The sequence below is a fragment of the Leptosomus discolor genome, chromosome 4 (assembly GCF_034619465.1).
Source record: "Leptosomus discolor isolate bLepDis1 chromosome 4, bLepDis1.hap2, whole genome shotgun sequence".
Classification (NCBI taxonomy): Eukaryota; Metazoa; Chordata; class Aves; order Leptosomiformes; family Leptosomidae; genus Leptosomus; species Leptosomus discolor.
The window spans coordinates 47567587-47698277 of NC_141394.1; the positions used below are offsets into that span (position 1 = coordinate 47567587).

At 37.2% G+C, this 130691-nt stretch overlaps 1 protein-coding gene across 7 annotated transcripts; it reads right to left on the reverse strand.

Moving 5' to 3' along the window:
* Nucleotides 1-1467: 1467 nt before the first annotated feature.
* SORBS2 (sorbin and SH3 domain containing 2) lies at nt 1468-84415 on the reverse strand. 7 transcript variants are annotated; one of them, XM_086464434.1, is made up of 28 exons: nt 84373-84382; nt 76631-76723; nt 75045-75071; nt 73916-74040; nt 72342-72959; nt 64626-65105; nt 60489-60633; nt 57965-58140; nt 52753-52819; nt 51871-51915; nt 50513-50696; nt 47355-47469; nt 40012-40095; nt 37867-37923; nt 31073-31125; nt 30202-30389; nt 26424-27980; nt 23292-23383; nt 20626-20672; nt 19195-19309; nt 18970-19098; nt 16943-17146; nt 12835-13635; nt 11600-11710; nt 8868-8975; nt 5505-5554; nt 2330-2436; nt 1468-1529 (listed from the first exon to the last, which is right to left on the reverse strand). In XM_086464434.1, the coding sequence occupies exons 1-28, from the start codon at nt 84380-84382 to the stop codon at nt 1468-1470; spliced, it is 5850 nt and encodes a 1949-aa protein (XP_086320560.1). The 7 variants fall into 7 exon arrangements, with proteins under 7 accessions (XP_086320560.1, XP_086320562.1, XP_086320561.1 ...); XM_086464436.1 differs by lacking the exons at nt 11600-11710; nt 12835-13635; nt 37867-37923; nt 40012-40095; nt 72342-72959 and having other exon boundaries at nt 84373-84415; XM_086464435.1 differs by lacking the exons at nt 8868-8975; nt 11600-11710; nt 12835-13635; ... (1 more) ...; nt 64626-65105; nt 72342-72959 and having other exon boundaries at nt 23292-23380.
* Nucleotides 84416-130691: the final 46276 nt, after the last annotated feature.

Genomic DNA, 130691 nt, shown 5'->3' on the forward strand with positions numbered 1-130691 from the left:
ATGTGAAGAGGGCAAAGATCAAATAGGGAACTTAATTTTTTTTTTTTTTTTAAATCAACAACCAAATGGCTCTGTACAAAAAAGCAAACATATGTACAAAATGCTACAGAGACTACATACATTTTGATAATTTCAATTCTTTACCCATGAGAAATGCGGTAGAAGCTTTTGCCTTCTAGAAGGTGCTGAAGAAACCAAATCTGAATTTTTATTTTTATAAAGCCATAGTCATTATCATCCTGTGCCTTAATAAATTTGCTATTTATGCTTACCTTTGCTTGTGGAAAATGTATGTTTTCAAATACTTGTTTCTTTCAGGAAAAAAAGAAAAATCCACCTCTAAAATGTATCGGTTTTAATACTTGTGACTTTTTTTTTGCTGTACTAAATTCCTAAAGAGAATGTATAACTGAGGTTTTGTTAACATACAGATAGATATATATAAATATAGTGAAGTAAATCAGTACATGATACTTGTGAATATTTTTCAGGTGGCTATGTTAGGAAAAAAAAACCAAACAAACCAAACCAAAACCCCTTTGCACTAACACTGTTTACTTCCTGCTTCTTAAAATTCCTGATACATAAAAACACTATCCTCTCAAATTTCATGTTGTTTACTATTACAATATATTGATTACAACCACTTGATGTCAGACATCAGTAGCAGGTTATTATTGTCTATGCTTGTATCATTGTCTGTGTTTTCATTAAATCCTCCTTCCCGAGGTTTCATGCCTCTTGCACTTCTTACTTTTTAACAGAAAACCCTACAGCTTTATTAGGGAAAAAAAGAAAAAAGGTTTAGCCAATACCATTGCACCCGTTTAAAACACTTGCAGTTCTTTCATTTTTCACTACGCTTGCTTGAGATTTTACAATCACTGTGCATATGTTACAACATACAAGTGCAGGCAAAAAATCTATATTATAATTTGTCATACATTGTAAACCAGTACAATAGGCAAACCTGTGATACGGCAAAGTGAAAGCAACAAATGCTGCCAAGCTAATAAGAATGTGGAAACTCAATTTTTAAAAAAAATATAGTAAACAGCAACTTCCCCCTGTATTACATGCATGCTGAAAAAATCCCATTAGACTTCATGATAGTATCACAAATGTCCAAATCAAGAACAGTTTCTCCCCCCCCCCCCCCCGTGGCAATTCATCTGTGTATCTGTCACGAGGCTTTTCTATTGTGCCTCAGATGAAAAGATTTCAAAGCAGGGAATATCTAAATGTTGAAACGATTCCTCTTGTTTCAGAAAAGCTTATTTATTCACACCGTGGTCGTTGCTGTAATACTGGTGGAACGGTTTGGCGGGTGGGATGGGATGAGGATGGGCTAGATGGCCTCTATTTGAGACTGCAAGCAAGGAAACAGAAGGCCAGCGTAGCATGTTTTCTAGCAGCTTTATGCAGATGTGTTGCAGAGATACAGCATAAATAAGTAGAAAAAAAAATTCACAGCCTCTTGACATAGTTTCCAGGGAAAGTACCAAAGAATTTGGTTCTTCTCGAGGTTCCTGAAATTAGAAGCAATAGATGAAAGATGGGAATAACAACAGGAAATCACTATGTAAGCATGGCCTTTAAATTTTTGTGTTTAATATTGCACAAACAGAAATACCTACAGTTCTTTATAATATAACTTCAAAAAGTTATTTCTGATTTCATTTGTGAATTTTAACAAATTATAACTGAAGGAAGGAAAAAGCAAATAAAGAAGCATATTTGATTAAATTGTTAGGCCTGAATAAAATCCGTGGTAAAATTTTGACTTGGTACACAGAAATAATTTAATTTCAACAACATCAAGTCTATTTAAATAACTTGAATTTTTGAAATGCTGAGGACTGTTTAGATGATGAAGTTAGCCACTGTGTGCATGAGGGTTTATGGAATGATTAAGCCACCTTATCTAGGCCTAGTTATGAAGTCTCTGTTTGTTCAGTAATACTTGGTTCTCACAAGTAGTCAATTCTGTAGATGTATTCATGCGAGTAAGTTTTACATTACCTGGTCTTTAGGAAGAGAGCAGTAATGCATAGACAATTTTGTGTCACATGATAATGACAACAGTGCTGTACAACAAACTGGACACGTGTCAATTTGTGTCCAGCAATTCCAAAAGACACAATTGAAAAATTACCCACTAATTTCAGTGGATTTTGGTTGGGATTTCTCCTGATAAAGCCAGGTTCAGGTCTATTATGCTGAATATCAAAAATTAATTTGTTTAAAAGACAGCAAGCAAAGAGGGCAGCAAGGGGAGGGCGGGGGGGGGGGGGGGGTGGAAAGAAAAAGCAACTGAGTTGAAACATACCCACAAACCATCCATCATCACATTTTTCCATCACATCAATGACATCTCCCTCTCTGAGCTCCAATTCATCTTCATTCCTAGGAGTATAGTTATATAGAGCCTGAAACCTTAAATAGGACAAATGATGCATTTTAAAAAGAAGCAAGAGTTCTTTGCACCTTTCCGCAAGTAAAGGAGACGGTTTAAACATTAATTACTAAGTAACGCTTCTTGCAAATATAGGGGAAAAGGGTTTATTTTGCCTGGTGGACTTCAGGGCTAAGGACTTCAGGGCTAAGTACTTACTATAGTAAATTTATAAAACTTAATTGGAAAAGTAACTCATCAGACACTAAAGACTGGGGACTCAAGGCAAGCCTGATGGCTCCTCAACCAGTTGCTTTGAACACAGAATTCTAGTTTGGGGTGGGGTTTTTTTAGCATTATTTTTATAGTTGAGTCACCAAAACAGAGGACTTGTAGAGGAGAGTCTGTAGATGTGCTAGACCCTTAACTCCCCATGATCAGTACCTAAAACTGTGGCTCTGCCTTTAAGCTCCAGAAAGCTGAACCTAGTGTGTGTGTTCTCTGCCGCAGCAGAGCAAAGTACCACTGAGCATAAGCAAGGTGCCTGGCGTCCTTCTGCAGTCGGTGGTGGAGGGTGCCTGGGAGAGTGGCTCACACACACTGCCACCGTGACAGGGACCTCCCTGGGATCCTCAGTCGCAACTACTGAGGCGAGACTTGGCAATATAGGAGCTCTGCATATAAAAGAGATGCCTACCTCTGTAGGGAAGGTGAAGAGTAATTGCTATCTGGAAACGCACAGCCACAACCCCTTTCCTAGTTAAAATTGCCCCTGCTGTGTCTCTATAAAATATCTCTGTGAGTGATGGAGAGGCTTGAATAAATCAGGCGATATAAGGATGGAAACTCAAACAGTATTCAGACACTGTCTTGCACCTCCAACCCTGGACAGGGGCTGCAGATTGAAGGATGTAAGGTGGACAAATGGAAAGAGGTATGAGATATTATCTTTCATTCCTTGTCAGCTTTTAATCGAATTTCTTGGAATTAAAAGAATGGCAATAAACTCTTAATGGAAGAGTGAAGGTGCTTAGGCTGACAGCCCCCAGGAAGATTGCTGCAAAAACCCATGAGTCCTGCAGAGTCAGAATCTGCCTTTTTTTTTTTTTTTTTTTTTTTTTTTTTTTTATCATCTGTGCCCCAGCTATGACTGTCTGGAAAGGAGCAGGGTACAACAGCAGAAGTTGTACAAAGGAAACGGTTTTAATTTCAAAATAATGAAACAAATATAATCATGTCCATTTTTCCCTCTTAGCAACAGTTCATTGACTTTAAAACCTTAATGCCATTACATTTCCCGCCAAAAAAACAAAATAACTCCCCCTTTGATAATGTTGGTGCTGAGTATTTCCATTAGCTCTGTATCATCCAGGTAGACCTTCCGTAGCTTAAATGAGATGTTTATTCCAGGAAAAAATTCCTGCTCCTAGAAGTCCCATTTGAAAATCCTATATACAGACCAGTGCTAGGCTTACTGTAATTATGGTCTTGAATAAACTACACTTATTTTTCACATTGCTGATTTGGAGGAAAAAAAAGACGTTGTTCCAAGAAAAAAAAGATTTTTATCTTAAGTCCTCAGGACTGGCAGTTATCTCCCTAAATCTGAAAAGTCTAATTTTATATTTTAATCACACTAACAAAATGGAATGGGACTGGTTATTTAAGCAATTACCTCTGGTAATTTGTGTAGCAGGAGTAAGAACAATCTGCAAAAAAATTAAATGGCAATAACATTTTCTGTCATGCTTATCACTATTCCAGGAAAGCAGAGCTATGATAATATTCCAAAAATGATTAAAGCAGCTTCCAAAGCCACAGGAGTTGCAGATGTAATGTGTCATGAATAGGATTCAAGCCAATTACTTACTCAAGTACCACAACAAGAAATTCCTAATTAGCACTCTTTGTACTTTAGAAACCTAATCTTAGTCACTTCTAGATATAGAGAATCTATTTTAATAACTCCTTTGTAGTCATTTCATTTTCTCTTTGCTAATCTAAGAATTTCTTAAATATGAAAACTCTACTACCATTTACAACACTAACAATTATATTCAAGAAAAAGAATGGTTGGCCGGCAATTTAAGTATCTTTCTCCTTAATTTTAGGAATAAGTAACTTTAGTCATGAACTACTTAAACTATATTGAACAAACTTTATTAGACAATTATTGCTTATAAAACAGTTAGGTGCTTCAGTACACCCAAAAAATCCAACATAGAGATTGTGGCTTTAGTGATATTGAAACCAAAATGTCCAGTTTTCATTATGTTATCTGTGGTATAGTTATTTGGTAACTTTTTGCCCCTCTTGCCATTTCTTAAAGTGACCAACAGATAAACTTTTAAATATTTTTAGATGCTAAGCCTTAGTTACATTTTGGAGTATGACTTAATAGATGAATTCTGATGCTAGAGGAAGAATGGCTGCTGGTTTCAGTGATCAGTGAAGCAGGACCCGAGTGCAAAACTTGCAGGGTGGGGGGAGAATCGATATAATCTTGCACCAAACTTGCATTTTAAGTCATCACTGAAATAGCCTTACATGTTTTATCCCAAGTGCTTACATTGTTTGTGAAAATAAGATTTGAGATCTAGGTTCTTTTCCAGTTTTCAGAAAGGCTTTCTTATATCTAACTTTTAAATTGCACATGTAAATTACACCAGAAAACATGAGTCTGTGACCAACATTATCAAGTCGGTTTTTTTTTTTTTCTTTCTCTCCACATTCAGAACTGTTTCTGAATAATTTGTGTCAAGTCAGTAAAGCAGATGAGTTGAATCAATGTTAAATCTTTAATTGACATTCTGCTGAGGCGTAAAACTGGAGAGAATAAAGTCAAACTATTTTAACAAAATTATTATCCCTTTTAAGCATAAATGATGGAGAACTGAAGTTGGCACATCTGTCTGAGTTTGATGTAAAATAAACAACTAAGGCTTTGCCCTCTGGGACCTTCTTGGCTATCTTCCTACATCATGTGGTTACCTGTAAATTTCCAAAATCTCTTCATAATTGTACTTGGCAGGTCAACACATTATTTGACTACGTGCTGGGTATTGCTTAAATGTTAGGGTTTGGTTTAGTAGACAAGAAGTATACTTACGGTTCCCCCCCACTGTGTATGTTTTCATGAGCAAGCACAGGGCGCTGTGGCTGAAATGAAATGATTTGAAATGTAATAAAGATTTATAGTCTAAGGTCCAAATAGTTGGATAGGGACGTGATACAGAGTTGCCTGAGAGTTCATATTCTACCTTGTGTAAAACAACACCTTCTGCCCCCTCTGCTCCCCCTCCAACTCACAAAATAAGTCTTAAGAGACATCGCAAGCAACAGAATCTTGGCACATTTAAAGATCTGATTTTGGAGGACATAATAAAAACTAAAACAAAACTGCGAACTTTATCAACAGTCCATTCTATTTATAGTAAAGTATGGAATTGAACCCTGCTGCCTTTTCACTGTGAAACAGAAATAGCATTTGAAAAATCAGATGCAACTGGTGAATGTTACACATTCCTTGGGTGAAGTATATTTTTAGATAAACAGAAATAAAATCTCCTATACGTAATGGCAGAATTTAGAATATTCATAGACAAACAACGTACTGATTTACATTACACACACACAGTACTAACTTGGCAGGCATAACATGCTATGCTTTAATTAATTCTGTTTCATCTCAAGGCGGAGCACAAAGCCATGCAGGCTGTTGGGAGGCAAAGAGCAGAAAGAATTTTTGAAAGAATGCATGTAATTGTGAAAACAAAATTAACACTTCTGCTTCAGGGGAAAAAGTAGTTTGTATTTCCAGTGCAAAGCTTTATGAAAGGAACTACTCTCCTTCTTAATAGAACGTTACCCACCACTAATATCTAATAAATCTGGGCATCATGGAAATGAAAAATACTAACCTACAGAAACCATATCTGCTTAGAAAGACATTGACTTATACAGATTAGAATCTGGCTGGGGCCAGAAACAGTGCAGGAGCAGCTGCTTGGGAGAGCTCTTGATGTGAGCAGTGATCATATTCTCTGTTGGCTGAGGATGCTTTGTGGTCGTGCTGTAGAGACTGACAGTCTGATACGAGTCTGGGAACCAAATCTGTTTTGGGAGTGTGGATATCAAACACAGCTCATAGCACTTTCTTTTATGAATTAAGTAAACTGCAACCTGATCTGGAAGCCATGGGATTTATCTTATTGCTCCGTGGTTTTCTCTTTCCCAGGTTTGACTATTCCAGTTCATCTTGCTTCAGTTTACTCTTGAAGATGACGCAGTCTTCCATGAGAGAAGGCCATGGTAAACAACCCACAGCGTGATGATATCAACTGAATGTTAAAACACACTATGTTTTTTCTTTTTTCCTCCCCCTCCCCCCCCAACAGCTCCAGATGAAATTGAAGTTGTTAAAGTCTGTAGAGTATAATTTTAAAAAGGTGTCTAATGGTACAGGCAGGTGGACTACATCACTCTTATTCATATTAATGACAGTTAGGTGGGAAAGAGGTTTTCAAAGTTCAAAAAAATTTGTTTGACACTCTCCCTCGTTTAACTCTCCTCTGCCAGTGTACAAGAATGATACTTTTAACCGAAGAATCCAACGATAAAGATTATGAATTGGACATTCTAGTTCTCAGTCAGCTGCCTTCGATAGTTGGCTTGTCAAGTAAGAAGAGAATATTCGACTGGGCAGATTGCTTGATATTTGGATTAGAATCTGATCTTATTCTCTGCTAATCTTTCATCAGGCCCATAACTGAGCTGAATGCCAAAAACAGAGATGCAAAAGAACTCAGTCAAAGTTTAGGATTTTTCATGCAAACAAAGAAGTCAATGTCCTGAACAATACTACAAACAACTTAAGGCTTTGAACATATACCAAGCCAGGAAGAAATTAGGTAGGTCAGTATTATCTTCTTTTTCTGTAGATGCTTCAACACTTTAGAACATTTTATTTCTGGCTAACTACTGTAAAAACAGTTGACAAAATTAAGGTAAGTGAAGATTTTCAACTCTATGTTACTGCTACAGAGAAAACTTTGATGGAATTAGAATCTGGGAAAACCAGGGTGAAGTAACCCGCGGTATGTCTGAACAGGGGGACCTTGGAGCGCTCTCCCTATCCAAATACATTCCTCAACAGTACCCCGGGGGACCTTGGAGCGCTCTCCCTATCCAAATACATTCCTCAATAGTACCCCAGCTGACATCAAGAAGCTTTCTCCCCATTTTGTTTCCGTAAGCTCTCATTCCCATATACAGTGGCAATGGCTCAAATGGGGACTGTTGCAAGGTCTGGCTAATTTAGCTCAAGAGATACCATGAAACGCATCACTGAGTAGCTCTTAGTGCTCAGGATTTCTAGTTTCCAACTACAGCTCAACTCACTATGCTATCCTGTTTCCTGGGAAAAATTGTAGGGCCTAATCCCAAAAACATTAAAAAATGTGCAGTCAAGTCAATGGTCCCCTTTGTACACCTGATTTTCATGCATGACTGATATGCTCTTATAATAGTTCTTTGTAGTCCTGGACATGAAAATTAGATGTACAATTTGTGTTGTCCTGTAGTTTTGGAATTAAAGACGTAAATGCACTAAACATTGACCAATACAGTCCTTTCAATATACTGATTACATGCCACTCGTTTGGAGTAACACGCAAAATTAAAGGCTTAATCCCTTTTTTATGGATCTTATTCTCAGTTGGACTTTTCTTTGCGATGGTGTTGATCTGCTGCTACAGGAATTCTGTCCTTCCTATGTTAAGAAACCAATACAAAGAGTAATTTAGTCTGAAACTGAAAGTAAAACATAAGCCATAAATTCTCATGTAATTTAGGTTGGGTTTTTTTTTTTCATAATTTAGATCACTTTTTTGGGTGAATCACATGCAAACTCTAAATAATCTGACTTGCTGGATAGGTAAAATTGTTACAGTTATGTTACTGTTATACTACAGATACGATGGGAAAGGCTAAGGAGTATGAAGGTCTGCAATAACAGTGCTTGGATAAAGAAGACAGTATTAAGTGAACATGATATAGCAGCAACAGAACATTTTGAAAAGAAGGACATGGATTCGAAAACAAGAAATCAGCCTCAGTATAAATTTTTGACTCTTAGAAGCTGTATTTTTAATAAACCAGAAATGCTTTGAAACAGTAATTTAGGAAAAAACAGGCTAAATATAAAGAACTCTGATCTCGTACATCTTGTAGCACTGGAAATACTATGCAGTACTGCAGAGATACAATACACTAATGGATTTATAAAACAAGTTTTGGCACGCACAGACCTGTTGGCTTTACTCAGACATGGCACAGAGGCACAACAGGAAGAAAACACGGCATACTGATAGTATTGAGACACTTGGGCAACAGCAAAATACTGAAAGACTAGACACTGAGCTCCTTTTCTATGGAAATGCTGTTATTGCACACTGGGCATCCAGTACCATACCCTGTGTGAATAGCTGTGACCTCTGACAGGTGAGCTGCAGGATCTCTTAGTCATCACTGGGCTACGAGGAGGTTTACCCATAACAAATATCTCTCTCTTTAAATTAGCCTAGAAAAACCACGAAAACTGTGTCAAGTGAGAGTTTAAGAATGAAGTGTCATGGCACTTTTGTGCTTCATTCATACATACAAGCTGGACATGCATTTCTTGATAACAGAAAGCAAGTGTGTTACAGGTACAAATAATGGTATTATCAGTATATGGTATTTTCATTGTTGCCACTGTACCTTTTTTCCAAGGGTTTGCTGCTCTGGCATATGCCCTTATGCATTACAGTTAAAAAGATTAATCATGCCGTGTACGCAGTTGGAGTGAGAACAGTTATTGCAAGCGTACCCACTGAAGTAGCTCAGTTATACAGAAAAGCTCAACAGCACAGAGGAGAAATACTATCTTAGAAATACCAATGACAAATATAATCCCTTACTGTTAAACAGAACATGGACCTTAAATTTGCATACTTGATGGAAAGTACTTCAAAGAAAAAATTGTCGTTTTGTTAATATCGCTATGAATCAGCTACATATTTGTCAGAATTCAGCTCCTGAGGGTGTGTGTGCAGCAAATGTGAATTCTCAGGGGCAGGGGTGAGTCAGAGGGAATGTGAGAGGAGTGGAGTGCTGACATTGGAAACCTTTTCTTTGGTATTTGTGACTGTTTGCCAGTAGAATGTAGCAAGACAGAAGAACAGCCGCCTCTTAGGAGCAAGAGGGTGAACAACAAAACCAAAAAGGATACTAAGGCAAGCCAAAGAGGCAGGAAACCATCAACATTTCTCTTTGGGAAGTTTCTTCAGAGCTCCTCCTTTGGAGACACATTTCTCCTACCAACATGGAGCAAAGTGTCACTTCTCACTCATAGCTCCTTGTATTCTACTACCCAAATCCATGGTCATGCTTTAGCTTTGAGCCACATTCCAAATGTGTGTGTGTGTGTGTGTATATATATATATGCACGCACACATATGTATGTATGTATTTTTACATCAACAAAAATTATCAAAGTATCAGTATATTGTTTCAAGAACTCTCTGAAGAACCTCTCTTCACTTGTGATATTTGAGTCCTAGAAATGTCTCATGTTCTTTCTGTTGTAGCAGTTGAGAGCAGACTTTAATCATGGACAACATGCAAAAAGAGGATAGGAACTGTCCTTCTTTCTCAAGTCCAGCCTGTAGACTAATTAGAAAGAAATGATGACAGCCAAAACCTGGCTACACTTATTTTAATTCAACTCTGTATCCTGACAGTCATTGTTGACTGCTGAAAAAAGTTTGCTTACCCTTGGGAGGAAAGAAATCTTTATCTTACTTCAGAAGTGTGAAAAAAAAATCTGCTGTTGGTAGGAGTGTATCTTATAATTTCAACAATTTTCAAATAGGTAAGCCTATACTGATTAAAGGAATCATATAAAGGAATGTGTTCCCTAGACTTAAAAAATAATCCAGCTTTCAAACCAGATATTGGTTTGAAAACAATAATTAAGAGCTAGAACTCTGTATCAACCCCCCAGACCTCTAGTTCTTTTCAGTACTCGGGCTCTTCTGACTGCAGGATGGAGTCATCTCCCTTGGTTACTTAGTGTCTTGCCTCCTGCCGTGCCCCCTGAACAGCAGTACGTTGTCTAGGAGGCTCCCAGGAGCAGATCTTTTAACTCTCAAAACAGATATTCCTTCTATTTATTTTCAGCTGGGATTAACATGCCTTGCTCAAACAAAGGCAAGGAATATCAGGTCACCTAAAAAGGATTTCAGTGTAGATGAGGAATTGTCTGGATTTTGTCAGTTAGGCTAAGAAAAAGTATCCATCAAAAGCACTGCAAAACTGATAAATTATTCAAAGTTGCAGAAACAAATGCAATGCTGTATTTTACCCCTTCTTTGAGATGAAACATACGTAAGCCTGTGACAGATTCATTCCCTGGAGAGAACCTTTATGTCTCTTCCCTACTTCAGAAAAAACCCAACAGATTTGGTGCATATTAAGACTTCAAGTCCATTATGTCTGGGTTTTCCATGAATACACAACATAAGATGTGGCAGATATAAAAAAAAAAAAAAAAAAAAGTTGTGTGGGGTTTTTTTTTGTCATAGATGTAATGACTGCTTCTTGTAGGATAGCTTCTCAAACTTTTTTCAATGAGTTTTTCTTCTTTTAATGAGAATATTCACTCTCAAAGTCAGCACTGGAAATTGACCTTGTCTATCTGAAGTGGAAATAATCTTTGTCCAGTCCTTGAACTAACAAAATAGGTATTTAGAACATGACCCTTTGCTTTATGGTGAAATTTATGACTGTTCTCCCAGGCTTTGGATTGAAATTGAAAACGCTTTTACACTACAAATGTTACTTAGTTTCTGCATACTTGAATATGATTCTGTTTCTTTCGATTAAATAAGTTACTGATGTCCTGGTATGGACTTGAAATTGAGTTGAAGGCTTTCTGCTTTCCTGTCACTGGTATCTCCTTAAGCTATTTCATGATATCATAACGGTTATAGTTTTACCTTGTGTTTCATTTGAAGAAGGCCTGTTTTAATACTGCATGTACTATGTTATTTAATATTAGTAAAGGAAACAATATGTCTGAAAAGATCAAACTCTGTGTTAGCCTTGCAGTTATTAAATACACATGAAAATTTGCAACAGACCATACTCAAGAGGTGCAGTTACCTTTAACTTTGGTGAGTCTTTCTCCTGCTGATACAAGGGTTTGGAAAGGAGAGGAGGTGAGAGGGAAGCAGTAGACAGGGATGTTGTAGGAACAGAGTGAAAAGTTGGTGTCTTGGCAGAGTGAAATGGAAGATTAGAAGGAAGGTGGAAAGGAGGATCAGAGTCTCCTGATGTTCCCAGAGAAAGTAGAGATGGCTTAAATGTTTAAGAAAAATGAGAAGTAATTATGCTATAAAACCAGCTGTGAAGGAGATAGAATGCTCAATAAGGAGTCATGTAACTAACCTGAACAGTCAGAAAAGTAATGCTAATTTTATTAGCGGTCAGTCTACTTTTCTAGAAGAAAATTCTTCCCCCAGAAATCAAAATAAGCTATTTGCTTGTTGGCATTTGTGGCCATGGATTTCACCTCTAGTCTTACGGTTTACTCCTGTGCTTTTTCAGGTCAAGTAAGGGTAGAGACAGCCTGCAAAATCCTTCTAATTAACTAGTTTTACATTTGGCTTAAAACATATTGTCCCAAGCATCTGATTTACATGTTCGCATATGCCAGCCAAAGCAACTGCCTGAATAGTCTGTTGAAATAAGTGCTGGACAGAAGAAATCTGTTCTAAAACTTTGCCTAGAAACCACATAAACTGTGTAGCAATATTGTGGCATTTAATGGCTAGCACACATTCGGGGTAGTTCAGTGTGGTACTGTCTCAAAGAGGAACTGGAGTGGGCTTTAGGAGGAAGCATTTGTTTAACTGCCAAACATAATCTCATCTGTTATTATTAGTCACATTCTTGTAATAGAGTCTACTATATCAGCTGGTAAAGTGACACATGTGAAGTACAAACTGCTGAGCCTCTGCAGGAGGCATGTCCCTCCCTCTGAAGGCTGTTGACAGCATTTGCTTGCTGGGGCCTCTGGCTCAAAAGGGGTGGCATGTAACAGGCCAGTGAGGAAAATGGTTCACTGGCTTTTTGCAGCAGAAGCACAATGGCAGCTAACAAGGGCAGGAGGGAAAGGACCAGCAGAATTGATACACCATATAACTTACAATGGTGTATACGCCTGCTTCTGAAAAGGGACTATCCTTTTTTAACAACTGAACATTTTTATCAAATGCAATAGTATGAAACTGTGCTTATGCACAATACAAACATTTAAATACAAGAAAAGGCAGAGAATAATTATACTGAGTAAGCTATCTGAATGCAGAAGCCAAGCTTTTCAGAAATTAAAGTACCTTATCAATATTTGGTGAAGTGTATCCTTCATAACATACTGTGGAGTCTCCTCCACTTGCTATTGGGAACTCTAAATTGTCATGTCCCAGATCCTCCTCTATATAGAGTCTTGTCAGTTCTTCTGTTGTGTCTTGTGCTCCTCTGTAGAAATCTGATTCTTGAGGCTTTGACTGATCCCCTATATTAACTGTCAGATCTGCGGTACAGATTTCCTCTTCGTTTTCAGCAGCTGCAGTTAGCACTCTGGAGATGGAGCCACCTTCATGTGGCAAAGGGATGTTACAGATAGCACCAACATGTTCACCTTCTCTTGCAATGATACTTGTAGTATCTGACAAGTCTCTAGGTACTTCGATAACTGAAGAGTCAAGTATACCTCTCAAGTCTTGATCTTTTCCTGGTTTGGTGTTGTTGCTGGTATGCTTATATACTATGTCATGAGATGAGCTGGCTGAAGATGAGACAGAGGTAGATACAAGACAGGACAGAGGAAGAGCTGTAGGAGAGCTGAGAGACACCTCTGTATTTGGAATAAAGTGATCATCCTTAACAGGGTGAATGCTATTACCTGGGGAGACTGCTATGGATTGGGATGTTAATGCCAAAGAATCGAGTTCTTCTAAGTCACAAATAAAACTGCCTGGAAATGGTGGAGGAGGTAAGATGCCCACGCTTGAAGGTGAAAAACCATCAGTCCTTGAAAACCAGTCACTAGTGGCAGCCTGGAGAATCTTTTGATCAATGTGTGACCAAGAGGAGGAAGGGTGTCTGGAAAGTGGGGACAGTGCTTGGGAAGGCAACTTCAAAAATAAGAAAAACATGGGAATTTAAACAAACAAATAAATAAGCATAACAGAGAATTAGGATATGAGTAGACTGGAAAAGAAAAAAGTCTGTGCCATCATCTGGATTATAGGGTATCATTTTAGGGAGCATGGGTGTCTGAAATCGTTACTACATGAATCAGAAGAGCAGGAAAGACATGTGAAAAACGAAACTGTATCAGGTTCTGGCTTGGGGCTTAAATGTCAAACATTAAGACAGATCTGAATCAGTACATTCATGAAGGCGACCTGCATTTGATCTGCTAAAGTTATGTTACCTATGGTGCTCTGTTACTGAACCTGTCACAGGTTATTAAATCATACAATTAATATTAATGTCATTTTCCTTAAACCATTACTGTTATTTTGAGAACAGCATTTTCAGAAGTACACTTCAGATGTCATTGTTTCTTTTAAACTATAACAACTGAGGTGATTTCTAATTATACTAATGTTAATAGACCTACTTAGTACTTTTGAGTAAATGTTTAAGAAACATCTTTAATACATTGCATACTTTTATTAAGGCACAAGCAGCTACAGAAAGCATTTTTTTTCCAAAAGCAACCCTATTAGTTCAAATGACATCAACATTTCTGAAAGATATAATCAATTCTGGATGAATCTAGGCAGTCAGCAACGCTTTTAAAATAGTGACAGCACAGTACACAGCAGTGTATTTTGAGTACCGTTACATAATATTGATTGAAGTATCCTTCTGGTAAAAGAAATGTCCTTTTGTAAGAATGAGAAACTGGTGAGTCATACGTACACAGCATCAGTAGATATCCATTGCTTCAGTAAATACTGAAAATGCATTTTTGTTACTATTAATCCTCAAAATTAAAACTGAGTGAAAAATATTATCATCTCATTAGAATTATCCAGAATAATTAGATGTACATCTCTCTAAGTTATCTGGACTTCTTTAGTCTTTTAAGTATTGCTCTAGAATAGGAAACTAATTTTAAGAGGGTAAATTAATGTCACAGAATAAGAAGGTTGATTTACTTACCTTCTGCTTGAGTTTTCTTGAGGCAAATACCTTTATTTTATAGTTGGACAAACCTCTGTTACAGTCTTTTGTACCAAAGTAAACAGTATAGACTGATACAATGCTGCCTGCTAAAACAGAGCTAGGCTGTTACAAGCAATACTCCATCTCTTTCCCTCATGTTTCCTCTTGAACAAGGGCCTCTAACCTGTGGTTTTAAGCTCAACAACACTGCTGAGGAGAAACTGCCATTTTTAGTTTCCTGTAGCTACAGGCTGCGCTAGAGCTAAAGATATAGATGGTCTAGGCCAAGTTAAGGAGAGAGATAGCTTGCTCCTGACTTGTATTGCTTATTTATTTTTATTGCAATTAGGCCAGAGAAGTTTAATGCAATTGCTCTAGCAACAAAGAGTGATAAGTGCTAAAAAAATCCAAAGTAATAGGAAAAGTGGTATCAGCAATTGTGGTAAACTCCAGAACACCTTCAGGACTGCTGAAGTCCTTTTAGGTAGTCAGAAAAAGATGTCTTCTTACATGGTACTGCCATTTCTGAATACAGTTGAATTCAGAAACAAGATATCTGTTTAAGAGTGTCAGTGGAGGCGTTTTTTTTTTTTTACTTGGCCTAGAACCAGATGATTGCAAAAGTTTCCTGTGTTACAAAGAAGGCTTCTTCCACTTTCCTCACCTACAGAACTAATTTAGTAGTAACTAACTTAATAATAGTGGCAGGATAGTTTTGTAATCTGAATGTAAATAACTCTGAAGCATCACCAATGCTCAACAAGGGTTCCAGGGGTTACACAAACACTAGGCTTTAGCTGCAGGATGCCTTAGAGACAAGCCTGCTCCATAGAGTGGCATCTCCAAATACAGAGACACAGCTCTGTAATATGGAGCACCTAAGCTGCCTCATACTCTTGACTTGCCTTCAGGAACCTCTAGATTCCTGTAATAATAAGGGGCCCTAGCTTATGAATACCTCAGTCATCAGCTACAGAATTTGATGCTACTTCAATTCAACAGTTTTGTCGGAATGGAAGAGAGAGGAGCTAGGTCTCTGTTATAACATATTCTGGAAAACCAGACAAGACCTGTTCGAGCAACTATCCAAACCCAGCTAATATTCTTTAGTTGCAAGCAGTATTTTCAGAGGTCACCGTTGCCTATAAATGACATATTTTGGTAGCTGTCCCCAAAGCTGCAAATAAATGTGGAACTTATTTCAAAGTTGAAGCATGTAAATGAGAACCAGTATGCAAGTATATGAAAGTAGAAAGGGGACAAAACCAAGTGAAACAAATAGAGATTAATATCAGGATAAGAAGTTTATAGTTACACACAAACATCACTGCCCATACTGAAGAGATAAACAGCAAAGGTAAAGAGGAAGATTTAGAAAAGTTTCTGTCTTGAGCGTTCAAATTAATTGATATGTTAATGCTAATCACAGTTTGTATACAGAAACTTTCTTAGTTTCTATCACTGCCAAAGAGGTTATGTTCCCTGCGCAGGTGACATCTCATGAGCGAATGATAAACCAGAGAACAGGAATCTTTTTTGCAACATCCTGTAGTACAATTTGTGGTGGATATATAGACTAGGAAGGAATAGAATTCAGAACCTACAACAGACATTTGGTGTGAAAAATTACAACTCTAAAGGTCTGAATCCAAGTATATTGACAATGTGATGATGTTTGCCTCACTACTAAATGAAACAATACTGTCACTTTTGTCGTATCTCTTCAAGGAATCTCCATGGTACAAACAGCCTCCTTCTAGAGTGTGAACGGCAAAAGGAGGAAGGCTATAGTACAGAGTCATTACCTGTTCTCCTTTACTTTTAAAGGCACAGAACTGGTCTTGGCAAGTTGTGTCCCCATGCAAACTGCCCTCTCTTGGCCCTTCCATCTTATGGGACTGCAGGCTTTGAGGACAGCTGTGTTATGGGAATGTCTTCACATTGCACTATGAAAAGTCTGCTAGACAAATCCTTAATGCTCAAATTCTGTATAAGATTCCCAAATAAATTTTATTGTGTTGGCTTGATTTTTCTGCCCAAATTTTGTCTGTCCCTACTTTCAATAATGTAGTAGCTAATGAAGAAAAGAACAAAATCCTGGCAGAATGTAAGACACACACTCGGCTATTAAAATACTTTAATAACAAAGTATTAGTAATGCAAATCTACCGATGCAGGAAAGTAATGTAGTGCACTTAATGCATAAATTATGTGTCCCTCTAAACCCACTGTAGGGGTGATAGCAAAGAAAAAAAAAATCCTTACCTTAGTTGAACTTAAATGGTGTATTCTGTCACTAGAATAGCTTTGGGGTATTGGAGGATCAGGGTAGTCATCAACACCTTTTGATGCATTCTTTTTGATGACTTCTACATATGAAACAGGGAAGATGCCTTGTCTGCTTGTTCCTGGTATTTTACCTTCATACCAGTTTTGATCAACTCGCTTAAGAAGAATTACTCTGTCTCCCTGAAATGCATTATGAAAATACGTTATCAGCAGACACATTGTAAGTTAATTTTTTGAACAGCAGATATTATCTTAAGACATAGTATTATTTTCCCTGCAGTGCTGTTTCCTATCAGTCTTGAGAATCATCTCCATTTTTGTGTTTCTCCTCCCATTTACAATAACCATGCATACAACTACCATTCCAGCAAATGGGGGGGCTAGTCATGGAAATGCAAATGTTGTTCTTTTATCAGAGGGGAATCTCGTGTAGTCTCCTACTCTTGATTGGGGGATTAACATTTAAACTTTTCTTTGGAACATAAACTGTTTCAGCTGTTGGTCAAATGACTAGCTAACGTCCTAACTCTAATATGCAATAGTGACTGCTATCCCTGTTTTTCCTTAAAAGTGATAAAAGTTAAACAATGAAATCCATGTAAGTGCTTTGGTGCTTTGCTATCAGTAAAACTGGAATAAGTGAGGTAGAAAGTTAAAAAATGAGTTCATGTGAAAGATGTGGAAAAAAGTGCTTTTCTTGTGTAAAAAAAAAAAACCAAAAAAAAAACAAACCCAAAACCAACAAACCAAACCAAACCAACCAACCAAACAAAAAAAAACAAACAAAAAGATGGGATGGGCAGTGGATCACTTACTGTTTTTAGAGAGCTCAGCAACTAATATGGAAAATACCCAGTTTCTATTCAAACTTTTCTCTGTTGTGAAACTTCATGAGCTACCTCCTTTCTTTGCTTTACGTGATTGCTGTGCTTTTTACTGTGTGTCAGTAACAAACCCCTTCCCCATTAGTTTTGTGTTTTCTTGTGTTTCTGTAATTTTGTGTCTGTAGTTGATTTGTGAAGTACCCTAAAATTATCTTTGGTGGGATGGAACAAAAGAAAACTAGTGCAAGTTAACTTTTAAAAGCAAACCAAAACTGGGCTGTCAAGATGATGACCACCACAATAAGCACAAAAGAGATTTTTTTAAAAAAGAAATAAATCTTTTATCTTAGACCCCTTTAACTTTTACCAAAAAAGTGGAAAACCACCCACTATCTCCAGTGATGCTGGATCAGGCTCTAGGTCAGCATCAAAAAACTGTATCCTTACTCTTATTTCAAAAGAAAAACAAACCACCAAGTATCTTCTATGAATTCTAATTCTTAAAAAAAAAAATAAAAATTAAGAGGCAGAACGTTCCAGTGGATATAAAGTATATACTACTTACAACTAAGTATATAATAGCCTCAATAATAAAGTTTCTCTACAGCAGTAATATTCCAGCGTCTCACAAACCTCAGAAATTAAACATTTATTTTGTTCATGTGCAATAAAGTATAACCACCAGGATGTGCACAGAAAAGATAAGAGAATGTTATAAAAAGCGGATTGTTATTAAATTAAAAGTTTGCATGAACTATACATGCACAAATATATCTCTGAGCCTTTTTTCCTAGATCTTCTATTTTCTGTATTCTTCTAGTTGTTCTGTGTTAAAAATGTTACTAGGATAATTGTGACAGCAAGAAATAATTATTAAAAAAGGAATGGATAATTGAAGTGAAAACTAGAAATGCAGGTGGGTAGTTAGCAGATATTTGCATATGCTAATCTACCACAACCCAGTTTATATGCACACCATCTTTAAACTACTTGCAGGTAGCTGTGAAAGCTTGTAAGCCAATGAGCTATTATGTTAGTAGTTTCCTATCGTTACATTGCTTTATGCATAGCAAGTATCGAATGTAGAGGCCACCAAAACACAGTATTTACCTTTGTATTAATTCCATGTAGCAGTAGACACTATAACGGTATTTTGAAAAAGACAGTTCTAAACTGTACCTTTCTAAGTGATAATTCCACATTTGTGTCTGCACTGAAATTATATTTGGCAATAGCTTCTCCAATCTCTCCAATCTGTGCAGGGGGAGGTGGCCTGGCAGGCTGTGCTTTTTCTGGGGGAAAAAGTTTCTAAGAAAAAAGAAAAATCACAGATTTTCATTATTCTCATGCAGTTTGTGGACCTATTACCCAAACCATTTCAAGGAATTAAAACAGAGAACAAACCTCGACATATGAAATTGGGAATATTCCAACTCTTCCATGGTGCTCACCTTCATACCAGTTTTGATCAATTTTCCTGAGGATATAGACAGTATCTCCTTTCTTAAAGGACAGCTCTCTGTAACAAATTTGTTTAGATCAGATGTTTACAGCTTTACACTTAACTCTTCCACCTGCATAGTTTCTGAGTTCTTTACAGTTTGGAACTGAAACAGAATGTAGCAATGAAACATCTGAGGAAAAAGCGTCACAGCTGTGGTACATTTACCAGTTGGCCATACCATTCACATTTATGAATCCCAGGTACTAGCTGTGAGTTATATATGCCTGTTTTACACTGTCATTCCAAGGAAGTACTGCTAGTTGTTACCAGAGCACTTAGTATAGAGTCTGCATGCAAGCATGATGTCTTTTGGATGGACTGTTTGGATACTGCTTTTACGACAGGCATCTGAGGGGTCTTTGGTGTTCTTTATGAAATCTGTAAAGAAAACCGTAGAATATACCCCCCACGTCTCTATGGCCTATTACTACCTTCTGCAGCAGCACAGCTTGGTGTGCTTCTGCTCTATGTGTTTTTCTTTCAAGACAGCTGTTCAGAAGTGTGAAGAACACAGGATTATGTTCTCACCATTTCTGATACTCAGGGCCTGTGATAAGCTTGATGTTGGGATACCAAAAAGGGAATTACCCAAATCTTTAAGAATATTTTCAGATTCTGGCCTGGGTGTTCTTTCCTGTATCATCCATTTGGTTTTTCAGGGGCTAATCTGTTGTTCTGATAATTCATGTTGTGAGTTTCCTACCAGACACAGCTAATGTAATTCTAGTGTCAACGTCAGGCCATATCTAAAGATCATTTAAATGCCCCGGATCATCAGAACAACAGCAGGCATGAAATATAGGCACTCTACTTTGACTATCTCCTATCCTAAAACAATGTTTCCTGATTTTGTTTTTCTTCTGCAACACTGTGGTTTGGCTTGGTATGGGACATGTCACATGCTGCAGAGAGCCTGCGTATGTTAAGACAGACAAGAAGATGCTGAAGCATTATACAGTATTTTGATAAACACACTATCTGTGACAGTATTTTAAGCACTGTAACCTTGTGTAACCTAAATACAATTCACCACAAATGAAGAGCGTTCAGCAGGTGACCCTCAGCACCCATGCTGTAGAAGGCTGAAGATGCACAGCCGTTTGTGTGTTCAAACAAATGCAATGGAGTATATCATAATTTAAGACATTTTTATTACAAAATAACTTCTTGCACAGTTTGCTAATGCAGAGGCTACTGTGACAGCAAGCAGGCCCTCTGCTTCCATGGCATTTGCTGTTGAAAGTGGCCAGAACAGCAGTTAGCTGCCACAAGCGCTAGAAAGAGTTTTCTTGAATTATGAATTCTTAAATGAACAAAAGTCTAGTACTTACTTAGAAGTCTGAGCTTTAAAGTCATATACAGCTTTAGCTGGCAGTTTCTGAAAAGTAGGCAAAGTGATTAATACATTCAGGTAGTATGTACTATACGGTAAATGTGTTTCAGCTTTTAAAAAGGTGACCAAGATCAAAAAAGAAAAGGACTTATGCTTTACAGTGGTTCTTGCAGTAATAGGCAAATGATACACAACTTCCTTTTTTAAGGCAGTCAGGTGTTTGGGACTTAGTATTTTAAAAATAGAAATAGCAGCTAAATCTTAATACAGACTACTTTGCAATTTTATGTTTAAGAGAAGTACAAAAGTAAAAAAAAAATTACTAAATCCCAATGTGACTTGTAGGCAACCACATCTCTAGCTACAATGGAAATTCACACGCTTAATATTCTCTAATACTTTAGATGCTCTTCTGTTAAAGTCATTATCTTTAGGCTAATTTCAACTGCAAATACTGCATCACATTTTCTATATATATAAAAGAAAAATTACTCTGACAGCTTGAAAAGGTTGGGAATATTTCTATATTAGATTTCTATAATCACATTAATAGTTTTAATAAAGTCTGAGAAACTCAGGACTGGAAGTGATCTCCTGAGTCATCTGTGAAGCTCTTTTGCTATCATAGGCAATCACATCACATCATTCCTTTCATACATTTATCAAGTTCTGTCACCAAGTATCTGTGAGCTCAATATTGCTTCAAAAATAAGACTGTAAAACAACCCTACTTCTCCTCACCTATGTGGCTGACAGTTACACTTTCACTGTTTCCAAAGCTGTGCTGAAAATATGAACTGTGATCCGACCCAAAAGCCTCCCTTGTCTAGTGTCTGCCTAGATGGAAACTTCAGAGGAAGGTGCAAGAAGTGGTCAGCAGTATTATGTGAGGATATTTGGTAAAGTGATTTAGTCTTTCTCTGCAAGTACTTGCACAGATGAGAGTGATACATTTTAAAAAATATCTCCCTAGGATATACTAGTGACTGGAACGAGCTAATTATGCTATTTCTGAGAGATACTATTTGTAATGACTTAAGGCTGCATGTCTTTTAAGAGGAATAAAAAAGGACACTTGTAAGTTCTGCATTTTACCTTTCTTCCAGGAGAGATGTTCTCGACTGGGTTCTCTCCCTTCTTGTCACCTAAAGGCTAGCAAATTTAGCATACCTAGAGCATTGTCTTTGCTATAATAAAAAAGTCCCCAAAGTTATTACAGGGATCCTCTCAACTTGCATTTTGTAATACCAATACAATTTTCCATTACAGGTCTCCTTCAAATAAGAGCCAAAATTTAAAAGCATTTTTCTGTTCCCTGCTGTTGTTAAAAACAGTCTTTTAGATGGGAGGGGATATTCATATCAGCAACTGTAGCTAAGCCCTTTTCACTCTTTTCTGATTTTGGTACACAGCTGGTGCTGTAACTGTTAAAGCAAATAATGGAAGAAGGGGGTTAATATTAAAAGAACAGCAGAGCTGATTAAATACAAAATACTTTGAAATGTAGAAAACATACTGGAAAGCTTTCTCCTTTCACTTTTTTAAATTACATCATTCTTAAGAATGTCTTGTAGCGTATTTTACGTATTTTCAAATTTGAAAATTGTGTGATATTGATTTCAAATCAATATTATACAATTCTTTAAAAGGAACACACAATAAGGCTCCTGGAACTTTTTTAACCTTTATTTTGTAATGAGCAGTCTTTTTTTTTTTTTTTTAAATTTGACTCTTACTTGAATTGGAGCAATATAACCATGTCAGTGGGGTGGTAAGTGGATCTGAATTCAGATCCTGTAACCGGTTCTGACCCGTATCACCATTTAACAAGGTAGATGATCCAGAGCAAACCCTTAAATAATAGCAATTAAAATACAGTACTATCTTACATTTCTGTTATTTTGTGCACTATTTTAATCAAAATCAGTGGAAAATGTTAACAATCTATAGTCTGTAGATGTTGGTTAATGGAAATGTACTGTATGATTGAATAAAATCCCTGAGCCTGTTTGGAGAGCATTTATAGTTCTAGATCTAGAAATGTTCTTAAGATACTGAATGATATACTCCATTTCTTTACGTATACTTTTCAGTGATACTTTGTGTTGTATTCCTGCTTCCATTTCCTCTTCCAAAGCATTAATATAAGCAATCAGTATATAATTACAATCACCAACTGTTACAGAAATTAGAGATCACTCTTAGGATAAGCGGTTTTGTCTAACATGCTAACAGCAGTGTGTTTGCTTTTTCTAAACAGAAATAATGGTGAAATACAGACGTTCTTTGTGTCAGTTTTGAAACTACTGAGAAAATTTCTTTGTGTAATGCCCTGGTTCTCAAAAAAGCCTTTCCTCATCACATCTGCTATTTTTCCCTGTCCCAAACACCCATTCCGGTCAACTTTGCCAGAGCCTATCAATGACTAGTAAACTTACGTCCATATCTAAGCTTATCTTACAAAGCTTGAGAGTCTTTTAATTTCTTGAAGTACCAATCTCCTTAATGAAAAAGAAGGATGCTGTCCCATCTGATGATATGATAAATAACTGTTCCTTTGGTCTGTATTATTATAGTGTCTTAAAACCAACACAAATCTTGTCTCAGATACGTTACCAGTTTTCCATATGGATATTGCTTCACTATTTATTGTTGTTTTACTACCTCTTTGTCTGTAGTTCCTCTTCTCTCCCTTGGAGTACATCGTCCCATATCAGTGAAAGCAGAAGAATAGCTTCCAGGAGACTCCTGGTCTACTGAAAACAGAAATTATGTGAAACTATGGTAAATTAAACAAAAACATTCAAATCTGTGATGCTGCTTAGTTTTATTTAGAGGGGTGAAGAGATACTGAAATCTATTATTTTACCTTTAGTAGAAAGAAAAGCACATATGGCTAAAGTGCAGCTTTTTAAAGAAAATAAAAGATACTAACTCTCAAGCAAAGGCAAAGGCTGTCCTCTGAGCAACAGCAGCAGAAGAATATATGATAGAGGATCAAGAGAGCAAAATTATGCCTCACTGTACAAAGGGATGCACCCCTATGGGACCAAATGGAAGACATGACAGCAGTACTGGGATTTCATCAGCTTGCATGAAACTGTTTTGGAATGCCAACGATTTAAACACATAAGTACATGCACAAAATATGATTAAAGCATGCTTCAATGAGAAAATAGTGAAGACAAATTGTTTCCTCCTAAGTAATCTAGGATGCATTTCTACTTCACCAGGGGCACGCATTAGGCAGCACAAGGGAATTTAAAATGATGTTATTTCATAAAAACAAGTTTGTTTTAAGAGATGGAGTACAAACCATTACTCACCAATCTATGTGGCAGATTTTCTCTAAAGCACAGTTTACCAATGTTTATTATAGAATAGTATATTATATAATGGTGAATACATCTTTTCATGTTTTAATAAAAATAAAATCAAAATCTTACACTCTTTATAGCTCTGCAAATTGCCAATATGAAAAGAAACATGGAATTATTTCAGACCACAGGATGAGATGAACTGCCTCTTGACTTCTGAGATTTACTGTTTTAGTTTCCTAGTGCCACAGTGATACCTGCTAGTGGAGACATACGGCTGATTTTGTTTTCCTTTGACTTCATTCACACAATCTGTTCTTACCAAGCCCATATGTTTCTAAAGAAGTACAAGTGGAAAAAAAAGAACTGAAATAATCTCATCCATTATGGTAAGGTCTTACAGAAGAAAGATATAAATGATCTCCAGTGGACTGTGGGCTAAGCCACAAAAACTTGAGGCTGTTGATAAATACAGTGGCAGCAAAGAATGAGATAATAGTATCATTCATGTCATTGACTGCAAGCATGTCATCACTAGCAACTGTATCACAGTCCCAGTTCTGGACAGCTTTCTTGATACGGCATGTGTCTGTGAACAAGGATCTATGCTCACTGCATAAATCTAAAGATATAATGCCTCCAAACACATCTATTATTTTTTTCTTTAAACTCCAGCAGAAAGAGAAAGACATGGGAGGGAAGGAGCGAAAACATAGAAGCTTTAGGAAGAACAATTTCCTTTATTTCTGTACAGCTCCTTATGCAGTCAATAGTGGTAGTTTTCAGTGATTTTTGCTATGACCTTCAGGTCTCCATGTGGATGGTGGCTGTAAGAGACACACACAGATCCAACAAAACATAAAACTTCATTAGAAGTAGAGCTCAGCCATGACTGGTGCTGATGGAAGTCAATGAAATATTCTGCTGTAGTCATTCTCCTTGATACTTTAGGGATATTAATGTTGACAGAGTGTACCACCTTCCTCATGCCAGGCCCCTTCATAGATGCAGAAGCTATTAGGAATTCATGTTTACTCTGCATTGTGGATTTTCTTATTTTCAAGGACTGGAAAACTCATTTAGGAACTGTGATGTGTCACCAGCACAATTTCCAACAACTTCACTCTCACTGTGTAGTACTGCCTGCCAGGGTTAGACATGATCAGGCCTCAAGTATGACTAATTCAATTCTGAACTGTGTTTTATAGCTGTTTTTTTATCAAATTCTCTGTTCTCAATATGTCTATTTTAACTAGTTAAGATGGTAAGCACTTAAATTCTCTTGAAATACATATTTACTAGTGTGGTACTTGCAAAAGTTACAGGAAAAGATGTGAGATTAAAGATAAGTAAGATGGGTCTGATCAAATATTGCATAATTGATATATTAAAGACATTCTCTTACATCCATTTGTGATTTCAAGAATAGCTTTGTAACGGCGTTAAATTCTCAAAGATGCTCTGTCACAGAATGTGACTATGTTTAGAAGCAGAATTCTTTAACACAGAAATGTTACCATTTAAAAAGAGAAATAAATTATAGACTTGCAAGACATTAATCTAAATCATCTGGGATATACCTTTGTGCACTCCTGCTAGTTTGCTGCTTTTAATATTGCAGGGTTAAACTTTAAGAAACATTTTAAGCTCAAGCAATTTTTTTGAGAAAGAGCAGAGCAACAAAGTAGTAACTTTAAAACCAGATCACTGTCAAGACAGAAGTCTTTAAAAGTTATACTCACCCTGACAGTTTCATTCAAGTTTTGATTATTGAGAATTTCCCTTCTAAGAGGATAGGAAATTTCTCAAAACCTCATAGATATAACAAAACTCTATGAGAAGAACTAGTTTTGCTGCCACAGAAATTGGAAATTTATTGTTTGAACAGTGGAAATGGAAACTTCCTAAAATGACTTTAAAGTCTATTCACAAAAAGTAACATAAAGTAGTGGAATTAGATTATTTTCATAAGAAAACAGAATCAACTTACTTTCTATGATAGTGGCAGGATTAACAGCATTTTTACCACCTACATGTAACAAAACTATACAGTACAACATGTTTTAGGTGCAGATTTTTATTTTTATTTTTTTAACAATAAAGGAAGAGCTATCTGTATATTGTTTTCTGTTTGCCCAGCATCTTATGATGCATACATTCATTTTCTATAAGGTCTTTTTCTTGGGGAAAACGCCCACATTGCTTAATTTAGTAACCCCATGGTAATTTATAGCACTAATAATCTATTAGTTTAAATACTCCATTGCTCCAGTTGTCCAGATTACTGTATTTTGTGAATAGACAGCAAATTTATCTAGCCTCATCACCTATGTAAAAATGACATCCTTCATTAAGAAGTTCGTGGGATGAAAGCTTCTTACAGACAACACAGATAAAAATGGAATGAGTAAGGGCGGGAAATACAGGGAGTAAGGTTGGGTAAGTAAATCACAAGGATAGAGGAAGAAAATTAATCCACCTTGGAAACACAGTGCACTATTGTTGTTAGTTGCGTCCATGTCTGGAAAAGAGGCACTAAGAGGTAATCTTCCACAATCATTCCGGTACAGTGGGCAATGGATAGCACCATCTTGAGGCAGTGGATGAAAAGGCTGGTGCATGGGACTCTTTTTCAGAGCTTTAAGAGAAGAATTCCTTTCTGGAATGTCTGGAAGCAGCTCAGTAATAAGTCTGTGTAATATACTGTTGTCAGGCAAGCTTCCCCTTCTTTTTTCAGCTTTAATTTGGTCACAGATGTCTTTAAGTGCAGAGTCTAGGGCTTCAAATACAGATGACTTGCATTTTTTCTTTTCAGTTTGTTTTTTAGGAGCTGCACTTTTTTTCCTCCGGAAAGGCACTGGACTGACTAGGAACGCTATCTTAGAGAGGCCAGATTCTGCTTCCTGTCTTCTTGGATCTTCAGTGGTTTCTTGTTTAGCCCTTTCATGTTTTAGCATGGTGGTGAAGCGGGTGTAGGATGCTGGGCATCGCCCTTTGCAGGAGCTGATGAGATGCCTGTGGTGGTGGTGGTGGTGGTGGTGGTGATGGCCTGATCCATAAAAGCTTTCAGATGATGTGAAGGAAAAGTGGTCGAAGTCACTTTCACTACAAAAAGATGAACCCTCTATCTGGATAAAGTCACTGAGGTCAGAAACCACTCCATCTTGATCACTATCTGAAAAATCCATATGAGATCGCTGTGGCTCATCACTGGTCACTTCAATGTGAATTGGCACCAGGGTTTTAGTCTTGTAGCTCCGTTGTACCTGAGAAGGATGTCTGCCTTGATTTTCTTCTTCCAGCAAAGATTCGATAGAAAATCGCCTCTGTGGACATAAGCCATTTTTAGGAGGCTCTAGTGTAACAGTTGACAACATTTCATCACCTAGGTTTGGCATTGATTTTGACTTCTGAATTAATTTTTCAAATTCAGATATTCTTGTTGGTACCATGTCTCTGGGCACCTCTTCAGTAGAAGACTCTCTCCAGCCCTGAAGAATACCTTTGTGTTGTTCCTTTTCATACTGCAGTATTCTGGACTTCACAGAACAAATCACCTCAGAATTCATTAAGTCCTTGCGATTGATGCGGTGCATCTTTTTGTACATTTTTAGGAAACCTGGGGCATCATGTGCAGATCTGTGACGAACTCTTGATCTACTAGTACCACGGCCCTCAGCATATGGGGAGGCCCAGTTCATTGCACAGACTTCTTTGGAGTCCTCCTCACATAACAGAGAGCCCATGCTTTCAGACTTGGCCTGTGCATCAGGAAAGCTATCACGATCATCTGTTAACAGATCATCACAGCTACGAGATTTTCTCTTTGGAGAAGCAGTTTCTTCTGTGCTGCTCCAGACTTCTGCATTTTGACGAGTCATTTGCCAGCCATTCTTGTAGCTAATTGCCCTCCTTGAATCGTTTGGAACAGCTAAATGTTGTCTGTAAGTGCTACAGTAATCTAATTCGTTTGAGGTGTTGTGGTTGTGCACTGAATAACTTAAAAGGGATGGATACACTTTGCTAATATCCCCACCTTTATAATCCATAGAGCAGCATGGTAAAAAAGAGACATTGCCAGAAATTAAAAGATTCAGAAAGTTGGAATTAACATCAGTAAGTATTAGAAAGACTAGAAAAGAGACAGCAATTAATGCATCTATCAACTTAGGTCAGTACCTAGGGTTGCTACAGCCTGGGGCAGCAGAGCTAATAAGTTATTTTTCCAGCTGTAAAAATGTACTCGTGATAGTTTGAACATCAAAAAGAATTATGAATTATGGAGATGTTACCCACTCTGCAACTCCCCCACCGAAGCAACGTAAGAAAACAATATTGATTATTAATTAATTATTAATTGTATTGATTTTGAACAAGGTCAACAGACAATAAAAGCTGCAAATGGTATAGGATGAAGTCAAACAATAGATCTTGACCTCAGTCAAATATCGACTTTTCCACCTGTGCATTCTGAAAAAAGCTGTTCAGAATTTTTGAGCTGAATAATGCTCATAGAGTTCACAGCAACTGCATATTCTAAGATAATAATTAAGGTAAAGACACATCTCTATATAAGATCAAACTGGAAATTTCTCCCAGTTGTTCATAAGTAGCCCACTCTTTCCTGGTGTGATAGCACTGAAGGGAGTGGTGTTTTCTACAGCTTATGGAGGGCAGAACAAGGTGGCTGAGGAACGGCTACACAGGTGTAAAGGAAGATGTATCAGTTTACTGAGCCTAACCAGCATGGAGAAGAAACAATAACCCTTAGATTGACTTCCATAACAAAGCCTGAGTTTTCAAGCAAGTTTTAAGACATATTTTTATGCGCATGCTAGATCTAGAAGTCACTGAGACAAATTTGGAATTGTGGTCTCTCATACACGCACTGAACTTTCAAAACTCCTCTCAAGTGGCAACATTCAGTTCAGGACACATGCTTCAAACAGCTCAATCTGCTTTCTAGAACAACTCGAATCTGGATCAGAAACTGAAACACTTGAGTTCAAAAATCTACGTTGATCAAAACAGCTTATAATGTGCTGTTTCTTTAACAAAATGGTTAACACCAAGAAAAATTAAGATTATAGTAGGTTTCATAATGCTGGAAGAGAATGGAGTGACACAGCCAGGTCACTTTCTGAAAGTTAATTCACCTGTGGTAGATGTTCTTAAGGGAAGGATTTCCAAACACAGGAAGTGTTTAAGTCATGGTAAGTGCTCGTTAGCAGAGGTGTAGTCAAAGGTAAATGCAGGTAAATGGAGTTTACCAACTTTTCACTGCCTGGCCTGGTACACCAAATGGATGAGTTTACCCACTTTTTAAATCACCACTGTAACACTGGGTTTAAAATAAGTTTGCTTTTCCATTATTTCACTGTTAATATTCCTCACTGCTTTTCTTTGTCTGATGCATTCTGTTGCAGCCTGGAGACTTCTTTGCAGTGGGAATTTACTTTTACAAAGGTTTTTTACAGTTCCTAATACAGCTATAGACTGATTAGGATAGTTACAAAATACAGCAATTAAATGAATAATAATAACTTAAACAGATATTACATCGTATGTTTTACTGGAAACCTACTGTCTTGCTAAAAAAGCCCACCCAAAACGTCAAACACAAACAAACAACTTCATTATCTCTTTTCTGGAGAGACACGGAGAAGAGTAATAGAATGGTGACTGACTTGGAAAAATAATCTAATTCGACTGTATATGCTGTACTAAATACTTCAAGGATTTACAAAATCAAAAAGTCAGACTATGGATGTTTGCTTGATTAAATTAGGTCCTGATAACCGACAATGTCTAAGACATCAGCTATAGATTTGAAAGGTCTGCTACCCTATAACCTCATCTTTAATCTTCTATGCTATTTGTCTTGATTTACCTTCTGTATATTCTGAAAACATGTTTTAAAATCACAATAATCTAATTAGACAGCAGTGGAGTTAATAAAACTTTATAGGTTTATATATTGTGGTCCAAATCATAGTCTTCATTTAGACAATTTACTTTTGTTAGAATAAGCTGTTGAAACTGGAAAATCCTTGTTACAAATCCAGCTTTTCAGCTTAAAATTACAGTCGAAAGAATAAACAAGTTAGTCTTTCATGAAAAGCCCAGAGCTGTTGCTTCACATAGTAAATCTCCCAGTGAAAATGCACTGAGCAACAGTAGGCAGTTGCATTTGCTACCGATGTATTGTACAACACATCATCAGTAGTTTTCTGCTAACAAATATGATCTCCTCTTACCTTTTGCTCTTGATGGAGAAGAAGGAGATGAGCTAGTTAAAGGCTTTCTAAGGGTGGTATAGGGGCCTTGCATATCGGTACGGCCCAGGTTAGGCCTGTTTGCGTTCTGATCACTGTGCACCCTCTGATGACTCACAGCAGGTTCTGACTTCCTTCTCTTTCTGTAGTCACTCGCAGTACTTGCAGAACTACAGAAATAAGCAGTATTAGTTGCAGTCTAATTCTGAGATCAGAATTCAGGAATTTGAAAAGTAAGCTCATAATTATATTATTGGTTTACAGATTAAACGATGCCAGGACAAATACATCAAAAACATGTGAAAGGAAGAAGCACTGGTCTCAGACATCTTACAGCATATTTCACAGAGAAAAGCTGAATTTCTTCGTCACCTGACTGTTTTAAAGACTTACACAAAATTGCTATGTCGTTTTCATAGTAAAGGCTTTGAAATAAACGCATCAGGTTTTTTAGACTACTTTTTGGTACTTAAAGTTCAGCGCAAAGACAGGAAAAAGACAGAGACTGAGAACAGACAAGGCAGCATGCTTAGGGAAACAGCACTGAAATGCTGCAGGCAGTAAGGTTAAATGATTGCTGCAGTTGAGACAGAAGCTCAGGGACGTTAGTGGAAAGACACAGAATACAGCATGGCTTACTTGAATGTAAACAGTAAGTCCTTTTAAAACAAAAGTAAAATACACTTCAGTATCAAAATATCAACACCCTCTCCATGCATCTCAATTTTGTCAGTAGCTCACAAGGTGAACATTAAAATCTGACTCTTCATAACATCCACTGGTTTCAGGTTACAAGCAAAACCCTCAGGCTGTATAGTCTATGTCTACTGAAATCATACGCTGTATTTCTTACCTAGAGGGCCTGTCCAGGCCTCTGTCTGTTGAATAGTGATGATATAAGGAAGTCTGTGAAAACAAATATATGAATCTGTTATAAGCCTATATTTGAAAAAAGGGTGACAATTTCTGCTTATCATGATTATGCTCTGTTACTCTGTGACAAATCCTATAAAAAAAGAGACTATGATGATTAGCATATCCTGGGCATTCCAGCATAGATACTTCAACATTTCATGAGAACAGTTATGCATTTTTTTATAAAGCAGCACTAGATTTCATTTCATTTTCTACTTTAGTAACATTTTTTCTTTTAAAGCACTGCTAAATAATGATCCAATGTCATGCTTCTCTATACCCTTTTAAAAAATAGATATAGAACAGCTGAAATGAACTTTTAGTATAAAAACATAAAAATCTGAAAATAATTCCTTCATGTGCAAGTGAGGTCTGCAGAGATTCTCCTCCCCTGCAGTTACTCACCAAAATCCCACTATCAATTACAGCCAGAAACTTTTGTAAATCCCATGATGTTTGTGGCCAGTTGCTGACCGCCTTATATTCCTGGTAAGAACAGTTCTTATCACAGAACATTAGGCGTTGTTTATGGAGTTATGGAAGTAGATACTGCACAAAGCCTGGAAGATGGAATGGAGTAACGCTCCGTAATTTTATTATTCGTACAAAGTCAACCTTAAATAACTACTAATTTAAAATCAACCATTTCATACATTTCAAGCCTGCAGTCAGAATTAAGTAATTCTGGTAACTAGGTATGAATCTAGAATGAACTGCATGACCCCTGGGGTATTTCATCATGGGTACAAAGCAGTGTGGTTCAAAAGTTAAACTCGTTTCAAGTTCCTGGCATGTCATTTCAGAGCTAACCCAATGGAAACAGAACTATCATACAGATTTGTAAACTGCAGGAACTATTTTTCTCTCTACAGAAATCTTCTAGGATTTTTCTCTATATGGGAAAATCTTTATAGACTTTTCTCTGTACAGAAGGACTGCAGAAGCAATAGCACTCATGGCCTGTGTAAGTGCTTTTTTTTTTGTTAGATATTCTTTTTTTTTTTTCCCAGTGAGTTGAATTGCAAGTTCAGGAACAGGACTTCACTCAGATTTGTTAACTGACACATATATTTCTAGAAGTCACCTGTAGTAAAAGAATATTTGGGAACAGATTTCATGGGACTGTATACTTTAAATGACATTCAAGACTAATAAACTACTTTACAGGTGGGGCACTATAAAGATAATATGCTTGTTCAGTCAGAGTTAATTTGTCAGTAGGATTCATTATTTAAGACCTGAACCACACATACCAAGTGATCCCATTAGGACACTAACTGAAGTTTTAATTTCTGGATTATATTGAAATTTATTATACTGTGAGGCAGGAAGAACCACACAAACATAATAAATACAATATGGAGAAAATGTTATCTAAAACCTGAGCTAAGATCATTACAATTTTTTTCAGTAATTTTTAACTAGTTTAATTTAAATCACACTAAAAATCAGGTAAAAAAAACTTCCAGCTTTTGCTAACAATGGCAGCTGAGATGTAAACAGGTAAAAGATGTTAATAATTCAAAGACTTTAAAGTTACTTCCCAGAGAAAATAAATCCTCTATAACTTATTTAAGGTGATCTATGCGCAGGGTTTCAAAATGTTTACTTTTTCAAAAAAGTAAGTTCTTTGCTTTGTGAACAAGTATTCAAGTTACTTCTATGTTACTACTTATTACTACTGTTGTTCTCACTATTAAATACTGTTATGTTCATAAGCTCCAGTTTGGATCAGAATAACACGCTACATAAAGACAAAGGCAGAATCCCTCCTCAACTGAGATTACAGTGATCCCTCCTGAAGTGAGATAAGTGATCTATAAAGAATATGCTCATTGCAAAAACCAGTAACATAAACCCGACCACTAGAAATGGCAGAACTACATTCCTGATATGTCTCTCAAGTCATATATGGCTTAACTTGTAAAACTCAATGGCAGAACTAGGTCTAACATGGATTTCTATGAGATTAAGGATTATGAATACAAGCTGTATCCTATTAGTAATGTTTGTGCACAGCTCTTGCTCCTCTTAACAGAAATTTTGAAGGTAACAAATTTTTGAAAACAACATTTGGTTGTAATGTTGGCAAGGAGGGTTAAGGCAACTCTGATATTTCACCAAGAGACAGCATAGGAACTGGCCTGTAATTGAAGGAATATAGTTTCTGGCCTATTTCAAGGCTTCTTGGTGATACTGGACAGTTCAACATAGCATGTTTTAATTTTGGGGGAAATCTCGAAGTAAGCCCATGTCCAGGAAAAAAGGAAACCCAAGGTTTTGGTTAACATTATTCTGTTTTCTTCCAATTTATTTTGAAATGAAATAGACTACTGGACTAAATCATGAAACCGTGATGATTGTTCCACTTCATTGTTTTAGTCAATTGTGTGTTTAAACTTGCTAGTCTTTGCACCTGTTCAGAATGGAAGCAATGTGAGACTCAGGTAATACCTTTCTGAGTCATGTGCTCTAGAAGTGATGCGTCTTTGTGAGATTTTAAAGTCTCTTTTTAAATATTCTGTCACCACATCAGAGGCAAAGCTGAGGTAGTTTCTCTGCTGCTGCTGCAATTCTACTTGATGGATACTCTTAAATTGTTCCTGTCAGAGCTCAATTAGCCCAAAATCTCTGAAACTGCTTCCAAACAACAAATGTGATTCTATTATAATGATGTGCTACATTGTTCTGTATGACAAGTATTTTGTTTTATAATAAAATGGGAAACCAAAAGAATAGATTTACTCTTTTCCTCATCCTTATCCTTCCACTGCTGCATATATTTTCAGGTTTGGAAAGTGATGCTCAAGTTCCGACAACACATAACTCTGCTTTGGTGACTTATGCTACAGACAAAAGAGGGGAGCTAGAAATAAAAGCTCCAAAAATTACGTTAGTGTTATGCTAAAAAAAAAAAAAAAAGGGCTACTTGTCATGCAGTTATTTTCAGCTCATCCAATACAACCTCCAGATAGATCAGAAGAGACATGATCTCCTCTATTCATCTGCATCTCATTTACAATAGAGAATGACATGCATGCAACCTACAGCATGTGAATGACAGTAGGAAGGAAAAACTGGGATTAAAAAAGTATCAATGGCAATATGTCCACCTGCTAGGAATTACTATCGTGTTTGTTCTTTGTAAATTATCATGTCCTCAAGCAACACTCATTTGCAATTTCCAGCCTGTGTATAAGAGATCTTCACACAACCTGAGAATTGAGCTGTTACCAAGAGGAGCAAGGTGAGGTAGTGGGACATAGTCCCCGTTCTCAAGGAACAGGGAAGTCTGCATCAGGGATGTCAGGGGCATGGTGCTCTCAGGCAGGGCAGGTCTGCTGTAGCAATGGCCTGTTGGAAGAGGACTACCAACATTACTGATCATATGTCCAGCTTCTCCCAGTATTTGGTGTTTCCATCAGTGAAGTTTTGCCTCATACAATGATCTATTCCCCTTCCCAGGTGGCTTTCTGGCAGTGGTGCTCCACACACACTTTCTTCCATGGTGGGAGAGTACACAAGACTGTGCAATACAATCAAGTTTTACCACAGCATGTGATTTTTATTTGCTAAATTTGCTAAAATCAACCTATTTTTCTGCAAACAAATCTGACGTTATTTCTTACAAGTTTCATTTTCCTAGCAAAACACAGATTTCAAAGTTTGTTTGTGGTTTTTTTTTAATCATCTGTCATTGCATTGCTCTTAGGTGATAAACAAACTATGTATGACACTTCACAATAGAAACTGACTTGTGGATTCGAATGTGAAGAACAGAAACAGCTAAATGTTGGCCAAAGTATTTTAAATGCTGAAATTAGCTCATAATGTCAATGGACTTTAACATTTGAGAGAAGGGGTACTGTGAAACAAAACCATACCACCTGCTTTAGAAAAGGAGTAAAGAATCAAACCTCCTTCCCGCAGGCAGATCAAATAGAAGCCTGTGTTTTGGAGTCAGTTCTGTTATGGAAGTGTGCTGATGATCATCAGATATTCTCAGACAGACAATAAACCTCCTATTAGTACTTCGGAAATTATCCCTATTTTATTTGTCAATATTTGGAATGTGTATGAGGCTCATGATGACTACATTACTGTTCACCTATTCTGTCTAAAAAAAAAATCATAGTATTTGTTTTTTAAAATATATTCTGAAGAAGGTTCCCGAGTCTTTACTGTTCATACAGTTCATATTTTCAAGCTTTCCTTTACATCTCCTGAAAGCTGAAAACTACTTTACAAGTCTTCCAGGACTATCCAACCTCAATGATTTTAAGATAGCTAATATTTTGAAGTCTGTCTGCAATAAAACCATAGAAGCCAGCAGCAGAGTTGCTTACACCAACAGCTAGTGTAACCACAGTTCTCCTCGCATTTCTACACAGCAGAGTGAAGCAAAGGCCTCAGGTCTGTGTGCCTCCCTACACTACCCACAAAACACATATTGAGCCTGTTTTGGAAAATGTCTGAGTCTTACTTCCAAACTGGCAACAACTATCAACCTCATCTTTGTTGACCAGCCACCGCCACGGTCCAGCACCAGGAGAGGAAGGAAACTCAGGCTCACAGTGATCTCTATTAGAACTGTTGCATGAGGTGATACAAACACTGCAGATTAACAGTCATTGCAGGGTTTCTTGTGCAAATGCCAAGCTCTTCCATTAGGGACTGGACCATGATGATCTGTAACATGATACTGGCCAAACAGCCATGAGGCAGCAGTGATTATTTTCCACCACTTGTAATGGTGACCATGATGTAAATCCCAAGGGTAGTGTAGATTCCCATTGTCTTCTATGGAAGGCAATGGATAAATCACACAACTGAAACCAAATCAGAGAGAACTTCTTTATCCACAGCATTCCTCAGGCCATAAATAGTGTGTTAGTGATCAGGCTAGACTGCAGGAAGTGTGTGTCACACCAAAAGTGACTGCTGGGTTACTATATAGCTCTTTCCATCCTTTAAGATACTCTTATCACCTTGAATGTAATCTGCTCTTTTTCCCTTTGATGCCTTCTTTGAAGTTTTTTCTATATGAAAGATACTGTCTGTTGCACTATAATACTAATTTTGACCACGGGCATACATTATTGTATATAATCTTTGTGGAGTTTGTATCTTCCACCCACAGGTAGATCTGCACAGATATGGCATATGGGGGAAAGGTGAAAGCAAACAGTGGATATGGCTGGTTATTTACTGCCAGGAATGGGCACCACTGTTTGTAGCTGTCCTGTCAGCTCTTGGGCATTTGACCCATGATCCCTCCAAGCCACTTCTAGGCAGCCCAACAGAACATGTTTCCCCCCATTCCCCCATCTCCAAAGCTAACTAGGCATCTTCCAGAATATTCAACGCTGCCCAATATGTATAAAGGCTGCCTGACAAAAATAAGTAAAGATTGGAGACCACCACATGAAACTACCAAATATAGACTTTGTTGAATACTTTGACTTGATTCTAATAAAACCCCCCAGATATATATTTACAATTAAGACAATGTTTTAGCTGTTTTCATGCATCAAGGCTTTAATGGTGACTGAAAATGAAGTTAGGAAAAATAGGCAGAAGTTGTAGGCTTGTTTGCATGATGGTTCTAATATTTTATCAAGTTATTTTGAATATTCCCCCCCCCCCAAGTGTTTCTGAACATGATTTATCATATTCAAAGACTTAAAAAGTTTCAAAATAAAAGATAAATGTCTCTGTAAAGTAAACAAAGAAAAAAGTCAGTATTACTTAGTAGTCATTTTACGCAGATGATAATGATAATATGGACATGATAATATTTCAAATAATCATGCCAGGGCTTTTAAATTGTCTTCCTCAATTTAGAAAGTACTATCAAGTATTAGTGAAGGCCTTGAAGCTTATTGTCTTGGACAATTGAGCCCAAATTTCACAACCATGAGGTTTTTCCAGATTTATAGAGCTTAAAACCAAACCAGAGTAACTTGCAAACGACTAACAATTTAAGGCCACAATTTGTGTTTAAGTTTTTTGAAAGACTACAGAAGATGAATCACCAATATGAATGAAGCAAAGCCACCATAAGAAGTAAAGTTGTCATTATAGGATTCACTGACTTTTGCCCTGACATTCTAAGAATGGTTGGGGAGCAGAAAAGGAATGAAAGCCTGAATCTCTCCCACTCAGAGTAGGGCAATAACAGCCCGCTACCTGATCTTGATGCATTTTATTTGGAGTAATGACTGTCAATCCTGCAGTTAAAATTTTACAACAGGATTATTAATTGCTGTTTTACCTGATTGGCAACACTAGTCATAAATATTTAATTGGAGAAATGATAGATTAGCCACAAAGGCTACTTGATATATAGAACTTGAGTCAGATATTTTAATGAAAAATATACTTCTGTGCTGATGTATTAATTGTGTCTGAAAGCAATGCACTTGCTCAACTCTGAAGAAGTGGGAATTTGTCAAAGAGTTAGAGACGTATGGGCTGTTGTGTAATTCTGAGTGTTAATCTCTAAGAAGTTTTGGGGATAAGGACTCACAGTTCCTAGGATAATAAGATCAACATCCAAATGCACTAGTGATCTGGAAAGATATGAAGACAAAGATACAATGATTGTGAATTAGAAATGTCTCATTTCTATCAGAAGGAAACCACTAAATTTTAACAAACTTAAGACATAAATGGTGAGCACTCCAACCCTTCTTCCCAAGAGAAACATCTGAACAAGAATCATTCATTTACCTCATTGGAAACACCAGAAGAACTGTCTTGAACATAATCCAAAAGCTTTTTAGGTGGCTGCATCATAAAAGCAGAAGTGTAGAGATGAAATGGAGTAGAATCAATGGCAGCAAGGAATGAAACATGTGGAGAAGGTGACACAGTTAGAAACTAAGTGTTGACACTGTCAGATACAAAGAGTGACACATATGGGTAGAACGGAAGGAAGAATGTGTTACAACATTTTTAAAATTATAAGCATCTTAATAAAATGTTAGTAACTTTAGGTGGTAAATTTACAACTGGAATGGTTGAATCAATACTAGCAGTCTGTAATACTCATGAGACAGAGGATTGTAATGCATCACGGTTACGTTCTACTGAGGAAATCTCAATGTACTTTATCTTACAGGAGACACTGTTCTCAGGTTATCATTATCAGTAAAATATTGTTGACATATTGTTCAACAGAAGAATGTACCTGGACTGTTTCTGCCTACCTAGAGGGAGGAATGACAAAATAGCATGAATGGCTAGCTAAAAGGAGATAAAAAGTAATCAGTGAAAATGTGAATCATTGTAGAGCACTGGACAACAAATTAAACCCAGATATATTTAACTAGGTTGTTGTTTTTTTTTTTTTTTTGTTTTCAGGTGGTATTCAATGGGTAATCTTTTAAATGTTATGATTAAAAAATTAAAATTTTAAAAGAATGTATATGGTTTGCTTTCTCTTCTGCTTTCATTGAGGTAGGTGGGAGCTGATTTTGGCTTATGGCTAGCTACAAAAAGGGATTAAGGTGCCTGGTTCCCAGAGTGCCCTCCAGGGCCCTGTGTCAAGTGCTCAGGCTACTCATGTAGCCTGGCATCTCAGTAATTAGCACACTGAGGGGGGCTCCAGAGAATTGCTAGCTAACAAGGAAAGATGAGAACGGAAATGTTTTAAATCCTGATACTCTCAAGCTCAAAACCCATGTCTATTTCGGATGTGCTTTTGGTTTCTTTCCTCAAGCTGCCCAGGATCCTGGGGAGCTATGAGAATACCTAACAGGACTGAGGGAATGCTTGGGTTTACTTCCCTCCTTTTTCTGAGGGGATTTGAACTCCCAACTTCCACCTGTCTGGAAAGGACTCTAACCACCATGTTAGACATTCTTCTGGGATTAAGACATTTGTTATCCTTTTTTCCTAAAGATGTTAGAGTGTACAGGAAAGAATTTGAGCTCCATGGAGCCAGGGAGGGTGTGTGAAAAAGCAAGAGCAGAAGCATCTCCAACCTAGTCGTTAAGGCACTGTGCAGTGTGGAAGTGACACCTAGTTCTCAGTCTTTCTTTGAGGACAACGTTACTGTTGTATCCTCCTATAAAACAGACAAACAGCCTTTGGTGCTCATATCCAATTAAGCCTGTGGTATTAGGCAACCAAAGGTGAAAAACTGAGATCTCTCTGACGTTTAGGTGTTTCAAGCAAATGGAACTTTTCAGGTTTATAATTTTAAACATAAATGCTTGCAGTAAGACTAAGGTAGCATCTGTTTGCCCAAATCCTTTTTTTTGGACCTGGCTATTTGTGAAAATCAGAGCAGAACTGAAATCTGTCTGTTCAAGCAGATGTCTAGCTTGAAAACTGAGCAAACCTGTATCTCTGTGTTGAGGTACAAAATATATCTTCTGCATGTATGCATATAAGAGAGGAAAAAAAGCAAAAATATCTCAGTATTTACTGCCATAAGCAATTTATATATGGCTGTGTGCATTTAAATTTAGACACATTCCTTCAAGTCAAATACATGTTTTGTAACTTAGCATCTCTGATGCAAACTGACATGTTTTTCTGCTCTGAAAGATTGTTCAAAAAATTATCCGGTCAAATACAAAAGATTTAGGGAGACTAGTAAACTTTCTTGTTTAATGTGCAATTTGTCCTGTTCTTAAATATTAAGACACTACTATTTGTCTAAGATGTAGTCTGTATTAAAGGTATTAAAGCCACTACGCTGAGAAGTTAAGGGTCCGCTTGAAAAATAATAGTTATATTTCTGACCTTTCTAAAAAAAACTCCATTAACTTTACTGGCATATGCTTGCTGAATTTGGTAATCTGTAAATTCCTCATTATAAAAATATTTTTCCTAATGTTTAAATATTAATATTCTGTCCTCACTTACCGGATGTCCAAACTCCAGTTCTGAAAAGAATTTATACCAGGGTTCGTTTTCTAAATCTATGTCATCTGGGTTTATGCGATCAGTCTGGAGCAGTTGTGAAGGAAAAGGGAAGGAAAAGGCACACGCTGAGCAAAGTGCTAGAAATGCCATGTCACTTTAACAAGAAACACACACAAACACAAAACAAATATGGGGAAAGGAATGGAATAAAATCAAAGAATGAAGATAGTATTTAAGATAGACAATATCCTTGTTCAAGAGCTGTCATTGCTGGTAGCTTTAATACTTTTCTTTTTGTTGCTGTTCTTCCAACGACTGGAAGATGTTAAACATTTTAAAATTTCTATAGCCAAGAGGGCTCTTTGACCACTTCTATAAACGTCACTGCATTACTTAAGTACATTTAATGCTACTAAAGATTCTTTGTTAAGAAGATGTGTTAAACGATTGTCATCTTCAGCATAGGCAGGAAATTGCCCATCTGATCAGCAATAAAGACATAACTTTATCAATATTGCTTTTGGTCATTCCTTGTCTTCTCACAAAGCATGTTAATTCTGGATACTGCTGTCTTGAAGCAAGTGCTGAGCAGAGATAAGGAATATGCATCATGCAGGCATGACTATATTAAAAAGCCACTTCAACATATGAAATGGAACTGGTATATTTTAAATCCTATGGTCAAAGAATAGGGAGCAAAAAATTATGCATTCTGTAATATTAGTTTTAGCAGTATTTTGTAATGCTTTATCTCCCACAGCCTTGTTGACATAATGAAGCATTTTTTTTCCACAGTGAAACGCACTGTTTTCATCTGAAAATTCTCACAGCAAAGGGATAAAGTAGCAATTGAAGATAGCATTAAGAAAATTCTTCAATGAACAGAAGAATAATTGACAGTTATTGATGTAGCATGAAAACATGACAGTGCAAAACAGTAGAGCTCCCAATGGGATATCTAATGAACTGTAAACTTGGCTGCATTAATTATTTTCTAAATAGCTCCAGTTCCTTTGTAGTATCTGATGTAAGCTGTCATGCAGCACAGAACTACAGTGAACTGTTGGCTTAAAGATCTCTGAAACAGAGAAAGCCTCTTGTTAAAGATATTTCTGAATTTAAAATTTGGTCCCCCGCAACTGTAATTATCAGAACTTAGACACTAATTACAGTATGACCTAGAAAGCAATCCTCAAACAAGAAGACAGGATCCTGCATAAAGAATGATACCGGTGATTAAGTACGTAACACTTTTTCCTCCTGAGTTAAGCTGTCGCCAATACACCAGAGCAATCACATACAGCTATTTCTATTTTCTGCAAGAGATAACACCATGCTCTTGACCATTTCAGGGAATTAAACATCCTACAGCACTTTTCTTGCTGCTTTTGATGTTACTGGAACAGACTGCCAACTTTGCTCTATTGAAAGGTCAACAACCCTTTTGAACTACCTTGGCGCTCACACATCTATGAGCTGTTCATGCAATATGTGGACACCAACTTTGTTCTATAGATTTATCTTCACAATGTCCCTTTCAAGTAAGGGAAGTATTATTGAGAACAGAGTGGGAATGAATGCCAATGATGAACAACATGCTGTGCTCCATAGCAGGGTTAGGAAGTGAAGCTGCTCTGGAGTTTTGCCCTTACATTTTCACCATCCACAGCCATAACTCAGCACTACTAATGACAACTGTTTCAACTCAACTATGCACACCCAAGTCTTTGGTAGAAAAGCTCCACTGAAATTAGTTTCATGAACTGACCAGTAAAGATTTGTGACCCTAATAGAGACCGTAATTGATTTAAGGAAAAAACATGTGATTCTCTTCTACAGAGAGATGAAGGCATAAGGGCAAAAAATGACAGATTCACAATGCAGAAGATAATTTCATTATATATCAAGTTGATTCCCATTACAGAGAATGCTTGGCATAGTCAGAGTTTTTTGCTTACCTTAAAAAAAAAAAATTGCACAATTTAGAACTGGACAATCTGAGAAGACAGTACTAAACACTTTTTCATAATTTCTCCAAACTGAGTTAAGTATATGTTGAAATATTTATAGCGTGTATCCATCCTTATATTATAACAATTAATTAATTTTCACAAAATAATAATATCAACAATTTGGTTCATCTACGTAAAATAAATAAATTAATCCCTTGAAATGCATATGGTGTTGAAATTGTGGAGCTGTTGGCACTACAAATCCAGGCCTACTGACATTACTTGTCAGCCTTGGGAGCCTCAAGGTACCCTGGATAGCAGCAGCCCCACACCTAGACATTGATGGACCAGTGTACCTTCTTGCAGGGAGCCAGAACACACCATCAGACCAGCTGGGCTTCCACCCAGCTAGCCAAGCTGACAAAAACGAGAATGGGAGTTGGCTCCCCATTTATCTTCAAATTCACTTGCAATCAGATGAAAGTTTAAAAGACCCTGCTTTTCTGCTTGTGAAGAAAAAGCTAGAAATAGTGTATTTTATGTAGTTTCTACGTTTTTGAGTTCTCCTCAGGTAATAGTGTGAAAATAAAACGAGAGCATAAGAAAGTGTGTAAAGCTAACTCCATACACACATGTCCTACTTTTATTTGCAGCTTGAACCGCAGAGGGCAGCAAACGAAAAAAAACTGAGTCTGCAAGTGAAGCGCTGCCTGGCAGTCCTAGAGAGGACTCTGCATTGCCTGTGTGACCAAGATCGATACTTAGACAATCGATTTTACTTGGCTTTCGGATTCAGTTTTGCTGATGGGCCTTTTTCTATTATCTTCCCTTCTAAGAGACTTAAAACGAACAAATCATTTCAACTTAAAAAGACGAACTCAGCTTGGTCTCACAAAGTATCTCCCAAACTGCTTGAATAGAAGGTAAAAGCAATAAAGTAAATTCTTTTTTTATAACTTGTCAGTCAAACCAAGTCATGTTCCTATACTCTACCCTTCATCTAGTCATTCAGCAACATCATTACTTGTTGAAAATATACTATTAAAGACCAGTAACTAACTTCACTCTTTCTGCCATTTGCATCAGATGGTCAACACAACACTGCATCAACATACTCAAGTACAGAACACTCATTTTAAAAAATTACATCTATAGTGTTGCATGCAGCTTTGCCTGTACTTGATTTTATATATACAAGTAGACATTCACAGGTAATAAAAGTCTCCATTTAAACTGATGAGTTAAACCGTTCTTATACTATCTGCATAGTCAAATTAATATTTTGCATTTGCAAATTCAGACACTGTACTGAAACCTCTTTGGAACAACAGACAGAGATGTCTGTTGTAAATTTGGCTTTGGCGTTTTATTAGCTCTAAAGAGTTTGCTTTTGCTTTTCCTTTTTTCTGTTTTTGGATTACTTTTAAATAGCTGCTCTAGCTTCAAGTCCATTACCAGATTGACTTAGTATCTCCTTATCTTTATGAGAAGACATGCTTTTTAATGTCATATCAAAACATACTAATACATAGAATTTCTGATTTCTTTTTAAAACATGCTGAGAAAAACTGTAGTTGACAAAGTGTTACTCAAGTAACTCAACTAATACTGAGCAGAATATTCTGGTAACTAGCTTGAGATGTCAAAGGTGACCAAACTTGCACATTCTAAAGAAAATTTCAAATTTTCCACTACAGTTAAAGACCCCCCCACCCCCACCCCCCCAAACCCTACAGATGTCCATCATGGTGCAAGCCCAGTCTGTTTCCGGTATTTGACAAAACAATGATTTTTTTAATTTATTCTGATCATTAAATACTCTTGTGTATAAACTCAGTAGAAAATGTGTCTACTGAACATATATAAAACCCTCTAGAATTAAAATTTAACCTGACAGTTTTATCTGACTAGCACTTCTGTACTTTCATGCTTAGACTGAAAGACCTAATAAAAATAAAAGCATCTATTGCTTGTCCCAATTTTATAAAGTCTTTCTTTACAGCAACACTAAGATTTTTTTCCTTACTTGCTTTACTGCAGAAATAGAGACATGTACATGTATGAAGGAATTAATTCACATATACAAAGTTGAAACTAGTAAAGAATAAAAATTACTCATATTCATATGAGTAAGATTAAATATTACTTATTCACTGAAAGCAAACATGCATTTTAGGAAAGAAATCCATGGTTCAGATGATAGTAGAGAAAAAGAAGAGTGTTTTACTGAATTGCAGACATTGGAGATGGAAACATTCATCAGAACAACTTATGTACCACCTTATCAGCGCTCTGTTGTTAGAAGAAATGGTAATGTTTTATGGAATTACTGAAACAGGAAAAAGGAAGCTGCCACACCATTACTTGGAAGACTATTCAACAGTGTAATGTCACTTTTAGCTGTAATCTCAAAGGACCAATCCCAAGCCTCTCCTTTTTTTGATGTTTTATATGCTCTTACAAGTTGAAATTACAGAAGAAAAAAACATTAATTTGTTTCATGACAGAAGGCTGCTACATGATACTGCAGCTTGAAATTACACTTATCTTTTTATATACACAACAAAGATCTGTCCCTAACCAATCTATCCATTTAATGTTTATTACTAGGTCTTTTTTTTAGGTTTATTATTTTCACATTTTTTGACCTACTGAATGAGGATCGTCTGAGTAGTATTTCCCACTAAATGTTAGTTTTCCATTGAATCTCACTTTATTATGTTCTTCCCATGTTTCTAATGTCTACATTAATCACAACTGGCTCCAACGTAGTACCTATGTCAATAAAGGCAATGGTGATTTTTCAAACCTCATCTGCCCTGTTTATTATCACATAAGGCAGCTGTAAATATTTTTTCTTTTTCTTTTTTCAGATCATTTTGCCATCAAAACTACACTCCTGTAGACACGGAAACAATTTAATTTCAGCAAAAAATTTTAAGATTTAGAGTGTGGGAGAAACTCCCTTTGCCTTTTTTGTTTTGGCAAAACTAGTAAAGTCAGAGTTTCTAGTTCAGATGCTATAAATGTCCATCTTTTACAATGTTAAGGAACTATATTTTTATATTCCATATTTTGATTTATATTTTCTTTCAGTATCATCAGAACAATTTTCAGACATTAAAAATAAAATCTTTCGAGATTATCAAGATGAAAGAACTAACAAAATACTGACATAGTTGAGAATTTGGAGTTTTCAGATGAATTTGGAACTAACTCACTGTTTTGAGATGTCAGCTTTTCCTACACACACAGAAAAATCTTTTGACCTACTCTGCTCATCACATCCTTTAAGAAGTTATGAGTTCTGCTTTCCATATCCCATTCAATGAATACAAGGAAAGTAAATGCTTTTGTGAAACCAAATCTTTTTCTTTTTGTGACATGGTCAAAAAGCTAAACATCATCTTTATCAACAGCAGAAATTCCAGACTGATCAAACTGTGATGCCTCACTTCAACCACTACATCAGTTAATAACATTACACTAGTGTCAGCACAACTTTCACCCCTTGTATTCTACATTAGTTCTTGTTTTCCAGTCTTTTACAGCTCTGAATCATACATAAACAAAACCCCTCTCCATTCTGTCCATTAATATTTTTTCCTCAGTTTTTAAAATTTATTCTACAGAGAGATGTTTCCTCATATTTACATCAGCTAAGTCTAAACTTCTAGTCTAAGCTTCAGATGATAATGTGTGATATTGCCCTTGACTGATGCTGCTCAGTAAGTACAACATGACTAAGGCTTTCCTGTATGAAAATATTTTAAGGACCAAACAAAGCTAAAAATACAAACTCTTGATTGAGAACATAAAAACCAAAATGTATAAGCAAGTTTAAAAAAAAGGATTCAGGAACAGTCAGCAAAGTTCACTTTTTGTCATTTCATTAGATTGCTAAAATTGAAAAATTGTATCTAGGATCATATTCGTCAGCACTGCAATTCCTATGGAATTATTTTTTTCATATTACATTAGTAGAAAAAGTAATTTATTAGAAAAGTGAGGCCATTCTTGAAACATCATGCTAATTTTCTTATTTTCAACTTGAATCTGCCGTTATTCTTTGGCACTGGAAAGGCTGGTAAATGACCTCAGTGTGTATAATGCAGCCATAGCAATCAAAAAAGTGCTCAGAACAAATACCATCACCTTTTAAATAAAATTAAAGTTCATCTTCACAATAAATACTAAATCCTATTTAATTATATTGATTAATTAGCAGTTCCTATAGAAGTGCCAATTTTCTCTTTGAAAAATGCATCAGTTGTGCAAGAACTTAATTCCACAGAAACAAAGCTTAGTATTTTCTAGCTAATGAAAATTATATTCCTGGAAAGACCACAAAAATACAAGGGAAAGGTGCTTAGTACAGGTGTTTCACACTGTTGACATACTACATACTCTGGAATTCAATTATTTGCATAATTTAAATTAGTAAAATGAGTTCTGTGAACAAGCATGTAATACAGTAATACAGAAGCAAATAATAGTCCAGTATTGACTACATAAACCCCTTCTTTAAAGCTGGGCTTTCTCAATCATTTCAACCTCAAAATAAAAGACAAGAAAAGAAAATATCGTCACTGATACATAACAGTTTTCTGGAAAAAGAAAGTATCGAGATGCACAAAGGTGAATTAGAAAGGCTGGGTGAATGTGTCTTTCAGCAAATGAAAACTTCCGTTAATGGTCATTTTGCATGCATTAAGCACAGCTTTATCAGACATGCTTGTGAAAAATTCCACAATTGCAATCATTATTCAGAAAGCAGGAATTAAGACTTTTAATTACATGTTAATGTACACTCAGTAATCATAGAGTAATTGAGGCTGGAAAGGACCTCTAGAGGTCATCAAGTCCAACCTCCTGCTAAAAGCAGGTCGAATGAGATCAGGTTGCTCAGGCCTATGTCCAGGCGAGTCTTGAACACCTCCAGAAATGGAGATTCCACAGCCTCTCTGGGCAACTTCGACCAGTATTTGACCAAAATCTCCTTATGTGTACAATTAGGCACATCCTGAAAATGCAAATTGTTTATTTTTATGCACTAATTAACCAGATATCATTATGTGCTGTTAATACAACTGAAAATGAATGCTTAGAAAAAGTAGTTTCCATTAATTCACAGTTCTGCTCGTCATCCATTAGGTTTGCATGTTGGTGGTTTGATTTCTTGGAAATACCTGAAGATCTAAGTTTAGCAAATAAGCCAAACACATTTTCAATACAACCATCAGGAAAGAGCAAAGGCAAATTGCTGCAAAATCATATTTGAAAAAGGACGTTCAATATTCATCTAAGTAGTTATAATCGGTAGTAAATAATAAAAAGATGACCTCTCACCAAACCCCTTGCTGTACTACCCATTTCACTTGTGTGTCTTACCGGTCTTTCATGTTCAAGGATTGATGACTTTCCCGGCTCATATTCAAAAATACTTCTTGGTTCAGAACGGAACTTGCGGGTATCTACCTTTCTGTCAGGGGGATCCCAGTCATTTCTAAATAACAAAAATGAGCAATTGAGTTAATTTACTGTCATCGCCATCTGCTTTACAGCTCTGTGCAAGAGAAATAAGCAAAACCAAATGAATCTCAGCATGGTTTCTCCTTCCAGATTTCAGTTGTGCAACGTCTGGCCTAGTATCCCAGTGTTTTAACCACTGTATCATCTTAACCTGTTTACAGCAGGAAAAATACTAGAGATGTCCATGTGACCAATCATACTTTTGTTATAACTGGTAGACCAGCTTAAAAACTTCCCTTACATACTGTGTCAAAATACCATGACACGCCCTCTCAAACTGCAAATTTACTATACTTGTTTTATGCAAGTATATATTATATATAAGTGTAGTATATATATGTGTTTATATTATACACTAATATAGTCAAATGGTAGATATTTTTGTCATCACAAAACATGATAGTAAGTCCATATTGAAGTTACAAAATTTTCTGAGACAAAATATGAGGAATTATTTTAAAAGACAGTGTGAAAATCTAATAGATGCTCTTTATCCTGATCTGTACTAGAACTGCTCCTGTACATCCTTGTAAACAGAATACTGTTTCTTTGGAAATTTGAATAGATAAACAAGAAAAAGAATTTCTCAGTTGACTTTGGGACAGAAATTTATGCATTTTCTTTATAATTATAAATTTGCTTTCAGTTTAATAGTGCTATGCAAAGAATAAAAAGTAACCCCTACTACAATATTTTTTCAGTCATTTACCATGTTATATTAATAGCTACCTATACATTTTGGGGGGATAGTTAGCTAGTTACTATCACAGCAAGAGCTACCTTTTCATAGCAGTTTTTGTAGTCACTACCTACATTGCATTTGGAAAACTGTAGATCTTTTTATTTAGCTCTGTGTAAAATGACCCACTAGTAACTCAAAGAATGGGGGAAAAGAAAGGGGAAATCCTATCAGCTCTTGCCTGTACCTACAATAAGAGTGAGCATACACTGAATAAATTCTGTCAGTTCTATCAGCCTTTCTGATGTGACTTGGTTTGATATGACCTGACATAATAAGGCACATGTCATGTGCCTTAAAAAAAAAAAAAAAGAAAAAAAATCTATGGGCTAGCTTTTGTTTACAGTATGTTTGTGAGTGCAATTTCTGGGACACAGACACCTCTATTTATAAAACATCCTACATTTCAAGGGAAGTAGTTCTAGATGGCTCTATTGTTTATTTTCACTAAGGAAATAATTAGTTTCAGAGCAGAAAAGGTTGATTTTTTGAAAATGAACAGGAAAATGGAAGTGTTCCGATCAAGTTGCATAATACTGCATAATACTGCAAGTCACTGAAGAAAAAAGGATGCTACTGAAATTCTGATTCACACTTAGTTCACCTAATTTACAGCATTAAGTCTATAATCCCTTATGGACTATATTTTTGAGCCCAACTGTTAATGCAAACCATATCTTGCCTCCCAGCTATGAAACTGTGATACATGTGGACCTAAGCCTCTTATGTGAGATTTTAAATACGCAGGCTTTATAGGCAATTAAAAAAAGAATCTCCCAATGGCAGGAAAAGATTGACGAGCTATAGCTGTCAGCAGCGGGCAAAGCATAACTAACATGTTTGGCATCCCTTGGCCTGGACAACATGGATTTCCACTGCCTGTCTTATCATGCGGGGGATTAAAAGGAGAGGCTAAACATCCAAATTCAGTGCTGAAGCAGTTATTTTCAAGCTTGACAAAATGAATTGCAACAGGCCTCAGTTTCTGTGACCCAGGCATTTGGCCTAGCACAGGACGATGACTCATAACGTCAGAGATCAAAGCTAAGCAGATCCATATTTTCGTGCCTTGCTAACAAAATCTACACTTCTGTATGACTTGCTAACGAAATTCAAACCTCATGGCCTTTGGGAGGTAGCCCAACTCAACCCCCTAGCATTTCCTCTTGACAGCCTGCCCTCAGCAACAGGAGTAGCCAAAATCAGTAAGCATCAAGCAATCTCTTTTTTCTCTGCAATATGTGTATCTGCTGGATTACCTTTTGGATTGTCACTACCTACAAATTTTCAAAAAGCCATAGTCATAGTCTTAACTTTAAACACTTAGTATTATCTTTTCTCATAACACCTTATTCAAACTGCAAATTATTTGAAACTGTAATATAATTCAATTTCTACATATAAAAATGATTACAATATGCAAGCTGACAAAAATGGGCAAATTCTGTTTCGTTGCTTGAGTGTAACCAAGAGAGGTGGGCTTGTAGCCACAAATGGAATAAAAAAATCACCCTTTTCATATATAAAATATATACATACATACACACACACACATATAAATGTATAATAACATAGTATTATATTAACATGTAGTATTCATGAAGTAAACACTAAAGAAAAAGCTTTTTGCTTGAGCTAGTGGCTACAGATATGCTGAAGAGTATATAGAGTTTGTGCGCAGGGCACTCAGTGTGATTTTATCATAAGGATAAGCATTTCTTTCCTGAGTTATTAAGTATCAATCTTTTCCAGACTCGACTCTAACCACTGGGACCTGGTTTTGTGCATGGGAAGTCCGAACTTCCCCTTTAATCTGTAAACTCCTCCTTGGTCTACCAAAATGGAGATGGAGATTGAAAAAATGGGGAGCTCTGGGGAAATGCTGTAACAGTTCTGCTCTTCCTTGAATTTCAATTGACAACATCTTTTAGATCCTTTCTCTTTGCTACTGGATACCACAACTAGCCTTTCCTACTCAGAGTCTAACTATTCAAGGCAGCTGCTAGAGCACAGATTGTTCTGAAACACAACAAACAGGAAAATCCTGCTAATGAGAATGAAAGTCTTACATGCTTATGGTGGTATCACTTGTAAGAAAAAGCATTTCTTTAGCACATTGAAGAAATGGCAGCACCATGCACAATGCCCACACTACTGACTGTCCCTTGAATGAAGTCCTTGAAGTTATACTCCATAGCTACTATTTTATTCTTTGTGATATCCTGTAATTGGATTACTGTACATATCAAGAACATATTTTGAAAATGTGCTAACTTACTTTTCTGGTATAGACCTTTCCCTCAGACGATGTGGTGGTACTGGTGGTGGCACATGTGGAGGTGGTAAAGGGGATGAGACCTTAAAGGCATCAGAGCTACTGTCAGAAGCGCTTTTAGACAACGGTCTGTACGTCTGCATCTTCGCAGCTGGGTGTGCCTGAGCAAAGGATGGACTGTAGCTACCTGATATAAAACAAAACCAGAAACAGTCACAGCATGAGAATGAGTTTTAATAAAGCATAACATGGAATCCTATAAGAACCCAGATTCAATAAAGCTGCAAGGTTATAAAAATGTGTAAGTGCATTTTTAAAAGTACATTGCTGTATACTATGTAGCTCATTAGAATGCTTTTTATACTACAAACACACAGATAAAGTGCAGTATAGTTAAAATAAATTAATGATTAATTGGGGGGGAAGTTAATGGCTGTATATGACATCAGAGCTGTTAATGACAGCCTGTAACTAATCCCCAGGCTCATCCTGCCTCTCAGTTGTTCTATGTTCAGAAGGAAGAGAAAACGCAGGAAATGCACACTTTTTTCATTGTTAAGTTTGGGACAACTAGGCAATAGCGTATCTTGAAGAAAATCACAAGGTCCAAACAGATCTCAAACAACTGATCCACAACAAATGCTCTCAACAGTACAGAAAAAAAGGCAGCATGAGAGCATGTTGAATGCAGCAAACACTGAAATGGAAGAATTTTGGATGGCATTTTTGCACAAGGCACTATGGTTTTTGTGCACACATAGCCTATTCACACTTTCATTTTCGTTTTTGTAAATAATTTTAGTCCGCGTTTATAATCTTCTGAAAGACACACCAATTATATATCTTAGATGAATATGTCTTTCTTCCAGCTAAATAATGTCAACATCAGTGCCTATAGCAAAAATGAACAAGACAATAAAAATGGAATCATCTTTATTAGGCTCTCTTACTGCATATTTTACAAGGTGTTTTCAGGACAACCTTTTGTCTTCCCATGTCAGTAATTAGCATTTGTACTTTCACAGAGTATTTCCCTTTTCATTTTGATGAGGAAAGGTTGTGTTACTCACAATCACTAGTGAAAATAAATGCAATGTAATCAAGAAACTACAGTATTGCAGTGTATCCCATCTGCAGTAAGAGGCCCACAGCTGCAATTCATTTCTGTGGTAAGAATGAAACCAAAATTAAACTTTGTTTCATCTGGGAAAAAAGGCATGAAAAAACACCAACCGAGATCCAACAAGACAATAAAAAGTGTTTATATAAGCATTATAAAAGCAAGCATGAATCATTAACTACCCCTGTTACTCGCTGACATTAACAAAAAGCTCATTTTGAAGTGAGGGAATAATTCCTACCAGTACTGTATGCATATGCAGTATTATACATGTCTGTGTCGTCATCTACAAAAAGAAATATACATGTTACAGTAGTGCAATACATGCCAGCTTATCACAGCAATGCAGCTCTGTTTTTGCAAACACAAATGGAAAACTGGTAGGCAATCAAGTGCTGTATTTCTTTTCCTCATCTCACAGGTGTTTTCTGAAGACTCTCTTCCCATTATACTTACCATAGGCTATTTTTACCATTTCACTGGTAAAATGGTATCTTCTGGTCATGTCACCCATATTGTGTACTTACTGGTTAGCACCAAACTGCAAAATACAGCTTTTTGCTGTTTATACATTTTCTTGACATCCTTGGTGACAATCATGATAAAGGCTGTTAACTCTAAAGCTAGTAATGTCACAAAAGCTCCACTTCCGCAAAACAAAGTAAGACATTCTATGAAAAAAATGCAGCCAGACAGAAAACGTATCCTCAAAACAGCCTGTTTACCAGCCCATGCTGTTCTAACACATGAGCTCTCCAAAAGAAATCTGGTACGGTAGGAGATTCACAGTGGCCAATTTCTCATCCCTCAAACTGGAGAGGAGGATCCTTTCATTGAGCTCCCCAGTGACATGGAATCATACTGGTTGCATACCTATTCTAATCACTTTAATTTTAATTTAGTTTTAGTAATAAAATAAACCCATTAGAAATCTTCAGGCTTTAGCAAAGGAAAATAGCTCTCTGTGCAGTAAAATCTATCATCCAATTTACCCATTTGATTTGATTCATTATCTGACGCTTGGAGAATACTTGTATTTTCACATGGCAGACAATCAAAATGCAGAAAAATGTGGGTTTTAATACCACTGAGAACCACCCAGCCAAGACAAAAGCATACTTACCAGGTTTATGAACCATATGGATTTGCTTGAACATTGTCTTGTACCAATCCTTCGGCCTGTCAACTGTCTAAATAAAATACAGTTTTTAACAATTAACAAAAAAATAAAAATACCTGTGTGTACAGATCTGATCAGACATTCTGGACACAAAGGCTATCATGTTTTGTCCCCTATTTAATATAATTTTCATACCATCTATTTCAAATGGTGCATTTATGCTTTTCATCTAGGAATTCCTGTAACAAGTTCTGGAAGACACTGAAGATTGAGTCAGTTTTGGACTCTGATCTTAGAGGGTACAACTGTTAGGAACACAGGAATTAGTGTCAGATCAAGAGTTTACCTTCTTAGTGCCCTATATTTGACAATGATGAATTCTTTATACTTCACAGGAAAATACAAACACCTCAGCAATTACAAGCGTGTAAGAAGCGCTTCTTTCAAACTCCTGGCAATTTCCAACTTAAATTATCTTCAAAATATAATTGTTAAATAATGTAGAAAAACTTTGGAAAATGAGTGAGAAAATAATTAAGACAACACGATATCTAAGAGTTAATGTTTGGATTGTAAACAAACAGTATTTCCTTTTATCAGTTTTAAATTCCCTTCCCAGGCAACTTAATTTTAACTTATTTTTCTATTTTGAGAAAAGTGAATACAATATACCTTGAAATAACCACTCATCAAATTATACTTGTCTTTACTTTTGTAAACTAAGCAATCTCAAAGTTCCCAAACTCTCCTCATATCAACATTTGCTCGTGCTTCTAATTATGTTTATCTCTTACCCTTCTGCATTTTCTCTTTTGCTGCAATTTTTTTTTGATATAGGATGATAATATTTCAGAAAAAGAGATAACACAAAGGCAAATGTTTTCAGCATTACTATTCTTAGGTCCTACAATTTTACTTGTTCCACAGTAGCCAGAAAAGCAAAAGTTTTACTGCAGATGGACAAAACTATCTTCAAACCTCATGGTGCACAGGGATAATTCAAAAGACCCCTCTTAATGTGCGTTATCCTGAATTAGCTAATACTAAATCTGCAATCACTCTGCCTACTCCTCTTTACCATGAAAAGTGAAAAACCACAAACTCTTCTCTGCAAAATAACTGACAGTCCTGAGTGTATTCACCTGGCTCTGTAACATCTTTAGTGAATCACATTTTTTGCCCTAAATACTTGGTACAGTTACTGTACATAACTTAATCTGTTTTTCTTAACAATGGTGAGCTCTTACTCCAAGGGACTAAGCAGAAAACGCTCCCATATTTTGAGGAATCAATACGAGTTCTCATAAAATTGCTAATGAATGTAATTTTTTTTTTTAAAAAAATTGTTTGAAAGAAGAGCTGACAGTCACCTGAAGAACACAGGGATCTGTTGGGGAAGAAAGAATTTTAAGTGGTGGGTTATGCTTTTTACCCTGACCTGCTTGCAGGAGATGAAAGAGATAGTTTTGTATCAAGATCAGGTCCCTTTCCCCACTTACCAACATTCCTGACTTCTGCCAAAGAGAAGACATTCAGAAGCAGATTTGGACCATTTTAACAGTTTCCCTAAAGTTCCTAAAACATCTATACTCACGCCAATCTGGTAAGAATAATTTAGCTGGATTTGAAACAAGTATGCTGTTTGGTGCTCCAAGATCATGTATGTTCAAAAGTTTACAAGGAAGCCTAGAAGGTCCAAATGAATTCATGCTGATGGGCAAAACCTCCATGGTACTCCTCATTTCCCACAGTGCTACAAATCTGCAATGGTCCCATGATACTGCAACTGCCTTTCTGACTGTATTGGGTCAAGAAGAGTTTTCCAACAGAGCTTGTATCAGTGACAGGTGAATAGATTGGAAAAAGTGCATAAATATTACTGCCACGACCCTACTATTTGTCAAGGGACAAAGGTGCATAGATATCTCTCTGCAGGATTGTCCTTATCAGTCAGGTCCTCCACAAATCAACAGGAGGCTTCCACATAGAGATCAGGTATGGAGGAGCTCCCACATGACCACAGAAGGTGGGCTCCCAACATCTTTCTGGACATTTGAACGTTTTTCTCTCATCATCTCCCCCTCAACCTCCACCCTGGAGTTTAAAGCCTCAGCCAATAATTTGGCTTTACATAATAAGCCAGATAGGATTAGTTAAGGAATAGAATAAATTAATTTTAAAATACATTTTCTCAATTTATATTCACTAATCCCACATCCCAACATTTGTTTGAGGAATTAGCAGCATTGACAATGCACCAAGTCATTCAGATGCCATCCTGCTTTGCATACATTATAGTTGTTGCAATTAAATGTTGGAACATGGTATCCTCATATGTGAAAGAACAATCAGCCAAAGACTGTGAAGAGGACATAAGAAGTATCTACAGTTGGTACTTAGGAAAGTCCATAATCATTGCGGTATTCTAATAATCCATCAGAAAGTATGTAATTAAAGGAGTTATTTATGACTTTCAGAGGACCTTCTGTGGTGTTTTTTTTTTTTCCTAGCTGAATATTGCGTGACTAAGTACAGAAAAGAAATCTTGATTATTTTTTTTTCCTCATTCTTAGTAAATAGAGGCCTTTTCAGTCTACAGATTAATTTTGATAGTTAGACATGAAGCAATCATTTTGGATAGTCTAAAACATTCAGTCATACTGCTTTCCACAAACCTGTTTTCTCTTTTCCTAGGATCCTGTTGGTGGTAAACTCTGGTGGTGCTATTTGACTGAATGCTTTTCTGAGTGAACAGCATTTTACCCTCTCTTTTCCAAAGACTTCATTTTTGATGCCTTGGAATTTCATCATCTTTGGGGCAGGGCTTGGCATGGTGGCAGAACTTGACAATGATCTGAATTTTCAGGCTTGCACTTCCCAGAGCTGGCAGGAGCTCAAGTGGTATGGAGGGAACATGCTAACATGGGATGGACATTCTGAGAGAGCTCTGTAGGAATCCTTCCTCTCTTAGCAGCTTTGGACAGAGAGGGTTTGCAGGAATAGAAAGGGAAGAGAACACCACTCTGCTTTCCTTGGCTAAACAGCTGTCACAAACCATGTTTTGAGAGTAAAGACAGACTTGAAGGAGACAACCACAGCTTGAGAAAAACCTCTCTACTCATGAAACACACTCCAAATCTGAAAGAGATACTCCCAAGTTCTTATTTACAAGCTTTGAGTAGCACAGTGTTACGGAACACAGTGTGTATGTTACCTATCACCTGTGAATCTGCATTTACTGCCATTTTGATAGATTGTTGCCATTTTCATAAAGATAGAAAAATAAGAAACTTTTAAACTTTGCATGCAACGATAAGATCAACTAATTTGAAAACTACTTTCTTTCTCCAGACAGAATAAGGCTGAACTTTCTGAGAGAAGATGCCCATTTGGATTGCACGCTGACCTTAGGAGAAAGAATGAGTGATATATCCTACCTTCTACTGTTCATGGGAAATGCAGTTAGAGCACTTTTGCATGTTTCTGCATAGTACTGCACTTCTCAGAGGTGTCAAGGTGCAGCACATTGGAGTCTTTCGCTGACAACTATACCACCTGTGTTCTTACATGACTCGGGTACACGGGGCTCAAATATACTCATGCACATTTGAAGTGTAATTTCAAATCAGTATCTTCAAAATAGTCTCACTTCCAGCTAAGTCCTAAGGAACCAGAATAAGGATGCAAAGTGGCACACGAGACACATGCTCACACACACATATGCTAGCACAATCTTTTAACTCACAGCTCATTGTGAGAATCATTTCCATAATACTACGTTTACAAGCTGTAATATATTTTGAAATTGAAATATAACAAAAACCAGAGCAAATCCAGCTGAAAAGTGTCCTAATTCAAATTACAGTATGTTTTTAGGAGAAAATCTGAGAGACTCAGACCATACAATCCCAAAGTTAAATACAGGCTGGCAGATTGCCAGCTCTGTTAAGAACACTTGAGAGGGATTTCTGTTATAATCTTACATAAATGATATGCACCCTATTAGATCAATCTACTCTTAAAAAAAAAAAGAACAAAACCAATTACTTTATCCTACATAAAGCATAAAGATATATTTACTTAACAAATAGGTAGGATGCTAGAGCACTGTTGCAAAGAAATGTCTTAATTTTTAAAAGATTCTGATCATACTACTTTTAACGTGAAAAACAGGGCAAGAAATGCCAGAGTTTCCCCCCATTCTTACCAAAATTGTCCCCATCTTACCACTCATTTTGATTTTTTCCTATTGCTTTTCTCCATCAATTCCTGATTTCCCCCCTAATTTTTAAATCCATTGAAGCAGTTCTTGGCAATACAACACAGCCCCATATGTCAGTATTGGCAGAGAGGATACATCCAACAGCTGCTACATCCTTGCACCTCACAAAGACTTCACCTGCAAAGGCTCTGCGGCTTTCATCCTGGCTCCCACTCTTCTTACTCTTTCTCCGTCTAGCACAGCGCTGCTTCTCTGACTGGGAAGGCCAGTAAGCACTTGCTTTACAGACCTAGTGCAGCTGCCACTGTGCTCTCTGGACCAGCCAGAAGAGGCTGCCCTGACAGCAGAGTGGAAAGAATGCTTCAGCATAGTGAAAACAAAACTCTACAGTTCGACAGCCTGGGACCACTCAGGCAGTGACTAGTGGCAGATGATCAAAACTGGGCTAGTCACAATGAAAGGGCTTCCACGCTATTCCTTTACGTGTCACTCAAGGGCACAATGATTATATATTGCACTTCCACGAAAATGCTAGTCACTTAGATTATTCTCAGAACAAAACTATTCATTTCTACACTACCCTGATGATATGAGAACCAACGTCCCCCCAAAAATGCAGCAGCAGGAGATTTTTATATATACAAATACATACGTATATACGTATGCTTGCATGAATGCATATATATAGTATGTATAAACTTTATTTCAGAAATAAATGCAACTACTGCATTATCTCCAAAAGGCAAGAACTACAAAAGAAGCAAGACACACAAAGTTTTGGCTACTTCTAATTAAAACTAGAAACATGAGGTTGCCCAATTATGCTCCCATCAGCATTCTCCTTTTCCGTCAACACACAATATTATATTCATGAGCTCGCTGATTACGCACACTGTATTCCACATTATATAAGACTAGAAGAATGTGAAAAACCCATTACCAACAATCAATTCATTGTATGAGTTCATACACAGATTCCCCAGAATTTCCTACCGTTCTAATTGCTGTAGGGATTCCAGATTCATCTACCGGGCCAATCCCTGCATAATGTGGAGCTTTAATGACCGTAATTTTTTTTTCTTCTTCTGAGGATCTACAGATTGGTATTGTACTGGTGGTGGTGGTGCTGCCAAGAGTCTGAACATGCTGTGAGTATGTCTCTGTGGACTCTGTAAAGATAACATGACAGAATATTGTATAACAATACAATAATCATACTTGGCAGTTATAACACGCTTCCCCATTTCAGTATGCTGTACAAAGACTGACAACAATCTTACCAACATACATATACAACACTAAGAAAAAGATGATCTTAGCTGGGGCTTTGCTCTACTTAATGTTACATTAACAGAATTATAAACTTATTTAAGGACCAGACAGGCTATTCAACTCAGATCTTCTTAGAATAGAGGTACTTTTTCACAGCATCTTACTCACAAAAAAACTCAGAAAAACACCCACAAACCCATCAAAATCTATTGAGAAATAGTGGCAACAGCCTTTTTCCTATAAATCAAACTCTTGCACCTTTCCTATCCATTCCTTGAAACTAGTGATATAATTTCAAAACTTCTCACCCCTCCTGGACTAGCAAACTACAGAAAATTGCTGTTCTTTAAGCACAGCAACAGATTCCAAATGGCCCTCCACAAACACTTACGTGATATGTGTTTAGAAACAGTAAGTTCTGATACACGAATATTTTTAAAAAACAAATTCTGATGTACAATTTTCATCCCTTAAAGTTATGTCGGAATGTTTAAATGCCTCTGCATATAATCCATAAAAATGGACCTCAGTAACTTGGCATCTGTAGAGCAATCTGATGATTCACCTACAGTACTTTAGGTGAACTCTGCAGGCTGCTACTGGTTTGTGGTGACTTGCAATATTTCTACCCCTCTCCCCCAAATCTTCCTTTACAATTAATGAAATTAATGTCACTATTACCATTTCCCTCTAAAATTCAGAGTAATTTATTTAACAAAAACCAGCTCACTGCTGGAATGTGTCATGTGAAAATCTGTACTGCTGCAGATGATGCACTTCTTTCCTGTATGCAGGAAAAAGAGCCCTACTCCTTCAGGCAGCATGTTTCAGTAAATTACTGGGCTGCTATGACAAAGCATCTTTTTTTGCAAGAGTAGGTGCAGTGCTGGTGAGACATTTCCACTGCGGAATAAATTACTATAGAGGGAAAAAATAAATAATCTAGCACTACTGGTGAAGATTACAATTGTCTTTTGTGTGACGTTAATATCCATTGATTCTTCTGAAGCAAAATATTAAATTGTAATATGAATCAGCAAAAGGAGCTGCGGCAACTGAAAGCTCTAATTTTAATTTTAATATTTCTGCTCACTGCTACTGCAGAGAGATGGCTTTGGTATGGCTGTTTCAGCTGTTTACTCAAGTTTGAAATCCTGTAAATAATCCAGTGCTACACATATATGGCGAGGGGCAACTCAGCATGGCAAATGTCTGAATATTTGGGCCTTTTTCCCAAAATGCATGATGTTAAATTTAGAAAACATTTTTGATTTTATCCTTCATTCTTCATAGGCCTCAAACTGAGGCCATCAGTGGGATTTTTACATCAGCAAGGAGAATTAAATCAGGCTGTTACTGTGGAACATAAAACTTCAGTATCATACAAGAATAAAAGTCATGGGAAAACACTTATTTCAGGTATATCCAAAACCAGAACTGGTAGGCCTTTAGATCAGCAAACTGGAAACAATTAAAGAATCTAGAATTCTGGGATGTGGAGAAACCCACGTATACAGTTTTTGTACTTATCACTATGACAGGGATAGCAGCATTTGTCTAAGGCATAAGTCTGAGAATTGTCACCTATTTCCCTGCACGCACAACAAAAAAGTAAACTCCAGGATCACATTGAAATGATTTTGCTTGTATAGTCTTATCTAAATATGCAAAACACTAGTAGAAAAAGCAGCAAGCAAACGTTTGTTCTGGCAAAATGATTATACTGGCAAAGTATCTTTATATGGCCGACCATGTAAGTTTTAAAGAAAATTAACAATGCCCTTCAAAAAATACATAAATAAATTTTAGACGGACGTGGCTTTAGGTGCTTAAAAGCCCAGAGCCCCTCCCTTTGTTGGCAGTATTTCTACTGAAGATTATGGAAGTTGTGGGGAGAACCAATGTTCAAAGTTAGCCCTTGGTTTCTTAAAGAAGACAAAACCTGAAGGGGCTGCAGAGGTTGAGCTACTTTGATATACGCTCTTTCCTCGGTAAAGCTAGCAGACAGGTGGCAAGAGGTGACTCAACACACATAGGTAACAAAACTTAATAGTAACTCCAGGATCACTACTGTATCTAATAATAAATGCTATTTTTTTTTCTTTTGCATTTGCTTCCCAAAGTAGGTGAACAGACAATACCTTCATTATGGATGTGAAGCACTTCACAACTGTTTGCAGTCTTTGCCACATGAATTGAAATATGTTGCGTAATGTATAAAGCAAACATTCTGTATGAGGCTTACCCATCATCCTGCCATGCTGCATGATAACAATGTTGGAATTGAGCGAAGCTGGTGGAGGGAAAGCTGAAGAAGGGGAAAAAGGCCTTTGAAAGTGACTCACTGGGCTGGCAGCAGTGCCAGAGTTCCCATTCACTGTGATCTGAGCCTGAGAGAAACAAAACAATATCCCATTAAACTACACACAAAGCCCTCCGACTGCCATCCCAAACAAAGAGTGATGCAAGACTGTCATCCACACAACAATTACCAGTTGTCAGGTACCCAGCCATAATGGCATCTCCACTCACTGAAATACAAAACTCATCACAAGGGGAGCAGAAGGTGTTTCTTATACACCTTGTATCTCCCCTCTTCTCTCCTTGTACGTGCTGTCTGTGAAGCATGCTGAAGTCATGGGAAGGTGACAGAAAGACCACGGTCAAGGGAATGAAGATGGCACAAACAAGGTCTTCAGAGGTCTGACAGCAATATAGAATAAAGATAGCAGTAAAAGTTCCTCTCATCGTGTGACAAAGGCTGCCTGCCACAGATCATTGACACCAAGAGACATATTCCATTAATGCACATGCTCAAGCCTTACCAATATTAACAGGAACTTCTGTGCAGACCAAAGGGAAAAGTCTCATTAAGATTAGTTACAGAGAATGAGACAAAGCTTCTTTAAAAAATGGAAGCTGGCTGGAGTGACTATGAGATGCTGATAAGTAAACTATCACAGAAAAAAAAAAAGCACCAATTAAAAACCCCACAACCACAAAACAACAGAAGAGAATCAAATAAATAAAATGGGAAAGCTAAGTAAATTGGCAGTATAGCAGCTTCGCAAGCCCTTTTAGGCTTTAGTCACAAGAGGTACTTCTGAAAAAATCTGGTTCCCTGCCTCCAGGTTTAGAATCTCCACATCTGGGCTGTAGCACTTTTATGGGGAGTATTACAAGGATCAAAACAGAGATATTGAGAAAGTATCAAACGAAATAAGAGGATAGTGAATATTTCAGCAGAAAAGGGAGGGAAGCTCTCTGTAATATCTCTTTTAACACAGAACTCTTTTTAAATCTGAACAAAATCAGGAGTGCTACAAACTGCTCAATTTTGTATAATAAAAGAGAACTAAAACATGCTGTAAATGTAAAACATTAAAATATCTGAAACAGCAAAGTGCAAGTAAAAAATGTATTAAAAGGCATATTATTTTTACATTTAAAACCAAAATGATTCATGACCTCTTGTACACATTTGTATTTTGGAGATTACTGATTTGACTTGAAATTTTTAACATCTCAGTCTCCAACAGCTATGACAGCAAAACAAATTCTGGCTCCTATGCAGATATCATGTGACCTCCTAGAGGCATTCAGGGGTTTCTCATTTTAAGGATGCCTGTTTTCAGAACTGAGCTGAAAAGTTTGTGCTGTGGTGATGTCTCCATTAAAACTTTTGTGTTTAAAGGTTTTGTCTCTTTATAAAGTCAAGAACCAAAATGTAAACTAAGTTGGCTTTTCTCACACCATCCTCCCCTCCAAAAGAACTTGGAGCTGTAAAAATACAAAAGTACATGAGCTCAAAGATAGCATTTCAAGAGGTATGAAGCCACGTTTTCAGATGAGATTCCTAGATGAGGTCAGCCATCTCTGTGCTACTTCAGGGGTTCACCCATTCTCTATTCCTGCACATTGTCTTTTTGGGAAAGCTTGTTTCTAGGGAAGGCAGGACGCAACTGTGTCCAGAACCTTACACCTTCTTACTCATTTGGTATGGCTCTTGTGTCTCTGAAGACAGAAGGAGAACTAGCATGGCTTTATTGTAGTCTGGAAAGCTACTCCTATGAATTTCTGTAATAAATTAAGATATTCCTGTGATGGGCTCTATCAAATAGCTGGGTTAGACAGTAAGGCTCTTACACTAAATAGTTATGAAAACTTACACAATGTTATGAAAACAGGACCCACACAAGTAGCTGATGGACATCAGTCATTAATGTATACATGGCACGTCCATATATACATTTTTGGGTTTGCTTCTAAAGGTTTTAGAGAGGATGTAAACTCAGCCATAATTTCTTAGTTCCTAATGACTTTCTCTTTGAGGAAAGTTTTCGTGAATGTGGCTATTGCATGTTTATTTGGTGCAACTTACACTGGTGAGAAGGTTAGCTATAAAATATATTTTTGCAAAGTTTCAAGTTCCAAGGGCCTTTCCTGCCCTGGAATCATTTGGCAGCTATTAATATTTCAATCTAAGAATGTGATGCTTTAGTTCCAGGTGACAGAGTGCGTTCCCAGATTTTACAAGGCAGTGAAATCTTTAAGATGCCTATTCAAATTAGACCTTTTACTTTCTTAGGTAATCTCCTTTGTGGGAAAATAAGATGATACAGAAAATAACTATTTCACCAAAACGCTCCTATTTCCCATCTTACTGGGAAGATAATCTTCATCTCTTTCATGCTGTTCATTTCCCTAGACTCCTCCACTTATTTTTTTCTCCAGTATACTTTACCTGTGCTCCACAGCTAGCAGAGCCACTTCTGCTGCTAGGTAATCATGCTCTTGTAAAGATTTCTCCTAGGCACCAAGTTTAAACTTCCTAGAACATCAGAAAGACCAGCTCTCTGGACTTCTAAATTAGAGCAGAGAGAAGCATCTATCTGTGACCGGAGCTGCTTTCTAACTTTCTCTCTGCTGAGGCAGGCAGCAAAGGGAAAGAGATCCCATTAGAGATGTCTGAGCAATTTTGTGCAACAACGCTGCACAGCACACCCCTGGCCTCAAGACACTGAATTAGACTAAAATACTCAGGATCAATTCTTGAAGCTCAAGACAGCCCTGGAACTAGAGAAAAAGGAAAAATCTAATGTCTATTTCATTTCCAAGTTTCCATTAGATTCCACAATTTTAAACCCCATAAAAAAAAAAAAGAACCCGTGAAAGTTACTTTATAAGGGTAAAGTTCATAATTGGAATAGAATCAGAAAAAATAGTTTCAAAAAAAACCCAAACCCAAACCCAAAACCAAAAACAAAACCACAACAAAAACAAGGTTTCAGAGCTGTGTTACAAGAGTTAGGAATGGCAGCTTTTACAGGCCTGTTATCGATACTTTTTTTAACAGCACCCAGAGAACTGACAATAGATAGTTGACTTTCTAGGTGACTATGAGCAAGTTTTGGGTCAAAATACTTTTTATAAAATATACTTTAAAAATATATACACTGGTTGTTCTTTTCAGACTTGAAAATGACAGCATGCTGAAGTATTTGTACAAAGTTTGAACACTGTTGTGACCCAGTAAAACTTTGGTCTCACAACATGTCTCTGTTTTGTAATTCAGCCACGAATTGCTCAATCTAAATGAAGGCTTTGTTCTGACTCACTTTAATCATGCAGATAATCTCAAAAGAAATAAGAAGTGATCTGGATTTGACCCAAATTCCATACCTTCTTTCTACTATATATGAGTGTACTAAGGTACAGAAAATTGAATGTATGTATAAAATTACTAATTGCATGCTGTTTATTTCCTTGACTTAACTAAGAGAAAAGTAACAGGATACTTGGGTACTACAAGATTATTTATGAAGTTCACTCCTGTAAGAAACTGTGCTTAGGAGAGAAAAAGGTTAGTTAGAGGAGAGAAAAAGAGTTTCATGCAGTCAGTGGTCATGGCTGGGGGAAAAACTGTGTTAAATATTGTCAACATTTACTATGAATTTACAAGTTATATGATTGAAATCTGTACCTTAGTATAAACCAAAAATGGTGGTAGCCCAGAGCATACAAACTCCACAAATCTGTATGTTGCTAACAATATTTTAAACAAATCTCCTCAAACTCTACAGACAGCTTGCTTTTAATGCCTTTGGAACAGATATTTTCATTTATTTTAAGCAAAGTGTTTGATACACCTTAGCTGACCATACAACTGTGAAACAACTTAGTATCATTTTCCTATTACCAAATCTGCTATGGCAATGATTTTTTTTAACAACTGTAGCAAAACATACTGTCAGACTGGAAACACAGAAAACTTCTAACAGAATACTTGTCTCTGTAACGGGATAACAGACAAGTTTGAATTCTTTTCCCCTCTGACAACCTGTTTGAACAAAATGGAGGAGGAAAAAAGAAGCATAATTACATGAGAAGTGGCAGCAGTGTTGGTTAAGGCGGTGCCATCTGACACAGCAGACATCTGGCTCAAGGTTGGGGAAGGTGTTTCAGAGCAGTCAGTAGTATCATAGCTACAAGTCTGCAGCTCATCTAGAATGGCTGTGGAGGACTCACTCACTGTGCGGGAGGAGCACTCACTCATGGCAGAATCTGTGCTTACAGAGGCCGTTTCGTTCCTGTGGATAACACTTTCAGAAGCTAGGTATGGGCATTTATATGAAAACTGTGAAAGGGCTGGTGTTTTATAAAAGCGTGAAGGCAAAAAATCATCAAGCGTTGGCAAAGAATATGGTACTAGATGAGTGTCACTGTCTGGTGAGAAAGAGGCTCTGTTAACTGGTACCACAGGAGGAGGAAGAGGCAGTGGAGAAGCTTCTGTTGCTGTTTGTCTGTGTGTCTGTGAAGCATTTACCTCCATCACAGGGGCAGTTACTTTCTGGTTTCCAAGCTGAGATTTGAGGAAAAAAAAAATAAGAAAAGAAACAGATTACCAAATGAATAAAAAACTTTTCCCTTTGCCTCTTGCTGTGTGTAGGAGAATTATAAAAGCATTAAGTTTTTCAGCAGCCCGAGGAAGTTCACATTCACATGGATTAGGAAATCAACCACGCTCTATATTAAAGTAGGAAAACATGAAAGAAATGAATGCATCAAATACTAGTGGAAGCAATGCCAGAAACTATAGTGTGCTGGGGATGAATATTCATAATGTATTGCATATATTAATGATCTCGGTTGTGCATGAAAAAGGTTCACGCTATTTTATACTTCACATAAATATGAAGCTAAAGAACATCATGTTCATTTTGTTTGTAAAAAGAAAAAAGGATCTGCAAGTCTGATCTGTGTAAATGTTGCTCTCTTCTTGTCAAAGGACAGGTATCATTTTAAAATTAACTGAAATATAAAGATGGGCAAGACTGCAAACTAAATGGAAACACTGATATTGAATGTTCATATGATCCGCAAACAATAGGTTGTGGATTTTTTTGCCTCTTATGACCGAATACATCTTCTCCACTGCCTCTCTAATAAAAATGTTTGGATGATCTTAGAATTTCCAAGCACCCTGGAAGCACCCTGTCAGCCTACTGGATAAGGTGTACGCATAGGAGACTTTTCAACATTAGAGGACACAAGGATTATTAGGGTAACTGGTACAAATCTGAGGAAGAACAAAGATTGAGAGCACAAGAACAGGACAGGGGTGACTCCATATTGAAACAAAACACAATAGTTGTTTGGCTTCAGCATAATTCCTTAAAAGTATAAGGGAAAGTCCTCATGTGAATGCTTCTGAAAATGGCCACACAATGTACATGCTTTATGCTCTGTTATTTAAAAATCAGTCACAGGACACTGGGTTTAAACTAACCCTGAAGCTGGATTTTTGCACCTGCAACCTCTTTTTGAATTAAAGATACATGAAAAGCATGTTGGCATCCAATGTTTGCTAAACAGCTGCACGAATCCTTCTAAGCTGCCTATTAGCCAGAAGCTTTCAATCAGTTCCTAAAGTACCTCAAAATACTGCCTACTTTGGCACTAATGGTTTCAACTTTTGATAGGGCTGAGGACCTCTGTAATAGCTGCAGGGAAAAAGTGTTTGGGATTTAAAATTTATGTTAAATAGAGGAGAGTAAGATACCATGTGCAGTGATTACCATTTTAAAAACCAACATTTACTCATAGATATCACATTGTTATGAATAATATTATGATTATTTCCTATGCTCAGAATAGGCAGACATCTTTAATCATTCAAAAAATGTTTCAAGCCATCAGATTAAAATGCCATTTTGGCACTTTAATCCAAAATCTGAAAATATCTTCTAAAGCCCTTATGGAATTGGAACACAACCCAGATTGTGCTACTTATGAGAGGTCACTGGGGGTCCAGTTCCATAATTCTTGCCTAGATCAAATAGAACTTACACAAAATAACCTTACTGAGGCCAATGGGACCATCCCTATGAATAAGCATTTCAGAAATGAATCTTCAGCACGTGAACAGGTATCAGTCACCTGTTCCAAATGGTTCAAAAGAATCCTTTGGCACTACTGTACCTCTGGGGTACATGAAAATAGACAGAATCTGCTGTTAAAACAGTGAAGAAAGAAACGTAGTCAAACAGCTTAAAATCCAAATCTTATTTGCAGCAATGTTTCAAATCTACAACTGGAAAAAAAAAAATCTTTACATAAATAAATCTGAACAGATTACATCTTAATAAGACAATCAATAATTGAGTGTATGACTGTAAAAAGAGATTCGATTTTTAGAAATAACTAATTTATGAATGGAAATGTCAAAAGAACAATGGAATACTATTAAAATAATTTCATGAAAAGGAATCATATGCATATGTGAAACAGCCGATTATACAGCACAGTATATATCAGGTTTAAGACGTGTGCATTGACGTACACATACAAGAAAGAGTAATTTTGCCTCACAGATACATAAAGGGAAGACAGAACCATCATTTATGATGAATTTCCCCATCCATGTCATAATTCAAGATTATGACAGCAAAAGACATGAACCAGGAGATCATAGTGCAATTATAAAGCTCTGAAGTTCTTGAGGCTGAATATCCTCTCAGCATCCCCAGAAGAAAAGTTACATATGACTGAGCCAAAATACGTAAATTAACCTCTAAATTGTTAAAATAACAGGAAATTTTGGAGACTTGAGAAACCTAGTAAGCCTTGAACTGAGAAGATTGCCTGCATGCTTGAGAAAAGAAGGGATGGACATCACAAGAACAGGTATTCAGGGTGCATCCAGAGGCTAGTGAAATTGAGTTCTAAAAGAATTAAATTAATCGTGTTTGGCAAATAATAGCTGATTTCATCAAGCCAAATTCTAAAAAGAATTTAAAGTTATCATTCTTACAACGTGGGTAGAAGGAATGCACCAATTCTAGGTCCTGATTCCCAACATGAAGTTTCTCAGCTTTGTAGAATAAAACTCGAATATTCTGCTTGTTTATAGAATTTTGTCGTAGGCACAACCATCACTCTAGGAAAGAGTGGCTGAAATGGTGATTTAAAAGAGCATTATTTTCAAAACCTGGTTACACCATTTAAAAAACATGGAGAGTTGGTAAACTCTCAATAGATACATTTGGCTACTACTAATCCGTATTTTTCATCACTGAGAAAAACATGAGAAGGACAAGGCTGAAAGCATTCCAGAAAACTTCTAATACCAGTCCCATTCAGTGTGCTTCAGATTAGGTTTGTTACTGTTACAGTGCAAGAAACGCTAGCAGAAGTCAGGCAGATTAAATGCCAAACAAGTACTTAATCAATTAGAATGATAAAAACTAGTTAGACCATGTAATTATCTTGGGTTGTGGAGTAACCCTTGAGAGAGATGGATAAATGTCATCACAGCCCTGAAGTGAATTGAAGGTCTCAAGTGCAGATTTCTGCTGGTCCTTAGAAATTTCACCTTCTATCAAATAGCAAAATGTCAGGCCTGAAGAATACAGTTGCAATAAGTAGACATGTGACCCTAGTGCATGTTTCAAAACCAGTCATCTATCATTTTAATGCAAGATTTGTGGGGAGTGATGTGAGATTACTAACGACACCAAAGTACTGGCCTTGCTTCAACAGTCAAGACACAGATAAGGAGACTCAGAGATAAGTGAATAAACTCATTTTGTTAATACATAGCAGAGTTTAGTAGCCAACAATCAAATTACACCCATACACTTGCACAAATAGGTAAAAATGGGTAAAAATACCTCTATTTTAATTGTTAAGAGCTGATGTCAAAATCTCCAAACTGATGCTGCAAGTTATATTCCTATGCCCATTGTTACTACCTAGCCCTCTTATTCTAAACTAAGTATGAGGAGGTGGAGTCTAGCCCTTGTGCAAAACCACACTAGTGATACAGAACTTAAAATGAAAATTATGTGCTCAAATTTTTTGCCGTCTGTCCCCAAAACATTGAAACCCGTCTTCTCTCCCTTCTGCATCACTCAAGGTATTGTCCATACCTGACAAACAGCAAGGTATTAGATAAACCAATTTACAGAAACAATTATTTGAATTCTAGGCTTATTTTCCTTGATTCACTTGTCTACATCTACAAGGCTGGCAAAAGAAACACTTTCATAAACATCTAGTATACTAGTTCCAGGACACCAGGACTAAACCAAGTGTTCACTCATCCATGGAATTCAAACAAATGGGACAGATGTTTCACATCCTCAGTTTCAGAGCACAGTATCTAGAACAAGAAAACAGCTATGAACCCAGGAACAAAACGAACATAAAAATGTCAGGTATTTATTTCAGAAGATGCAGCTCAGAATTTTTCATCAGTTTAGAATATCTTTTAATGAGAAGTTTGGACAACAGAATTTACCTCCATCAGTTTCATACTAACAAACACTAATTTCTCTGTTGAAATAGATTAGGTATCTGCAGTATGGTACAGAGCAGCATCATCTCTTGAGACTGTTATAATGTAAAAAAACCTAATATTGAGTAACTTGAATGATTCTCTTTTTCATATATACTTTTAACGGGTTTAACCTTTCTCTGAGTAGGAGCGTTTACAAAATGTCATTTGGTGAGTCATTCCACACTTCTGCTTGCTCCTAAAGTTCCAGCACATAAGCTCTGAAATGAAGTGCAAATAGGAGAACAAACATAATAAGATATATTAAAAAATACCTCAAAATTTTATGCATGAACTTGGTCAATATGAGCTCTCTCTTGGCTGTATTTTCCATGCTTTGTGACATGGAATAATATAGCATTGTATGTGTTCCGTACACACATAGATACCCACGCAGGCACAGTATTTCACATTCACCACCTCTTAAGTGATGATTAGCCAATCTTACCTTATTCTCCACATACATAAACCCAGATGCAGACAGAGACTTTGTTTTTACAGTGACTTTCTAAACGTACTTGGGTTTTGAGAGTTTCTGTGGCAGCATTGAACATTGCTGGTGGGCCTAATCTACAGTCTGAGAGCATCCCTAGAGGATATAGCTTAACATAACAACCTATGCTGCATATACAAAAGTATTTTAACTGGTGTACAAAGTCTTGTAGAGCTTGCAAATCTAAAACAATTTTAAAAATTAAAGTACTATCACTCATAGTATACTGAAAGATATTTTGTCTATGTGAGAAAAATTGTGAACTTTGCAAATACCATGAGATACAGCGCTAAAGGGGATCATCAGTTTTGGCATTAGAACAGTTTGAAGACTTCAATCAGAGTTCTGGGTCAGAAAAGAAATCTTTTTAGACATACAGCTGTAGCCTTTATTTCTAACTGTAGCACATGGCATGGTGGCTTTGGGACCCCACCTGATGCAGAATTTCACACCACTGACGTGTACACATGCTGATTTGTACTCTAGTTTTAGGTATTTATTTTAACGCAGAGCTAGCAAAGCCCACTGGCTCCATGACTTGATTGTGATGCCAGATACATCTCTTCATACTAATGTTAAGAATTTATTTAAAAGTTGATCAGGGAGGATGTCAGCTGAATTTTGCAGGCAAGAGATCAATAAATGGATGCAGTTTGTAAAGCTGGTTACATTTCTTAATGATCCCTGCGATCAGCTGAAGTTTTTAGCATTTTATTCAAAGAAACCCAGTTGCCAAATTTCTGATCATTCTTCCTGCATATTAAACTGGGAAGGTAAAAAGTGTGGAATTGCCAAATAAGTCATAGCTACTTTTGTCAGCTCATAGTGAAACTAAAACAGATTCTAAACCAGAAAGAAATTGACAAACGTGTTTTGACTTTTAAAATTCTAAAAAAATAAAAAGGAGCTAGAAGATAAATTATTTTCAGTCATTCTGATTAGAGTTTAAGTATTATTCTGGATCATAAAAAAGGTATTTCCCCTAATTCTTGTCAGCTGTCATAAAACTACTTTCTGTTTGAGAGACACTGTGATTTATCTGAGCATATATAATGGGGATGCATCATATTGCTAACTGGCTGAACAACTATTTTTAAGTGAAAAGAAAACATAGACACGTGAGTTGTATTGGCCACACTGACACCTGTTGTACTGTCTGACCATATCCCTTGACGTCCATATTTAAAATGCTTGCAAGCCTGCCTCCTATAATATTCATACCTAGCCCATCTACCAGAAAAAGCTCTTGTTTAGCCTTCGTTATTGTTTCTGACATGTTTTCTTTACTGCGGCTCTTGCTTGAATTGACTCATTCTACTTGACAAAAATCACTAAGTAGCAATCTGTTTCTTCTCAAGGGTAAAGCAACTTGTTTTTCTCAAAATGTTCTAAATTTTATGTGGCCTAACAGAAGGGTTTAAGATGGTAGTTTTTTCTCTAACCTTGAGAAGGGCAAATCTGATTAATTCTTCTGTGCTCCCATTTGTCAATGGAGTGAATTCAAAAGGAGCACTGCAAATTGTTGCCATATAATTTCACAGAGCTTGTTCTGATTAAAATTTTTACTTGGGAGTTGAAGGAGGCAATGGACATATTACAACCCCTAATGCAGATACTTGTGGCTTCCAGAGTAAAGACCTGGTTGAATTTGATGCTCTGAAAGAACCACAGTATGAGAGAGCAGATGTGTTACTACTATTGACAATAGGACTGTCAATGGACTTTAAGTTTGCAAGATCGTATTTATTTCAGAGTAGCCCCAATAATTTCAGCAGAACCGGTTGAACACAAATACGGCATGGTGGGATCCTCGCTCAGACAAAGCTTTGAGGCAGATATGCCTAGGTTTATAACAATCCCTACCTCCAACTGAAGGGCTTTCAAACTCAGATAAGCTGATATACTAGCATAATTAACTTATTAAATAGAAAAATCCTAACGTGGTAGGTAAAGCAGGGTAGAAATGACAAAGTTTATTCAGAGCTCCCCTTTTACCTAGTATGTATTCGCTGTTGTTCTATTGCTCTCAGGCTTATTTTATTTGATTCAGTATCTTTCTGAATGGCAGTAAACCCTGCTCAGACTCCTCCAGTCCTATACCGTGTGCTTGATGCTCCCATTTCTCCTAGATAAGATCAGTATAGTTAACAAAGAATTTTCATCTCAGAAGGCATAGGGTATAGGGGAAACAGAGCGACTTAAAAGCAGTGCCTTCTGATGCTTCCCGGTGGTTGACAACAGATTTTATCAACACATTTTCTTTAAAAGGCACAGTTGCACAGGACACATAGGAGACAACGGTTTTGCAGAAAGCACCGACTGACAAAATATACATTTTTGGTGATCCTAGCAAGCTGGCAGAGCTGCATTGTAGAACCCCAACCCAACACTCTTCCATCCATACTTGATCCTTCCAGCACCTATGGCAGCATAACCCCTTATTGCAACCCCTTCTAGGAAGAGCCACTTAATCAGAAGCATCACCTGCAATTCACTGTTTTCCTATTGTGCACTTGCACTCAATAAAGTGCTCACAGGGGAAAAAAGAAGTCTACTTTCCAGCTCAGCTGGGGTAATTTTTTTTTTCTTTTTGTAATACCCTTCCAAAAAACCTTCAGATTTTGTTCAGTTCTGTTTTGATCCATGTGACAGGTAGTTTTACCCAGAAAACACAAGGTCTAACTTTGATAATGTAAGTATAACTAAACAGACGGTTATTAAGTGATTCATGAATGATCTAAAATAAAAGATGGAAAAATTAAATATACCACATGGCACTCTGCAGCCTGTGAAGAAGGAAGAACTGTAGACTTTTGTCCCAAATCCTTTGAAGACATCTTTGAAGTGTCTGGAGAAATATTAGGTGGATGTTCTTGGATTTCAGGCTCTGCTTTATTGTCAGGGGTGGGAGCTATCTGAATGGAAAGAGATGCTGTGTGTATCTCAGGCACGGGGTTACAGGCAGGTGAGACAGGCCTTTGCGGAAATACTGGCACTTCAACAGGCTTGAGCTGTTGCTGTGTATTATAATGAGTGCTACTCGCTGGGTCACGTGTCCGGGTTAATTTCAGGGTAGATACCCTACGTTTTTGAGACTGTTGCCTGTGGCCTTGATGGAGAGTAGTACTAATACCAGCTACTGTGCTTGTGCCTGCACTGGAGATTGAGGTCAATGGTTTAATGATTTTTTGTGCATAGGACACACTTGTGTTAGGTATTTCAGAAGACATCGTCTTCTGGACAGACTTCTCGTTAGTGTAATAGGCAGTATCTGTGGGAATGTGTTTAGCTGGATCAGTTGTTACTGCCTGGAGATTAATTTCATTCTTGTGATTAGTTACTCTCGCTTTCTGAAAGCTTTCTTTTCTAGGGGGTGGCAGAGGTGCCTTATTTGCCAAAAGCATCCACACACAGCAAAATAACATTGAAGAAGAAACAGAAAGAAAGTAAATGTTAGCAGGAGATATAACTCAGTTTGACTTTTAGCTTTAAATAAAGCAACTAGCTTCATCCCAACATTGCTCAATTCAATGGACAATTGAACTGGTCAGGTTCCCACCATCTTTTGCTGTGCAGGGCTGTACAGCTTGTGTTTAGAAAGCCAGATGTTCCATTTGCTCAGACTAAACTGGGATCAGAAAGGAGCCCACAATAGTCCATTTTCTTTTAAAAAACCACAATTATTACACTGAATAAGAATTATTACTGTGAAATCATTCAGATATGCAAGTAGTTTCCAAAATGTACTCCATGATCTTACATAACAAGCTATTATTCACAGCTAACACACATATATAAAACACAGAGCCTCTTAAACATCTGAATTAAAATAGTAACGGAGACAGTATTGACCTTAGTATGTTGATCTGGTTTAGACAGATGAATATGTTTCCAAGTTGTGTGGGGGTTTTAGTGTACTCTAATTATATTGTTCTGCAAAACAGGCAGAAACATTGTTTACCTATAATAAACCTTTATCCTCAGATATTATTTTGATGACAGATGCATTTCTCCAAGTGTAAAATATTAATAAATACTCTTTGAAATCTGGGAACACTCCTAGAAAGCTTTTATTTGTGTATGACCTACTTTTATTTAGCTTGCTGCTTGTTCATTGAAAGCAATTTCTGGTAATTAACCTGGAGGCATGCATCCTCTATGGAGTGTACTTTATCTATGCAGTAAAAGTGTTTGTAACAACCCATGTGAACAGGCGATTCGCACTATCTGGAAGATATATCAGGACAACGTTCCATAGAGGTATCCCATCTATATATGCTATACCCCTAGAATAACCCCCACACAAATGCCAAAGCATGAAACTTGGTGTGTTCAGTTTTACCTGAGTTGGTGATTTTTTATCCTGTAGATTTGGCCGCACGCTCCTAAAACCTTTTGCTGTAAGAGATGAACTGCTAGCATCTCCATTCAGTGTCTCTCTACTTCCATCATTGTAAGATCTCCAAGCTTTTGTAAGGAAAAAAGAATCAAACCATTTTTTTTCTGTGATTAGTAGATCTCTATATTGCTATCATTACAGCAATCCAGATATTAAACAGTGTGTGGAAAAGTTTAGCTACTACACAACAGACATTGCTGCTGCTGTCACCATGGATGTTATAAGAACAGAGCTAAAACTGCCACTTTACAAAATATTTATCTTTAAAATTTAGAAAACTCAAGCATTGACAATACTGCTGGTAGCAGTTTGATATCTCCCCACAACAGTCATACAGACTATGGATTTTAACCTCAGGAGTCCTTTTGAGATGTTGATGCTTCAGCCCCTGTATAAAGCAGGCTGAGGTGCTTTCACAGATTAGGTTCTTGAACTTCACAGCTGTGTTGGATTTTGCAAAACATCTCAGCTCACATAAGTTAGTTGGTCATGGCAGTTCCACCAAATTTCATCACAATACCCCATTAACTGTTCCGATAATGCATCTTATTTCCAAATCTGAATGATACCTCAATTTTCCAACCAAGCAACCATATTTTGTCTCTATCCTCCGAACTGAAAAGCTGTCAAGGCATTGTCCAAACATAGAGGGAGATACTATCCGGCCTCAACAAGTTACAGATTTGAAGACAAAATATCGTAAGAGGTTGGGAAAAGTAACACGTTATGTGAGCAGGCTGCTAAGTCGGGTGGGCAGACCCTGCAAGCCTGAGTAAGGGACTAAAAATGAAATAGCAAATGCCACTGAAGCTAAAGGTGGCAAATTAGCAGTCTGTATTCTCCCACACAATTCATTTTCTGACATCATATACTGTGTTATAGGAAATACTGCTTTCAAATGAGACCTGAATTTGAGGTCTTAACAGTGGTTACTGCAATTATTATTACAATTTCAGTGGTGCTTTCCTTAAAGAATGTGGATGTAATGAAATAAAATAAATGGAAAATTGTTATAATTCATCCACTTACATGGTATTACACTGACGCACAAATAACACAGTGTTTTATTTACCTGAATCTGGAGACTGAGAATCAGACCCTGAAAAAGATACACACAATATTAATCTGTGTTAGAAAAAACCCAATATGACACAACTTGAAAAATATGTAGGAATCTTTTTCTTCAGTTACCTAATTCCCTCCTGTTACCTAAGCACACTTCAGAATATTAGACCACAGATAACTGCAATGTTTATTGCACAAGTTCTATAGAAGGTTAAGGTGTGTTAAGAGTTACTGTTATTTAATCACTGCTATTTCAGACCGCTAATAATAAACACTTTGCTGTGTTTTTTTACCCCAGTAAATACTGTGATATTACCATCTAAAATCTAGATATCAAAAGCAATATCATTCCTTTAAGATGAACTGGAAAGATTTAATTCAAAACCAAGAGAGATGCCTACAGATTCTGTCAGAATTTTCTCTCTCCCTTCACACCAGAATGTGTGATGCTTTCTTCATCACTTCAAAGCAAAACACAGAAACTGATACATACATACTGCCAGCGCAGAATGGATTTGAAATTCTGGTGGGGTTTTGGATTACTTGTAGATATATCAGTGTTTTTTCTCCAAAAGAAACTAAAATTACAACATCTCTAAACAAATTATTTTAATGTACAATAATTACAGTACTATGAGCACTCATCACTAATTTTAAGTGCAACAAAGCAAGACATTAAGAGGCTTGTATTGCATGCTCAAATGATAAAAATTTTTTAGAAGGGTTGCTAAGAAATATGAATCCAATGTTTTCTTAGAATTACATACACACACTAATCCCAGAAACCCTTCCACTGTCCTTACAAAGAGTAGCAACGAAATTTTTAAATTGCTTTATAAATTCTAACAGTTCTTATTCCTGGGGATTAGTCTTATATTTGAAAAGATCTACTAAACAAAGACTTATCTTGCAATTATTTTCTGGCTCATTCTTTATTCAGCTTCCTGTATTATGCTTGTTTGAACTCTGCATGTTCAGATTGGTGTAAATTAACTCATGATTCTTTACTGATTTATACGTACAATTACTTCATCTACCAGTGAACCTGGACAGCTGATACCCATTAAGATTTAAGTTTACACCATCAGACATGAGTATTGCTAAGAAACAGTTCTGCCTGCAATATTCTGCATGTTTTTGTTTTAAACATTTTTAAGAAAACATGCTTGAGAAATGATTTTTTTTAGAGTTAATCTGGCTTCTGATGATCATTTTACAACATTCAGATTTTTCTCCTTTGAGAAGAGTTTTTAAAGCAAGTGTAATAAACAAAGTTTGTAATAAACAAAACCTACTTTTCACGCTATGTTAGCTTGAAAAAACCAGGGGACATGAGACCCAAAAGCAAAATTAAGTCACAAATAACTGATTTTTCCTAAGTCTTCCTAATTTTTTTTCATTAATGGCTACTAAGCATAGGCAGAGAGAAATTAAGACTACTTTTTAAAGAGCATTGCAGAAGTAAGTAACAGACCTGTCAGCAGAATAGAAAATATGGTTACCCTTCTCCTCCTTGCAGAGTAATATTGCAGGAATGCATAACACTATAGAAAAGCCATTCAGGAGCAGCATCTCCCTGGTTAGTGGTTATACCTGTGGCCAATAGGTTTGGAGAACTCTGAACTCTCTTCACAGCTGTTAATGTGACAGACATTGCAGCACGTTTGCGAGCACACCCACCGCTATCTGGAAGCACAAAACAATACAGACACCAGCTCCAGACAAAGGGAGCAAGCACATGCAACATATCACAGTGTGAGATACATCAAACAGATATGAAAATAAGCATGCAGTTAGGGAACTGCTGCAGGAACGTGTAAATTTGCAAGTTTTGCAGATTAGCAGAATACATAAAATTTTACAAGCTTTAAACAACAATAAAACTCAGAGAAAAGAAGAAAGCAATATTTAACACTTAAACCACTAGTGAAACGTATACATTGTTACCTGAAAGACTGCTTAATTATAGCTTATTAGTAAAAACAAACAAGTAACCAAGATGAAGGATTAAGCATTCCAAAATAATATTAATCAATAATCTGCACTGTTAAATCATTTCATTGTACACATTAGAAAGACAGCATTCATAAACTAAGCTTATGTTTGATCAGCTGACAAAGTGCTTATGTTCAGTCTTTTGGATCCTTTAAGCTCAAGAAACAAAATTACTAATGATGGCATAATTTTTTTATTGTTTTGGTGGAACATCCTTGTTCTCCCTTCCTCTCTTCTTTTTTAGGTAATGGAAGATAAAAAAAAGGTATGTCTAGAACCCAATAACATCCTGAGGGAATGACTAAAATCACCCCCAACAACCAGGAATGGAAAAACCTTTCTTCTGGATATTGCATGACTCCTTTCTTTCCTTACTCTCTGCTCCTGTCGCCCTGGGAGCTGTCATTTTGTTTTATAAATAGTCTGTTATTATTAGAAGGTAGCTTTTCAACAACTTTTTAGCAAGTCTATCACAGTTATAAAAGCTAGTCAATACATATGCTTCCTGATTATATTTAACTAGAATATTTTTCTGCTCTTCACTATAATAATTACATTAATTTTCATATTTGATATTACTGAAATTTCATACAGGGCCCCACTGAAGTCAGTAACCACAGCTATGATAGAGGCCCTAACAGTTTTTATATCTGTCCTATGGCAGGCAGTTTTATAAAATTATGCTTAAGGAAGACCTGCAACCTATTAGTGGAAAGTACTTCCTATGATAGCAGTAATTTGAGCCACAGAGATATCTTTAACCCACATCTGCAAGAGAAGTGAGCTCCTGGTATTTCTTTGCTCATTCCAATATTCCCCCGAAACAGCAGAGCCCTCTGGCCACAGGTCTTGTAGGATATGCATTAAGTAGTTGTTAACGTTGGCAAACATCAGAGCCACTGCCCCAGGTGTAAGTGGTTCCAAAGGCTCATTGCCAATTCCAAGTCTCAAGGCAAAAGGCCAAATGATTTCAGTCAGTAATAGTCGAAAGCAATACTTTACCCACATTTAATTTGGTACCTTTTATTTACTCGGTACAACTGGTGTTGTACATATGAAACAAAGACAATAGCTATCAAATCTGTGCATTTGTTTTAGTTTGCTTACATAAACATAGAATGGCTATGGTAATTAAAATAATATTTTCCATTCTTGTATTCCCTCCTGCCTACATACACTAGAAGTAATTCCAAGGAGATATGATGACGTGCCAATATTGAGGTTCTGTTCTTATCTGAATATTGCCAGACTTTGACACCATACTTTATCTGATTAATACGAGCTACAGGCAAAAAATTTTGTTATACTGTCACATCTTTTATTTGAACAAAATGATGCTTTATTTGAATTTTTTCAAGAGCTACCTTCCCAAATTTCAGGATAGAGAAACAAAAATGGGAGGAAAGGAAGACAATGAGAAAATTGACTACAAATATTTCATCACTGTAACTTCAAGACATTCTGCTTCAAATAAATTTTTAATGTAACTGAACTGAGTCAGAGTTTTATACTTAGTGGACCCATTACCTAGCACATTGTTTGACATGGCTTCACACAAGATAGCTAAAATAGATGTTGTAACTGACTATATACATATATGCATACAACACCTGCCCCTATATATAGAAGCTCATACACAAGTCTGTATCTTCAATAACATTCTCAGTATCTGTACAAAGTAATGAGAGACAATTAGCACTCAATCAAGGCATAACTGCACAAATATACCACACTGAGTTGTGTAAAATATCTAATAAAATCTGTGTGTGGGCAAGCACATATTTATGCATAATGGACTCCATCTTCCCATCTTTGTTCAGGCCAGGCTCCCATTAAGTCAAGGGCTTCACATCTGAATGAGGATCAGAAGAATGTTCATGCTGCCTCCAAAGAGGCAGTTTTCAAACTGCTTCCCTTATCTGCATGGCCTTACGCAGTTGAACTTCAAGAGGCTTATTCCAGCCTGTATTCCTTTTTCACAGATCCATCAAATTTCCAGCAAATACTAACTGTATTCACTCAGATTCTTGAAATCCAAATAACACCCAAAAGCTCTAAGTCTAGAGAACAGAGGATTCAAAAACAGTAAGGGAGATTGACTTAACGGTCATCTGCTCACTGCACTTGCAAACTATAAGCAATTAATATTGCACAGCTGCTACTCAGGGAACAAACGAAGATATGTGAAACAATCTATACAAAATATATGCATGTAAAAAAAATGCATGCAAATATGTATACACATAATCCTCTATGCTTTTGACATGACAAATTCTTCAGAAGTGAGATTCCTGTCTTCCTAGGTATTACTGTTTTAACACTGAAGCAAAGGAGACTTGGATCAGCTAAGGTTTGCAGCCAATGATAGAATATGAAGTTGGGTAATAATTCACAATCAAAACAGCTGCCTAAGTGCAAGTCCAGCTCAAATCAGGACTTAGCACTGTTGGTGCTTAGATTTTCTTTTGCAAGCCCTACATACTGCCATCAAATCAGGAAAAGACCAATTAACATCCTTAGCAGGTACTGTGGAAAACGAAGCAGACTGGGGAGATAAGGATTATTTGGTGAGACATGTTTCTGACAGTATCTTGCAGAGCAAGGGCCATATAGGGATGAACTCCTGAATGCTAGGATCAATGTTGCAGACTTACCTTTAAAGAGAGAAAAAGAAAGAGCCACCCACTGAGAGGAAAAGATAGGCGAGGTGGTGGCTTGCTCACCAGCTAGGACGATCTGTGTCTTTGTGTATGCATCCTAATGCTCTCTACGCTGGGGCTCTGGATGCTCTCCTTCTTCTTGTAAGCTCACCATTCAGGTCCTCTCCCAACTGCCCTCCTACAATTTTTCTCTTCAGCCTTTCTCCATTCCTCACTTCTTTCTCTCTCCCTCCTTTAATTCTTTTTCTCTCCACAAATAAGTACTTTAACACCTTCCCCGCTAAATCCACAATTCCAATAACTGCTCCCACTACAGACAGCATCACCCTAAGAGACAAATAGTGTATTGGTCAGGTCCTGCTCCAAAGCAGAATGGAGCCAGTTCAAAATACCACCACTTTCATTTAGGAACATGGGGTGTTAGTCGGTTTTTTTAAAAGACTGTTTCAGAGAGTCAGTAAAAGCAGTGGCATAAACCAAGCTGGCAGAGATGAAAGGATGGTGACCTCTTGTGAAGAGGTAAGAGAGAGCAACCAGGGGGCAGGAAATTTTTAATAAGCTCTCATGGCTCAAAGAAAAGAAAAATAGCACCCAAACATAATGTTTGCTGATCATTATCAGTATCACTGTGCTTGTGAATGATATTGTTTTCCCCCTTGCACAGTGAATTCAAGTTCAGAAGTCTTTAGACCAGGGATTCTTACTCCCTATTTACATTCTGACCTTCTGAGGCAAATATATACTGGTGGATCCTACAGCCCAAGACAGACAAAGCTGCTGCCTCTCCATGTCCCCAGGTCCACCAGTAGTAAGTCTGGAGATGTGTTCCCAACAGACACATGCACAAGAGCATATGTATACACCACATACATACATGGCTGGCCACACAGATCACATACGCTCAGAGCACTCACACTAGCACAGATGGTACAATGGCCTCCCCCTCCTCCTCCCTCTGGCTGAGCAGGATGAAGGTCCACTAGCGAGAATATATAGGCAGATGTGTACAAGGTGGATCCTTCCAGCAACTGGGCTCAGACAGTGAGTCTGCCATTCATTCCACGCCTGGACCTGCCCTTGTGCCCCTGTGCTTCTCTAGGCTTGTGGAGATGGGCCTTTGATGGCTCCTGTGATGGGCCTGGGAGTGGCCTGGCTTGGCAGGCTATTATTTGGGCTTCCCCTCCTGCCACTGTTTCTCCAAGCTCCTTTGTGGGTGTGCAGACGAGCTTTTATCACATAAACTAACACTGATTACACAGGTGAAGTTAATATTAGTTGGTTCTTTGATGCTGCTAAATTGCAACAAATAATGATTAAAAAAGTAAATATTTTGTAGAATGCCTGAAACACTCAAGCCCATCTAATCTGCTTTAGTGATCTAAAAGTGGTTTCACAATCTATTCCGGAACTCTGCAGGGCCCCATGAATTTCTATTCTTATCTTCCAGACAAAATGTAAGAGATTAGTCCACGTGATGACTTCCATTAATAATTTTAACAAACCAAAACATTTGCAGTCTTCCAGAACTGCATACTTTTTCACTCTTGGCTGCTCTTTACATGCTTCATCTAATGCAAACAGCTAACTTGTTTAATAATTTTAAAATTAGATGCATTTATCCAGAATTATCTGTGTGAAACCAAAATATTTATGGATGGACACTAAGAACCTGTTTTAGCACAGTAACTTGTATCCATTCATTATTCCTCCATGCAATTACCTCTCCCCAACATCAGCTATGCATGCACATATGAAGTATGAACAATAAGCACATTTATCCTGTGTTTTAATCTGATGCAAGCTTCATGGGTAGCTCAGGTTTTCTGTGACTTAGTTTCTCGAAATGTCTCACCAAGTTTATGATGTTCATCAAATCTGTAAAGTACTTGAAGACTTGTTGATAAAAACCCCTATATATCGTTTAAAATATTATTCTGTTGATGATTGCTTAGTCTGGGTTTAAAAAGGCACACATTCTATTAGACTACTATTTTAAAATTATGGCGGCATTTGAACACCAAAAGCAACTATGAGCCAAAGTACCTTTGATACTTCTGAAAACCTCCCCCTATATCTTACATCTATTTCTTTGCTTTTGCAAACATGTTTCATTGCCTTATGCTGTTGAATATTCCTTCCTAACATGTGGTACAGAATTAACATCAAATGCTAAAAAATTCCTCCCATATATGGTAGAGTATTGAAAACCAAAGCTCTTAAAAACATTTTCTCTGTAGACAAAAATATCTTCCGCAGGGTTTGCTGAGACAGACTGCCAAGTCTGTAGCCACAGGGAACACTGGATTAGAGGAGCCCACTCTAAGCAGTAGATTTACTTTTTCTTTTTAAAACTGCATATACACTAGCTTTGCCACTTCAGCGGTTACTGGCATCAAACTAGAGTGCTTATTTATCTGCAGGAGTAATTAATGAAATGTGTATTTTTAAAACAAACTAGAGGCAAATCAATAATATCTGATAACCTCCAATTGCATCATGCACAAATACCTCCTATAAAGCAGTGAAATATAAAAAAATAAAATAAAAACCCTCCAGCACTCATTTCATGTTCAAAGAGAACATAGTGTAAAAAAAGAAAAAAAGAAAAAGCTAGACCAGGACACTATGCAGAACAGCTTCCACCTCAGTCACTCTCTTCCTTAGTACAGTGATGCTTTATCAACAGCTAGGTGCAAGATGTTCACTTTTACACCCTACTCAATGGGTTGGTTTTTTGCTGTTTGTTTTTTTGGGGTTTTTTTTGGTGGCTGTTGTTGGTTTTTGGTTTTTTTTTTTACAGTCAGGAAACAATCTACATCAACAGAACTAATAGGAAATACCACTTTTTTTGTCAATACCTCCTTTTAGTGCAGCTGTTAACAGGCACATTAATATCAAGCATACACAAGATGAAAAATATTTTCATTAGATAAGTGTAGAGTAGATTAAAGTTCAGTTTACGATTACCATATCCTTAGGAAACTGGAAAGGATTTCAGGTGTGTTCAGGTCTCTTAAGTCTGTTTTCAAGGCTTCTGTGTGATCAGAAGACTCCTAATCCCCAATAGAAGTCATTCAGCCACGTAGATTACTTAAATCTTATGTCTATTTCTATTGAGAATTTCTAGCTTACATGAAAAACCTTAGTACAACATAGAACAAAGTCATACTTCAGAGCTGCAGTAGCACAAACTGGCAATTTACTGCTCTATCCACATTTTTCAAAGTAGAAGCTATAAAATGACATCTATCATATGATTTTAACTCATATGATTGCAATGCACAATGTAATCACAGTCAAATGTGTGATGATTAGCTGAGCTACTTCTGCAACTACAGTTCTGTGAAGCAAGCGGTATTTCACTGCTACTTTAATTATACAGACTGACATGTTTAGGAAAGACATCTTCACTAAAAATGCAAGAGGATAGGACAAATTTCAAATAGTATTTCCATAAACGAAAAACACGCAACCCTGGTTAGCATCTGTAATATAATTAAGAACAACAAAAACTTTGGGAAAAAACCTACAAACTCAGCTGAGAAACCTCATTTCTCTTCCTTATTATATTTACAAATGTAGTGGTTTCACGTGAGCCGATATATTTTAACTTTGTATTAAAGAATCTGTCCAAGAACGAGGTCCTACTGAGTTCGAGTCATTGTCTGAGGCAACGGGAAGCCAGGAAGCTTGATTAATACAGTGGTCCAGATAATGACAATCTATACCATGGAAAAGCTAATCCCTTTGATTTAGAGCATTCTACTGAAACACCCAAACTGGCTTCAAATGTAGTTCAGGTCCTCAGGTGCCACATAACACATTTTGCTTATTTCAAGTTGTCATGTCAGTTGTCATGGTGCAGCACTACGGCCAATGATAAAACCAACTGGTTTGGAAAGGATGGTTATGTCTATCCTTGTTCCACAGTTAATCTGCAAACCAGACAGTTCACCTATGGAGTATAAAGAGTTGACTGCAACAGAAAATTTACACCTGAAATGAGTGAGGCCAGGATCCTACTTTCAAGAGACCTATTCCCGCTTCCAGCAAAAGCAGCAGCACTATCTATTGACTTCAGTGATCCAGGAGCAAATATTAGTACATTGTCACAGATCATGAAGATAACTTCCTATAGAGTACTTCATTTGGTTACTACATCTATCGCAGCAACTTAAGAGAAAATACAAATCCCTCTAAGTACACAATAGTTATCCTCTCTGATTATGCAAGTGTAGCTAATAATACAGAGTGGTATTTATATGCCCCTGAATTTAATGACAGTAGAGAACAAAAACAAAGCGCTTTTAAAGCATGTGCATTGTCTTAGGAAAATGTGATGCTTTAATACCACTTTTCCATAGCTGTTACATCCTCGTACTACATATTTGTACATATACATATACAAAACTGATACTTATAACTTAAGCACAGAAAGCTAAACATGCATGTAAATTTCACATATCCATATATATCCATACATAGGAAAACATGTATATAAATTCTATATATGGAATACAAATGCACATAAGCAGACATACTATTAAAATATCTTGCTTAATTTGAGTTCCGCACTAACTAAAGTACAATTTGTTTATGAAAATTTAAATAGAGTTGGGACCTTCTCTGCCTACTAAACAACATGTAAGAGTAAAGACAAACCTCACAGAAGCAGCATACCTGTGTTCATTTTGACACTGGAGGTTTTGCTATAAAAGTCTTCAGATTTCCTGCAGAAAATAAAACGATCTATTAATTTGCACAAGACAAGAATGTGTGGTATAAAATGGCAGCAGGACTTCTCGGAGGGGTGGAGAATCACTGTGATACGAATGACAGTCCTATTTTAATACAGCTTTAATTAAATTGGTACTGCTTGTCCTTCCAAAGTTGAAGATGAGCTATTGCTTCCATTATAAGATACTCTATTTTCAAGTGTTTAGTATCTCTGTGGTAAACATTTGCTCTGGGATAAAAAAATTGTGATTGACTTTTGGTCTTGAAACTATAAAACTAAAAATTACTCCCATACAGGAATGGGGAAATATTTTTAAAGGCTGCTTATAAACTTTATTCACACCTCTGTGCAAACTGAAAGATATAAAGACTAGGTCTCTCTGAATAAATTTTAAGCAGCCAAAGTTCCCAGGTCTTTTTCAATGGTTTGTATGCAGGAGATGTGGCTGTTTTCATCCAGTGATTTAATGTGTCTCTACAGACAACACTGACGCTCTTAATGTTGCTCACTGTATTGCTGTACACAGAATCAGGGCATGTGTCTTGGCATCCACAGGAATCCATTTCAAAACTCACAATAGAGTCAATAGGTGGGGAATCAAGTTGCTATACCTCAACGTACTTTTTAAAGGTAATAATTTTCACCAAAATAATGTTAAATGCATGCAAAAGTTGAATCTCTCTACTTACAATACCCCAACTCTATACAGTACTTCCAAACAAAGAAATAGTAAACCCCTACAAAGCCAAACTACAAGTGTAGAAAAAGCATGACATCTGACAGTAACAGGTGACTTTCACCTACTGATGGTATGTCACAGGACAAACTAGACAATATCTTCCATCTACTGCCGGTTTATGTCACAGCTTTATCTTAGGATCAGGAGCTTTAATGCCTCTTCTATTCAGGCTCTTTTAGAGATAAAAAGATAAATGCAGAAAAGGTTTCCAACAGCATTCTGCATACTGGCCAATCTCAGCCGTACTGTTACATATATGCTGCCCACTATAATATAGTTTACCAAGCAGGCAGACACACTAGAGGCCAGAATACTGAGGGCTAAAAAAAGTCATTCTCCCTCTGCACTGTTCCCACATCAAGTTCAGGATAAAACAAAGGGAAAATCAGAATTTTTAATGTAACACAGCTTCAAAAAAATAAATAAAAAATGTAAACTGCATGACTACGTTCTAGTCAGAAGGTATGCATAAGGGACCCATTTTATAATGGGAGACTCAAGATACTAATTAACACAAACAAACAAAACATCAAAACAGAATTCCAGCTCAACTCAACAGGAACGCTGAACTAACTGTACCTCTGAGGTAACAGGTATATTGCTGTATTCTCTTGTATTCATAATGAGGCCAGATTCTCCACTGCTTGAAAAACTTACTGTTTTTCAAAAACTACCTGAACTCCGCTGCTATTATTCAATTTTGTGACAAAAAAAGAGATACAAGTTAAACTTCTTGAGAACTATGGAAACAGATATGTAGCAGTGAATAAAGTTCTATTACATTCTTTTTATACTGCAGCAATTAGCAAACTACCTCTGAGAATGTCAAAAGATCTTTTCAAAATTAAGGCAAACTCTATTTTATTCATTTTTTGATAAATTGTCTTTGACTGAAATTTGTGATTTCTATAACAGCTACAGAATATTCTTAAAGCCTCAAATTCCTACAGTGTTTTCAGGCTGCTAGGAGACGCCATTTTCAAGCCTTCTTTTAGCTTGGAACTGAATCACTGGTGGTACCGCATGCAAGCCACAAAATGCAACATGATATTTATTTTCAGACCCAACAAGTACAGAACTCTTGGAACACCGCAGAGCCAAAATGATTTCTAGCAGGTGGCTTTGATATATTTACATAAAGCATACTTAACTCTTACTCAAGTTTTAACAGACAACACTCAGTTTTAGCACTACAGCTTTCTCCTCTTAAGAGTTTTTCCTATCTGAACAGCTTAGGCTGCCTTGCTGACACTCAGCGAGTGATTGCATAGAAACCCATAACATTTCCACATTAATCTCATTTTACTGAAGAACAAATGAGTCTTGAATACTTGAAAAGTATGCATGTAAGTAAGGCAATATAAGTTGCACTCCTGCAAACAGTATGCCTTGCATTTAATACTAAAATTATTTTGAATTCTCTGCTTCTAAGGAGCTAAAGTAGCATTCAAATACTTAATGATACTGGCAGTAGGATCCAAACAAATGCAATGAACTTAACAGCCATATGCCTGAAAGCATTTTATTCAGCATTGCTTCAAGCAGTCTTTAAGATCCTTATTTCAGGAACGCTTGGGGGGGGGGGGGGGCTTTTTTGTTTTGTACTCCTGTTCCTACTTCATTGTCTCCTGAAAATTGCTATTTGTGAGTAGGCTTGTAAGTAGGTGTAATATAGCCCCTGACTGAGGCAAGACGAATGTTGCACTGGGAGCTTCAGACACGTTTCACTGCCAAAAAGTATGCCCAATGATCAGCTAAGATACTCAGCCCTTAGAGCTAACGCTGCAACAGAAGGAATGCCCATGATTGTTGTGCAGACACAATGCACTACCGGTACGCAGGAGTTCGCAGAATCAGACTGTTCAGTCACGTAGATCAGGCAGGTTTTCTACTAAGCTCACCCCTGATCTCAGATGCTGAAGTAAAAGAACACTAAGTTTAATCACAGTAGCATTCTTAACTTCCTTTTTGCAGAGGGTGATCCAAGATTAATCTTCATGGCATTCTTCTATAGTTGGCTTCATCTGGCAGAGGAAATGCAATAAGAAATGAATGACTGCACTAATGCACAAAAATGTGTCTATTGGGTCAAATACAGCTGCCGTTACCATTGCTATAGTTTCACTAAATATGTAATGTGTATTGTTGTGTCCTTTCTTGATAACTCCCTGTATTTCTAGATAACACTACAAAGTTTACCTCAGTTCAGCCACACTTTGCATTTTGACAGAGGCGACTGAAAAGGCTTGTGGGAATCTCATTGACGTCTGCTCTATTTTCGCCAAGAGACCCCGATAGCTAGTTGTTTTTGCTTCTTCTGTTCCCGATAAAGTTCTGAAGTGTGGGGTGCTGCAGGGAGCCATTCTGTCACTCCTTCTGTTCCACATCTATATGGAGCTATAAAAAGGGCTAGCGAGAAGTCAAGAAAGGTTTTCCCACCCTCAGTTTATTCATAAATACTAGATGCGTGTCTTTACTGTTAGAGGTTTAACTCCATTATTGATCAGATGTTAGAGCACCTACAGCCATAAGGTTGTATGTAACCAAACACCAACTAAATAAATGTGAGCAAGTGCTTTGTGAATCCGAGCCTAAATGAGTAGTAACATGCTATTACCTGCTTGTACCTCATTCAAAGAATTAAGTTAATCAATGTTAATAACTACCTAAGGATAGAGATAATAAAAAGTTAGAATATCTTTTCCATATAAAATTCTGGAAAGATCTGGGAGGTAAAGGAAAGGAGAGATTTTTTAATTATTTCTTTTTAAGCACATATAGAAAGTCCAGAAATTATCAGTACAGCTTTAATAATATATTGGAAATTCCTAAATGCCACATAGGAGAATCAGATCAAAGGCATCCAAGCCCATGGACAACTTTCGAGGTCTTTCTGCCTCCTGCTCTGTAGCCATGAAGTCTAGACTCCTCTGAAATCCCACGCTTGCTAGCTGCAGTGCTAATCAGGTGGCAAACTCCAGAATGCGAATTGCTTCCTTGCTTACACAGGTTTTGAAAGGCTCTTGAAGAACAAGGTGGTAAGTTACCTTGCCTACCATGTTTTGAATCAGAGCATAGAGACTCTATTGCTGTTTCAAAACAAACTGGTGGTTTCCACATAGATTGTGTCTGAAAATATCTTTGACCTATTCTACTGAATATAGTATAGTCAAAGTACAAAAGAGGCTCAAAGAGAAAATATTTATTATTACACCTCCCTTTCCCCACCAGCAGCAGCCCCTACAGTTGTACTACAGGCATTCTGAGGTGCTGAGTACTGTAGGGTAAATTGTGAGTCTGACTGACTTGAATCAACTAAATATTTTCCCCCAAGGTATTCCAGACAACTTTTACAAGATGACAGAGGTCAACCAGACAGCATTAGTGGACTAATGACTTTTTTTAATGGATTCTAAGTTACTTGTTTATTACTTCTTGCCAGTTCACAAAAGGTACTATAAAAAGCAGGTTTAAAATGTAATTTTCTGAGACTGTATTCATATTAATTTAAAAACTAATTCTAGTATGGTCCCTTTACAGTTACCATCCTTTGTAATGAATTCTACCTCAAGGGCCTTCGGTGAGAGGAGCAATTGTCTTACAATACAGAGTGCAGATAGATCAACAGCAGGATAGATGTGCGTGTGATCTGGCTGGAAAATGATAGATTTTCATTGTCGTAGGTAGACAGCAGCACCAAGATATTCAGAAAGGACAGAAGCTTTCCAGATTTGCCTGAGGAGTGTCAGACTTGCATTAATGTTTGCCAGTTTCACAGTTTGAGCTAGAGACAGTAATCTACTTGAAAAAATGTCTGCAAAATTAAGGAGCCAAATAATTTCGTGATTTTACTCCAAGTATTGTTATTCAGTCAGTTCAAACATGGCAGGTGATCTACAAACATATTTATTGGAAAAACTTTTTCGCTGTGAGGGTGACAGAGCACTGGAACAGGCTGCCCAGAGAGGTTGTGGAGTCCCCTTCCCTGAAGACATTCAAAACCTGCCTGGACGCGTTCCTGTGTGCTTGGCAGGGGGGTTGGACTAGATGATCTTTCAAGGTCCCTTCCAACCCCTAACATTCTGTGATGCTGTGATTACCAGGCAGGATTCTATACCCTAAATTGCATGTGGTAATAGATTCTGGTAACCCATATCATTAAGACTTTGCAGAGCATTCCGGCTCTCACCTCTGCAACTGGCCAGTATACTTTATAGGACAACTCATACATCCAGTGAAAGAGGAAAAAAAAAAAAAAAAGTATGAATCATTAGTTCTGGACAAGAGTGAAGCTGACTATTTAATTTCTCTGAGTTTTTAGAAGAAATTGTTTCAGATGTTTAGCTGTAGCAGGATGACTATGGTAATTGGAATGCAATGAGAGCTTGACAGACAGCAAAATGTTTAGATTGTGGCAACAGTGACTTAGAACAACTCTCCTGAATCTTCCTTGACAGCAGAGGTCTCTACTGCTGAGCCCCTAAACAGAAGGAAGGCATATATTCAAATGTATTGTTTGTATGAAAAAACATTTGATAGAGCATGAGTAGACGGTGCTTACAATAAAACATTGAGAAGGTACTGAAGAAGATTCCACCACATTTCAATTTCATTAACATGCAACAAGACAACAAAATGGCAGGGAGCCTGTACTAAGATCCAACCCAGCAAGACGTATGCTGAACACATGCTTTAGGTAAGGCCCTACAGACCTATTTCTACGCTTAAACATAAGCATAAATATTGTTTGGCCCAGGACACACTACCTCAACCTATAAAGAGCTGAATACTCTAGTTCTCATTAAAGTGTTTTCAGATAGGCAATCAAAGAACAAAACCCATGCAGACAACTGCCGTCATAGTTTCTGCAATTTTAACTTTTTAATTTTGCTTACAAGATTGTGAAGACTTCCTCACATTAAATGCATTGTCATTGTACACGTTACTTATGCACATCATCTGCAAATGTATTGTTCTGGTCATTAAACATCTGGGATGTCTGAATAATTTGTACGTGGCCATAAACAACTACTGGAGTACAATAGATGGGTCGCACTGTAGTCGGCAGAAGTTAAGTGCATGATCAGGGAAATCCATACATACAAAAGCTCTGTTTACTGGTTCATCTGGGGAGACACAAAATACTAGGAGACATGTCTGGGCTGCAGAGAGTGGGAGTTTGTTTAACTGACCAGGAGAGTCTGAGGAGATCTGTGTTTGCAGAGATTCTTTCAGAGGTAGGAAGGGGATGGGTAGTTATTCAGCTACTGCTGTTGAGAAATTTTGGTTATGAGTGATATTCTAGTAGAAGGTAAGTGATTTCTGAGCAGTGTGGAAAGGCAGCAGAACAGACCTAGAAGCTAGATTTATGATTTTTGCTGTGTTTGCAAAGTTGTAATTAGGAATATAAACCTGAAGATATTCCGACTGCCTACAGTATTACTTAAAAATTAATTTAGGTGGATATCTAACTTTGGACACATCAGACATATAAGCCTACTTCCCCTAGCAACTACGATACTAACATTGTTATTCAAGGCATTGGTAACGTCTTGTCTTGAAAAACCACAAGTGGTTCAAGTTCCTGTGAGCAAGAGTTCAAAGAGCATCAGGTATAGGAGAATCCACCACAGGAGTCTATGGCTGATCATTCTCTATAAACACATCAAGGGATTGGACATAACTGGAGGAAGTAAAGGAACAATGTCGGCACAAGAACTACTACTAACCATTTCATTTATCTTAAATATAAGTTGAAAATCACAAGGCAGTTTCCATTAATGACAGTCATTAAGGTCTGGAGCACGTTTACCAGGAGTGCTGTGGTCAGACTTAAGAGCCTGAACTTCACCAGTGTATGTGAAAAACATGGCTGTCTGAAGGCAGGGGAATAGATCTGATGATACAGGAATGTCTTTCTAAACCTCAGGCTCTTTTCCTAATGTTATTTTTCTGAGAATGTTATAAATGCAAGATTAACAGAAACTGGTATGTTATAAATGCAAAATTAACAGAAACTGGTAGTATCTCCTCCTTTCCCTCTGTTTCTTCATGAAAATGAGAAAATTAACTAAGTATCTGTTGAGAAAGGCAAAGACTACATGTTTTTAAACAGAAGGTTCCTTACAGCAATCCTTGTTATTGCATACAGCATCAGTAGAAAAAGTTCAAACACTTGTACTTAAATTACTATCAACTTGAAAGTAAGTCTTGCTAGAAAAAACCTTGAAGCTTAAAATTTCTGTTGTAGCATGACTTTTACTAGATATGTATTTTCACAAGCTATGTACTGAAAACCAAACTTAATTTAAATTTTGCACTTAGACCTCTCAGACACTTCAATATCAGATCATTTTCCTAAAATGTAACTGCAAGTATAAGAAGATACCAAGAAAACTGTTCAAGTGGACATTTTATTGGTTATTTTTTACAGCTGTGAAAGGAAGGAGGAGGACAAACTGCTGCCTTTACATTTTGCACCTCCTTAAAGCTCTACCACTAGAAGAAGTTTTATTAACAATTCCAGTTGTGCTTGTGGTGTTTGTGATTTTTTTTCCATTATTTTTATTGCTTAAATATAAAGAAAAAAATAAAAGTCCGATTAACTGCTGACTGCAATTCACATTTCTTACCCTTTTCTCCAGGCATCTACTACTGGTTTTAATAATATAAAATAATAAATTTCTAGCCTTTAGTGGTGATTATTTTTGTTCCCTGCTTTTGGCTTCCTCCTTTGCTGTTGTTTTACAGGAACTGTGTTTGCTCAAATTAAATAATTTCCAGTCTACAGAATGAGTTAAGATTACTGTGTGACAGCACGTCACTGAAGTAGGTATGCTGTAGATTAGTGTCCACAGACATAACTACACAATACTCCACCTTCAAGACAGAGTGCCTAAAGTGCATGATGCAGCTTAGTCCTTCTGAAAGTTCCCTCGTCAGGCAAATGTAGATGCTACAGGTGTAGAAACAAGCCCCTGTCAGGTAGGCAGAGCCCATACAGGAGATGGATGCCTGTGGCATTCATTTACATATTATTTCACTTTGGGATGGGTAGCAAGGCAGTTCTGCTCAGGCACAGATGCTTGGGAAGAGATTTCAGCATCTGGAATCCCAGAAGATAGTGGTGTTCACTGGGCCCCCAAGCTTAGTACTCTGGTATACACAACCTGCCCAGTTTTCTCCTCGGTGGAAAAGGGAACTATATAGCACTAGCAACACACCAGCTTTCTAGATCACTCTTTGGAAATGTAGAAACTTGTGACAGAAAAGAAGCCTGATTAGGGAGTGCCAATCGTTTCACCATGGAGTATCTTTTTGTAAATACAATATTTAGCATTGGTACCCAGAATTCACCTTACTGTCAATCTTTTAGACATTCTTTAAAATTTTACCTCACATTTTTATTTCCCAGAACATCCAAATATTCCCAGAATATCCCACTATTTCTCCATCTTTCTCACAACATGAATCACAAGCGTCATGAGAACTATGTTTCTGTTTAAAGTACATCATTTGAGGGTTAAATTTGGGTTTAGTAACTACCAAAGACATTAGGAATATAAGCAAGTTTTAGTTTCATCACTCATTTCCAGGTCTTTGCAAACTATTGGTCACTTGAACTTTTCAAGTATGATCAAATTTTCCATGTTTATACAGTATGACAAACAATGCATTCCTGCTCCTTTCTACTAGGTACGTAATATGTACTCATTTGAGACCAAACATGCATAAATCTCCACCTAAACAGAATTCCTTCCAATAAGTATTTTTTCCATGAGCCGGTATAACTCCCAGTAGAATGAGTGGAATAGCGTTCATTCATGAAAGAAAAACCCTCTTCTGTTTTCTTCCATTAGTTCTGTCCTCAATATAAAAATATGCCTCCTCGAACTACGGTTAGGTAATGTCACATCCAGCTAACAGAGTGAGAGCAATGTGTGGAGTGACAGAAGACTCCTTAATATATGTTCTTAGTAAGAATGCTGCAGCAGCAGGATTTGGTTTTGAACTTTTTGTAACATGCTTATAAGGACAAAAAGAATATCTATAACTTAAAAGATTAACTAAGAAGATATTTACTGGAATATTTTAATCCTTTTTGTTTTCTAAGGTAAAAGTTTGATGGCATCACACAGGGAATCCCTACTAAGTACTTAAAACTTTTGGCCAAGTTTGATAGAGATGCAGAGGTTTCAATAACATGGAAGGCTTAGAACTTCCATGAGGAATTCCCCTGCAGAATACAGACCTTACTTACCAAAGCCAAAAGGGCAATATACCCCAGCATTATTAGATATAAGTGAATTCATACAGGAACAAAGAGTTAGAAGCTGCGTGTGGATAAACGTACATACCTTATGATCCCAGCCACAAAACCTCCCCCTGCCCCAATTTAATTTGCCTTGTTAGAGACCAGACGATCAATAAAAATAAACAAAAGATTTCTGCTGTCTAAAAAGGTGCGGATTTGAACCCAAGCTTTTCCCATTATGAAAGCATTTATGTCAAACTGTGCATGGATTCTCTGATGACTAATACAGTTTGAACTCACAGAACAGCTTTGGTATGATTCAGTTCCAAAAGGTGTGTCAACATCAGCAAGGAGTGACTTTGTGCAGCAGAAGAGTAGGTGTTGAAGCCTGACATTCACAGAGGGGCTTGACTTCAGATCAGCTCTACCTTGGCCCTACAGAGCGGGTGCCTCTCAGCAGAGGAAGCATGTCAGGCACCTACTCTGAGCACATCTTCCAGCTTAGCTTTGTTGGTGGGTATGCAGATCTACTCTGTAAACCCACAATGACATGAACCAAAGAGCAATAAAACACAGAATGATCACAAGATTTTAGTTCAAATTAAGAGACATAGTTGTGAAGCAAAAGCTAAAGCAGATTTATTCACTGTTCATCTGAACAGACATAAGGTTTCTTCAGTTCTGCTGCTCAAGGAACTACTTGTAGCCTTTCAGCCTTCATACTGACATATATCAGACTTCAGTGACAGAAAGATTGAGTAATAGTTAAGCAGCACTGTACTTAAACACAAATCAGTAAGACTCATCAAGAGTCACAGCTGCTTTTTGGAAGAGCAAGTTCTTTCAGCTTCTGTTAATACTAAAACTTCAATACCTTGACACCTAAATTACTTGGCATTTGGAGGCTTCAAAGCAAGTCAAATGCTACAAACTTGTCTTCCTGCCCTGCTATAAAGCCTGCCTTATACCACACTGTTTATCTCATTAATTCTTAGCACATTTTTCCATTTCTGAAGAATCTTATCACTGCTTTGCATAACTGCAGACTTAACTGTTTACAGTAAAGAAGATATTTAGCAGCAGCAATACTATGTGCTCTCAAAACAAAGGAAGACTTCTTATGTACAACACGTGAAAAAACAGAATAATCAGCTTTGCAAGCTTGCATTTGCATGTTTTGCTGATACTATATCTTGCCCTTTCCCAAGAGGAACAATCACCAAATTTCATTTCAAACAGCTGCACTCCCCTTCTCCATATAATAGACATTACAATAATGCAACTTTTACTGTTCACAACACTAGTACATGCACTGTACTATCAGCTGGTTTCCACACCTAATGAAGTCCAACAAGCCTCAATGCTACACACAACAAAAGAAACTATAATTCTTCCTAATATAAACAGCCAAAGAAAGCACTGCTAACCATTATAATTGGGAGCACAGTTAAACTCATGTGATTAAGAACTGTTAATACTAACCACCCGTACCTGCTAAATGAATTTTAAAAGTTCTAGAGATTTGGTTAGTTTTTAAAGATTGGATGCTTATCTTCCCCTCTCCCTCTCAATTCTTAATTGTCCACCAGCACATGTAAGATTTCTGCTACTGAGCTCATTCTTTACTGATCCTAGAGCAAGTCAGAAACCATAAAACATTAAAACTCAGAAAGGTTAAGCAGAGTGGTGTAGGAACAATTAGGAGAGAAGGCACACCAAAAGGCTAAGTCTTCCAGAAACATGGAAAGAAAATAAATATTAAACTGGGAATAAACCAACAGTATTTGACAGAAACAGCCGGAAAGAGAACAAGCAAACGCTCGAGAAAACTGAACGATTCTGCCTGGTATCTGAGGGGCTGACAAATGACTCAAAAGGCAAACGGAATCTACAAAGCAACTCAGAACACACTTAAGAACATGAAGAAAAGAACACAATGGTTCTTTTCCACATGCGTTCAAGCAATTGCACCTTGAAATTATATTAAATTGTCAATGCATTTTATTAAAACATATTGCAGAGATTCCTATTACTGATAGCCAGTAATCTGGCAATTTTAATTCCAAAGGTAGAGTGTTCTAGTATTCTTGGTTCTAATCATGAAGGAGATCATGACACAACCTGAAAAACTTGGAGACCTTGAAAAAAAAATAATCAGGCTTTGAAAAGGAAATGGAATCTGCCTATGCAGTGGGAGAGAGACTATCAGGCCCTTGACTGATGCTTATCAAATCCTGCTGAAAACCACTTATGGGGAAAAGGTCCCATCTTCTCAGAACTCTCAGATGATCCACTACACAAAAACATCAGGAAAACAAAGAATATCTATGTTACCATTTGCTGCAAGTTAAGATCTGTTTGTGGAGGTAGTTTCATGAAATGGGTGCCCTATTAAACCATTCTCATAGCTTCACATGCCAATCAAATCTGCTCATATGCCTAAAAGAATCAGCATTGGACTTACTTATTTTTATGAATTCTAACCATTTCCCTGTCACTTTAACTTTTCAGTGACATTTCAAGGATGGAAAAAACCCCTATTTTTTCATGCAGTCTTACATGTTTCAAGGCCAGGTGCCATATGGAAGAGCAGATTATCCCCTGTAATAGGGCATCACCATGCGGTTTCTACCCTTGGCTCTGCCATTGATTTTTGACAGATCATTTCACCTTGGTGAGTTCAGCTTTCTCTTACTTTTGGAGAGGGACTGTCTCTGCTCAGCTATTTCCACAGATGTACCAGGATGGGATCCCAGTCTCTGCCAAGATGTAGCCCTTCATCAATGGCTGGAAGATGCTTTGTACTAACAGCAAGAACCATTGAGTCCTTCTATTTCAGTTGTTGCCTTAATCTGTTACTTTTTCATTTTGGATTATAAATTCTTGGGAGAAGAGACTAACTGAGATCTGTCTCCATATGCCTTATAGAGTAATGGGATGCTGATCCTTAATTAGAGGTCCTTATGTACTGTGATAGCATATATAATAAGGCAAATATAACCTTACGTAAGTAAAAAAACCTATAGCAAACCATGTTAAATTAGGATGTGTCAAATGATCAGCCAAACTAAGAGAGATTGTTTAACCAGAGAACATGAGTTCCAGATATTTGCAGTGACGGTTAAGAAGATAACAAAGAAAACCAGTAAATTATAGAAAGATATTTTTAAAAAATGTTGATCAAATGAAAAGCGAATGTTTGAAGTTTCATTATCTATAACTGCTCACTCTTTCGATCACTGCATAAAGAGCTACCAGCTGCTAAAAGAAGACATTAACAAGTTAATAATAAAATCACTGCAAAATTCTACAACCACAAACCTGTGCCAACATTATTGAAAAAAAACTTTGTTATAAACAATTTTTTTAAACTAGTATTTCCCAAGATAATTACTATTACAGCTCTTTAGATAAGAATTGATCTAGCCATTACCTATACAGCATATGGTTTCTACTACAGAAATTGTTATCGATATAACCATACAACTGTTATCAATTAGAAATTCTAAAGATTGTATTTTCTTCCTGCAAGTAGCATTCATTTCTGTAAGAGACAAATTCACAATTATTAGATTTAACTTAGCAATCAGAGGATTGATTTCTCCTCTCTCCGTTTTCTCCAGGTATTACAGATAATGTATTCTTACTACTGGGGTAAAATACTAAATCGTTTAGTTAAATACATTAATCACGATATTTCATTATCACTTGCTCACTTCATGCTTTTATATGCACCTATCTGAACTTACTACTCCAATATCCGATTTTCCAGTGTGAGGATAAAGCACTACCACGTGACTCTCAGTCTTTGTTATTCTTCTTACTCTTAAATGAGAAAGAAATCACCCAATGCATTGGTTCAGCATTCCAGACAGTGAAGGTCAGAGACAAGATCATCCTTTATCAACACAAGATTGCCTCTTCTCAGTTCTGACTGCATAATAACAATAGGTTGAATAATAGATAATGCTATGAGCCATATCATATATTCATAATAACCTCAAGAACATTTAAATGGATTTCTCATTGAGCTGAAAGAAGACATAATTGCACTGACCACATACATTCTGCAAAATTAAAATACCTGTCCCCAAGGAATACTTCCAAGTCCTTTTTGAACCTAGCATAACCCTCAGTATTTCTTAGTGAGAAAATGTGCTCAGAGAAAACACATATAGAAAGTGCCTGTACATGTACATACATACTCACATGCCTGTATCTTTCACCTGCAATCTACACATACTTGTGAATTTTAATAAAAATATAATTAAAGAATTTTAATGGAGTAATATGAAACATTTGATGGTCTTAAAAATAAAACCCACAAATAACCGACAAAAAGAATGATGTTCTTCCTATAAGAAGCTATGCCATGTTTGACCATTATCCCACATGCAGCCTTGAACCTTATTTGTAACTGTTAGTTTTCCTCAAGGTTTGCCTTAAAAGTTGATCATTATAATAGGCATGCATGCCAAACAAATTAAGTTTGGGCGAGAAAACCATCGTACCCTCACTGAAGCGACAGACAGACTGAAGATGAAGATTTCAGGAACTTCTGTAACTGAATTGAAGATACTTTGGGTCCAACTGGCGGGAATTCTTTGAACATCAACAGTGCTAATCAAACTCCCCCTTCACTGCAACTGTGGGCATGCATGCTTAGCACCTTCACAGATCAGAGGTTTGTGCCAGGCATGCAGCCAACACAGAACAAAGTTAGGAATCACCCGAGAGGCAGCTGGGCGCCTGTGCAGCACTCTCAAGCATGGCTATGCCGTGCAACCCAAGCTGCCTGCCAGTCAGGCACAGGTGGGAGCTTTCTGTGCTTTTCCACAGTAATGCACAACACCCGCTACCACAGGAATGAAGCGGCAGGGGCACAAACCAGGACGAGTATTTTCTCCTACCTCACTCCCTACTACCAATGCAAACTGCATCAGTAAATGGTAGAAGGATCCTAAAGATGCTATAACTGACTCCATTCCTTACCCAAACCTACTCCCACATCCCATGAGGAGATCCAGCTTGTGCTCTGGATAAGGCCATAGATTTGCAGAAACAAGCGGATATAAAACCACTGAAATTACTGTATCCGCACAGAGGGAACAAACTGAAGCAGCAAAGGTAGCTTTAACCGGTATTTCCTACCTGCAGCCCTCACAACACTACTGTAATTCTTTCTCATGTCACTTTCCAGATTTTCTTTCCTTCTGAAAGGAAGGGGAAATACTGGAGTCTCATTATCTGGCACCACAGGGACACTGAATCGCTCTCCTAGACTCACTAGACAAACCTCTACCTCTTCAGCTAAGGAAGTTAGGCAGCTGCAGGAAGTTTCAGCTCTTGGCTCCAGATTTCTTCCTAGCCCGTCGTAACTCTGTCTGTTTTAACTAAATCACAGTTTCCCTGCCACTACCCTCCAAACCGAACTCCCCCCTTCCCCTGCCAGAGGTAATTTGTCACAGTCTACTGCTCTTATTCCCTCAGTCTTCAAGCCAGTCAGCCTTTTCCTCTGCAAAGATTGGTCTATAGTGGGTCTGAAAGAATAACAAACACCATCACCTTATTTTCAGCTTGCTCTAGCATTCATTGCAGTAGTGACTACATGAATAGTCCTACTCATTCCCTATACTACCCCTGGCACTTAGAAACATTTGAGCACTCAATTCTAATTTTCTGTTCATGTGCGATGGGAATGAATTATCAGATATTCTGCTTTTGCAAATCTCTATTGGGAAACCAGCAAACAGATTTCTCAGTGGTGCACAATTTTTGTAATGGGGAGTAAAAGTTTAACACAGTTTTGTTAGAAATGTAACTTTTTTATGTAATGTTTACAACTTTATTCCACCCAGCGGGTCCAAACCTTGCTAAACTATAGGTGACCAGAATTTATAATGTAATAAAATTATTACTTTGTAGAATCATGACCTCTAGCTTTTGACAAGAAACTTGAAACAGGATCTCAAAACAGGAAATGATGAATTACTTCATTAATAATAGGAACCGTCAGTCTACTCCAGCTAGTTTACAGAGATTAATAATGCAGTTCTAAACAAAATGCTTGACTATTTTGAAGTTTCAAGACAAGGTTTGTTTCATTAGTATCACGGTATGTCACCTATTTTGCTTTCTAAACCACCTACTGATGTTTTGCCAAGGGTATGTCCCTAGGAGTGCTGAAGCCAACAGGAATCCTTAATTGACTGAGTGGGTTTAGTATTGGTCCCAAATGAAATGTTACTTCGAGGTTATCAGAATAATTTAAATGTACCTGCAGCAGCTGCAGTTCTAACGCCACCACAAGTGCTATTCAGGGCTCATTGTTCTGCATTGTAAGCGTCACTCAACTAATTCATGGAGTGCTAGCACATGAGGTGGTATCCCTTTCATGAAAACGTGTAGATCAGTTACATGGCTTGCTGTAATACCAGCTAGTCAGCCTCATCAAGTGCAGTGTGAATAACAAAAAGAGGATAGATTACATAATGGAGCATGACAGAATATTTTCCTTCATGAACTACCCCTCAGTTTACTTAATATAATTGTTAAAATTATGTCCTCACTTAATCTGGTGTACGTAATATTTTAATGCTGTTTTTACAGCATTAGGCTTTTTTTTTTTTTCAAATTGGCAACAGTAAGTGCCATTCCCTTAGCAGATGTTCTCAGCTCCCACACACTTAATTATAGTTTTATAACTACAGTCACCTACAATACAGTGCACTGCAGTGTGTCATTTTAAAAGCCACTGTTACTTGCTCATTAAATTCCTCTACTACATGAAGTACAATGGATTTCAACCATATACCAACCCACACTCATGTGACAAGGAGACAGGCTTCAACTTTAACACATGTATTTCCCATGAATATATACCAGCTAACATGGTGGCACACTGATTTTGTTTAGGAATGTTCAGAAAAAGAAAATATCATTAAGGTAAATGACATTCTACACTTTTAATTAATACACGGGTTCTTAAGTGGCATAACAAGTCACAGTAATTTCTCCTCTGAAGGGCTATTTCAAATAGCTTGAAAAATGGAAATTTAACTGTAGACAAATCTCACTATCAACAAACTAGAGAGACTGAGAAAGATGGGTAAGATTGCTACCTTTCTGTTGTTTTTACCCACAACCGTATGAAAATCAGAAATTTTAAACAGGATTGAGACCGACCTTATACTGATCAATGCCAAATGCTGGCAACAGCATTTGCTTCAACACTGTCACGGCAGCCTGTCACCTCTTCCTTTCAGCTTAGCCATATAAAAAACCCCATGAGATTTTTGTCAGGAAGAAATGTCAGGGTGCTCTGGCAGTTCTCGCCTTGCACAGCAGCTTTCTGGGGTGCTTCGCAGCACTCATAAATTACAAAGGTTCTTAAGCTGAAGCAGCAGCCCAGTGATCCTCACAACACAGCACAGCATCTTTAGAGTTACCACTTCCAGATTTTTCTGCAGACAGAAGAGAAATGCCAAGATCTGCAGAGGTAATTGGTAAATTTTCTATTATCGTGCAAATGAAGGTCCCATATAGGAGACTGGTAAATTTTTAAACATCTTTTACAAATCATGAGGCATGAAAATATGGTAATTGTGGAACATGGAACACATCAATAAGTTCTATTTTTTACAATTTTTTAATTTAATAGTCTTATAGCAACTTTATTCATTATTTCACAATAATTCAATTCCAAAAATATATTTTTGATCATTATTTGCATTTTAAAATGCATAAATATTCACATGAAGCAGTAAGACAGAACTGTATGGCAGATGGCTAGAGAAGTAAGCTCCTCCTTTCTTAAAGGACCAAACCAATCACTCAACATTTAAAGGACTAACATTGAATCAGATCTAAGGAATTTAGACTTCAGTTATTGATATTTCACCTGAACTTCCTGAAGAAAAGGGAAGAGGGATTAAAACCACACTGTACTTATTTTTAAAAGTACGACTTCTCCCTCCAGTAAAGAAAATATGCTAAGTTTCCTGAAGTCATGAAATGTCTATCTGTGAAAAGCTGTCACATTAATAAAGTTAATGAACTGAAAACACAATTGCTTTTTCATTCCTTACAGCAGTTGCCGGTGCTGCTTACTAAACACAGCATACAAGAATCCACAAGTCTAAAAAAAAAAAAAAAAAATTTTTTTTTTAAAATGTAAAAATCTATTTTAATAAGCCATCACCTTACAATTGTTCCCAGGTGATGTAAATACTTCATCTGAAGGTCAGTAACATTTGAGCTAGTAAGATGTTCTTTCCCACATTTAAATACAATGGAATCAGAGCACTTCCAATCAAAAAATGAGCTAATTCTGAAAGTCTATGCATAAGCAAAGCATAGTACGTAGGAATTCATTTGCTTTTGAAAGGAAATTTTTGACCAGGACAGATCTGATTTTTTTTTTTGAATAATTAAAAATGAACCGATCTACTTCTTGAGAAACTAATAGTTTTAGAGAATAAATGATCTGTATTATCACTGATGCACGTCTAGTTGTTCCTTCCTATTCTACACTGTCACTGAAATTCTTTACTTCCCTTCTTTCAGTGCTATAACGCTTTTCGTACTCAGTTTTCACCATTGTCTCTAACCCCACTCTGTCTCACTTTCCTGACATCTTATCCTCATTTCTGAAGACTGATCTCAGACAATTATTCTCCTATCCATTTGCTTTGAGTACCATCAATGGCATGGGTTCAGCAGTTTCTAAATAAAGCCCTTTCATCTCAAAGGTATGGCTGTGAACATATCTCTACTTTCTGGTATTTTGGCCACAATTTCATCCCATTCTGCCTTACCCCTTGGAAGCCTTCCTCCCTTACTCAAAATCTCTTTCTTAAGCATCATCTCTGTTGCTGAAGAAAGGACGCTTCTTGTTTGTAAGATTATCGCTAATGAATACGATGTGTATCTCTACTGTAAACTTGATGAGGTCAGAAATATCACCCCAAACCAATGTTTTGTAGAAACATGCTTTTTCATTGAAAAATTATTGTAAAAAAAGAGTAGTGATTCTGAAAAACAGCTTTATGCATAAGTTGCAAAATTGTTGGGAGTCCTGTTTTGACTTTTATTTTTCTTGCAAAATGACATTTGATTTTTAGGCTAGTCTAAGTTTTTATTTAGAAATAAGTTAGTTTGCAGTAAGTTGTCTCAGAAAACCAACACAGATTAAGCATTTGAAAAAATTATTTTAATCTAGTCCTTCCATTCACAGAAATTTGACATTGATGTTAGGTGTTGATTTACTTAGGAAGCCAGGAAGATTTCCTGAAATTTCAAAACAATTCCTGTAAAGCAAGGTAACAATTTCCCACGCAGCTCCACTCAGGTCTGTAGCCTTGCCCTATGATTCACCTCAACTTAAATACTGATACAGCAACAGTACCTTGCCTTCAAGCATGTTTTAATGTAGCATTAGCTACCTTGAAGAAACCATAAGGCAAACATCAGATTTAAGTGAAGATAAGCTTTGTATTTTTCTCCTACTCACTTCTGCTCCGTATCTCTTATTTATAATAATTTCTACCTCCTTGAAACCAGCTGCTTCAGATTGTTTTTTATGTTCATATGTCATTTTTAAAGACCTTCTACACTGTTTCCACCTGTGGTATATTGTTTTGAATTTGGTATTTTTTGATATATCACAGTAATCTAGTATAACATAGTAGTTGTTTGAGGAAGGGACATCTGCTTTCTATGCATTTTCTAACTCATAAGTGTCTGTCACACCTTTTTTCAGTGCCATTATTATATTATTTCTTATTAAAGAGACAGGTGTGCTCACTACTTTACAGAATAATGCAAAACTAGCTGTCTCAACACAACCACTACAATGAAAGACAGTACAACAGATAAATCATTCTTGGTAGAAATGTTTACATTGCATGGTAAGCCAATGCTAATACCATAAAACAGTGAGTATTTTGAAAATCAACACTGTCACTCTGAACTAAAGAGGAAAAAAGTGAAATACACGTATTTTTAGTTTGCTTTGACAACTGCCATCAAATTTGATCCATTAGTCATACTGTAAAAGCAAACAACACTGCTGCATAAAATTCTGTGGTGTGAAGCCTTGGTATTTTAAAACTCCTGTTCCATCCTATTAAAGACATTAGAATATGTGACAGATAAATAGAATAATACTTCCACCTTTTGTAATTGTTTGAAAACTTCTTATGGTGGCAAAGTAGTATAATGTACAACCAAATACATATTGTCAAACTTGTGTTACTCACAAACATTTTGTGTTCCACAGATCCACAAAAAAAAAAGGCGGGTAAAAACTGAGCAGAGGATAATAATTTGTTCCAAATTTACATATACTATAAGTACACCTTTGAAAATGGAACCATCATCAGCTATTAAAAATGACTATGCAGATGCAAAACCAAGAGGCTCCTAAGCTGCTGGTAACTGGAAGTCCAGGGAAAGTACTGGTGAAAGGATCACTTACACCTACCTAAAACACTTGCTCCTAGACAAAGTCACAGTCATGGTATGTGATTAGATGGAATAGATCCAAAGCATCACCATTCTTAGTTCGCACACATTGATGCTTGTTTGGAGTTAAGTCCTACACATTCCTCTCAATGAAAAGCACGGAGAAGTTTGCATTTCCATTTCACCCTTCAGCATTCTAGGACAGAAACAAGCTGCTGCACTGCAGCGATAGCAGATGATGAATCTGTTTTTACACTTTTATTGGAGTTGGGGGAACAGGTGACTGTGGAAGTCATCCTAAGTTCTCAAGTCTTTCTCAGTCATCTCATTCTTTGTCTTTTCATCTTAATCTTCTCTTGATCCTAGGTGAAACACAGCTACAGGACAGATCCCCTTAACAGACTAAAGAATTGATTCACATAGCTTCAGCAAAAGAATCATGCATATCAAATACACATACTGCCCTTGAAAAAGATGCAGCACAGAGTCTGAGAAACTTTGGGTTCTCTCCTTTGTAACAAGGAAATGAAGGTAACAACAGCTAAGACTACCTGGAACCTATGGTAACTGGAAGCAGGCATTCAAATCCTTCCCCTCCCTAATGTTAGTGTTTATTTAGCACCAGCTCAAGATGTTTGGATTTATTATTCATTCTCCCAGTAAGAAAGCTTTCAATTATCAAACTAAAGTCACATTCAAGAACACTCCATGACTAGACATGGTAGTAGATGTGGTTACACCCTTTGTGGATGGCTAAGGAAACCTATAAGCTGGGTCTGTGCACTAGAGCAGGACTGCGCTATACTGTCTTCAGCTGAGTGACATCAGCATAAACAAAAGTGGAAGATAAGGCCTTATGAAGATATCAGCAATGAATTATTAACTAAGGCCATGCCATCCAACAACCACTGAATTTTTATGAAGTGCACCAACTCTGAAACAGCAAATGCTTCTGAATATTAAGTGAACCAGAACTGTTGGTTTCAAGAATGATTATCTGCTCCCTTGTGCCCTTGGCAGTCCTATTTTATATTGAATATCCTATTGCCTCTCATGGCCTCAGTGCTGGTTGGCAAATACAATTCATCTTTCTGCTCCATCCAGCATCTTTACAGACTGGATGATTTGCTTCATTTCAGTTGGTTTTAGAAGTACTGATACCAGATGAAGCTATGACCTAGTCAGTGAGCAAGACAGACACAAATACATACCTCAGTCACATCCTCCATCACGATTAAGTGGCTGTAGAAGGCAGCTATTATGTACCCCATTTCTAGTGAATATCTTCTAAATACCTGCACTTGGACAAAAGCTGCCCATGCATACATAAAATCTCTTCATTTCCATAAGCATGTAGAACTAGATGCTGCATGTTAGATTCCTCCAAGTACAAACCTGGTATTATTTAGTGTAAGCATGCAGCACCAAGTCCTCTACTTTTCTACTAAAAAAGAAAACTGCTTAAACTTGACCTCAAAGGTTTTGCACAAGAGTAGTGTATCAGCCTCATTTAAATAGTACCCAATCAATGCTTAAATGAATTGAGAGTAAAAAGAGAATCATCAGAGTTCATAAATGCCTATTTGGATAGTATTAACAACAAGAAAGAGTCCTACCCCAAACTAAAATGAACCATTTTCTTTAACACTCCTATATTTTTTTTCTGTTTGTCCTCTACTCATAGTTCTTTTCTCTATCTTCTAGTCTTAGAAATAGTGAAGAATGCAAATACTTCCTGCTATTTCCTCAGCTGTTGTGAACCAGCACAGTTCAACTGAGGTCAAAAATGCCTCTTCACTCTAGTTTAGGATTCAACCCCTTAATCATCACACATTCATTAAAAAATGCTTCAGACAAAAAAAAAGCCCCATGTAAATAGACATTACATGCTACAGAATTTCTTTTACCACTTATGACACTGAAAATAACACAGGCTTTCTTATTTTTAAATTTAAGCTTTTAAGAGACTACGGAAATGCAAACTACTCCTATGCATTAATAAGTCACCTACAAGTACCCACTGAACTAGATGGCTACACTTAATGTTCTTGGGTAAATCACAGTTTGTAGTGGCCTGTCAACATTAATGGAGAACGACATATATTGTACCACCATACTGCAAATGGAAAGAAACATAACATCTATCACAATACAAAAGTTCCACCTTTCTGCCTATAGAAAGCAGGTACAGGATGTGCGTGCAGTATTTGAATGTTGCCATATGAGGACTTGCTTGTAGCAGCACCACAAAGCATATACAAGCTGTTCGGTGGCTCTAAAATAATTTTTGGGGTTTGTCATTTCATATAATTCACAATTTTGGTTTGTGATAAATACATCTACAACGAGGGACCAGCATTTACTGTAAATTCTCATATAGAGCACGCTCAGTGATTTAAAGTGAGTTCTATATTCATTTTTATGCAAAAGTCTCCGAAGTATCACCTTATTATGAAATTCAAGTGACCTACGTCAAAAATCCTGCAACTATCAACCACTGTCGGAAAGCAATTTTGTCAGCTTTTTATCCCCTATCAATTAAATTTTTAGTATAGTTTATGACAGCAGGACATATTGTACATATCAATGATTATCGAATCCATGCAAATTTCTTACAGAAGTATTATTTCCGTACTGCCAAGTATATCTAATGGCTTCCCAAAGTCACAACGTGAACACAGCCTGAATCAGAGGCAAAGCATTTTTGTTTGCGCTATCTCAAAGCAACAAAACCTATCACTCCTTTTTCCCCACTAAATATATAATTCCACAACTAAAGATTATATTCTAAAAGAACAAATGACACAGTTTTTAACTGAATGCAATGAGCACAATTGTAGAAATAGGTGCTTGAAACAGATGAGCAAAGCTCCTGCATTGGTGCACCCCATCAACTTCTGTGCTCTGAAAACTAACAATAGCAGCTTATTTTAAGAACTTCACTCATACTTCTAATATACAAATTCACTCTTTTTAAGAGCTAACAATTATCAGCGTATCTATAAATCTGAACCAGGTCTTGAGGACTTCACTGCTGAAAAGATTATTTTACTGAAGTGACCAAGATTGATCTTGTCGCCTGTTACATAAACACCACCACACATGCAAGCAGAAAGGACTTTTTTTTTCAGCCCTTGTTCCAAGAAATGGGAAGATGAAGAACCTCCCCTCCATCTCAATCTCTTATCTGTGAAAACTTTTGTACTATACATGAGCTGACAAGCTATTTAAGAAAGTTGCTATGTCAAAAAGCCTCACAACCTCACAACATCTACCAGGCTAGAGGACTCTAAGAAACTTGAGATGTAGAGTCACAGAAAAGCAGTCGAATCCTTGCCAAAACAATACTTGTGAAATTTTTCTGATAAAAATGCACCACAGGACTTTAAGTTTGTAATTCATTCCCACAGTGGCAAGAAGGCTATCAAACCACTTGCTTCTTTCTCCCAGAATACTACGCAAACATAAACCTAAATTACAGTGAACTGCCACACTGCAATGCCTCTCCACTAACTATGTTTAGCAACTATTTAATTTCATAGTTTTGCATGTATGACTCATACACAAAGAGGATGGGCATTAACATCGATAAGTCACACTGTTTTCAGCCACTATTTGGCTGCTGATTTCCTTGAAGTATGACAGCAGGAAACAAATCTGGGTGTAGCTGGACAGGCAGTCATTGTTTTGAGCTTCCACTGGATGCAAAGTTAGCAAGTCATTCAGAGGTCAGAGCCGTCACAGTTTCCCACTAGCTGAGCAGTGCTATCGCATGTTCGATTCATCTTTGCAGCTCTTGTAGCCCTTTCCAGGCAAACAGACATAGGAAGTGTTTAATAACAGAGAAGGCAGGCAGTGGTCATTTTCTCAGCATTGCTTTTGATAAGGCTTTTTAAAAGGCATTTGAGAGGAGTCTGGAAAATTCTTACCAGGGGAAAAAAGTGGTAATTTTGAGACATGAACACAGTTGCCACAAGGGACAATGTGGAGCACACGCTAATGAACTTTTCACTGTATTAATTTAGACTGCTAAGGCTTCCTTTAAACAAAGCAATTAAAGGATCTCAGAGCAAATTAACCATATGGTTTTAGGTACTGGACTGCACCTCAGCATATCTGGACCCATTTCTCAATGTGAGAACAAAGAATCAATATGGACTCTGGCAAAGTGTCATTTTGTTAAATATATGAAACAAAATATTCTGCAAAGGAGCAAGAAAAATGCTTGCCAGAAATTTTGTATTGAACTTTCTGGAATTTCATGTATGTTTGGCACAAAGAGACAGGTTATCAGTCTTATAAATTTGGTTCTTTATTAAAAAAAAACAAACATTCTTTGAAATGAAGTGCAGCTAGTTTTTATGAGTCATTAGGCACCTTGGCAATAGTATCAAACAAATTCAAGTTCATAGAGGTCAACAGACTTGGGAAGTTGGTGTTACAGCCGAAGGACCCTTCAAATGCTGGAGGAATAGACTGATAGCAGTCTCGTGAAATTCAACAAACACAAAGTCCTGCACCAGGGATGGAACTCCATGAGGAACATATAGCCTGGGGAGCAGCTCTGCAAATAGGATCCGGGAACCATGGTGGACATCAAGATAAATGTAAGTTCTCTGCATGCCTTTAGAGCAGTGACAGCTACCTGCATATGAGCTACACTAGCACAAGCATCAAAAGCAGGTCAAGGGAAGTGGTCTTTTCGCTCATATCATGTCCTGGTGAGGCCATACGTGCAGTATGACATTGAATTTTGCCCACCCCAGTACTAGATGGATACCGAAAAATTGGAGTAAGTTTAGCAGAGCCTGAACTAACAGGCTCAGGGCATAGACCACACAACACATGCAGACAGGCTGGGGGAGCTGTGGATGTTCAGCCTGGAAAAGACAAAGCCCAGAGGATCTACCTGCTGACTTCAATCACTTAAAGAAGAGCCAGAGAGAACACGAGAGCCAGATTTCTTCTTGGAAAAGCCAATGAAAGGACAAGGTACAACAGACATGTTGCAACACAGGAGATTACTAATCTTGTACTTGGAAAAGTGAGCTGCTTCACAAGAGTAGTCAAGCACCAGAACAGGCCCAGCCATGCAGTCTCCATCCTTACGGACAGTCAAAGCTGAGCCACACAGTCTTGTGCAACATGATCTAACTTCAAGATTAGTCATGCTTTGTGCAGGAGATTGGACTACATGATCTCCAGAGGTACCGATGATCTGATTTATTCTATGATTGATGTGATTATCTTCATGGTGCTAGTGAAATATGCTACTACTGTTGAATTGTTCACCTTTCATTTACATTAAGACATGGAGTCCAAACAGAATTTAATCTTATTAACTACACATAAGGAAACCTGTTAAAGTACGAGAGCAAAATGTTTTTACTGTTCTTCTTACCTCAATTTTAGGTACATGCTTATTAGAATATCAGCAAGTAACCTAAGTGTACAGGTCAGTTTCAATTACACTTCAGCTCTCTTCACAGAGAAAAACCTTTTGAAAGAAACTTTGATTTCACCAGCCATTAAGTGAACTTAACTGACATTTTCTGAGTAATCTTTTGAAAACATGGGGCTTGGAGAGATCAGCAATGAGACATACTAATATAAACCACAGTTCGGGCCTGCAGCCTCATTTTAACTCTTCCGCACATTCTATGTGCTTTGGAAATACAGGCAGGCAGCCTGTCTGAACTTGGGAAGTTCCAGAGCTCCAGGTTTGAATAGCATTACTCTGCATATTGAGAGAAAACATGTAATGTTAAAAACAAGAGTGGCTCTTTTGCTTTGTACTTAAAAAAAGACTGCAGGAGAGGAGAAAGTGGCATAAAATGACCTTGATGATCTCACCAAGAAAATGGCAGTCAGAAATAAATGACCTTGGGAAGAAGAAAGAGTTTAGCCATTCCCTAGAGTGCATCCTGAACAACTGCATTGTGTATTCAGTAGAGAGAGAGTGAACATAGCAGATATAAGGGTGAACTGAATTTTCTGTAGCTCAGCTTCGGAATATAACTTCCACATTTCACCTACAATAAACTGTACTGGGATCTGTTTATAGTGCGTTGACACAAAATATTAATATGCACAAGCTCATTTTTGGCACAAGCTTAAGTCTACTGTAGGTAAGATGGTGATTTATTTTTTTTTTTTTTTAGAGCTGTTTTTGCATTAGCCAACAAGAACTCCTACAGTGATGTCCATGAAAAAATCATGAAACAAAAGACATAAAATCTGTGATTAAAGACTATCTTTTTGATAAATGATTACTGGCCTCTGCCACCATACACAACCATGCCTAGACCAATCTGAGCATTATAGGAATTTCAGTAGTCCAGCCTTTCTGATAGAAAGGCCATACAGACATCTCCAGTCAGAGTAAATTCAGAAAGATTCATATTCTCCCCTGTAAAAATACATAAATACATTTGCCATGCTTACACATTGGCAAATAGTTTTTGAGACTCATTAGCTACAGCCAAATTATTACCTGCTAAAAGCTACCACATCATGTAAACAGTTCACAGTGCAAGTAGTAACACAGAAAGGCAAACGGCTGGGGATATAACAACTGCCCTAGCTAGGTTTTCACTGCACAATTTCGCTGGGCATTTGTGATGAAAGGAGCTTTGTTGATTTTTGACAGTGGCTATTTTCCCAGTTTCTTAATATAAGTAGCCAAAAAACCCCACCCACCCACAAACTGGTAGCTGAAAACAGATACAAGGCTTGAGTCAAGGCAAAACATGACTAAAACACAGGTCTGAAGTTGTTCATTTCAGTAAACACATCTAAAGCACTTACTAATTATGAAGCTAATCTTGTCTTGCTTTTAAAAGACACCATTAAGCCTGTTTTTTTTTTCGGGGGGGGGGGGGGGGAATATCACATTTTTTCCATCCGCTAAGGGAAGACTAAACACATCACAGGTTATCACATACATATTTGAAAGCAGCAAATACAGAAATAGGTAGTTTAACTATTTTTCCTTTTTCTCAGTAGAACTGTCAAATGCTTTAACTCACAGTTCCTCTCCCCACCAGCTGGGATCAGTTTGCTCATCGATGTCTGACCTAATTTGTTTTTTTTTTCATGGGACCTATTTGCTGCCATATGTTCAGCCTTTACATTCTTGTCTTGTGACTAAGGTTATCTCTTTTCTAAAAGAAAGAAAAATTAACATCCAAAGGCCATCCTAAATCTTCCTGACATCTCTATTTTTACATCTATACTTCGCTATTTAAAAATTGGTGGAAGAGCCAACTATTGCAAGGAACTGCATTCCAAGTTGTAAAAATGATACATATGTATAATAATTTGCTTCTTATGATTTGTGTACCTTCCTAGGATTTTCAAAAGCTTGTGAACATTAACATGAATGGCAGCTAGAGGGATAGGCACCTTTTGAACATCCCATTGGGTGGCTATCTGCATCTTTAGCTAATTACCTATCTTTAAATAGTAGTCCCTGTGCATTCATAGCATTTCAGAATAAACCTTTGTGAAACCTCAAATATACCACAGGAGATGCAGTAATGCTCCAAAGTTTTATTCTGTTCTTGGGCTTTCTGAATTGGTCTGCCTAACAAGCACAAAGTCATACTTGACACACATGCAGGGCTGTGCACGTGATGGGAATCATCAGCTCAGCTCTAGGCCTTTCTCTCTGCAAGGCCCAGGACTTCCAAAGTCTAGAGACCGTCTTTCTGATTCCCCAGCCCAAGAGGAATAGTACTATGACTGTACCTTGCCATTCTTGTACCAGCCAGAGATGGGAGAACCACCTATCTTTGCTAGGTCTAACTTGCAACAACTATTTGGCCGAGAACCCATACAACACCGCATCACATGTATTTTGTTTTTCTCTTCCAGTCCTCGCCAAGGCCTTGAGAAGCAAGTTTAGGTTCCATCCTACAATTCTGCTGAATGTTCCTCAATCTGGAGGTGCTTTCCCCATCAAAAAATAAAAGCTACTATTTCATATCTCACAATCATGTAAGGCTTATAAGAGAGCATTTTCACCTGTGGACACTATCTTTCATTCCCTTCATAACAAGGCTACAGCTAAGTCTTTACGTCTTCTTTCAATATGCTGAAAGAGAATAATAGATTATTTCAACGTAGCCTGTAGCCCCTACACTGAGCCCTTTTGACATTCCTGAAATTCACTATACTTCTTTTAAGTTCTATTTAAATTTCATGGTAAAAGTACCCCATGAGAGTACTTTCGGTTCCTCTCCAATTCTGACTGAAAATGTGCAAACTCTTTAACTATCCAGTTTTATTAACTCACACTGATGTTACCAGTCACAGTGATGACAATGTTTTAATTCATTTAACAGCCTCTTTCACAGTAACTGATGTTTTGTCTGTGCTGTTTTGTTTTTGTTTTTTTTTTTTTGGCAAGCAGAGCACACTTTTCCCACCTAACACAAAACAAAAATCATGTTTTCTGATCAGCTCCTGTTGAGAGGCACACCAGAGTGGACAGTTCTCACCCTTGTCACATTTTACACGCAGCTGAGCCCAACAGGGTAGTGGTGGAGAATTAAGAATCCCAGAAACCTCATCTTAAGAAAAAATTATGTTTGGAACCTCCTGGTACTGGTAACATACACCTAGGTACTGTAGTTATTGACTAATCAGACACTATGGTCATATTGTGATAAAAAATATGAAATATTTTGTCAGTACATACCAAATATTCAATTCTATCAGTATCCATCAGATCATAAAACATGTCAAAAAACTATGAGAAAAGCACCTCTGTTTAACGGAAAAAACCTCCCGTTAAACAGATTTTGAGCACCGAATTTGCATATTAGAAAGCAGACATTTTCTTCTTGGACACAGTTAACATATCTTGAAAGCAGTCTAAACAATTTTGTGGCTACTGTAGGAACTGGAAAACCAGCTTTAACTCTGCAGTTTTGCAATGGAGCAAGTTCAGGGATATTTTTATACTTTCTGCTTTGTCAAGCATTTTATACACACTATTTCTTTTCTTTAATTCATTCCAAAAACGTCCACTCCAAATATTTTTTCCATATCTAGCCACAAGATGTTGTTTCTTTTCTAAGAATAAACAATATTTCAGTTTACAAAAATGTCAGTCAAACTCCTTGACATGAACATATCTTTATATAGTAAAAGCATCCAAAGCCTTCTTGTCTGGTATGCGGTTACAAAGGGGCAGCCCTATTAGGTGGGAACCTATAAAGTCAGATTTCTCTACATACCTGATCAGTCATACTTACAGAAATTTCCAATAGAAATCACAAGATTATTTTCCCTTTGCTTCTTTTATTTTTTTTTCCTGTTTGCATTAAATGAGAACTTACTTATATCATTGACCCATAATATACTGAATATGGTCACTTATGCAAAAAGAATCCTGTTGATACCATATCAAATTTCCATTTCCAGCTGGAGTCAGAAGTCAGAATATTAAAAGTTGTAGTGTCACAGGAGGTGGGGGTAGGGAGCTTGCAAATTAGCTGTCAAGTTGAATAAAAAGAATAATAATTTAAGAAGCTAGCAGTTACCGTTTGATACTGCATTACTGATCATGCCTCATAGTAAAGATTAAATTAATATTGAAAAACTGTTTGCAACTATTGCAAAATGGAAATAATTAAAAAACCTAAAACAAGCCTAATGCACCTCTGAATTCAGAAGGGTGTGACAGTCTTCCTCTCAGAGTAATAAAAATGTTAAGCATTAAAAAGTTGGTAATTTATTTTAATGCTATTAATCATTTGGCACATGGTACAGCCTAATAAATTGTTTCTAAAGCCAGACATCATGTGTACTGTGGGCTACTCACGTATTTATCGCTATTCTACTACCAGTAGTAGTTTTAGAAATGAAGCATTTAACTCACACAAGAAAATAAAGGCAAATTATACCAAATACTATGTAGGCTCTTTTATTAGTGTATTTTTGCCTGAACGTTCTCAAACCAAAACTGTTTGCTACTAGTTTGCATGCTTCTGCCTCACTTCTGTCTTTACAAAGCACATTAAAGGCTGAATTTACGGTAATAGGAAAAGAAGACAGCAGATGCAGATGAGGGTGCCTGGCTCATTTGAAAAGCTGACAAAAAAGTAATTTTTTTCAGACCCTCCCCCAGCCTTATTTCACACACAAAGTATCTGCAATACGAAGAAACTGGCAACATCAATGACAAGGTGACAAAACCTCAGGGCCAAACACGGATGGCTTGCTAAGATGTAATATTCTCTAGCTTTGATAAATTCCAAATGTCAGATTTCATTACCACATTCATTTTTATTCAGCCTCTAATTTGTCCTTCCTATCTTACATATAGGAATTGCTCATTATACATTTAAATGCCATGGTCTATAGACACTTAACTATATGTTGACTGCTATTTCAAATTTTAAAAATGTTAGCAGTATACTTTTCATGACATGAGCAAGCATCCTGATAGCTGCAGGAAGAGACACACACCCCCTCCCTTTACCCTCTGCAATGGGTTAAGTAACAATACTTATAAAATATAGATGACAGACGACTGAAGCCCTTGAGAGAACATGATAGCATCATGTGCAGCATATCATATTTGTGGGAACAATGCACATAAACACAGCTCTTTCTGTATATTTAGTATTTTTGTACTGCATACAAGTATTTCACTAGCTGCTCAAAGCAGAGAAATCGAAACAAGAAGGATTGTGCATTTTTTTAAAAGGAAACCAAATTGTTATGTATGAAATTAAGAATTGGACAGCTTCTTGTGCATCAGCTTTTAAAACTATGCGTGGGGGTTGGGGTGGCGCTTGATCTTTTATATATCTTCTTTTGGTACTGCTTTCTATAACTGTCCTGAATATCTGACATGCTTGCGAGAGAAACCAAGTGGAACAAATACCCAGACCACTGAAAAACTCTTTGCTGAAAAAAAATTCAAATTCAGAACACAATAGACAACAAGACTAAAAGAAAAATATTTGACTAAACTTTTACTATTAGTAACAGAGACACAGTGCTGTCTGTTAATGAGAGCACACACAAGTAAATTCTTTTTAACAAGAGATGGATGAGTGAGTGCCAACACCTGCTATCCAATTTCTTGCAGAATTCCTAGCAAGGCCAAGCATGCAAGTACAGAAAGAAGAGAATGGGATACAATCTTTAAACTGGGATTCCAAGTCACCTGAAGAACACAGACATATAGTAATTGTACTGCTGAGTTTAGTGTATCCAGCTTTCTAAGTGTACCTTTGCAACATTCAATGCCATAGCATAGAAACCTCAGGCTGGCATCACTCCAAACTCCCAGGCTTCTAAAGCATACTACAGTACAAAAGATAATTCAATCCTAAAAGTAGCATAGCTCCAACATTTTACCCAAGCCTATCTTACTAGCTCAGGTATGGTGTGATGTTTACATGTTGCCTGTTCTAGAACTAACACAAATCCACACTGCTTGTTCAAGCATCCAGTCCTCATTGCACATACACTTTTCTTCCACAGGCCCTTAAGGAATTTCAGAAATTTCAAGCTCACTGTCTCATCTAGGTTCTCTATAGAATACAGCAGCGGGTGGATTTCTATATGAAAGTAAATTATGCCAGCAGTGACTCGGACCGTGGCTCTACAGCATTTTGGAAGCAGTTTGGCCTATGTCACAGGCAAAAGTGTCTGTGTATCCTAAACTGTCAGAGCAGTCTTAAGAGGAAAAAGCATGCAAATGTGTCACAGCTAAATTGTAGAGCTCCTTTCGCTCTTAATTTACATTTTTTGCTAAGGCTAAAGATGCAGATGTTCAATGTCTAGACAAATTCTTCACTAAGACTGTAGAATCAAAGGCAAATCTATGAGTTTGGACAAGTTTTTAAAACAAACAAAATCTGCAGCTCACCCATCTTCTTGCACTGCATGACTTTTTGAAGCCAGGGAAAATTATGCATCTCCCTGCATTCAGCAGAAACACCAAAACGTGTGGGAATGTAAACAAACTTTACTGGATGATTCCATGGATTCATAACAGCGAGATTTCATCTTAGGGTTTTGAATTTGTACTCCTTAAAAGTACAAATGAAACTAGTTTGTGTTTAACAACTATTCAGTGTAGTTAACTATATGACTACAGCATCTCCGCGCACCCTGCAAATCTAAGTACATAAAACATATATAAACTTTTTCTGAGAGAAAAGATGCATATAAGCAGTATAATATATCTATACACAGCATACTGACATCAGACTTGCCTGAAAGCTCAGGACCATGGTCATGATTTACCTGCTACAACACACAAGGTGTTTTTATTCAGAAGCCAAAGCCACAAGTAGCATAGTATTGGAGAAAAGAAACTAAAACACTCCAATCACCTTAGGGAAATCTCTGGATACAATTATGGACTCTAGTAGAGGTTTTAACACTTTTACAGCACAGAATGAGTTAACATGTCACATATCTTCCAGAACAGGGACAACACAAAACCACGAACACTTGATGGCTCCCACTCAGGTGAGAGAAATCAAATCTCATGGGAAGGTTCAGCTCAGGATTAACCTCTTTTCTGCCTCTAAAGTGTTGAGAGACAAAAGCGGTGAAATGTGTCAAAGTAATAGGTCACCTAGTGAACTGGTGAAAACAGTAACTGAGACTCACTTTCAGTTGTTTTTTTAGAAAAAAGATCTCAAAGAGGAACAGCAAAAAGTTTGCTAAAGAGTGAAAGAAATCACAAATCGGAAAAGCCAGGTTGTTGCAAAAGGGAGATACCAGACATCAAGCCTTATCTAAGACAAAAAGACAACTGAGGAAAGAACTGATGAAGAGGCCAGGTCTGTAGACGTTTTATCCAGATTTGTAAATTCTTGGACTAGCTCTGCACCCTATTGAGACCAGGAAACATTTAAGATCATATTTAACTTCACATAATGGGATATAAGTACAGTAGTATAATAAGAGCCTTGGTAGAGCTCCGCTGCTGTAGCAGTGTCTGGGAAAATAACGTAAGTCTACACATGCTCAACAGTTATCCCTGAGAGCTGCCCAAAATGCATCCAGTTAGGCAGAAGAGTTAAAGCCAATATCTGCCAAGAAAAAGCACAGACCTAAAGCTTCTACCCAGAAGGCAGTGAGGAGTAACACACTTAAAACACCAGCAAAACCCACAGACTTTACCTGTTACTGTAACGTACTCGAAGTTCTCAACTAACAGCATAGGTGGGATCAAAATACACATTCAATTCTGAAAATGGAGACAAGAAACACATAGCGAAAGACTTCACCTCTGGATTTTTTTGACTGATCTCCTACTTTGAAAAGGAAATTAAGAATCAAGATCATTGACACAAACTGCAGGGAGGCATGTAAATTGAGGCAAGTTTTTTAAAAAGTCTGTTACGTTTACCTTCTCTATCTATATAACTTTTCAGTGCTAAGACTGTACAGGTAATTCAGCTATAAACTGTACTGTGGTATCAAGAATTTTGTTTAGAATATTTCCATCACAATTAATGTATTACCCTGTCATGCCAGGAACAGAGGCATACCTAAAAAGATCAATACATTCTATTTCAAAACCATCCATACAATTCACAAAGTACCTCAGAACCAAACATGTAAAAAGACTGTTTCAAACAGTTTTAAACTTTTACAATGAAAAACAGAATTGAAGAGTTAATGCACTACTCCAGAGTTGTTCCCATTTTTTATTGTAAGTTATGAACAAAACTATGACAGATACAGGCCTCAATTTTTAACATAAAAGTTGCTCTTTTCCCCAAAATTTGAAGAAACCTCCTTTGAGATGACCAGGAAATTATCCCACAAAGGTAAAAGGCATTTCAGTGAACTGTATCTTGCCAGAATCAAATCTTACTAGAGTATCTACCGTACGATTGAGTCTATTTCATTAATCGCTTAAAAGGCTTGCCTGATCATCTCAATTTATACATAGCTTGCCAACAAAGGGTATTTTGTACAGTAGCAAATGCTAATGTACAGTTTACTTGGACATTTTAAAAGTGGTAAGTCACTTTTCAGCTTTTATTTCTGTGTTTGGGATCATAATCTCTCTGTGGCTATATAGGATTACAAACTGTAATAATTTCCTATTGACTAGTTTATTGTGCAGCTCAAAGCATGTCAAGGTCATATTTTTATGCCAAACCATAGCCATAGCCCCGAAGGTAGCATGCAGTGCTTCATTAGCCACATTGAGTTGTACAGAATATTACCAATACCTAGTTGAAGAATCTACTTCAAATCAATGCAGTATCTGAGATACTATTTCTGGAACACACAAGAACTAAAATAAAATAAAATAAAATAAACCCTAAAACATTATGGTTTGATCACATTAAATATTTTGTCCAATAATTTCTTTCATAACCAAAACACATAGCCTTCCTAGATTCTAAGAGTTGGATATTGTTTTTGGGACAGCCTTCGCCCAGTCCATAGATGAGTACACCCTAGTACATACAACAATGCGCCCTTGCTGTTTTTCAGGTGTTGTGCGTGAAAGTAAGTGATAAAATTTGCATACGCACAAAAAGTCAAATGTAAATTCTGTACTTGGGTAAATATGAGGACCAGCATGCCAGGAATTATGCATGCAATTAGTATCACATACATGAAATGGTGCGTATAATTATAGGCCATGTTTGAAGATGCAGCCTGTGTCTTCTGTACGCTTCTGTGCTCCCTATCTACTCGTCAGGACATCAATTCTGGTCTTTGCAGAACACTAAGCATGAGTGTCTTTATATATTCACTGGTCCAGCTGTCATGAGTTTTGCCTTCCAGCTATCATTCTCAGATGCTCATCCGACACGTTTATTCCAATTTAGTCTACAGAGCAAGTGGTTCAGCTGCTGTCCTCCACGTGGAGTTTTTAAGCAGCAGCTGTTGGGCAGCAATGATATTCAGTCCGTATTTCTAATGGACAAGAAATCTTGCAGAAAAAAATGGACATGTCTGCATGTTTTACAAAGGTCTTAGTTCTCACACTTTTCTGGTCCTAAGGCTGCAATGTCAGAAAATTTAACAGAGGCTCTGCCCACACAGAAGAGAGAAAATTATATTCACAGAAGTGAAGAAGACAACTTCCTCTTAATTTTACACAGGCATATAGTATTTGTTTGACAGACTGTGCAGTTCTAGTATGGTTTTTTTTTTTTTTGAAGCAGTGAAAGAATATCTATTAATATTATCTACTAAAGGGCACTTCCACTGTAACAATGGTCTCAGTGTTATCTATCTATATATAATTCTACTTAAAAGTACTTTTTGGACAGTATTTTTGGGAGGGTTTTTTTTGTGGGGGGGTTGTTTTTTTTTTCCTCTCTCTCCTTGGAAAAAATTGTACATTTTTCACATAAATTCTCTTTAAAGGCAAATACAATTAAAGCTGACTTACAAGATGCTATAAAGTAAGCGTATAAGGTCTGTAACTAAGCTTCCCTCAGAACCACTGTCCTGAACAGCAATCACCTTGCTGATCACAGCAATCTCAAGTTTGTTATAAAGAGGATACATTTCAATTGAAAGGTTAATTAGAAATGAAGTGTTTCCAAAACCACCGAGAGAACTGGAGGCCTCATAACCAAATGTTCACAAAAAGGAATTGGGAAATGTATAGAATTGACACAGAAAATCTCTTGTGAGATTCACTTTGGTAAACATGAAAGGGAAGGGAATCTGGTTATATTTAGCACTAGGCAGCCAACAACTCCAAGAGGAGTTACCTACAGATGCACACAAGATATTCTAAGATTTGAGGTGTCTCCTAATTGGCCCCTCATCCCAAAACTGAAGATGGTAGACAACCCACGGCAAACTTCAAATTTCTATGTCTGTCTTGCCAGGTCCAGAGTAGCCCCGCAAATAAAATTCTTGCAATCACTAGTAAAAAGCAACAGGCTTTGCACTAACTGTTTTGACTGAACTTAAAACATTGACAAACTAACAATAAACTCCTGTTTCTGCACACATATTCATGTTTTGGCTGTAAAAGTAAGTATTGAGTATGACACCAGGAACCAAGAAATATTTGCCTAAGCTTGGAAGAAGTGGCAAGCTTCTGAGTAACTGCTGTTTTGTATCATCCAAATACTATCCCCAAATATAATGAAAGTTTCCAGACACAAATCTCTACCCCTGCTACCAGCATTCATGGAGCTTCTGCATTTTCTTAGTTTGTCTCCTAGACAAATTCCCAAACCCTATTTGGAGTGGCATCACTACTAAGTTAACAAAGCATGCATCTGCTGTTTCTCAGGTAGAGTTTGCCAAGTAGAAAAATATTTGTATAAAACTTAATAAAAACATTCCCATCCTACGACAGAATACTTTTTGGAAATACTTTTCCTTCAACAGCCACAAAAAATTTCCCACACCCATTTTTTTTCTTTATCAATCACCTTATTTGACCAGGTTTAGTTCTGAGGAGGTCTTGATGTCACTAGCCTGGTGCACTAGGAGAAAGTTAATACAATTAACTGGAAAGCACTCAGGAATTAGACACAACATGATGAAAAGCACTACAGCAAAAATTCAGTTGGGGTTTCTTGAGCACCTGGGAACACCTAGTTAAAGAATCCTCAAGTGACTTAACATCGCCAAGCACTTTTATTCTGGCTTGCGTACAATCACCTTGTGCTAAATCAGTTACCAGATCACGTGTTTGGGTGAGCTGAATACAAACAACTAGGCTGCTGTCACAAACAGGCCACATGAAGCATTTACCCAGACAGAAAACATCTAAGGGTTTCTATGCACTGGACCATCCAAAGATAGCACTTAGATTACAGCGCCCTTATTAAACTTGAAAAACTACAGTCTCTTCTCACTCGTTACTTAAATGCTGAACAGGGCTGCTGTTAGGATCACAAGCACTAATCAGTGTGGGTTGTTGACAAACACAGATGTTACCTAGAGATCATAACAGCTAGCACTTCAGTGTCTTTCATGTGCAGATCCTCTAATTTTCTAACTCATCACATTACTAGCAGGGATGAAATTACCCATTACCTTTCTAATGATGACTAACAGATGGAAACTGAAATGCCATCAACATGCTGCACTCACAGCCATCAGGCCACTTTCAGACAGCTCTCTCTTTCCGCTATTCCTCAACAATTTTACAGGTACAGAAACAACTGCTTTCTATAGCTTCAGTAATATACTAAGCACTATTAGAAATACATATATATAACATAGCCAGAAAATAGTTGACCTAATTCCAACCCTTCTATTTACATTTAAAGATTTGAAGGTGGTGCAACAGGTTGCAATGCTTAATTTTTTCTTCATTAGTTTGCAAAGATAAAATTTCTTTGGAGTTTGGAGACTAAGCACAGAAACCAACTCCCTTTAAGCAGTGTTTCCAGTTTTTGGAAAAGGTCAGCGCTAATTTTGAAATTTCTTTCTAAAAAGAAGCCAGATTGCCCGATGACCACTGCTTACCATTACAAATCTAGAGATACTATGCTAGAACTAAGATTTGATAAAAAATTGATTGCAATTCTTCCTTCTAAAATCTTGTAACATAGGTAAACTTTGGCATCAATATAGAGAATGTTACACAGCTGATGAGTATGTTCAGACCTCTGCTCGCTGAAGCATTTCCTCCATTCAGCTTATCCATACCATCTTGTGTGTTTCCACTTGATTTTATCTATTTGTCTCTACTAAAGATGCAATAAAGCACTGTACTTGAACATGAGACAATTCTGAAGCAGAGTGATAGTTCCGGCCCTCAGTAAGAACAACAGCATGTGTTGTAAACATTCAAGTCACATCTTGAAGTTATAGAACAAAGTTTTATTCTCAATAGTGACCGCTAGTAAATCAACAAGAAATATATCTCAATGATAAGGGACAGAATTTAGCCAATAGGCTGTAATACAAAATGCCCAGGCTATAATTCATACTTAGTTTTCTTATCTGGGTTCTTGGATTCTTCTTGTTTGGTTCATTATCACAGATGACTGTACTCAGACACTAAAGTTGCAGTGCACAAGCTCTTCATGGGTAAACCTATTTCTCATTATCTCACCAGTTTCCCCACACTTGCATTTACTACAGGTGAAAAATGATAATTAAGAATGCATGAGGAGATGCAATACCCTTAGGCACCTTAAACTATCAATTTAACAAGATAGTCTTCAAAATAAATTTTGATTCAGATGTCTAAGAACAATGGAAAATGGTATACTATGTAGATAAAATTTCTACTCTAGATGAAAAACAATCCACAAGGAAAAAAATCTCTGTGCAGATTTATTGAATCATGCATGCCTCATGTATCACTACTACAGCAAGTTACCCACAAACACTGTCTCCATTACTGAATACACTCAATTCATCTACCAGTACTTAATAAACATTTGATCCTAATTAAACCTAATGGTTTTCTCTGCTTCTGAGATGCTGCTGCAGATCAACAGGAGTCATTTTTTAGCATGACATTTGATTTAAAAGCAAAATTCTGAGAACCTGGTGTGAATTCTGTTTAAAAATAAGAGAACATGGGGGAAAAAAAAGCGCATTTTCTCTATCAAGAAATTCTAAAAGGGGAAAGTTAGTAACACAAACCATGTTGCTTTCCAGAAGACCACATTAGATATATCTCTCTCACCAAAAAACTGTAACTGACAACCAAAAGCCACTCAGTGCCCCTGGGCCACTTGAAATGAAATCTAAGTATTCATACATAAAATAATTTCTCAATGTGTTCTATACTTGATCACACATTTACAGCTGAAGAGATAGCTTGTAACTTTAAGCTGTTAACAGGTTATTTTTCTAATTAAGGAAGAAATGTTGCTGTTTTCATGTTTATTTCAGCATTCACTTGCAATTTTCAGTGTTCTGTTTAATCAGGAAATCAGGGAGGTTTTCTTCTTGAAGATTCTACCATTGCATAAGGAAGATTTTTGAATTTTCTTTAAAAACAGCACATTCCATAACTATTTTTTTTAAATTAAAATCTTTGGTTCCAGCTTTGTGAAAATTCTTCTGTTTCCCTTGGGCATAGGAAGGTTATCATTAAGACTACAAAGTTAATTCAGCTAAGCCACACACACAGGATAGCCAGCACTGCTTGTTGGAGGTGGTAGTGGGGAAAGAAGCTCCAAGGCCTGAAGCTCTCTCTTCTATCAAAAGAAATGTTAACGTACTGCTTTGAGCACTTCCCAGGGATGGCTCCGGCACTCTGAAGTCAAATATATTGTAACAAGTAAAGTATTCTGTCACGTATTAAGCTAATTCCACAGCTGTTCCTTTGCTGTTACCTTACACCTCACATTCAGGTTCAGAGTCTTTCATTTTGAACAATTACTGACATCTTCCCCACTTAAAAGTATTCATAATGGATGTGAAATGAATTTGTCTGTACACATAGCTATTTCCTAGCTATGAAAAAAAGAATCACCATCTTAGTATGCACTAACTGGTGGCCCCAGAACAGAAGGGATTTGCCTGTTTGCATAGGTAAAAAGTTTCCCCCGAGATAAGCTCCATAGTGGTCATGCCAAGGGAGAAGCAGCATATGCTTCTGTGACTTCTGGTGCTTCCTGAGAGAACTTTTATTTTTGGGACTTGGTCCTGTACCCTTCCAAGTTGGTGTATTTTGCACATTTTCCTCCAGCCAACCAAGGAAGAAAATCAGAGGCAAACATTCCTCCCACAAGTTGAGCCCATAGATGAAAATTAGAACCTAAATCACTTATGTAAAGTAATACTGGTAAGAATGGCTGCTTAAAACTAATTTAAACTAAATCTTCTAAATTGTTTCATCAGGCACCTGCAGGAGTTCTAATTTCTTTTAATGCATGCATCTAGCAATTCTGGAAACAGCACATTTCAGCAGTATTGCCAATATCAGCTACTTAGGCAAAGGCAGTTAAAAACTTCAAACCAAAAAAATTAAAAAGAAATTAAAATTAAATACTGCATCTTCTGTACCCAGACCCAACCTAACTTCTGATTAGGAGACAACTGAAATGTCTCTTCAAGCTTTGTCTAGATATTTAAAATCTAAATAAAGGTGGAATTCTCAGGTAATACCAGGAGATATGCAAGTGAGACCTCATGGGACACAAATAGACACTTGTGCATGAAATGACAAGAGATGCCAATGCAGACTGAGAGCTGGATTCATTGCATTTATTTAAACCTGAATCATTTCCTTAGGAACTCCTATTTACTTGAGGAAGCCACATAGGCACTTTCAAGATCAATTTTCCTTCTGAGTTGCTGTTGACTACATATGGAATTCCAATCCTGGCACATTAGTGAAGAGCCTAAAGTTCTGCGGGTCCAACCTGAGTCTTGCTTAAATACTGAATTTCAGTTGTACAATTTTAAAAACATTACTTCACAGGATTCTCAGTCCTTTTTCAAGAATCACCTCTGCTCTTTGCCATGTTTTGAGTTACAGGCTTCAATGTTTTTGAAACTCCTACTGTGCATCTACTCCAAGCCTGAATGCATGTTACCATTATAATCTGATTCTTGAAAAGTTTACATTTCTTTGAAACGTTAATATAACAGGATTCAAGTTCCTACATCAATGAAGTACTGCTAGAAGATTTCAAAGCAGACTTTGAAGCCTTAGCCCTTAGTTTTCCCTGAACACCTGTACTTTCCTAACAGACAGTAAAAAAATATTTCACAATGACAGCATCTACCTCCCTATTTCACTTCCGCTGACAGACTGTTGCTTTTAACAGTAATCCACTGCATTGTTGGTTTTGCTAGCAATCTTCTGACAGGAACGCTGGACATGGGTAAATGCTAAGCTAGCTTGCACTCAACAGGAGAATCCAGATGCATTTGCCTCCTTTTTATATGGTTATTTTGTGCATGCGCAGCTCAACTGTAGTAGGGCTACACATCCAAGTTGTGGTACAGCTTTCACAGCTGTGAACTCTGGTATGAACAAGAGCCCAGCACACAAGCATAACAACTGAAATTCATATGGGAAGGTGTTTTGCTAATAAATGGTAGCAATCCGAAAAAAAAATCTCTAATAAAAAGGAATTCACAGGGTAGAAGCTATTACAACATCAGTAGAGCTGCTGCACTTGACACATGAAATAAGCTTTTAAATAAAAGGCAACGACAGTAATTATTAGTCTTAGAAAACTAAGATAAGGAAGAGAGACACATAATTAATTTTTAGTCTTTGAGACATAGGATCTAATGCAAAGAAATCTTTAATTTTATGAGACACTTATGAGACACTTGGACAATAGTGTGTTTGTATGCTGGAACATGTAAGAAAACATGCATCCCCTAGGATACTCACAAGGTAGGTGTCTACACTGTAGAGTTGTAATTTTTCTTCTTTTCCTTTGTTCCCCAAAATTGAAAATTAAAGCTAGTTTTCACTAAAAAAACCAACCAACCAACCAAACCCTCCACAATTACTAGCAGCCTGATTCTGCAATGAACTCCAAGCCTTTCCCTTCTCACTAGATGCATCTGAGATCCTGATGGGATACAAATCAGCCTGGATACCGTTCTGTGCAGAACTTGAAGAAGCAGGAACAACACTGCAGAAATTCCCTTCACTATCTTTAGTACTGTATTGTGGTTTAACAACACTGTCAAACTGCTTCAACTTTGCTGGTTTTCAGATGTTTTATATTATTAACACATTTCAGTACATATTTTCTTCTGTCCTTGCTCATGTTAAGTCTTTCACCTACTACAGAACATGCCAGTTTTCTTTCTTACTGCATTCGAAGTTTCTAAACTCACCAGGACTGAAGTCTGCAGCAGAAAACACTGCTATGATTGATACCAATAAGCAAATTCATCATACATAGTACAAGTCTAAAAAGTTTTGATTTTCAGTATCTGACACTACTTTAAAGATTATTTGTGAAGTCAATATATAAAGTCACTTTAATGTTTAATGAACAAAATTTGAAATGTACCCAATAGCAAAATTTGGAATGTACCAAATTTGCGTAAAGGATTCCAAAACCTCCGTATTTACCAAAACATTTGGATCTGTGTGTTCTCCAGTTTTTGCTGCATAGTAAAATTTAATTTGGGGCTTGAAATATACTATCTCTGGTTTTTTAATTTCATAGTTAAACCATTCTGCTTTTTAGGGTGGTGGTTTTGGTTTTTAGGGTTTTTTTGTTTGTTTTTTGTTTTTTTTTTTAAGGAAATAATGGCTAACCTGCTATTGCATTAGTGAGCTGTATATCAAGAAACTACAGCTAAAGACTGTTTTTGTATAACTATTTTATGATTTGCTACAAAAGCCAGCCTAAACTTTGTTGATAAGGAAGCTGTATGAGAATGACATTTATGACTAAATAAGAGCTTTGTAACCAACCTAGTATATGGGGTAGCATACAGTTGCCATGACAGAAGAATAAATGGATACTTCTCTCTGTTCAGGGGACTGGGACAGCTGACAATCATCCGTTACCTACTGTGATAAATAGCCCGTTGCTTACCACATGTCTACTAATTTTTAATGTGCAGTGATTTAAAATGACTGCCTAGAGCAAGTTTTCTTCCATCATATTAGTTCACTCAGAGTTCACCTGAGCAGCTTAAAAAAGGCACTTCAAATTAAACACAACTATTTCGATCACTCTTAATTTACAATTACAGCAGAAAAAAACAGGGCGCTTCAACAATGTGGGAAGATGTGGTTTATTTGAGGGGCTTCTCTACTGACGCCAGTGTGCTTTTATTGACTTTCTGTAATCCTGTACCTCATGACTGCTTTAATCTGTGCAATGCTCTTGTGCTGCCTGTGCTGAAAGAGAGAAAGGAGTTGTGCTGGCAATTTTCTTTATGTGTAGGTCAAGCAGTAGAGGTCATCAGCACCCAACTAGATCCCATCTGAAGAGAACAAAGGAATAAATGCACCCTATATAAAACCAACTTACTGTGTATTTCCTTAAAACCAGTCCTTTCATAAAAAAATTCTCCCAGTGGAAGAAAAAAAGGTATAGATAATAATAATGGACTCATTTTGGCAGAAAAACTGCTGAAGAGGTGTTTGCCTTCCCAGTCATTCCAATCCCAGTGAAGGAGTTCATCACCTTCTTAATTGGCGTAACATAATTTTTTATGAAATCAGGTTTTAAACTTATCACTGAATCAAGCTGCATTCGAAGTACTGCACAAGCAGTTACACTGTGCAAAACTAGCTTTTACTGATAAAACTTTTAACAACATTATGAATGATTACTTTTGAAATGTGAATCAAAAAATTTGGAGGAAAGGGGAAGATTCAGATACAGCTTTGGCAGGAGATAAAAATAAAATAGAGACTTCTAACAAGTCTCTTTATTGTGTCTTTTAAAACAAACAAACAAACAAACACACACCAAAACCACCACTCTGGGACTAATTGAAAGTCATTGATGACTTCAGGTGAGAGGGATTCCATAGCTCAAAGAAAAGTGAAGAGCCTGTTTAAACAGAGTTACTGTGTCTACGGCATGGGGCATATTCTTCATGAAGTGCCCTGGTCCCCAAGTCATCCAGACATGCAAATGGAGGGACAAGGCAGCTCCAGCCACTATGGCTGCAGATCCATGTGCCAGCCATGAAGCACCTCATGCAGTACTTGCTCTAGAGTGTAGAAAAAGCCTCTCAGATTGAAGACGTCCAAGTAGTAAACACGTTCAGACAGTAAAACATACATGAAAACAATTTTGTGTAGGTGCGAGGGGGTTTAATTAGTGCATATTTTAACTTCACATGATTGCTTGGGTCTAGGCAAACGTGGTATTTTCTGCATGACAGTCATGGTAGCACATACCACATAACAGTAGTTTCTCTGAATCTTCAAGTCACGTGTTCTTTCTGAGGTAAAGGGAAAAAAAGGTTTGTGTGGGCCACGCAGTAGCACGAAGGGAACTAACTCAGGCTAACTTTTGGTGAGGACAGCTAGTTTCCCCAAGTTTCATCCTTGTCTATGAAAAGTTACCAACAAAGCTTTCTTCAGATGGCAACCAGGAGAAAAAAACCCAGAACCTGCCTGGCCCTTTGACAACACTGTTCTTTCAGACGTTAATGCAGCCACCAAGCCTAAAAAGGCTAGAGTTATTAGTTGTTAATACCACCTTTATCTTCTGCCATAAAAGTTGACAGTATGAAGTATTTAAAAAATGCTACTGGAATTAATTTTTTGTTCCTCAGGAAGCAGATTCTGTTGAAACTACATCTCTGAGGTTTCTTACAATGAACACTCCATGGTATATACACATGGTTAAGACTACTGATCTGAAACTACCTGGGTATATTACATCTGAAGGTTGTGACCAAAATAGTCCTTTTCCCATTTCCTACAAAGGCTACCAAGGACAAGTTATCCAGTTCTAAAGTTGGTTCATTTCAATCTAGGATCCTGCCTTCACCACAGGAAAGGTGCATCCCCTTTCCCTGTCACTTCTGCTTCCCCTGTGTCAGGTCTACTCATCACTTGACATGGGGTGAATTGGACTCATCTGCTGATCCAAATGAGAACTAATCCTGCAACTAGGACCAAAAACTAACACCTGTTTTTGCATACACATTTTCAGTTAGGTAAGTGTTATACTGACTTAAAAATGGTTGTGAAAATGCAGGGATAGTTGGCCTGCAGTCCATATGGACTTCAATGCAAGTCAGTCGTTTTCAAAGACTAAGAGTTCACTATATCTCTAGCCAGAAAAATGAAAACAAGCAACTAGCCAGACAAGCTTGTCTGAGACCTTGGCATTTGCTGTCAACCTAGATTTCTGTCTAGGTCAAAAGGATTTCACCCTTCCAAAGAGCTGGTAAGCTAAGGAAGCTTAGGAAGGACAACTGATTAGCCACATAAATTGCTTCACACAGTGATACAGCACTGAATAATTCTGAAAGACAGTTTTCCTTAATATTCCAAATCATACCATCTCCTGCCAGAATATTCTGAAATTTTTTTTCTAATATAATGCTCTGTAGCGTGCAGCTTCAAACAAACAGTAATAAAGAAAGGTGACAAACTCTGCTCTTAGCTATAAAACCTTTATGCTGCTCTAGACACTGACTTCAATAATATTTTTACTGCTCTGTGATAGCAAAAGGAGGAGATTGGGAAATGGGCACAAAGGTGAATGAAGGTATTCAAATAAATTCTAACATTAGGAACAGGGACAAACTATATTACTTAGCCATATTCACAAGAAAAATCCACCTGGCACTTCCAAAGAAGAGTGGTCTGTCCATTTATTACAAACACTATGCGCTGTATGAAAGGGGTAGTAGAAAGTCCAAAACAGTAACAGGTTTAAAACACATTTTCATCATTTGTATTGACTGAAGATACATCATTGCTGCATTAAAGCTACACCCAACCTCTAAAATACAGTAACAAGAAACTTAACAACTTACCAAATAAACTCCAATTTAAAAGGTCACTTGAAATTAAGTTGCAGTTAGCAGTAAGGACTGAGTGCAAGTACGCTGCCTGGTCAAAACGGAACAAAATCCCCACAAAGACTATTTTAATTCCCAGTATCATCTGTCAATGTGAAAGGGAATACTGTTGACAAATGAGTATTGACTAATATAGGGTCAGCTTTTCTAGACTAAGTATCAGGGTACCCACAGCACAATACACAGCCATGGCAGAAAATTGGAATACTGCACCTGCAAGAATCAAGCAACAGAAAGCTTTAACTGACAAAGTCTACTTTGCAACTGTGTCTCTATTCATCCAAGTATCCCCAAAGCATCTGGCAAATTTCTTCAGAGATGAGATACCATGTCCACCATAACCCCCTTAATTTCAGAAAAGTAAATTCAATCAAAATTAAAGCTGCTCCTCTGGGCTGCAGCCATGGGGAAGGGGGAATAAAAAAAATAAAAATCACACTGCATCGTTACTATGAGAATCTTTTTGGCATGTGCAAAGGCTTGTGTTCACATACATAGGTAAATGTCCATTTGACAATCACTGAAATATCTGCACCATTAAAATGTCTGAGACAACTTCCTGCTTCCTTCCTTTCCTTTAATTAGGCTTTCCGCACACGTAACAAACTTTAGCCTTTAAACCTACTGATGGCTTCGTAGGACTTGCTATTGGTATCGCTACCAGGTTATCTTTGAGGACACACTTGTACCCTGAGGCACACCAGTGGCTGTCGCACCACAACTGCTGAGGGAGCTGCCCCCTTCCTCACCTCTGAAGAGCAGCTTCTAGTGTCCCAGTATTCTCCAAGGCGCAGCTCTGGAAAGCCACTCTGAAGCTTTAAAGCTGACAGGAAGAACATCAGCACAGAAAAACAGATGGCTGTGCCAAAGGTCTTAATGAAGCTAACGAAGTGCTCCACCCTTTGAGGCAATGAAATTGCATCCTGGCAATTAATGAGCAGAATATTTGACAGTACCACAACAGTGCAGTTTAGTATTTTCTAATGCACACTTCCATCACAGAAACAATGGATTACGCCAAAATTAAAAATTATTTACCCAAACACTCAAATGTTCTAAAACACTGAAACATCCTCTGCCACAAGAACAGCTCAAGTTTCTTACAGTCTTGATCAACATTTGTCTCACTTCATAACCTCATCACTGTCAATCAAGTCTGTTGAATAGCACTGAAGTAGAGGACAGTTTTTCTCAAGACTGACTCAATTTTTAATAAACATTTAACAGTTCTTACAGGACCCTCTTGTAACAAATATGTATATTTCAAAAGAGTCTCAATCCACTTTTATTTTGATAAAAAGTACATATACTTTTAACATGTTTAAGCAAAAAGTAGATTTTGCACTTGTCCATTTTCCTTCACAAACAAAATGAAATTC

Bases quoted from the DNA above. Each gene is read 5' to 3' on its own strand.
- SORBS2 (XM_086464434.1), bottom strand. The intron at 37,924-40,011 runs GTAAGTGAGGAC...TTTATGATGCAG, and splicing joins AACTGGAGTTTGGACATCCG to CCACCTAAAAAGCTTTTGGA. The intron at 19,099-19,194 runs GTTTGTTCTCTG...CTTTTTTCTTAG, and splicing joins TCCCAATTTCATATGTCGAG to AAACTTTTTCCCCCAGAAAA.